This window comes from Diadema antillarum, unplaced genomic scaffold (assembly GCF_040938485.1).
Source record: "Diadema antillarum isolate AM-2024a unplaced genomic scaffold, OU_Dant_1.0 seq00000009_RagTag, whole genome shotgun sequence".
In the NCBI taxonomy this organism is placed as follows: domain Eukaryota; kingdom Metazoa; phylum Echinodermata; class Echinoidea; order Diadematoida; family Diadematidae; genus Diadema; species Diadema antillarum.
The window spans coordinates 135,379-242,399 of record NW_027271131.1 but is presented as its reverse complement, the minus strand read 5'-3'; the positions used below and the strand labels follow the sequence as shown (position 1 = coordinate 242,399).

Genomic DNA, 107,021 nt, shown 5'->3' with positions numbered 1-107,021 from the left:
TGTTTTATAAAATGGGTTCAAGAATGTAGCCAATTGGAAGCGCTGAAATGAGTCACGTGTGCGTGCATTATTTTCTTACTAACATGCACGGCCTAACGTCACAATGTTTACACTAGCAGTGCGCACTCAATCAGTTGTTACAAGTGCGTCACGCGCTACTATACGCGCCGTCAACCCTGTAAACAACTTCTAGTTCGGGCTGCTGCCAGCCGGCCTTTCTTGTGCATAACATGTGGCGTACGTATACTCTTATACGTACAGTACTTATATGTGCGGGATTTCCGAGTGCGACGTGCGTAAATGATTGGGATGAACATCTTCGAACATCTTGACTTTTGAGCGAGTGCTATATAACATGTAGCTGACTGGTATTGACCCACAAAGGTACGTGAAAAATGCTGTTTGTTTTCAACCCATTTTATAAAACAAATGATGCACAGGATTATTTTGTGGCGTTAGTGAAGGTGCGGCGCACTCAAGAGTATTGACAATGGTGCAATATAAGCCTTGTGCATGTTGCACCATTGTCAATACTCTCGAGTGCGCCGCACCTTCACTAACGCACTCTATCCTGTGCATCATTTGTATAGTAGCGTATGTATACAAATCAAAGATAGATTTGCGATTCCATCGCGCGGCCGGTCTGCCTGCGAAGCGGTCAAAGCCGCAGTAGAAACGAGCGAAACTTTCACGTGAGCTCACCCCAGTAGATACGGCATCGCCGTACAGCGGAACGTCGTCTGAGCACATGTTATTCCACGGGTCGCGCAACACCAAGTTATTAAAACTCTATTCTGGTCGGAAAAACAGGACGGAATTATTTGATTTGAGCAATAAGAGTGGAGTCAATATTCCAAAAAAATCAATGTACCAACTCGCGGTTTTAATTCTGTTAGATGTGAGAGTATTAACTTAGCTAAATACAAAAAAACAAAAAACAAAAACAAAACAAAACCTCCTCGTGAGGGGGGGGGGGGGGGGAGGGGCGGGAGGTGCTCACGACAGGGACGGATACTCATGAGGAGGGACCCTCCTCACGAGTGGGGACCACAGAACTAAGAGTGGGGACCCTCCTCATGAGCGTTTCGAGTCCCATGCGCTTGCGTACGGTGTACTTCAAAAACTCAGCTCAACTTATTCATGTACTGTAGCGTTTCCGTGTACGGAAAAAATATTCGCTTCCCGGACTGATATTATCAGCGTAGCTACAGCACAGCTTGCACTGCAGTGCAGCTGGATCAAATGAAGTGAAGTTTTTTCAATCACAGAACAAAGTGCTATGCTTGCAATATGCATAAATTTCAGGTTGTGGATCATTTGAACTAGAAATTGAGCAATACAAGTCATCCACTCGGAAGCCAGGTTGGCATTCGCTTTGCCGACTGCATGAACTGCATGAGCCTAGATCACTTTCACTACTCGAAGCTTGCATTTTACACAGCCCAGTCGCTGTACATGTGTCGCGACAGCGCTTTCGCATAGCGTAGTAAACAGCGTCTGCACCGGTCGGGCTAGCATGTCGGCAAAGCTGCGCTGCGACACGGTATGTAGCATGATAGTCATGAACTGTATTACGTTTAAAACCATGCATGACTGTGCATGTGACCTGCAGTTGCAGTTGCAGTCGGCAAAGCGAAGGCCGAAGCGATTGATTGTGACCAACCTTCTGATACATTAAAAGACTGATGGAAGAAAAGGACTTGTATTTCACATTTCTGAAAAATCAGTGGTACCGGTGTGTGAAGCTGTTCATTGAAATTATATATTAAAAAGTTGTTCAAACTCACCAGAATCTCGCTCTCACTGTAATCTAGCATCGACCGTCGACCGTGGAATCTTTAGCAAATGTCTCATAGAGGTGTGTCACTTTTTGTGACGGAGGGTACGTTATGTTGTATGGTAGCTAAAAGGTATGACGCACATTGGTACTTTGACGCACCCAAAGAGATTATAACACAAGAGGGCGTAGTCCAGTGGGGAGGCAGCCGCGCGAGGGAGCTGCCATTTCCCGTTGTGGGAGCCGCCATTGCACGGATCCTGGCAGCGCACTGTTTAATGCGCTCGACTTGAATATTCGGCGCAGTGACCTTGCGTTGTTTTATTGTGACGTCACAATGGTCATGTTTAAGCGTCATAATGGTGCTGAGGTTGTTTGATTTTATGGCTTGAGTGGGAATGTACGCGAAACAAACGTCATAATGCTCAAGTACTGTCTAGTCTACACCCAAGTTCCCACTCTTTATTTTGCGAACAACAGAAAGGTCTGGACTCTACCAAATGGTTCAAATGATATGATACCATCGTAAAAACTAATATTCAAACAAATAAACACATTGAGATTCTGAAAATGAAAATGTGTAATGAAGAATAACATATCATTCCAGATATGATATGAGAAGATATGACTTGAACGTAGACTTAGATCCAGTGCCAGGAGCTGAGTGTGCGCTCCCTCTTCAATTTTGGACGCACTATTTGTACGCACGCGTATGGCGACTACTTACTCTATAGGTATAATCTCTTTGGACGCACCTATCCGGGGGTCAAGAGGTGCGTCATACAAATGACAGCTGCATATTGTAGCGAGATTTCATTTGAACCTCAACCCTAGACTCGACCTTGCTGTATCAGGAGGATGGGAGGTAAGCTGAAAACCACGTGCACATATTATGTACATAAATCAATCTGATTGTGCCCTCTGAAGCCCTGCAGTGGCTGATCTTCTAGCCCCGGATGCGTTTTTTTTTAAAGACGGCACAGATTGGGGCATGGCGCGTGTTAAACCTATGGGAAAAACGTTGGGTTAGGGTTTTTGGTTATGGTTATGGTTAGGGTTAGGGTTGGGGTTAGGGTTAGGATTAGGATTAAGGTTAGGTTTAGGGATAGAGTCCCCGATAGATTTTTAGTTTCCCCAATCTGTGCCGTCTAAAAAAAACACGCGCCCGGAGGCGATTTTCGCCGGTGCACGTTGTTCTGTTGGGGCTGGTCGCAGTTTCATCTTCCAGCAATGTCCCTGTGGGTTATTGTTAAATGGGTGGATTGGATTTCCAAGAAGTTCTCCTTTTTAAAGTGACAAAAATGAGGCGATATATATTGACACTTGTTTCATGACATCAATTCAACCTATTATGAAAATGTGTCAACATATTATAATGGAGAAAGTGTTTTTAAGTTCAAAAAATTATCCCCAATAGTCCAGAATCTCTTATAACTGTCCCACATACCTCTTTTCGTGTAAGTGAGAACTGTACCTACGGTAAGTGAGACATATTGCCCTTTTTATTCCAGAGTTGCTATAAAGGCCTCAAAGAAAGTAATATCTTTATTACTAGAATTCTGTACAGACAGGTTTTGATTGTTAGCCAACATATGTTTCATTTGCAATTAGGCATATTTTTTCCACCAAAATATGTTAAGTTAGTATGGACTGAATCCTCAGAAACCGACTACACAATCAGGTACGAGGTAGTCCAACGTTGCGTTACTGGCACTAGATCAGGTGGTCTCTCTATGTACTGTGAAACATTAGTTCTGGTTATGGGATTTGTGTCAGGATAAAAATATTACTTCGTGCATAATGATGCATGGCCACTGTCCAATTCATTTCAAGCTATAATTCTGGTAGACCAATCAAATGTTCCTCTTGCTTGGTAGCCTCTTGTTAACTTTGGGGTCAGGAGTGGATCTGACTGTAATTGCCGACATAGTACTGACAGTGCATTTTGCATGAGGCCACCAAACAAGAGCTAGATTTATCACTATAATTTTGGTAAACTATCCCCAAACTACACCCTCTCCAAACAAATTAATTGATATGAAATACAATTTTAGTAATAAAAAAAACAACAACTGCAGAATGATGAATGCTGAAAGTTGATGGATTCACAACTTCTTTGTGAAGAATGTTGATCAACCTGTCAGTGCGTGTTATTTCTTTTTTTTTTTTACTTTACTATCCTTGAAATCTATTTTATATTTGTTTGGAGTGGGTATTAGTTATATCAAAAAGCAAAAGCATGTGTACAATCAACATTATTTTACTCTTTAGTGCGTACGATCAAAATTATTTTACTCTTTGTAACTCAAAATGCAACTCATTATCTTGGCAAATTGCATCAGCTGGACAAATTTCTCAGTTGAGCCCTTTTGATGTATTGCAAGCAAATTCCAGTTGGTAGAAGATGAATGCAGAGATGCCAAGTTCAAAAAACTTTTATGAGTGAGATTTTTATGACTCGGCATCTCGGCGCTTGCGTGCATATGCACGCGAATGAGGGGGGGGGGGGTGTCCCCTCATGGTAGGGAGCTTTTTTTAATTATTAGCTCTTAATGATGCGATCTGGTGCATAATTAAGTGACTATTTTTTACTAATTTTGAAAGGCAAAAGGGAAATATACCTTCATTTGCAACTATCACTTTAATCCTTTGAGCTATGCTCCTTATTTTTAGCCCAAATTGCAGACTTCACCAGATGCGTGAGAAAAATGGGTGCCATGCGTGAGATTGTGAGACAGACCCTAAATGCTTGAGTCTCACGCAGAATGCGTGAGACTTGGTAGTTCTGTGAATGTTGAGCCCTTCTGAGAACTGTGTTTTGGCTGTAATCTTTCCCCCTCGTACAGTATACGATACCATTAACATGGTGTTTTGGGTTCGTTCATTCATATTATGAATGTGTGGATTAAGATGAAAGGACCCAAGGGGCAAGGTCAGAGGTCAAAGGTCAGTTGATTGACCCTGAAGAGACAAGTTTTAGTGATAGACCATTAAACTGCTTGGCGAGGATAAGATGAAAGATGATTGTATGGCTTCGAGTTCATGAAATACTCCCATCGAGATGTTTTGATTACAACTGATTGACAAATTGCCGTGCATCGACATAAATAAGCACTGAATTGATCAGCGTTTGGTAGTAGCCATGACAAAAGAAATCATGGCTGTATGTACTTGAGCAGGATTCGAACCTATGATCTGATCTCCAGACAGGCATCATCTCCACTAGTCCACCAAGCTTTCACCTGACAACAAGTGCTGATTCTCCTTATAGTGTGCAGTGGGCACTGTATGGCTTGAATTCACTTGTGTTCAGACACAGATTTGCCTGCCTTTCCTTTTGTTTGTTTGTTTGTTTGTTTGTTTGTTTTTGTCGTATAAACTACATGTAAGAAGAAATACATCAATGGCGTATGAGGCTGAGGAAAAACTTGTGGCCCAGGGGAGATGGTGGTATAGCAATCTTGTTTGTGTTTTTGCATTCTTAGTAGATGTGCCATGTCTCTGATGTTGCTGTGTACTGCTCACACATCTTGTTTTCTTTACTCCAGATGCTTTATGAAAACTTCTAGAAAATAGTTGCATTGCCCAACAACACACTCCAAGAGAACCTGCACACATGGTTCGTCAACGTCTTTACTCAAGTAGCCTTGACTGACAATGATGGCTAATAATTTGGCAACCAGAAGCCCCAAAAGTTGATTGGCCAATTGTATGATAGTTGCTATGCAGTAGCGCCGTCATAATTTTGAATGCAACTTTAGCTTGTCCGTGATATACTTACCAAGGAAAATTTCTGGTATGACTTACCAAAAAGGAACTTAAAATAATGTATGCATTGTGTGCTTATGCAAGAGTAAAAGCTGAATGTGAATACAAAATTCAAAATAAATACAGAACATGAATATTGTATTCCGTATACTTGCTTGTCTCATTGTGTCTTTGCAGTGTTGTGGTTCAACGTGAATTGAATGAAAATTAAATACACGTACACATAGTGCTAAACCAAGAAGGTACGAGGTTCACATTACCTCCTTGGCTAAACATAGGATCAGATAGCAAGATAGGCCCCCTGGTAGAAATTAACACAAATCGAGCTCTGTGTCAGGATATTTGAATCTTATCTTTCATATACAGTGTAAATTATATATATATATTTTTTTTCTCTCTCTCTCTCTCTCTTGGGTGGGGGAGGGCGGGGGGTTGAAGGGGAAGGGGATGGAAACCCAGTGTGTATTCTTAGCCTGAAAAAGGAGAATGCTTGAGGGATTTATAGCGAATGCATGCACACACACATACACACAAATACACACACAGCCCCCAGAGGCTCAACAAAACTGATGCAATTATACAGGAGAATGAATATGTATTCATATATGCGAATTTATTCGGAGCTTCAGTCAAGTATCATAACTCCATTGCTATACGCCTACGCATTTCACTACCTTCATGTTTATAAATCCATAAAGTAAATCAAGATGTAAACTGACTAATAAACAGAAATTAACTGAAGTTAAAGGCTACTTCACCTTGATTCACATGAAAAAAAAAATTTCATTTAATACATGCCAATATTTTGAATGTATTGATGCTGATAAATGCAAACTCTTGAGTTAACTTGATTTATCGGGAACAATGTTCCCACAAGGAAAAAAAAAAGGAAAAAATATTCATACATATTTCATATTTGGAAGTTTACTTTCAACCCGACATGATTATTCATCATTAAGAAGAAAAAAAAAAAGGGAAATCCAGTGTTTATCAAGAGAAAGCAAGAAGAGACTTGTTTCTGACAAGATGGTTAACCTGCAAGAAAACAAACTGAACTTTTAACCTTGATACCACTCATATTGCTACCACTACTTGTGATATATTTTAACCACTTTTGTGCATGATACAAATCACAATTTAAGTAATATATGACACTCTTGATAAACACCAAGAGCTCTTCTCAAGCAAAAGTTTGAATGATAATGACCTTTGGCTTCAGGAAAGTACTTGAAAAATTCAGGTCAAATTAACAGGTAAATTAGACCAATTACACCAGAAATAAACACTTTCACCAAGTTTTCCAGAAGCTCTAAGCTGCCCTAAATAAGAGGAAGAAACCCATAAAACTACAAGGCAAGAGAAAAACAATAGATAAAGCTAAATTATAATCCTTTGTGGATTTTTGGGAAACTATCAGGCACATGATTAAAGCTTCTTTGTCATATTGCAATCATACAACATGGACAATATGATTAGGGTTCTACATGTGATAGCAGGTATTATGAGTTTACACAAGACGCTCATATCGCCCAAAAACGAAAAACAAAACAAAACAAAAACGTTTTGATAGTAAAATATCCCCAAACAGATTGACCACATCCTGAGCAAGCTCTTCTTTTTGTTTGCATTTTTTTTCTTCATCTTTCAAAAAGGCTCAAAACAGGTCTAGCAATGCATACACATACACGGTAATCTGCATAATCAGCCATTCCACAGCAAGTTTCATATCCAGTACCTGCAAAATGCATTGTATTACAAAATTACCAACCTTTACCTCAAGAACAATGACTGAAGTAGGACGAGTACTTTATCAGACATTACGAACATCCCTCTTTCCGGACTTTTCAATGTTTAGCATGAATACTCTTTTCAAATTGAGAATCTACTAAGGCCACTGCTCTTTGGTAAAGTTACATTAATATCTGAGAAAATGAGGAGCATGAATTTGGCATATTCAGAACAGCCAAACATGGAACCTATCAAAACACAACAAAACAACTTCCACCTTGAAGTGGGAGATATAATGTGGTCCCAACATCATATGATTATATAACTCAAGAAATGTTTGTGGCATTCTCCATTTTTTAAAGGCACATGGTCCCGGTGGTTTAGTCAAATGTGTACGCAGGCGCACGGCGCAAGTTTCCTATAGAGACCTACGCTATCGAATCCTCTTTAGCGCCTCACGCTGTGACCCATTTTCCCGAGTCCGAGGAAGTATGATCCACTGTCGTCAGTGGTCATATCACAGGTCGGCTCATGATTCGGCTGAGGGGGATGACAGCTTTAGCAAATTTCTTTTGTGATGTCATAATAAGAAGCACATATGCACGCACCCTGGCACTACTACAGATTGCGTGATGCACAGAGAAGACAACAAAGGCAACATGACTTAGCAACACCTATTTACGTTACTCTTGATGACAGCTCAACTTCGGCAATCTTCGTATCAATGCTAATGGTGATCGGCAGTATCATCAACAGCGCCCTCTACACTACCAGGACTATGCGCCTTTAATTGAATGCATCTCACATTCCTAGCTCTATCTTCACATAAAGAATATGCTTTGGGATTACACAGTGTAGAATGTGTTCTGTGAAATAATGAACATGACACACTACACATGGGCTTCAAGATACTTTGAAGAGAAGCTTCCCACCCCCCCACCCCCCCCCCCCCCCCCCCCCCCGCCCCAGCACATCTTCTAGCCATCTTGTTCTCCATGGCTCTTACTCTTGGTGTCCCTACATCCTCTCTACTGGCTGCAGACCAAGGAGATCGAATCCCTTGGCCATCACAGCAGCAGTGGCTTCACACAGCAATAGGCGACCTGTGTTCACACTCTGGATCTCACCTGCAAGAAGATTGATGGGAATGTGAACACATCTCATTTAATATGCAGAATAATAACATATGAATATGTGACTCACGTTGACATTTTCAGCTTCCCCTGCAAAGTGGCAAGAAGTGTGATTTTATCACCTGCAGGGGGATATGTGAACACAACTCATTTATGCATAATAACAACATATAAGTATGTGAATCATGTTCACACTCAGTTTCCCCTGAAACACAATCAAAAATGCTCAAAGAAATTCGATTTCATTGCCTGCAGAATTGCACAATATCTAACTTGTGTTCACACTCTCAATCTCACCAGTGACTGAATCATACAGACATTAAAGCAGTCCATCTATGAAAGGTCAGTGAAGTCTAGTCAGCAACAAACCCTGACCATTCATAAGAAACTCTTTTAAGAGGACTTAAAGCCTTTCACTAAAGAAATCAAAGCTAAATTGCAAGATAACGTGAAGATTACACTTCATAAGCTTTCAATAGAGAAGCATGAAACATAAAGCACATAGACGGAGATAGAGATGTGGGTGGAAAACATATAAATACGGACACAAATGGATGAAGAAGACAAATATATAGAATACAGGGCACAACGAGGATCAAGCAGACAGAAAAATGCAAACATATAGATAGATGGTGACATGTTTGACAGAAAGACCCAGTTTTGACTTGAAGTTAGCACGCCATATCAAAAAATGCTGCAGTATATCAGATCAAGACTCTAACCTGTCTGTTTGTCTTTGACAATGCAGTAGCAAACCTCGTAGAACTCTGTGAAGGTGTTGGCCAGCTCGTAGAGGTAGTCACAGAGAGTGTGCAGGAAGAGGTCGTCCAGGATGCGGGAGATGATCTCCGGGAAGCGCATCAGGCACTTGGCCAGCTTCCACTCCTTGGGGTGGTCCAGGGGGACGGGCGTGGTCTCCGCTGCCTTCCGCAGGGCTTCGGAGGACACCTTGGCATTCCTGGCAATAGACCTGAGTTGCCATGGAAACAAACATCATCATCATCTTGCGTATTATCCCCGAGACAGAACATGAATTTAGCAGGCAAAATATCTGTCATTACATAACAGCAAATGTAAAACACATCCAACTTTGAATAACATCAGAGACTGTGACAAGTGTTTCTGAATTGTCTTTAAACTTTGCAGGTCTTCTTGTGTACTTTGGACATGACTGACCATGATTACTAATACCTGTGCTGTCCTCAGGGTAGAATTTCACCATACACATCATCCTTTTGAAAGTCTATCGTTCAAGCCACATCCTATGGAATTATTGAAAGATGATAGAACAAAAGCATAGTCTCCAACTCACCTGATTCTGGTGTATGCATAGAGTAGATAGACAGCAGTGTTTCCTTTGTCATCCAACATCTGTGATAAGACACAAATTATAACAACAATGATGATAATAATGATGACAGTATTAATTACAGTAGTAGTAGTAGCTGTATCAATGATACAATACCAGTAATAATTATGATAATAGCAAAAGAGAGAATCCTTTTCAAGTGAAATGATTTTCCTTCCTACTTTGTCTTTTAAGCACTAACAAACATAACATGAAACACATTATAAATGAGCATTGAATTGATCAATGTTTAAGTAGTAGCCATGATAAAGAATTAATGGGCATTCGTACTCGAGCAGGATTCGAACCTATGACCTCCTACTCCTGCTCGAATATGTACGTCCATGATTTCTTTTATCATGGCTGCTACTTAAAAATTGATCAATTCAGTGCTTATTTATGTCGATGGAGGGGAATTTGTCAATCAGTTGCAATAAAAACATCTTAACGGAAGAATTTCATGAATATGAAGCAGCTGACCTTGTCGAAAGAGAAGACATAGTCATTGGTCCTGCGGTGACTGAGATCTGCATACTTGATGCAGCCATAAGCCACAGACTCCTGGGCAGCCTTCAGCTCTTCGGCCGACAAAACCTGCAGGATGAAAACAAAGAATAACAGTCTTTGTTAAAGAACCAAAATCACATTAAAATTTGAAAAACAAACAAGATATGATAGACACATATTAACAAAACCATAAAACAAATGAAAAACGAGCACCCACATAAGGCTGATATATATCTCACATAGTGGTGAATTTGGGACAAAGCCGGCAACTGTCTGTCAATTTTACAATGATAATTGTACCATGCGACACCAGTGGTCAGGGAGAAAGCATGCCCTAATCTCACCCTGTCCTTCTCCCTCTCTCTCTGAGGGTCTTTTAAGGAATACCTCATACCTTCATCTCAAAGAAATACCTCATCTCACTACTTCCTTCCTCTTTTTTTTTGTTTTTTTTTGTTGAGGGTCTTCAAGGAACATCTTCATTCCTTTCCTTCTCTTTGAGGGTCTCCAAGGAACATCACATACCCTCTTCTCTTATCATCCCTCATCTTTTGGTTGAGGTCCTCCAAGGAACACCTTGGAACCGTTCATTTAGGTTGTCAGCCCTGACAAGTTGTCAAGTCTCTGACAATTACCATAGCAACAGTCTGTGACTAGAGCCTTTCAGCCAATCAAAATGAAGGATTTTACTGAAGTTGTCAGAGACTGACTTGTCAGGGCTGACAACTTTCATGACACTTTGCCCTTAATTATCTCACTATATCCCACCCCTTTTCTTTGAGGGCCTCAAAGGAATGCCTCATACCTTCGTCTCTTATCATCCCTCCCCTTTTAAATGAGGTCCTCCAAGGAAAACCTCACACTTTCACCTCACCTTGTCCATTCTTTCTTCCTCAAAAGTCTCTAAGGAACAGCCACTGCTGACATCATACCTTGTCCTTCCCTTATCTCTAAGGGTCTCCAAGGAATACCTCACACCCTTGTCTGACCTTGTCCTTTCTTTTTCCTAAAGGATCTCTATAGAGCACATAAAGATGAAATCTTACCTTGTCCCTCCCCTTGTCTTTAAGGGTCTCCAAGGAGCGCCTCATGCCTTCATCCAGGAGGTCCACCAGCCGCACTGTGTCTCCAGATCGCGTCTTGAATTTCTTCCTGATAAATTACGATAATTAAGGTGACATGAAAACAATAATAACAACAAAGATTACAAGCTTGTAATGTGGCTGGCACTGGTGATTTCTAGGTAAGCACAACATACATACGGAAATACAGATATCTTTGAGAACCAGATAAAAATCACATTAAGCCTCTGTCAAATGCTAAAAACTAAAGGCCACCGCACACTACACGATCAGACTGGTCTTAAAGTCGTAAGCCAAGCTGGGTCTTAAGACCAGTCGTACGACCGGACACCGCACACTATACGACCCGACTGTAAAGCGCGCGCAGTGCGCATTGCGTGCGCTTGCATTTTACTGCATTGTGAATGGCTGAAAGCTCACGACTGGTCGTAGAGATTCAACATGTCAAATCTCTACGACTGGTGCTAAGACCCAGTCGTACGACTAGAAAATGGCAAGACTGTGACGTCACACTTCTAGTCTTAAGGTCTTAAGACTGGTGAATCGGGGCAAAATCGTGTAGTGTGCGGCAGGCTTAAGGCGTCATCATACCAACACTATTTGTACTATGACTACTACTTTAAAGGGATCGTACAGTTTTGGTTGAGACCTAATATCAGGTTTCTAACATTTTTTGGTGAGATAATGAGAAACCTCTTGTGAAATATGAAAGAGCATGTAATTCTATGAGGAATTCAACATTTGATGAAAATTGGTTTTGAAATGGCTGAGATATCCAAAAAGAGCGATTGTAATAAAGTGTGGGACCCACACTTTATCACGATCGCTTTGTTTTACTTTGTTTTTGGATGTTTCTGTCATTCCAAACCCGATTTTCATCAAATAAACTTTGAATTCCTCTTAAAATGGTATGCTCTGTACTATATCATAAGTGTTTTCTTGGTATCTCGCAAAAAGTTAAAAGCCCAATTCTCATCTCCACCAATACTGTACTATCCCTTTAATACCAACACCCCTCCTGAAAATGCAATATTCTCATCTCTATGCACAGACTCAATACACAGATATGACAGAATTCTATTATAGTCAGTGAACTTTGAAAATATAACTCCAGTTGATTATCACCACCTTGTCATAAATAATCAAAAGGTCCTTAACCATTGGCAGGATCTTGGTTGACGGCCTTGCCGGGAAAATGCCAATATCCACAAAAAGCCTCTTCGTTGTACTCACTTGTCTTCTCCTAGGACGACTCCAAAGCCAACATGCTCTATCCTGGTTTTGTCGGGATCGTACCAGCCCAATTTGCGACATCCACTAAAGATTGCATCAAAGTGAGTTCCCTGTTGAATGAGATAATAATAATAATAATGATTCATGTGACTTATAATGCACCAAATCCACTCTGATCTGCTATTACTTAAAGCACAATAAAACAGAGAACAAATTGAGGAACATACAGAATTACACAATTACTAATGAGGACTAAAAAGATATGTTTTAAGGTGATTCTCAGCAGAATTAGATGATTTACATATCTCTGTGTCATCTGGGAGGCTGTTCTACACAGAAGGCAATACATGCACCGTGATGCACGAAGGCTCATTCTCCCCATGTTAGAGTCAATATTGGTATGACGATGTCTTTAGAATTCAATTATCGTAACTTTTGCGCACGTGCATACTAAAGAGGAGCTGAACCTTGAACACAGTGAAAAACAATCAACAAAATTGTAAAAAGGAAACAAACAAACAATACAATCTTTAACTGGTAAGCAGTAAAGAGACTGTAAAACTAGGCTACAGTAAGCTACAGTGTTCTGACGTTTTAGTGATTGAAACAACTGAGTTTTGGGTAGATTAAACAAAAAGGAGCACCACCAAAATTGATCTTGGAGGAAATCAAAGCGTGGATGCAAAAGTTTTCAATGTGCAGGATGGGATTTGAACCCATGACATGAATCCAGATCCTCATCCACTACACCACAGAGCCCCAACATCCAAATTTGAATTCATTATACGTACTTTAAGTCTTATGACCAGTAGACGACTTCTTTCCTGGTCAACTTTTCACTGCAGTAAGCAGTTAAGGCTGTACTTGTGTGCATAAAACTCTATGTCCATGGTATATAAAATACACGAAGTCCATTTCTGGCAGATATATAATATGATATTTTTGTTTCATACAAGCTCTGCAATATTTTTAAATCTAACTCTTTTATAGTGCAATACTATGTAGAGGTCTGACATACCTGACCCATGTCAACAACATAGATCAACCAATCTCCCTTCTCTTCGTGCACTCGCTGTCGGAGCGTCGCCATGTCCGACGTGTCATAGGTGTACCCGCCGTCCGACTTGACGATGGTCAGAGGAACGGAGCTCCCCGGGGTGAACATGATCTTCCTTCCCTCGTCCTCTTCCAGCACACCTTCAGGGGGAAAAAAAGACAAAAGGCCAGAGCCTGGATTAAGGCTAAGTAGGGCATACTTTCCTTAACCCTTCGTGTGCTTTGAGTGCAATTGGCACATAAATCCCAATAACATTGTACACACTGTATGAAGTCCTTGGCACAGAAAGGCTGAATGGATTTTTAGCCTAAAATAAAGGACTAGTCACCTCCAAATATCAAAAATACAATGCCTTTTCAAAAAAATACTGGGATGTTTTCATCACTAAGACATCCCTGTCATGTCCAGAAATTCTGCCAACAACATTCTGTTCATCAGGATTAACATCTACAAACTCAAAAACACATGTGAAAAACACACAGAAATTATGTCATATGAGTAAGTAAAATTGTCCCTTTCACTTTGCTATCACTATGCCAACGCTACACACTAGCACTGGTCCAATGGTCCAGGACCAGTAAAAATCCCTGCTGGACCAGTACCTTCTTCAGGAATGGACCACTAAATAATTGAAAAACTGGGTACTTACTGGTCCGACAGACAGGTTGGACCAGTAGAAAAAAATGGGTTAGTGTGCAGCCCTGACTATGCACAATTTCAGACAAAGTTTTATATTAAATGGGTTAGTCAAATACCGGTTAGTGATTGGCTAAACATAGTCACTTGATGGAGGTACATTCGTTATGTTCTCCCATGGGGGAACATTCTTGGTAATGTTCTCCTATGGAAAAACATTTCCACGTAACAAATGACAGGCGGCTTAGGACCGCACGCACACAGTGAATTTGGCTCTGCGCGAGCGAGCTATGTAGTGCGTAGTGCTAGCTGCACATTCATGCTATGCTCGTACATGGTGGCCGTGGCTGCAAAGTTTGTACACTGAATCTCTACGATCTTTGGTGGTTGACGTTGACGTACTTGACTAACCCATATAATATAACAGATGATGACTTTTGTTGTCGGGAACATGTACCAAACGTTCCACTCTCAGGGTTTGAAATACTATTTCGGGAGGCTATAAGTCCCTCGACTTCTTCTCGGGACTTAATAACCTCCCTCAATAGCATTTCAAACCCTTCGGGTGGAACATTCGGCATGTTCCCTCCCCTGCTAGTCATCATCTATATAATATCGTACACTATATCGTACACTACAATATCATTCATGACTCTCTAACTCATAACACAGAAATATTTTCATATATCCAAGAAGACCATGATTTTGGTAGATAGGTTGACAATCTTCGTAAGTGCTGACACAGCACTAACATCATACTTGTTTAATTTCAATATTCTGAAGCTGGTAACTGCATTACCAGTAGCAAATCTCTCATTTCATGAAAGCAGCAGAAAAGACTGGGCTGGAGCACAGACCATGCTCAATTTTTCACACATTATTATTGAATTGAAAGAAAAATATTTGCACCAACCTGCCTTCTCGAGCATTTCCACCACTGAATTCATCCTTTCCTGGTAGAAAGACTCTCCCCTGGGAACTAGATTCTTTATGTCCAGTCTGTCATACACCTTATTGAACTCTGTGGATGTTAAAGGGATCATATAGTTTTGGTTGAGACCTAATTTCAGGTTTCTAACAATTTTTGGTGAGACAATGAGAAACCTCTTATGAAATATGAAAGAGCATGTAATTCTATGAGGAATTCAACGTTTATTTGATGAAAATTAGTTTTGAAATAGCTGAGATATCCAAAAAAGGGCGATTCTGATAAAGTGTGGGACCCACACTTTATTACGATCGCTTTGTTTTACTTTGTTTTTGGATGTTTCAGTCATTCCAAACTCGATTTTTTTCAAGTAAACTTTGAATTCCTCTTAAAATGGTATGCTCTGTACTATATCATAAGTGTTTTCTTGGTATCTCGCAAAAAGTTAAAAGCCCAATTCTCATCTCCACCAATACTGTACCATCCCTTTAAGAGGGGTACATCAGAAATGTTATTTAGAATGGTAGTCTTGACCCAAAGGTCATTGTCAAGAATATCTAGTGACATGTTTTACCACAAAGTGATCATCAATAAGTGTACAAAAAGTTGGAAACGTAAAGACTCATAAAGACGACACATGACGTTTAATCATGTCCAATATATGACTTAGGTATGAATATCAAATTGCAGTGAAAAAAATAAAAGGCGCAGACTCTTCCAAGAGAGTTAGTAATTGAATGTCTGGTGAAAAATGTGAGTCGTGAGTGAAGTTTGAAAGTGCTCCTGGGGTACGTTTCATGAAGTCATCACATGAAAGTCTTTACACAAATCTCAGAACAGCCAAAGTTGCTCACATGTAGCTGTGAGAGACTTTCAAATCTACCGGTATTTCACGAAGTCTCTCATAAGTTTGTCTTATGAGCAAAACAGTCTCCCATATGACTTTCATGAAATGGACATCAGATTATCAATTTTGCAAAGAAATTATGGGAGTTCCATAGGCTAGGAGCAATAGAGGATTAGGAGAGAAATGTGTTTTTACATTGTCATCCACTCTCAAAGACAGAGATTTAATGTGCCATATTTGCACGTCTGACTCAGCTGATGGTGTGCCAAGTTCGCTTATTCTGCTTAAAATGCGCAAACCCGCCAAAACCCATCGATTAATCGCCCAATGCCACAGTACAATGAAAGCATTTCTCATGATTCCATTCCTGTCGCACGTAGCATGAATTTAATGTGATGACTGACTATCAACTGGTGTTCCCTACTGGATTTACAAGTAAATTCTTGGTTTCTGTCATTGTTTTGTGTGAAAAGTCATGCCTCTTCAATTACGTAGATTCTGGCCATTAGAAAGATTAACTATCATAGATTTGTCATACAATTGACATCACAGTAAAGTTTGGCATTTTCTCTAAAACTTTGCTTATTACATGTCTAGGGTAATAGAAGTTTATTAAAGTTACATAGATTGGAAAAACAGAATGTGTTCCCAAAGCATGACTATGTTGCGGTCTAAGAATATGGCACAATGAGGGTTTACACCATGGCACATTACACTGACCTCTCTTGGAGATGTCACAGATGAGCTCCCATGCCTTGATGATGTCTGGTTCGTGGCTCTGGAGTCTGACCACCATGCTGTAGGCTCTCTTCTTGAACTCCTCGTCATGGTCAAACCTCACCTTCGACTCCTGGTTCAATCAAACGGCAAAATTATCATTCATTATCAAAAACTCCCAAACTAGTTGATGGAAAGTGCATACATATGTGCACTAATTGCTTCTTTTCATCTAAGTAATTCATTTTTAAACTGCCACTAGATTAAGGTCAGGGGCCAAACTGTATTTGAATGCTTTTGTGAATTTCCAAGGGGGGAGGGGAGGGTGGGGGGGATGTGGAATAGGTTCGAAGGACCCAATGCCTTTCCTGCTTTCTTTAGGGTCACTAATGCCTCAGACACCCTGTGGTGCACAGGTGGAAGTATGTTATGATGGCTCCAAAGCGTCACAATATAGTTAGAATATCTGTTAACAACTCAGTTTCGCTACAATCAACAACACAGAAAACTTCTTCCAACTATCAACAAACAGTACGATTTGCTTCAACTATTCCCACAGTCATAAATGGTCTTTCAATAAACAAAAAAGAAAGGAGAAAAAGAAAAGAAGAAGAATACGTATGCCTCTTAGCTGACCTTGTAGAACTTCTGGAGATCATGGATGGGTGGAGACTCGTTGAGGTAGTTAGGAAACTGGTCTGCCAGGTGTGTGATCAGCATACCAAACTGAGTCCCCCAGTCTCCCAAATGGCTCACCTTCAGGACGTCATGACCTTAGGAGAGAGAGAGAAAAAAAGGGTCAACTAAAGTGGTACCTTCATTAAAAACAAAATCTTTTCAGCCATTTGAATAATTATGCAGTACCCGCTACATTCTGTAAACGATTATTTGATATCATTCACCCACAAATAGTCTCAATTTTAGTAAAAGTCATTTACAAAATACTGCTGTGATTTCACTTTCTTCTCCAGAATCTATGTTGCTCTCCAAGCAAGAGGTTCCATGAAACTTCTGGCTCCTTGGTTCATTCTAGCCCATTACTACCACTAATTTGTAAAATTCCCCAAGCTTTGAGAAACTTACCCACAAATTCCATGAGCCGGAAAATGCTCTCCCCAATGATGGTCGACCTCAAGTGACCAACGTGCATCTCCTTGGCGATGTTTGGTGAGGACATGTCAAGGACAATCCTCTTCCTCTTCTTGATGGGTGGGGGCATCACCCCCTCGGTGAGGATGGAAGTGATGAGGGGGGCAACAAAGGCCTTCTTGAGATGGATGTTGATGAAACCTGGCCCTGCAATATCAACCTGTAGTTAATGGATAAAAAATCTGATTAGACTTCATTCAATGGAGTGAACCAATATTTTGAGATAAAGTTTCTCTTACCAGTACTGAAATGTTTGACATATCTAAATTATTCATTGCAAATTTGACCTAAATCAGACAAGGAGTAAGGAAGCCACAGCTCACTGAATAAATGAACCATAGAGGGTGACAAATTAACTCAGGGTGGGACTTGCGGACAACTCTCCATTCATTTTCTATACAAAATTTCAGTATTTTAAAGTTTTCTTTGGATTCACATAAACATGGTTTAACTTCACAATATGTGTTTGTGAAATGCATTCCTCTGTGCCATATTTGGATTTCAGAGAAAAAGTTACGCTCATTGTTAAGAAAATTGGAAAAATGTGAAATTTTACGGATTAAACATTGGAGACATGTCCACAATTACATCACAAGCTGTCTGTCGCCCTCTAGTGACTGTTAAACTTTGCAAAACGGGAACTTCCTTGTTCCTTGCCCAATTTGGCTCGAATTGGCAGTGACTAACATATCAAATATTTGAATAATAACCACCTAACACGAAGGCATTGTTTCCCTTTAAGATTTAAAGTGCAAAATGTTCTAGTTGACTTCTGCATAGAGTACAACCACACATACAGAATAGTGGAACTTAGATTTGAAATCAGTCTTAAAGCAGGAGACTTTCAAAGTTTCAAAGCGTCAACAAGTAGTAGTTAATGGAACTTCATCTAAACCAACCCATGTAACGAGTAGCATACCACAGGGCAGCATTCTTGGACTGGAGTTATTCCTCATTTACATCAATGATCTGCCCAACATTATTGGTTTGCCAACGACGTCAGTTAAACTCTTTGCCGACGACACTAAACTCTACTCTGTGGTAAACAACATCAGTGACCACACGGCCCTGCAAAGAGATCTTGAAAACCTCAACAAATGGGCAGAAACACGGAAGCTACCTTTCAATACAGAAAAATGCAATGTGGTTCATTATGGGAGGAATAACCCTTGCTTCAGCTACAGTCTTACATCTCAAGGTCCCTTCATCTCATCTTCTACCAGCTGAAATTCTCAACTCATGTAGACAACATCACAGCAAGTTCAAAATGTAAAATGGGAATTATCAAACAATCACTTTCTTCACTAGATCAACGATCACTCACTCAACTCTACAAATCTGTAGTGTACACCCATCACTGGAATATTGCTGCCAGATATGGCACCCTTGCTTGAAAAGGGATACACAAAAGATAGAGAAAGTCCAAAGACGAGCAACCAAGTCAATACCTAACCTCAGGAATCTCACATATCCGGAGAGACTAGCAGAACTAAAATTACCTTCATTAAGTTACCACAGACACCGAGCAGATCTTATCCAAACGTTCAAGATTATGAATGGGCTGGAAGACATTAGACTAAGCAAGTTTTTTTAACTTGAGAACTGACAACAGGACTAGAGGGCATAAGTATAAGGTGACGAAGAACAGATTATGCAAAACTCAAAAGCGGTCAAATGTCTTCTCACAGCATATTATCACGGAATGGAATAATCTCCCGGATTATGTGGTAAACAGCACATCACTCAATTCTTTCAAATCCCACTTGGAGAAAGCATGGAAGTTAAAAGAAAGGACAAATATAACCCCGAACAACAATTCTTATGCCCATGTTCTCACTAAACCGCACAGCACAGAAAACAAAAGTTTGTTAGTAACCACATCCAGATGTTGGAGCAGCAGAGGGGCAAATAACTTCTGTATAACTTTAATGCCCAAAACCAGGTATGTTAACCAGGTATGTTCAAATTTTTGCATTTTAGTGACATTCGTCACAACTAAACACAATTTTAAAAGGCAACAAAGTCTGTACAGCCACAGGCCCTTTCCTCCCAAAAGCATACAATCATTTTGACAAAAATTTGTAGCTTGGCAACTGACTTATAGCTAACTCAACATCTTCCTTTGTTGGCTACTTACTGTACTATCTCATGATATAATCTTTTGCACTGCAAAATTGTTAACCCATTCAAAATGTGTAAGAGAATATTGTGAAGATATCTTTGCGGGTTTCACAATTCACGCTAGCCACAACTAGCTTGAAATACGTGAACATTAATGTATCTAAAAAATTTCTGCTTTTACAGTAATGCGAGAGTTGAGACCTCACCTTCTCTATGACATCATTGGATGGGATGTTTGCCTGGATCTGCTGGGCAACAACTCTGGGAGAGACAGACGTTCCCTGAGCTTTCAGTTGCTGTAGAGGTAAACAAAGTAAAGTCACATACACCGCATGTGTAACTTCATCCTGAGAGACCTTTCATATTAGTTTCTGCTTGAAATGCTACATCACATCTGATTGGTAGCTTCATGAGCTTGCAATGATCTGCTTTGTAGCGAAAAAATTAAAAACTAGAAAACTCTCTGAGAGCTCAGACCTCCGCCAAGCAGCTACTTTCCACTGATGATCTTGCTCTTCCCAAAGAGATTTTTCTCCTCTCCACCACTGGGGGAAAGCTTTTTGGGCTCTTCCACAGAGATCAGTGATTTCCACCCATAGGTATGCATGCTGAAAAATCACCTGACTTCCCAATATAGAAGTCTTTGTACATCATAAACCCTCAGCTGCACGGCGCGCCTCGCCCTAGCAGAAACTAGAGCGCGCGTTTGAAGACCTCCAAAATGCGCAGCTTGAACTCCCAAGTTCACTGACCCTCCCTGTCAAAATATCAAAAATCCTTCATAAATTCCCCCAAAATTCTTGGATCACTACCAAAATTTAATCATTTGTTACTTGGGTCATTCTCAACCTTTCCTGTAAGTTTCATCCAAATCCATTGACTACTTTTTGAGTTATTTTGCACAAACATAAACAAACAAACCAATGGCAACGAAAACACGAGACATGAAAACTCGTCACATTGAGGACGAGTTAGGTGATACGCTTGTGGTCATCAGATGACAGTCATCTGTGATCGACAAAGAAAAGAATGTGATATAGGCACCTTGAAGTTATATTGAGCGTGCATGTGAAACCGTTTCTGTAACCACTCGGCCACGGGTCATCCACGGAAATGGTAAGACAAAAAAAAAACAACAATGTATAGATATAACAGGGGGAAAGTGAATGCCCACTCAACCAACGTGGCCGTGTGAACATCTATTGCATTGCTAGACGGAAAAGCGGCCTTGTAACGACTGAGGTCGCTATGCCATTTCTGGCAACTTGGGAAAAATACGTCCCACAGACATAAAACCTATAATCGGCTGGTTTTCATACCTTGCCTTTAATCACAATTTTCAGTGTAATGACGTCATCAAATTACAAAACAATGACATCGTCTTGAAAGACAATTGTTCAAAGTACAACACCTCAGTCGTCATCATTACATACTATGATCGGTTTGACAAAGTCAACCTGCAAAATTTTGCTGCAGTCGAAGCAATGTGGTCTCCAACACACAAAAAAGAGGGATATGGCGTGTGTGTGTGTCTGTGTGTGTGTATAGGTGCGTTTATATACGAACGTGATTTCTACATGGACGAATATGTAATACAAAATTGAAGAAAAAAAAGTAAAATAGCTAAGTATTTTGTTTCGTGATCTTGTGGGGTTCGAACCCGCAACCTTACGTCTCTGAGACGTCGCCTTTAGCCACTCGGCCATACGTCTCGACGAGAAAATATGGGGAACGTAAACTTATGTATGTGAAAGATACATGAGGAATCGTTTTGTCCACATTCCATTTTCATTTTCAGTTTTAAACTGCAAAATTGTCAATCTGATGAGGAGATTTCAAAGGATAAAATGCATGATTACTGCAGCTTATTGTCTCAGCTACAACATACTAAAGTTTCAGAGGAAATGAAGCAAAATCAGCTGAGATAAAGGTGCTTAAACGTTGTTAAGTCAATGCATGGTTTTAAAAAAAAATCACCTCCCATAGACATAACACGTAAACTTGTCCGATTTTGTGTCTTTACTTTTAATCACAATTTAAAGTATGATGACGTCATCAAATTTCAAAACCATGACATGGACTTGAAAGGCAAATGTTCAAAGCAAAACATATCTCAATTTGGGGTAATATTAAGCTTAAACAATAGAGATACGAGCAAATGAATGTCAGAAACAGTACCTCAAAAAAATTAATTCCACTTTTTTGATTTCAGATGATGATATGATGACGTCATGAGTTTTCCTGGCAAAATCGGTACTTGAAACGTTATTTCCAATTCATATGCTTTTGTAATATGCAATAGAAATATAGGGTCAAAGGACGATTTAAAGAGCTATGGCGAAATAAACAAAGACATGTTTTTTCACTATATTTGCAGAAAGACGCGCGCGCGGAATTTCAACTTTGACGGCAGTGCATTCCTTTGTTATAGGTCAAAATCGATCGGAAATCAATGATTATTGTTACTCAAAGTATCAGAAATCCAAATCAGTCAAAAAAATTGCATTTTCATGTTAGTTACGCCCTCTGCGCGCGAAATTGCGCGGATGGACGCGCACGCGAGAAAATGTTTGAAATGCTTAAATTTGTCTGAAACTTCGAGATTTCCCATTGGGAAGTCGTTTTGAGCCTTTTAAAATTTTGACGCGCGCAAACGCGCGCGTAATGATGACCTGGGTAACTAGCGTTAAAATGTAAGATAGAGCGTGACCTGAACTTTATGTCCAACGAAAATGATACAGAAATGATATCTAGTTATGAAGTTATGATCGATCATGTGACAAGGTCCGAAAATCACAAAATGGCGCCTAGATGACGTCATAGATATGTTACTGTCATGAAAACCTTATTGTGGCTAGATATTGTTATGAGACATGTTGACTGAAAATGTCATGTTATTCCGTAATGTCATTGTTGAGATATTGACGACACAAAATGTGGCAGGAAGAAAGAAGAATAAAAAAAAAGAGAAATTTTGACAATCACAATAGGTGATACGCTGATAGCGTATCACCTAATAACCTCCCTTGTACAGAGAGTTTCCTTTTTCTTCTTTTCTTTTTCAGATGAAGATGGTGCTGTTCTTTATGAAGCAGTCTTTATTTCCTATTATGGTATAGATTAAGGGGTACAAAAAGTGACTTGATTCACAGGAGTCTTCTACCCCTTACAAAAAAAAAAATCAGTCTGAACGTCCCATTCCATAACAATAGCTTTGCCTGTGCATACGGGGCTTGACATTAATGGTGGCCCAGTGGCACTGGGCCACTAAATTTCCAAAAAGAGTATCGTTTGGTCTGATCCAGCACTATAAGATTAAAAATGTATTGTTGTGTTTCTGTTTATTTCGGGCCACTACATTTCTTTTTCAGGCCACCATAATTTCAGATTAATAGATTTTAGTGACCCAAATTGACCTCCACAGAAAAAGTTAGTGTTGAGCTCTGATATATACTTAATACTTGATATATGTTTGTATACCTAAAATATGATATTGTGGGATTAAACAATGCAACTGTTTGTACTTTAAATCACCTTATATGTATACACTAAGTAACATTGCCAGATTACTTGAACCAAGGACCTGATGACTCAGAGTCTATAGTCTTATCCACTAAGACATATAGTGGCTGTGAATTTTCACCTGAGCAATGGCCATTGCACTGTTGCACTGGTAATCACCAAATTTCTCCTGCTGGCTGGGCTGCACCGTCACAGGGGCAGTGGGGAGGGCGGGGTAGGCTACCCTCAGCGCTGTCCTAAAGATCTGCATCAGCTTATCACAGACATTGCCAGCATCGTCGTTGCCCTGGGATGATTCCTCTTCTTCTATACTCTGCAAGACACAAAATGAGGCTGGATATCATTAGATAGATACAAATGAATAAAGAAATGCCAAAACAAACATAAATACAAGCATAGATAAAGAAAGAAATGAACCAATAAATGAAAAATGATATCAAAACATGTACTTCATCATGAAAATTAAATATGAAAATATATCAAAATGTGTTGGGTTTTTTTTTTTCCGTTGGAGTCTTAAAATATTAAGTATGAAGCAACTAGGGTGAATAAAACTCCATGAGAGACAGAAATATGACAAAGTTTCACCCATAGAGCTTAGTCAAGTAATAGTCTTGAAAATAATTAATTATTATCAATAGCTTGATAATTAAAGCCCTGCAAGTGAAAACTCACTACATTTCTTTCTTTTTGCAACAATTTCATTCAAGCGATTTTTTTTATCACATACATTCAAATAATCTCTAACTCTTTCAGGAAAAAGGAACAAGCGAAAGGAAGGATTTTCAATAATTAAGTTTTATGAGACAACCACGATCATCCATTCCTGAAAACAATATCCCTTCATCCATCAATCATCTGTACCTTCATTTCTGTAGGTAACTATCTATTCATCCATTTCATTCAACTTGTTATGACAGTAAATTATACTTTGCACACAAATGAAAACATTTGAATTGATGCCAAAAACCACTACCAAGCTAGTTTTTGTTTTGTTTTGTTTTTTCCCCTACCCGCTTGAGGTGCATGATGCGATACTTCAGCTTCTGGTTCTCGGTCTGCAGAGCCTGGAGTTCAGGAGGAACAGACTCCCAGTCGGCCACGCCTCCATTCTGGAGCTCCTGAATCTCTTGCTTCAGAGATGCAATCTGCGCCTCCTGCAGCAGTTTACAGAAAACATTGATTGAGCATTGTCATTAATATGTGGTCATTTAAGAGTGCTGATGGAATTTCAAGACTTAAAGGGGAAGGCTAGTAACTGATCAGTGGGAATCAGTGGAAATGCTGGGAGATGATTGTTCCAATCCTTATGGGATTCATTCAAGAGTTCATTGTATATCTATTGTTGTGTGAAAATGATTTGCTTCAGAACGGTCTCATATTCAAGTAATGTGCAGATTAATGCTCCGTCACTGACCAGGGACGCTAACCTGGAAGCATTAAACTGCACATAACTTGAATATGAGACCATTCTGAAGCAAATCATTTTCACACAACAATAGATATACAATGAACTCTTGAATGAATCCCATAAGGATTGGAACAATCATCTCCCAGCATTTCCACTGATTCCCACTGATCAGTTACTCGCCTTCCCCTTTAAATAGGTTTTCTAGTATGGTAGCATATGAATGAGTCATATGGGGTGCTCTCTGAGACCGAGTCTCTGATTCAAACCTTGCTTGGAATAAATAGGCCTACTAGTAAGCATCATGATCATAGAATGGGTAAATAGGAAATGATGCAATTCAGAAGAAATTTTGCAACAGAAAGGTTAGATCCCCTTATTTTCAGGCATATGATCTAGTAATCTGCAAAAAAAGGAATAGACAAACAAACGAACAATCGAACATCTCGTTAAAAATAAAAGTATGCAAAATAGAGCTAAGTTTATGCCTTGGAATAGAGTAAGTAGAATACAAACCGGATTTCTAATCCCTAGCTAGGAGTACTGGACCCTACATTGTGAAAGAATTTGGGAAAAAAACATTATGTGTACCCTCCTCTAGCATTAACAATGCACTGCACTCGAAGTAAGAATTTGGTGGTTCTATTCTAATTTCTATCACAGTGATGACGAGATTGAGCAACTCGCGAGTAGACAGAAAGATCCGTCTGTCCGAAGGAGTCTTTTATTTTTTGACATTATCGCTCTGGGGATCCGTATCCGGGCACTTACCCCCTGGGCAACTACCCTCCGGATAACTACCACAAGGATAATTACCCCCCAGGGCTATTCCCCCCTAGGGCAACTACAACCCGGACAACTACCCTCCTAGGGCAATTACCCTCCAGGGCGATTACCCCCTAGGGCAACTACCCTCCTAGGGCAATCACCCCCAAGGATAATACCCCTAGGACAACTACCCACCGGGTAACTACCCCCCGGATAACTACCACCCGGATAACTACCACCCAGATTATTACCCCCGGAAAATTACCCCCTAGATAAATACCCCCGGATAACTACCACCCAGATAACTACCTCCCGGAGAACTACTACCCCCTGGATAACTACCCCCCCGATAACTACCCCCCGGACAACTACCCCCTGGATAACTACCCCCCTTATAACTACCACTCGGAAGACTACCATCTGGAAAATTACCCGCTGGACACCTACCCCCCGGATTCAGTGATTGTTTAAGTTGTATTTGTATTTGAATTCACTGGAGTTGTTTGTTTGTTTGTTTGTAATAATGTATTATTTCACAGTGCTATCTGGGGGTAGTCATCGGGGGGGGGGGGGGGGAACGCCTCATGAGGCCCCCTATTCACTTCTTTTTCATCTCACATCTGACGTATAAATTGTCGCAACTTTGCACGGTGATTTTTTTGTTACACACACATGTCCACTATCCATGATGATCCGACTGAGTCTGATCAGGCCGCTAGGTGCGGCAGTCTTGCATTGTGCGAACACGCTAGCGCCCATGTTTTGATGGGCGCTCTGCATCGGTTGATTAAAACTCGATTTTTGAAATAAAAAACAGACAGGATTTTTTCTTCTTTTCATCATTGATAGTGGACATGTGTTTGTAACAAAAAATTACCATGCAAAGTTGCGACACTTTATACATGAGGAGATGTGAGACGAATAAGAAGTGAATAGGGGGCCTCATTTTGTGGTAAGCTCCGAACTTATGGAAGTGGACCAGTTAAAGACAAACAGGGTAAGATCCTCACTACAGAAAGACAAATAGAAGAAAGATGGACGGAACACTTCAAAGAATTACTTAATAGAGCTACACCTGAAGAGACACCAATTATAGAAACAGCAGAGAATGATTTGGACATCAGTATTGAACCCCCAAGTAGAGAAGAAATTATTGCAGCTATTAAGACACTGAAGAATAATAAAGCCCCTGGAAGAGATGGTTTGAGTGCTGAACTGTTCAAGGTTGACCCACACAGGTGACACCAACCCTTCTGAAATCTCTCTTTTGATGTTATTTGGGAAGAAGAACAAGTGCCAAAAGACTGGACAAAAGGCATCATTGTCAAAATACCCAAGAAAAGTGCACTAAACGACTGCAACAATTGGCGAGGGATAACTCTCCTCCCAATGTGTAGTAAAATTCTGGCCAAGATTATTGTACAACGTATATCAGATGCTGTAGATGGAGCTCTTAGGCCAGAAGAAGCAGGGTTCAGAAAAAGACAGGGGTTGCATAGATCAGATCTTCACATTGAGAAACATCATCGAACAGTGCACAGAATGGCAACGAACACTGTATGTTAACTTCATTGACTTTGAAAAAGCATTTGACAGCATTCACAGAGACAGTCTTTGGCAAATATTACGACATTATGGAATTCCAACAAAAATTGTGCAACTCATCAAAAGTTTCTACAAAAATTTTTCCTGCACTGTTGGAAATAGCAACCTTTACTTTAAGGTGGAAACGGGTGTTTGGCAGGGATGCGTGATGTCTGCCATTTTGTTTAACTTGGTCATTGACTGGACAATGAGACGTACAATGGAGGGATCGCAGAAAGGAATCCGCTGGACTCTCTTCTCCATGTTGGATGACCTGGATTTTGCAGATGATCTGGCTCTGTTGTCACATTCGCATAGTCACATCCAAGAGAAGACTAACCATCTGTCTACATTTGGAGGACAGGTGGGACTGAAAGTGAACCAAAGGAAAACGGAAACAATGATTCTTAATAGTGACAATCCCACGCCAGTCAAGGTCTATGGTGTCAACCTTCCCAGAACAGAGCAGTTCGCATACCTGGGCAGCATAGTACGAAAGGATGGTGGAGCAGAAACTGACATCAGGAACAGACTGAACAAGGCAAGAAATGTTATGAGAAGTATAAACAGTATCTGGAAATCACAGCAGTGCACCTAGAAAACCAAAATGAAATTGTACAATAGCTGCGTGCTGTCAACCCTTATGTACGGATCTGAATGCTGGCGAATGACCAGATGCGATGCTGCCAAGCTATCAGCATTCCACACCACATGCCTGCGTAGAATCCTGCGCGTTTATTGGCCCAACAAGATATCCAACTGCTACCTCTTCTTACAATGCCGCACTGAGGACCTGGAGACTCTAATCACCAGGAAGAGATGGAGATGGATTGGACATGTCTTAAGAATGGACGCAAGCTCCATCCCCAGAGTGGCTCTTCGTTGGACACCTGAAGGGAAAAGAAGACGTGGTAGGCCCAAGCAGACGTGGAGAAGAACAGTAGAAGGAGAAATATCAGATCACAGACAGTCCTGGGCTTCTCTACAGAGGATGGCCAGACGGGTGGAGAGCCTTCGTCGCTGCCCTAGCGTCAATTACCGTATGGTCGCCACTTGTGTGTAATTCTTGTGCACGTCCGCGCTGGCGAACTAATATCGGCACTGAATTAGTTCGCCGCTCATAGCCTGCAACATATTATTAGCGTGTGTGTTATACATACGCTTCAATGAAGGAGGCATTGTCGGTCACCGCGTTTGAAAATCTCCCTTAATCTGCCACCCGAAATCCTTTCTAAATCAAAAACATCCTCGCATTAAAAATGGTTTTATCACTTGTTACATATGGTAAAATATATTTTGATTACAATTATTTGTGCTTTTACGGAGGAAAAAGGTGAATTACGAATGTATTTTGAGAGTGATGAAAATCCGTCGCCCAACCTCAGTTCGGGAAACCCACTCACAAGGGGGGCCCCTCCTTATAAGTAACCCGTCCCCCTCATAAGTAACCCCGTCCCCCTTTATAAGTAACCCCCGGGGCACCCCTTATAAGGAGTCTCCACGCTTTTTTGCAATGCAACGCGAAAATGAAAGGACTGCGGCAATTCGCTTGATTATGTCCATAAAGCTTCACAAGTTTCCTAGTTACTCACGAAATTTGAGCAAAATCGGTTCGAGTGATCATATCTAAAATCATGGATTTAAATGCGATGTCAAACGACCCATGCGAATGCTGAAATGCGAGCGATTACTGACGTGAGTGTCGCCAGGCGCGGCGGCGCGGCAATGCTTGAGTGCAGACGTGGCGACTGAGTACGGAGACTTTCGTTCATTCAGGTGGCTTGTCTCCGTACTCAGTCGCCACGTCTGCACTCAAGCATTGCTGCGCCGCCGCGCCTGGCGACACTCACGCCAGTAATCGCTCGCATTTCAGCATTCGCATGGGTCGTTTGACATCGCATTTAAATCCATGATTTTAGATATGATGCCTCGAACCGATTTTGCTCAAATTTCGTGAGTAACTAGGAAACTTGTGAAGCTTTATGGACATAATCAAGCGAATTGCCGCAGTCCTTTCATTTTCGCGTTGCATTGCAAAAAAGCGTGGAGACTCCTTATAAGGGGTGCCCCGGGGGTTACTTATAAGGGGGACGGGGTTACTTATAAGGGGGACGGGTTACTTATAAGGAGGGGCCCCCCTTGTGAGTTAGTTTCCGTTCCCGAACTGACCTGATCTCCGATCGCGGCGCGCGTTACATGCGATGTGAATGTCTGGCGACCTTACCGCAGTGGCGAACATACCGTAATTGACGTTACACGCCAGGGGGCGTAAAGGGTTGACCTGACCTGACCTGAGGGGGCCTCATGAGGCGTTCCCCCCCGGGCCTCATGAGGCGTGGGGGCGGTCCTCATGAGGCGGGGCAGTCCTCGTATGCGGGAGCGGTCCTCATGAGCGGGTTTCCCGGACTGATTACCCGAGGAGGGTAGTTGTCCGGGTGGTAGTTGTCCTAGGGGGTAACCACCCTGGGGGGTAATTGCCCTAGGGGGGTAGTTGTCCGGCGGGTAGTTGCCCTCGGGGGAATTGTCCTGGGGGGTAATTATCCCAGTGGTACGGTAGTTAGTTATCCGGAGGGTGGTTTTCCAGGGGGTAGTGTTCCTAGACCCCTGCGGACCCGATCCGTGAACATGGTGAAGCCAGACGCAGTCTCCGCGGAACATATCCCCGGCCCCGACGACGACCAGATACACAACTCGCGAGATGCTCAATCAAGTCTTTTATTCAAGCAAATGAAAAACGATAAAACATTACCTGTTGCGAAGCACGTGTGGTTAATGTCTCAACCAATTTCTCCATTATCAGTCGTTTATACGGCAGCCTCGATAATCTGCGTAAGCTTGGGTACACTTGCTTGTTCTCACGTCACTCAGTTTGCCAGTCGTAGCACCCTAGCTGACGTCGTCGACGTGTAAGCAGCGCGCACCGCGGCTCTCTAACCCCACACGGCGTACTCGCTCCCTAGTTGGCCCTGCACACGTGTGAGCGATGCTGTTGCACTGGGTGCATCGTGGCTGACGAAATCCGACTGAAACAACGCAGTAAACGTCCTTCAATTGGCAACATACAATGTACCATGGAAATGTGTGTAATGTACTTCTTCGCAGTGCCCTGTTGTTGCGTAGAGATCAGTGCCTGTGATGACTACACAAAACAAAAAGTTATCTCACCTTAAAAATGTGCATCAGTCAATAAAATATTATGATAGTATTGCAAAGAAATATTTATGTCTTTGCTTGGAAAATAAGTTGACTTACTTTATAAATAGACATTCATGCATAACTAAGCTTGAGGAAGGACAAATATGGCAGCCCCTTGTAACATTTCAATAGCCTGAACTTCGGCGAAAAAGTGATGGTTGGTGTGAGTATGTTTAAAGTTCAAGCTGATATTCACATCCTTTTTTAATGAATGGCCAAATTTCACGACTAAGTGAGATTTTGACTAGTTTTGACCACTTTGTCTTGATTAGCTATTAGGATTGACCGTACCAATGGCAATGCAATGTACAGGGCAAAAGTTGACATTTTCGCGTAGTAGTGCGAGTATGGTTAGGTGTGCAACACACCGACCGGGTCCATATCGACCGACCGCGCATTATAATGGAATTGCGCGTACAGAAAGAAAATGTACGCATGGGTCTACGCGCAACGGTGTTCGATTCTCCACTTGCACTGGGCTACGCTACCGAGTAAAATGTGGCGAAAACAACTAGATCCTAGTCTAGATCTAGTCTAAGTATTCCCTAGAACTAAATGACCGAAATTTAGCAAAATCGACTAAGGTACCGTGTGACTAATTTACATATAACTAGGCCTACCTTTGCTGACTCGTTGTTAGTTGTAGAGTATCCTTCCGTAATAAATTTGACGATTTTGACCGCAAAATTGTCACCGCCGCTTGTACGATCGTGCACACACACGTTACACTACATACACATGACATAAACATTTTTCGCCCGCTACGACCGTACGAGTTGATGCAGAAACGAGAAATGAATGCGAAAAAACAAACCGACTCGTCTAATTTATTTCAATTACGATGAAAAGTTTCCTCATCAAACAGTCAATCAAATTCATCAAACAGTCCATCAGAAAGTGATATATCGATCATTGTAACACAGATTCAAAGCATCGCTTGGATCATTCAACAGCCCATCTCCAGAAGTCTTCAGAAGCAAGATAGAAAAAAGCCACCTTCGTTACGATTAATTTAGTTCGCGCCCTCTCTCCCCGCTGCACTATAACACGGTGGCAGCGTATTGATCCAGATAGAAAGTAATATCGAAGGATTCAAAATATATTCAAATATTATTGGGGAAAAATGACGGCTAGTGTCGAAAAAATCATTTAAGTGCCCTTTATACGTATTGTCAGGGTGGTCGGTTGAAATGAGCAGGCATCACACTTCACACTACACACACGAGCATGACAACATCATCACAAACTAGTGCATACGATGTACAATGGTACAAAAATGCAATTTATCCAAGAGGATACATACCATTCAAAATGCCTTTTATTCACGAAGAACAAGTCAACTCCGTCCTGACGAAGGTAGTTTACAACACTCTGACAACTCCCCGATGGATCACTAATATAGTAATATGACACAGACTCATGTCGGTTTCACAACTTAACTCTTAATGTGCCAGACCCAAAACCCATAACGTGCCAGACGTTTTTACCTAACGCCAAAAAGTTTGCGAACTGGATTGACAATGTAATTTAAAACTGCCATATCTTTGAAACTATTGAATGTTTTGAATTGAGTTCTTCACAACAAATATCAAGAAATAATTGGTCTTTCGTATCATGTAGTCAGTCTGCTGTAATATCTATCTGAACCTGAAATATTGCAGAAATAATCGATATCATTAAAAGATTAATATAAATTTTTGTGTAGTATGTGAAGAAAGAGTCAGTCGTGATTTTTCTTCAATAGAACGCTCCCTTGACTCTGCGAGAAAGTTTTAGAGCTACATTTCCTCTTTCAAATGATAAAAAATTTGTCTCCTAGAGTTGTATAATTCCAAAGATATTGGCAGTTCAATTTGTCTTTTCAATTTCTTTTTCTTCCTCAATAACTCATTCACAAATCTGAGTCCTTTGAGTCCCAGATCTTGTATTTGAAACTAAAGTAAATCCTGGGTCCTGGAATAGTGTCTTTTGTCCACTTGAGAAGGAAGCACCTACTAATCCTTCTTTTGTCTATGTGGACTGCTGGTGGGCGTACTCTATTGAAATCGGCAGACCTTTGTTTACAGGTCTACTTTCTGTCCGCTGTACATGTGCATAGACAAGAACAAAAGCGTGTTCTTCCTTCGTATATGCTAGCATGAGGACGATTAGTGAAGTTCACCAAGACAAAAGGATGAAAGACTTGACCGCCGAAGGAAAGCTTGACCCTCTTTGAGGGACAAAGTGAAAGCTGCTCCCGCAGGAGAGCACCCAAGCAGAACAATGCGAGTGGAAATGCATAGACAACACGCGCATTCAGTAGCATACACACGCGTGGTTTATCAATGAGAATTCTGATCTATACACAGCTCGCAGAGGGTGCGCTCTCTGCGGATTTTCCCGACGCGAAAAAAATACATCTAGCTGAAAAAACACATATTTACTCAAAATTTTCCTATGTAAGTATACTCATATTTTTAGTGGAAATGATGGCTATGCTAATCAGCTACCAGTACATATCAGTGGCAGTTTCTTGATGTAACATATATGATGGTACCACAACAACTTAAATGACCAATGTTTTTCTCGCTTTTTTAGTCGCCAATCGGCGACCATGGCACGTCAGGACTAAGGTCGCCGTTCGGCGACCATGGCACATTAAGAGTTAAACTGGTTGTACAGCTAAAACACTTGCTGAAATAACTGAACTTTAAATGGACAACTAAAAACTATAAAGAGACTGCATCGCAAGAACTGCACTGTATCTCTCTGTATCTCTATCTCTATCTGCACTATATCTGCTAACTCTCTCCACACTGCCCCTTCTCAGCGCATACACCCCCTTATATATCCCCTCGGGGCCTGGTCATCACTAACAGCCAATGTCCAGTGGACATGCCTCAGTGCATTCAGACAAAGGCTGGAGGTGCATGCACTTGAGCAGATGAACTTGAGTTGGGTAACTTGTGTAATAAATGAACTTGTGTACATGAGGCACATCTAAGGGTGTGTATCAAACGCCCTCTGTTGAGCATCGACTTGGGGCAAACCCAATTTTGTTACTATACATTACACACTCACTTACATTGTATGTACCTGTATATCTCATTCATTTATTCCATTTATGTTGAATGTCTTACATCAACATAGTCTGCAATTTCGCTCTTATTGAAATACAGAAAAATGGTAATTTGTGCTTGGTACTGTTGACTGATCATCCCAAATCACCATGGCTACCATTGGATGCCAGCTATGCAATAACTCAACGGAAGCCATTGAGCTCTACGAAGCCAAGAACCTGTACCTCAAACCCATCGCCAAGATTAACATCTCGGTCACTCTGCCTCAGCTGAAAGTGCCAGGTCAGAAGTCAAGTTTTTTTATTCATTTCATGGTCGTAATAAATTGCTTCATGTTCTGTTTATACAGGTTATACATCTTTTATGGGTGTGGTAAAAATGCATTTAAACTCATCTCATATAGTCGCTCTTGTCAACATTCAAGCAAATAAATCTCTTGGTAACTCAAATGCTCCTAACAAACATGATCAATGACAAAACAATGATCTGCCTTTGTACAAGCCAAACAATATGTACAGTGTAATATGTTTATGATTATATTCATGTAATTATTATGCTGTATTCATGTGAGTTATATTTGTGTCAGTAATGAATAAAGTCACCAAAGGCACTTTGCAATCCCCCCCAAAGAAAAAAGTTTGTATTGATAAAACATACTTGTATGTCAAAGCTTATACTATATCCGAAAGCAGTATAAGAAAAATTTGTCCCGAGCACAATGACAGAAACTTCCTATTGTTTTGTTCACTTGATGGAAAGTCAGTAAAGTGATGTTGAATCTCTCGGAAAGTGTATTTCTGGTAGATAATTTATGCACAGCTAATTAGGCACCAATATACTTTCGTTTCCATGTACATCTTGTAGATATCTCAAGTTCCAGACACCCAAATCGCACCACTGTATATGTACATTTTTGCATGTACACATTAAATCCTTTGACCCACGTGTGCTTGTCCAGCAGGTTTTCACACGATCCATTCTATGCAGTGATGCTATAGAGTTCGCATAAAGAATGAATTTGCTGCTTCTCATGTACAATCCAGGGAAGTCCATCAGTAACTGGGAGGTGATGGAGAAGTTGAAGAAGATGGCCAAGCCGGATACTTTCCTCGTTCTCCGTGTCACCAAAAGCTCCCTCGAGTTCATCCGCTTCGAGGCGGAGCTGGAGGCCCGCTCCATCATCAAGGTCATGATCACACGGCTGGACAACAAGAATATCAAGCTCAGTGGCTTCACGGAGATCATGAAGGTGCGCGCTGCTGAAACCAAGATCCCCTTTCCGGCCAGGCACGACTGGGATGCGTTCTTTCGCGATGCCAAGAACATGAATGAGCAGCATCCCGGTGAGAGGCCAGACACGATTCACATAGAAAACCTTCCAGTCAGGTGGTTCTCCATCGATGTCGAGCCAGACAGACCCAGCGAGATCGTCGTGCGGAACGTGTTCGGGACATGCGGCCAACTCAGGAACATTGACATCCCCGTGCTTGACCCGTACCGCCACGAGAGCCAGGTGACAGGTGGAAACTTTGGCAAAATCTCGTCGCTTGGCAACAACCTGACGTTCAACGTGTATGTGCAGTTCGTGGAGTACATAGGATTTGTGAAGGCGATGGACACATTGAAAGGAATGAAACTGATGCGGATCGGGCAGGATGGGAAGGCATACACTGCGGAGATCAAGGTATGGTTAGCAGAGCACTGCAAGCTTACATACCTACATTGTAGTTTGCACGGGACGAGCAAACCTCACTGTTTAGGAAGTGAATAAGTAAAGGCATTGGTCTTTTAGTGTATGAAACAATCCCTCAGTTGCACTTTCATAAAAATGTGGAAAATGTGTTCTACAATGCCCTGGTTATGTAGTCAATAATATGTGTCATTTGTCTATCAAAACTAACCTTGTATGCCAACCTATATTTCATGTAATCAAATACGAATATATTGTTTTACATACATGTTAAAAGTGCCAGATGGTCTGGGATTACTTGTTCAGAAATTATCAGAGGTAATTGTTGATGTGGGCTAGGAGTGGAGTGGATGAGCTTACGTTATCCCTTTGTGTTTGTTTTGAATGTATTGAATCATAGTTGAATGGAGAAATGGATAAATAGACTTACTTTTCACTTTTTCACTTTTTATTATTGACATTCCCAGGGTACAATGTATATAGTAAAGATATTTAGAATCTTAGTAGTTCCTACCCAAATTACCCAAGTGAATGTATGGCACATGAAAGTCTTCCATGGCAGTAAAACAATTTGTCCTACTGTTCTTTGCTAGGGATTTGATTTTGCTCATATCCACCTTCAGAATAGATATGCAGGAATGACTTCTGCGATGTCTGAAGTCCCATCCTGGTAGGAGTGTAATGCTGGCTTCTTTTTGTGACATTGTGACCTTTTAACCCATGCTGTACAGCTATACATGGAGAAACAGCTTATTTTTTTGCTTTTCCTGAAAGTACTGAAGACACACTACAATATGGTGCGCTGTTTGCCAATAAATGTTCAGGCGGTTTTGAGTTTTGAGCCATTTTCAAATGCTGAGTAAAATAAGTGCAGCCGTTTTTCAGTGAGGTATATCCTAATTTGACTACTTTAAAGAATCTTTTCCCCTTATTGAATATCCTTGTTTTTTTAACCATGAATTGTACATATGTAGAAATCTATTGTGTGAAAATTTGAACAAATTTGAGCAATAGGAACTTATTTTTTTATATTTTTACAAATTGCTGAGCATAAAAAAGTGCGATACACGCCCATGTTATACTGCATGAAGGTCATATGATAAGTGTTCAGTGTTCATATTTCAATGCTTGTTCAATTTCTAAAGATATCATAAGCAAAAACATAGTATTTTGGCTTAATATGTCATTGTTCGAGTGTCACAGCTTGGATATCAACTCAAGTCATCATAAATCTCACATTCATTCTTCTATCTGTGTTTATGTACAAATATGAGAATTGATCCAAACACTGTGCGCACATTCAAGGTCAAACTGTACAGATAATTTTTTTATGAAAAATATAATATCTTCCAAAGTACCAGCCCTAATTTCATAAAAATTTGTAATAATGGCCACTATATGTCTGTTACCTATTCCTGAAAGTTTCGCCTCTTCACTCTTTGGCAAAAGTGAAATATGATAAAATATGTAAAAGTGGTTTTATTTGAATTCAAAATAATGCCTACAAAATTGATCGTCCATTTCGAGAAGTGAAAATATGAAATTCATTCATATTTTGTGATATGTCATGGCTATGTGCTGGTGGTGAATGAAAGGGATATTTATCAGGAATATCTAACAGCAATATCAGATGAAAAAAACATTCTCCTTTTGCAAAATTTTGACTCTTTCTTTACATGAAATGAAAATTTGAACACTCAGCTACAACAAACAACAAAAAAAGCATTTTCACCAAGTTTTTTCATTTTTGCCCTGTTACACAATTGCATACCCTGATTGTGCTATTGACCATTACAAGTTATTTTCATTTCTTGATTACGACCAATCATTTCAGTTGTTTGTAGCTGTTAGAATGCACAAGTGCACAGTTTATGTTGTGCTCTGCTTGTTTCAGGTCGACTTTGACAAGACGCGGCACCTCAGTGCAAAGGTCATCAAGAAGAGAAAAAAGGAGCGAGACAAGCTGATGGAACTCGAGAGACAGAGAGAAGAACAGAAAAGGAAGGAAAAAGAGGAAGAGGAGAGAAAGAAGGAAGAAGAGAGGTTCAGTATTTCATTTAACATTTACAGTGTCTAGTTCTCGCTGAAAAGATTCATCTGATTGGAAAATCAACTGGTTGAACGTTCGTTCTGTCACAATCAGTGGAAATTACCTTTGCTTGATAAGACTTCCACCTGCTTGATCTGCAGGCTTCTTCAGATCGAGCGCTGTGAGAAAGACTTCCCACTAGCCAACGTAGATGACGCACGCCGATCTGAGAGGGATAAGGGAAGCCATTCACATTCGCAAACAACAAGGGAAAACCTTCAACCGAGACCTGGGGGAATACTCACTTTCCTCAATATACGATCCCATTCTCTCAGATCAGCGTGCGCCAGCTACGTCGGCTCGTGGGAAGTCCTTCTCACAGTGCTCGATCTGGAGAAGCCTGCAGATCCAGCAGGCGAAAGTCTTATCAAGCAAAGGTAATTTCCACTGACTGATAAAACGAATGTTCAACCAGCGTCTAGTTCTGCATATGCCATCTATTAAGCAAGTCTATATTTTTGCAAATAGGGACTTCCCAACAATTTCGAAAGTGGTTAAATTCGAGATCGTTGAGTACAGTCCTGAACAGAGAAATGTATACGTGCACATTCTTATTGGGATCAGAGTCAATATTTTTTTGTGTCTTTGAATTCGCGAATAGCACCTGACTTGCAAAATTCGCAAAAATAATGACAACCTCACGAAATATTCGGCATATACAGTAAATGTCAACCCCTAAATAGGGTTTATACATGTAAGATTCAAACAAACTGTGAAAGGGTGCTTGAATATTCTTTGGCCTCGACTGAAGTCTGTGACTTATATTTGCTTTTGAGAATTTACAAAAATGCTCCTGAATTTTTAAGTAAACTCCATGGAAAATTTGAAAATTGTATATGACCTATGTGACCCAGTGATCATAATATTTCAAAAATATGCTAAGCTCTGTCACTAAGCGAGCCAAAGGATACACTGTTAGGATAGGTCATTCTTCTTAAACAAGCAACACATCTATGGCTGTTATAGTTTGAAATGTGTAAAATGTTGTTAATTTAAAAAGAAGTGGAATCTTGTATATGATAGTGGCCTGATGCTATTTGTAGAGATGCCAAAGTTCTGTTATTTTGTAAAGCATTTTGTTCTGTTTTAGCATGAATATTGCAGGTTTCATAGAAAATGCTGTTTTATACAAATTGTATTACACTACTACACCTGTCTATTGCTGGGGAGGTTAAAAATGCTATTTTCCACCAAAAATATGTCTTTTCAGCCCTCCGAGTGGTGTAATGCTGCTTAAAAAGGTGGCATCCTTGCATTTGAGTTCTTGACTGATTTTCAGATATATCTTACAAAGCATCCATTGAAAGCTGACAACCATATTCAGGGTTCGAAATTGGCAATGGTCCGCTGGCCATTGGCCACCCAAAATCACGTCGGACTAGCTAAAAATCATAAAATTCTGAAGTAACTAGTCCGTCTGGCTAGCCAAAATATTGCTTCAGTGTCAAAATTGATTCTAAGTAGTCCGCCTGGCTAGTCAAAAAAAAAGTTAAATGTGACCCCTGATATTGAGAAAAACGGTGTAATGCATTGACAATGTTGGACACATGTCAATGATTCAACGCAAAAGCAATCAACTTGTACAATGCCACATGGATCAAGTTTCAATACAGATTCACTGGATCAAAATCTTTGCCCAAAACACTGGTAGGATACTGTATTACAAAAAGTGTCACAAGTGTCATATCCCTAATTATCCATAATTGCCTAATGATACAAGGTGATCTAGTATAAAGTCTCTTCCATATTGGCTACTGTACACGACAAAACTTTCATGGCAGTTCTATTTTTGCAAATTTGAGAATAAAATGTCGATTACAAAAGTGCCGATGCAAAAAAAAAAAAAAATGACACTAACGGAAGCAAAAATCATTATTATGCTATTGAGGAGGCCACAAACATGAAAATAACAAGTCATAAGAATGTCAGATCGTTAGCCATTTCTGAAAAAATATCTGTTTGTGAGAATATCAGTGTTTGCAATACTTTGCTGATATCTTCTGTGCAGGAAAAAGAAAGCGGAGGAAGAAAGACAGAGGCAGGTGCAGAGGGAGATGAAGATTGTGATGAAGAAGAACAGACAGATTGAACGAGAGGAGAGGAGGAGGAAGCGGAGGGAGGAGCGCCGTCTCCAGCGAAAGATCCAGATGGAGGAGAGGAAGCTGGTCCTGGCCCAGCGGAGGTTGGAGTCCATCAGACTCCTGACGGTGCTCTTGGACAAAGTGGAGGTACAGCAACATCAAAATGTGTGAGATGTTTACCCTAAAAGGGCTGGGGAGCGGGAACCTCCCAGTGGAGGTTGCAGTCCATTAGGATTCTGACTGTGCTCCTGAATAAAGTGGAAGTACAGCAACATCAAAATGTGTTGGGATGTTAATCCTGAAAGGGCTGGAGCGGAGGTTGGAGTCCATCAGAATCCTGACACCTCCCAGGTTGGAGTCCATCAGTCTCCTAACAGTGCTCCTCGATAAAGTGGAGGTACAGCAACATTAAAATGTGTAAGGAGATAACCCTAAAAGGGCTGGGAAGGTGGAACCTCCCAGCGGAGGTTGGAGTCCATCAGAATCCTGACAGTGCTCCTCTATAAAGTGGAGGTGTTAAAAGTAGCACCAAGATGTGTAGGGTGTTAAAGATGGGGTTTATCAGAGCAATTGCCCCCCCCCCCCCCCCCCCCCCGGACTATTACCCCCGCGCTGTATACTGGTTAGTGATAAGGTTAGAGTAAAGATATGGGTTAGGTTTAGGGTTAGAGTTTGGGTTAGGGTTAGAATTAGGTTCGGGATCAGGATTAGGGTTAGGGTCAGGGTCAGGGTCTGGGGTATTTGTCCAGGGGGTAATTGTCCTAGACCTAATATGGGGATTCGTGGGTGGCCTGATTCATTTGCTGCCCATCGGGGTACATTCAAAAACAACGAGTAGCACCGGACAGCGAATGTGTGCATCGAGACATGCACTTATCGGTCAAGATTCTTTGGTTGTGTGTGTAATTACACAGAGATCAGTGATAAAGCCGTACGCCATTCGTTACTGTGATTCTTTAATATATCCCAGCGAGACGAGCCTTTCCACTCCATGGTATCCTGATACTACAAGGTCTTTAAGTAAAGGGGGGGTTAAAAAAATCAAGATTTTCATTCAAATCATTTATTTTATAATGTACTGACATTGTAGGTGTATTCATGTCAGTTACATATATCCAATGACAGTTTTAAAAAAAAGGAGATACTTATAAGAATGTCTGTGTTCTTTCAGCAAGAATGGTGTAGTTTCCATTTGTAAGTAGTGAATGGTATCTATGAGGTGGATGCATCGCTTTATAGAAATTATCAATTGCATTGTATTATGATTTTGCTCCTTTGTAATGTTGCGCTGTGACCATGAATCACATAAATTGCATACACAGACATTGACTTGACCAATAATGAGGGTATGTATTTCATTTTAACAATGTTCGGTATAATGAGAGTGCACTATACTATTAATTATAAAATTCTTTGCCTACTTTGAGATTACTTTTCAAAGCGCTCTCGTTATTTTTCCTGCTTTTCATACGTCCATGGCCCAGGTCCATCGGAAGCAAGAGGAAGTGATGAAAAAAGTGAATGAGCTGGAGGAGGCCCGTCTCAAGCAGCTGGAGAGAGAGAAGGAGCGGAAGGAGGCGGAGGAGAAGAGGAAGAAGCGTGCCCTGGCGAGGAAGGAGAAGCAGATGAAACACAAGGAGAAGAAGCTGCGCTCCAAACTCATCAAAGTTTTGCAGGTGAAGAATGTTTGATGCGGTACATAAGTTTGCCATGTGGGCTGGTTTTTCATGCCCCTTTATGGAGTCTTTGTTTTCAGCTATGCATCACTTCAAACATTTGTGATATTCATCGCTTGCATCAATTTCTTGTTGTCAATCTGTCCCTGTACCAGGTCTTTACACAATTTTTCACTAAGGTTAAGGCATTACGGGTAGTGGTCTTCTTAACCTGTTCTTCTTCCTCCCCTCCCCACACAGATTTTTTGTTTATCCCAGAATTTCACCGCGATGCAGGATACTGGGATAGCATGCACCAGCTAGCATCTTGTGATGATTGACCCTACATTCAGACGATCCCCCGCTTTACGGGGGCAGTTTGGAGAGTTTTAAGGTCGACCATCCACATGTGCGTTGAAATCCTCCGCTGAAAGGGGCACAAAATCACGGCTGGTGGTTTCAGCTGAGTGTAAGGTCACCGTACATGGCACTGTAGGGTGCACGATTGCAAATTTATACGATAGACGATAGCAAAGCCTGTACAGCACCTGATTACCTACTTCACCACAACATGTTGCGCATGCGCACTTCTGAAGAAAACAGCTGCGCGAGAGATCAAGGTCAGTCCCCCACCAGAATTTTGCTGCCGGACTCAACAAGTTTGCCGGGGAAGCGGGGAATGTCCCACCGAGAGTTCACATAATGGGATTGCCGGGGACAGTCCTGGCAAATGGGACATTCCCCGCTAAGCCGGGGATCGTCTGAACGCAGTGATTGTTGCAAGAAAGTCAAATATTCCATGCATTTCCCCTTGATTGCTTGTTTGTCATTCCAGTATGCTTAAGATAGAATGATACTTTTTCTTTGTAAACTTACTTTATCAGTATCACAATGCAATGCTATGATATGTTTAGTTCTTAGATGGTCATTGTCAGTAAGATTTCTTATTACAGAATGTAAAAGCTGCTTCATGCTTACTGTTATGCAAAATTGTGTGCAAAATTTCTCCATAGGTGAGGATGAATTCATGGCAGAGTTACAATGCAATAGAGAACTCTTAAAAGAGAGGAAGGATGAAAGGCAAAATCATTGAGATGAGGTGCTTGAGATTCCTCGTCAAGATGTGCTCTAAACGGGAAGAAGTAATTTCCTTGAAACATGTACTGTAAACTGTTGATTATTTATCTTATGTATGGTATTCTTTCTGTATACCTTTCTTTTCATCCACCCTACAGACCAAGGAGGAGAAGGTACAGGAAGAGAAGCGAGAATCACTCCGGAAGCAGCTGAGCGGAAAGATGCGGCTCAAGTCTGCCATCACAGCCGCCCCCGCATCCTCCTCATCCTCTTTGTCACGCAGCCGTCGTCCAACAACACCTGAGGGCCCCTACCCCGACCCCTTCCAGCCCCAGGTCATCTCACCAGAGGCGCTCCGCCGTCTGGAGGAGTACCACCGAAGCCTGGCCATGTACCAGAGGCAGCTGGCAGCATACCATCGGCACATGGCATCCAATGCATACTACCAACAGCGGCGCCGACCGAACTGGACAGGTTCCTACCGTTCCCCCTATGGCACCTTCACCATGAAACATAAGAGACACTATGCAAACAGAAAGGGTGGAAGGTCACCAGCAAGCTCACGAGACAAAAGGGCAAGATCTGCTTCAAGATCCAGGGACAGGAGGTCAAGATCTTCCTCAAGGTCTAGAGATAGAGATAGAAGGACAAGATCATCTTCAAGGTCCAGAGATAGAAGGACCAGATCTGCTTCAAGGTCTAGGGATAGGAGGTCAAGATCTTCCTCAAGGTCAAGAGATAGAAGGACCAGATCCTCATCAAGGTCTAGGGATAGAAGGACCAGATCTGCTTCAAGGTCCAGGGATAGGAGGTCAAGATCTTCGTCAAGGTCCAGAGATAGAAGGACCAGATCCTCATCAAGGTCTAGGGATAGAAGGACCAGATCTGCTTCAAGGTCTAGGGATAGGAGGTCAAGATCTTCCTCAAGGTCCAGAGATAGAAGGACCAGATCCTCATCAAGGTCTAGGGATAGAAGGACCAGATCTGCTTCACGGTCTCGAGACAGAAGAACCAGATCTGCTTCAAGGTCGAGAGATAGAAAGACAAGATCGTCTTCAAAGGCCAGAGACAAAAGGTCAAAATCTTCCTCAAGGTCCAGAGATGGAAGGACCAGATCCTCATCAAGGTCTAGAGATAGAAGAAACAGATCTGCTTCAAGGTCTCGAGACAGAAGGTCTAGATCCTCATCAAGGTCAAAAGGTAGAAGAACAAGGTCTCCATCAAGGTCTAAAGATAGGTCAAGATCTTTGTCAATGTCCAGAGACAAAAGGTCAAGGTCTCCTTCCAGGTCTGGAGGTGAGGGGTCACCAACAAGGTCAAAGAAAAGTAGATCAAGGTCCAGAGACAAAAGGTCAAGGTCTCCCTCGAGGTCTGGAGGTGAGAGGTCACCAACAAGGTCAAAGAAAAGCATATCACCACCGATATCGCCCAGGTCAGAGCAGGGTGACTGTGAAAGCAATGATTTGACAGGTGACCAGGAAAAGAGTGAATGAACTTCAACTGTGGTGGGTTCAAGCTTGTCAGCATGATGAATACCACATTATCATGGCCTGAGATTTTTTTTTTTTTTTTTTTTTTTTTTAATAAGGGGATTATTGGGGGCTCAGGGAAATTAAAGCCCCTGGACCATTAATGGTAGTAGTGGGTTTGTAATTTTTTCAATATTGTGGTTGTTATTGATATTGCTACTAAGGGGAAAAAAAGGGGGGGGGGCTGCAGCCCTGCAGCACCCCACCCTACCACCCCATAATTGCGTCCATACTTTTCTTCCAGTACTGCAGACCATGATGTTGGGCTGAATGTGATGAGTAGCAGAAGACTATGACATGGCTTAGCATAATACCATTGGCACCAACCAATAGTTTCATGCTCAGTACGTAGTATAGATGTGGAGCGCATTTGAATAAGATTTCATCCGCGGGTCCAAAGCCACCATCACTCTCGTTACAGTTCCAAGTTCAGAGTTCAGAATTACGGCCAGCCAACAGCACCCCAGCTCCACAGACTCTCAGTAAAGTACTTTAACAAAGAAATGAAAATTTACACTCCAAAAGATGTTAGCCCTCAATGGGCTCATGTGTCAGGTATTACCTTTGAAATGGGAGTCATCAGAATTGAAGTTGATATTTTGGAATGTAGGGAGTAGGGCCCTTCTGCTCTTAAAAGGACATTATGCAGATTCTCTAAATATTCAAATGAGACTGATTCGTAATCTTGTTCCAACTGTTTTTATACTTAGGTCATCAGTGTGATTTTAGTAATTCACCTTTTGCAGACAAGTATTGAACTTGCCAGAGTGTAGTCCCAGCTTGCCAAACTCAGGAACATCTTTTTGTGCATTTGTATGAATAATCTCAAGTGTTTGTTGTTCACTTTTTGCAGTGAATGATGTTTAAAGTGTGTTTTGCTTTGCTTGTTTTACCTAGCAAAAGTCTGCTGTTATCTTTCCTCTCTGTTCGTGGAAGGAGCTAGCTGAAGTTAAATGGTTCAGTAAAATAAAAAAGCATATGTGTGTGCTAATGTGTATATTGCCATGTGCATGCCCACACAAAAATGTTTACCCATAAGACCCTGAGGCAATTTTGCTTCAAAATACATGTAAATGTTATCATCTTGTCATCATTCAAATTGGCACCTCAGAATCCATTGCATACTGTGTATTGAAAAATGATTGGCTGGAACTGGTGGATTTCATTTTCAATCTCCACAAAACCAAATAGAAATACATATACATGTACACAAATTTGCCAATATGTTAGAGAAACATAAACTGTATTCTCGTAAAAGTGTGTTGCCAATTTAAGACTCCTTTATAAAGCTACCTATAAAGAGGCTTTTGAAAATTGTTTGATGGATATAAAAGGAAACAATATGAAACGTGAGCAACTAAGGACTTCTAGAAAGAGAAATTTTTACTCTGCCTTATGAAGAACTAACAATGGACATGAGTAGTAGAAAATTATACATGTACATTGTACATGAAATTACTAAAAATGAGATGCACTACCAAACTCACAGACATGTGGTTTCTGAGACTTGTGGGGTTGTAAAAATAGTTCTTAGAAGGGGCTTGAAATTCATCTTCTACCATTTGGAATTTGATGCTAAATATTGGAAAGCTATACCAAGGGACTTGTCTGGATGATGTGATTTGCCAGGATAACGAGTTGTTCTAGAGTATTTTGAGATCAAAAGTGAGAAATGATTTTGATCGTAGTAAACCACTTTTATTTCCTGAAGAGCACTCCCCGTTCAGTGATGGGCAGGTAGAATGTAATGTGATGATCAATCATGCTTGTATTTCCCAACAAGCTAGATGCGATTCTATCTCATGCAGAAGATTGATGTGGTCCGATTTGTCGACTATCGAGAATCGATCGTAAAATATTGCACAGCAACCACCCTTGGACACGCTCTCATATTGCAATAATGTTGGTATAACTTTTTGGCAAGTATTTCATTTTTGTCTCTACCCAACTAAAATCTTCTTATCACTGCACTCTTTCACCAATTTCGTATGCATATGTGTCCATTCTATAGCAAATAGGGACAATTTCTGCAGATGTATGAAAATTATGTTTAGCTTTAAAAGCCAAGATGAAGAAGATGCAAAGTGCCAGTAACCATGGAGCTACATGTAGTAACCATGACAGTGTGAAAGTGTTGGATGCAGAAAAAGAAACAAACCATGTTATAGACAGTCTGTTCTCCATGTTTAGTTAAATTGTTGTCCTTTTTCCTCTACTATCATGCTATCAAATGCATCAGTTTCACTCCCTGTTCGGATGTTTGAATTCATTTTTCATAGGTAGCGATGAGTTAAAACTTGCTATGCAAGAAGAGGGGTTACTCGTTAAGTTGAGTTTTTAATTGCACATGACCAACCCAACCAATATTGCAATTGTGTTTTGAGTGTTAGCAGACACATTGTTGGGGAGATGACAAATATACATGACATTAGAGTCACTTTGTCACAAACTTGATAAGACATACGGATGAATGCGTCTCTGTACTTATCACTCATCAACTAGCTGGAAAAGTTACTGAACAGTAACAACATCCGTTCTATGTGAAGTTCTGTTATATGAAGAACTCTCTTATAACAAGGGAGTTTTTAACTGGACAGGAAACTCCGCATGGGTCGAAGTCACATGACTCAACATCACTTAACTAAAAACTACAAGAATTGAATCAATGTATATAATTTTTGAATGTACAGATGTCGAATGTTGGATATTTAAAAGTCAAAGGGAAATTACAGTTCCTCTCATTTGAAATGCAAGAAAAGTTTACTACTGTAAAAGTGGTTTCTTTCGCGTACAGATACTTTCGCGGTTTCCATCGGTGCCGACTTTTTCTTGTGTGTTTAAATTCGCGGTCGGCAAAAACTGTTTTATTTTGCACATGAAAACCAAAACTATAATCCAATTATTCTTTTATTTATTAAATAGAAATTAGAATTAAATGCAGGCTTACCTGAAACCCTGTCTCTCGAGTACTTTATAACATGCTTGTACCTACATTTCGCGGTATCGCTGTGTGTGTGTTGACTATCAATACACTCAATGCGGAATCTTCGTGTGTGCATGTGCGCAATATAGTGTTGTAACAAGCGGCGAGTTCAACACATTTCCTGGCGTGGTTAATTTCGCGCGACTTTTCAAAACGTTTTCGCGTGATGTTAAATTCACGGATCAACCTCAAAGCGCGAAAATAAAACCACCACGAAAGAAACCACTTTTACAGTATGTGATTCCAACTAAAAGTTTTGTTGCACCAGATGACGAGTGGTTGAGTCTTTCCACATTATCTTACTAAGCAAATTTGCATCAGTATTCACATTGAGTGTTCCACAATTCCACTATGTTATGTTCCTTTTTCCTGCATGTGTATGTTACTGGTTTCACACACAATGTGACTAGTCCATCTCATTACTAAATCCAAAGCAGCTTTTCTTTTCTATGTGTTGTCTGTTTGTCCGCCACAATGTAAATGAGTTCTGTTTATGGATAAAACCTTTAGATAACAAAACAACTGTATTCAGTATATTTTTCTGTGGTGCCTGGATGTGTAATTCTATGATTACTGTTAATGTGGATCTTTTTGCATGAGTAATTTTTTTGTGCGCTCAGTCGGGCGAGATGAGTTTCACTTGTTTATAATCAGAGTTATGACCATTCGAGCATCTGGGACGAACAATGTACCAGGGCTTTCTATAGCTCAGTCGGTAGAGCCACACCGTGCTAGCAATCCGGAGTTCTCGGGTTTGAATCCCGATGGAATCCCATTGTCTTTGCTCATTTTTCCACTAATAAATTGTTTGTACAATTCCATGGAAGCAAGACATCAACTACGGAAGCATATGGCACACACAAATATTCATGTATTCATATATACATAGAGTTATGCTAGTTTCTGGTTGCGTGAAATGTGCGAAAATTTCCACTTTTACAGTACATTGTATTGTCTTAAAAGAAAACCCTACAGCCTTGTGCACACTGTCCAAAGTCACTGGCTCAGAAAGGGTTATACACGTATAAAGATTTATCCATAAAATTGACGCCACCCATCACACCAGTGCACACACACACCCTCTCTCCCTCTCTTTTTCTCACACACACGCATACCCACTTACAAGTACAGTCAGCCTTGCTCAAGTCGACCTTGCATAAATCGAATAGTTGTATAAGTCAAAGGTCTTTTCAAGTCCTCTTCTCTGTATATTCTATTGATATTAATCCCTCATATGTCAAATTTTCTCGAAGTTGAAACTATTGTATTTCTTCAGTCCACAAAGATTTGACTTACGCAAGGTTGACTCTATATCCATTAAAACACTAAAATTCTTAAAGGAGAAATCCAGTCCAAATATAAGTTAGTCTGATAAGAAAGAGTACAATATTATGAGTTCGACGGTAAAATTTTGATCGAAATCGGGTGAAAAATAAGAAAGTTATGACATTTTGAAGTTTCGCTAATTTTTCAGGAAACAGTTCTTGATCGGTCAATATGAATATGCAAATGGCAAAGTGAGCATGTCATACCCTCACAACTCTGTTGCCATATATTTTGTACATAAAATTGTGAAATTTCCAGTTTTCCAAACGCAATTATGCCTGGGGCTCAAGTCCTGATACTATCTAAACTGATCACTATTCTGAAGTTATTCAACCAGGAATATTAACATGTTTTAGATGTCAATGACAAAAATGTTGAATTTTCATCATTTTTTGTACACAATCAATGGAAAACTGAGAGGTTACGACATGTCCGCTCACTCATTTGCATATTCATATCCACTGTACAAGAAATGTTTTGCAGAAATACGCAAAAATTTAAAATTTCATAACTTCCTTTTTTCGTCCGATTTCAGTCAAATTTTTACCATTGAATTTGTAAGATTTTACTCTTTTTTTTTTATCAGACTACTAAGTAACTTATTTTGGCACTGGATTTCCCCTTTAAAACCAGACAGAGACCTTTGTAGACACCTGTGCAACACGCTCTCTTCTCTGAATTAAAGGAGAATGAAACCAAAATACAGTACACAAGGCCTACAGTGCAGTCTCAACCTATATCGGGAACTGTCTGGCAAGGCATTCCTTACCAAATTATTAGCAGTACTGTAAAAGTGGAAATTTTCACACACTCTACGCTCGCAAAAACTAGCAAGAAAATGAAAGCACATACATGTAATTATTTTTGCTTGTTACATGTATACATGTAACACTATCTACTGTTTTTGATAGCGGGGCATTAAAGAAGCACGAAAATCATTCTTCCGGGCCGAGCGCCAAAAATAGCCTTATTTACACTACTCCATTAAAAAGTACTGTTTACCATTGGGAGCAGTGATTTTAAAAAATGTTTGAAAGATCACATTTGATGCATACCATTTGTATGTGTAGGTCAGTTGTATCACAAAACATCCTACCACATACAAATTTCATAGTAAAGCCTAAAATGTGAGATTATCACTATTTTCCCCACTAAACCATAACTGTGGACGATTTAGTCTAGAAACATTCTTATTATAACTACACTGTATTGTTTACATTTTGTATATTGAACAATACTTGACATTGATTATACTGATTCAAGTTTTTACATTGGTTGTTTCTATCCCTAACCCACCTTTTAGAACTACAGTATTTTGAAGCATTAAAGCTAGGTTTTTGTTTCATCTGCAAATGGTAAATAATGCCTTAAACCAAAAGCAACACAGATACCACATACCACTCACATACCTCTCTAAATTTAGACACTTTCAAACAATTACATCTCTCATAATCTCAATACCACAAGGAAGAAGACAATCGAGTCTAAAATCGCATATTTATTTATATGTACATATATTCATTTTGACCCTCAAACTAAAATGGTGAGTAAATGGCTACCATGAAACATCAATATGAATTATGAGCAAAACAAAATCGGCATTCAATGACTTTTTGAACACATATCATTCCACGCTTGGAAACTCCTCAAATATAGTATTTTTCTCGCGCATCGCAAATTCTACTGGGTATTAAGCTCTCGATCATAGCTACGTGTGCAGAACGTCTCCCTCAAATAATGTACCAATATTTTGGTAAAAAATGACATCTGTGCATCTAGTGGCATGACATGACAGACCATACTTGCAAATAATAAACTTTTGAACACAAAAACACACATAGATACATGCCAGAGGGTTCCCTGTTGACCTGAATTTGAAGGAACATTCATTTAATGAAGTCTTTTTGAGTATTACTAAACATTACTTGTTTGGTAGAAGAAGCGTAGGCATTACTATAACATGAATAATGATAGCACAGTATGCTTTCTCTTTTCAAAACCTAGTATTAAAACAGTTTTGCACAAGATCAAAAAAAGAGAACAATATACCATAGTTTAAATTACCTTCTCTCCTAATAAAGTACAATGTAAATGATATTCAGATTAAAAGCAAAATGTACTGAACCTCCTACTGTATCAAGAATTATATAAATCTGGACAGTTGATACGATGCACTAACATGTACTGGACTACACAAAAGTAAATTTTCTTCTTCACTCCTCTGAAAACCTACTATGGTGAAAAGATATAAACTTGGATTAATCTTGTATCTGTATATTGTACTGCTAGTAATTTCTCTGATTACAGTAACACCACAATTATGTCAACATTTTTCTTCTTTTTTTAAAACAATGTCACAGTACACAGACACAAAGAATGGGACATGTGGGACAGACATTACAGGCCTGGCCTGTGTTGACCAACTGTATGGCTTTCTTTTGGTTCAGTATGGGCACTGCATTTACACTGTCCTCAGTCCCATGCATAAATAATACTGTTGCACCATTCAGTACTCCCAGCAAAGTATTACACAAGTGTCTTTTCTTTCAGAATATGTGATTGTTTGTCCCTGGACAATTAGTTGTAAATCAATAGACTGTATAACACTCATCTACTTTTTTTTTTTGGACATTTTTCTACTTTTTTTTTAAAGGATACAGCAACTGATTGTGGAGGGTTCAATTTACCAGTAGAAGGAAAATACAACCAGAAATTTTCCTTCTTTGACAAAAATAGGCTAACATTTTGTAGAGCACAATTGAAACAAGAGTAAGAAGGGAGTGAACAACTCTGATGTCACTGTTTTTAATGATTTTGAAAATAGTTTATCAACAAATATTTTGCTGTTTTAAGCGACACATTGCCTCTTGACCTCGCAATGGGTAGTAACAAACAGAAAAACTGTTTGTGTAGAACATGAAGATGAACCACAGGCTATCAATTAATCTGGAAAAGAAAAATACACAGTGTACATGTCCTGGAAATATCTAAATGATCCTGTAACAACAGAACATTATGGGATGCAATTCTAGCTCTAGGTACAGAAAATATGATGACAGAGAGAGTTTTGGTCGGAAATATTTTCCAAAAGAAACAAATGAAAACATCTCCAAGCAATTATCAGTCCAATGCCCTATTGACAGTATTGAAGAATACAATATACTAATGGTAAAAATGCATCACACATGCATAATGGGTGTACAGTACTAATTTGACGGTGTAATGCCAGCAGTACGTTTAGCAATAATTTCAATTTATAATACGACTGTATTCTGTGACAACGGAATCAATTACATATCAAATGATCTGATATCTTTCAACACCAGCAAATTGTTGGTAAGTGCAGCAAACTTTGCCCTTTACATTTTAGACATTCTTAACCCAAAATAACATATCCGTTCAACAGCAGGAGCGCATATCATGGATATTCCTATAGACACATATTTGTAAAAACGTAAAACTAAAGCTCATTAAATGCAAGAAAACCTGAAGAGGGAAAAAATGGAATATTTTAGCTCGACTTCTTAAAAGAACTAACTCTGACGATGTAGGATTATACATCTACAATGAGATGTAAAAGAGTGTAAAAGCTAGAACTGCAGCTAAACCATACCCTTTAAAAACAATTTGCTCTTTTTGCTTCTTTCTCAAATAACTTCTTTACTAAGTGCATACAACCCCAAGTAATTTACCACAAATCGTTACGATAACCAATCAATCAAACATATCACTGATACGATTTAAAAGGGGGGGAAAAACAAACAATTTTTCAGACATGATATAGCAGTCAGCGGTGATGAAGATGCTCAAATAAAATGAGATAAACTACTCATCAAGTACGTACAGAAAAGTTTTCAAACTGCGGCCAAAAGTGCAAAGTAGAAATTACCGCCCGAGAAAAATAGCGTTATTTACACAACAGTACATACATGTATGTCCGAGACAGGAAGGCTATGTAAAATGTTCAAAATACTATTGTCAGAATTTAATATAACTCATGCAAGGCATCATAATAGTGTTCCAATAGAAACAACTTTCTTTTTTTCCCTCTCACTCCTCTTTTTTTTTCTTCATAAAATACTGTCAAATATTCAAATATCTTGCACCAACAGGATTATGCAATATGATGAAATGAATCAGCATACTTGAAAATAATTACATAATTTAGTCATTCTGCACTATGTACACTATAAACATATTTTTCTCCAGTCTGATTTGTTTCTGGATTTATTTTTTTTTTCTAAAGTTTTTTTTTGGTATTTTTTTATTTTTATTTTTGTCTTTCTCCTTGTTAGATTCAAGCTTTGCAGAACTGGAGTGAGCTAATAAGCAGAAAACTGGACACATTTTTGTGTCTCCAAACGTCGATAAGAATTATCCCTCAACAAAAGGAGCATCTGACTTTTATCGCTCCTTTAGCTAGAAGTGGCAAACCATATCAAATGAGACACAAACCAAACCTGCCAGAAACCGCTCAGAAACCTCTCTTCTAGTTCTGATTTGATACACACATGCAATTTGAAGCTTCTATTCTTTGCTCTTGTTTTGCCATCTGCACATCAAAATGCACACACAATTGGTTGTTAGGTAAATATCCATCTTTAAATGGGCTTAAAATGTAAGTTTGTATCACATACTTAGTATATATCAATTTCAAATGTTTACATTTGTTAAATGTGAAAGCTGAATATCTATATCACCACCTCATCAAACACTACACTAAATGAGAAGTTTGCTAAATGTTACTTGGCAAATCACATATTCAAGTTGCTTATTTGATGATGACCAAGATGTGAGAAAATAGAAAGTGATTTTACTTATAAACAGAAAAACAGTTTTTATCCATGTAGGGGAATGAAAAAAGATTCTAAGATATAACTTGGTGCTTTTTTTCTCTTCCTACCAAGAAAACAGTCCTAATGAAAAGAAAAGAAAAATCTTATGACATCTTGTCCACACACTGGCATATTTTCCACATATTCACAAACTTGAGTAACAATCAAGCGAACACCATTACAACTAGCTTATGAGCTCTTTCAACTTGCTAACTTCAGTAGAACTACTGATCACGATTTGCATGCCGTTTGCAGTCTCCACTGGGGCAGACTGTAAAATGTTCGTCCTTGTATGGGTTTAGCAGGTCTGTCAGAGCAATTTTTATTCATTCCCAATGCCCTGTGGGTTTATCCATAGACGACTGCACGTCATCGTAAAAATCTGTCCACTCTCACGCCGAGCAAATACGGCCCCGCAATTACATGTCACTGAAGCAAAATGGGCTCCAACCCACTGGGGACTGCACCACTCACTAACACATTTTAGTGTCGCGGCACGCACATTAAGTGGTTGTGCTCACCAATACATCTACTAATGACATACAACTTTCCTTGTTCAATATCAATGCCATTTACATACTTTTTTTTATTTGTCTTTGATCTTCTAAAGTATTGTGTACCTGAATCACTTTGCTTCTGATATCTTTCAATGATATCTCTGATATAAACCAAAACAATTGGTAAGAGTCTGCAAAAAAGAATTTCTGGCCTTCATTCTTTTTGAAGCAGAGCAATCTCATTGTTTGTATGAAAGAAATTTGATTGAGTACGTTCCTTGCGACTTTTCTCTTTTTAACCAAGTCTTGATTCTGTGGGTATTCATAAGTCGAAAAACAAGAAAAAAGAAACGCACATATTATAATTTGCCTTTCCTATGACAGATACTAGACATACGCACACGCAGATCACAGCGAATATGCATCATTTCCATAAGCAATGGTTTGATCTTTTCTAGTGGAACTACCCTAACACACCCTGCAGTGTGCAAATAAATCTGCTGTTTCAAGTTTGTTCTCGTTTTTTCTCCGAAGAAATGATTTTCGGTGAAGGGAAAGTAATGAAGATGATCTCTCTACTCGCTAGTGAGAATAAATAAAACTTTTAGGAATTCTACCAAGTGAATGAGGCTATATATATCGTATGCTAAGATATATGTATCTGATAGATGACTAAGGATATAGAAAACTGAATAAAAAGATGCCATAGCGCAGTGTAGGGGAATGTTTGATATATATTAAGTTCCGTGACTTCCTTTTCTTCATTTTGCTATCCACATAGTGGAAAAATAACTACAACTTGACAGTACAACTTGGTGGCATCAAATCATTGTATTTGAATAATATTTTTCATAATTTTTTTCTTTCTTTCAACTTGCACCAAGGCTAATATGTACATTATCTTTGACAAGATATAGGAGTATGGTTTTAACTAGTCAAGATATATTGCCACATACATCCACACGCGAGGTGCGCTGCATATTCCATGTTTAAGTGCACGAGTAGACTCGAAATGATCGAAAGGGAATACGGGTTGCAGTCGTGCTTTAAACCTGCAAACACGTGTGAATGTTTTCTCACACACCAAACAGGCTTGCGTACACCACAATAACACACACACACACACGCACACAAAGAATATTTGATTAGCTGGCTGCACACACCAATAAGACAACACACGCACATGAAACACACAAAATCAGATAAAATATCATTACTACTTTGCTCATTTCAGACATTACACTAGCTCCCCTAGCCATAAGAAACACAGCCCCTCGAGCCATCCACATGGACTCCCCTTACTCTAACAACCATCTCACCTTACAAACCTTTTGTGAACAAGGTGATCTTTTGGTCGTTTAAATCCTGTTCACTTACACCCAGCACACTGTCAGTGAGCGGGGTGGAGCTTTCTAATCAGCGATACAGTATTCAAGCCTGCTTTGAAAAGTTTTTCCCTCTCAAACTTCTCAACATGGGCATTACGTAAGTAGAGATATTCATTTCACGCAAGCTTTTCATTTTTTCCCAGATTGCAGCATTGGAATTAGTTAAAAACAGAGAAAAGTAACAAACACATAAAAGAAAAGGTGATCGTAAGAGAAAAGTCCCCTAATGCATGAACAGATTTACTGGACTGAGCACTGGTGGGTTATCTTCCAGTCATGCCCACACTTATACATCCAAAGCATTTTCTTGGCTCTTGTTTTGGTTAAACAGTTTTTCCCCAAAGACACACAAGCATAAAACATACTGTAGCCATTCATTTTCATATTTCATTCACAGTTATCATGATAGAGAACATGGAAATTAAGTTTCAAGGGAACGCTGACTTTCCTTCATATTTGGTGCATATCACAAGGATAAAGATTTTGTTTCAGTATCTGTGTATGATTAACCAGTTATCGCTTATGAATAAAACACAAATACATATTAAACTATGGAAGGAAAGGGTAAGAAGAAGATGAAACCTTTCATTACTGCCAGATTAAGTACTTTTATCACAATTACGGGACAATCAGCCTCGAAAGTTTTCAATGATGAAACTGCTGGAAATGACACACTTGATTGATCCCACCCTTACTGTACTTAAGCAGTTTAGTGATGATACCTCTGTGTTTTAGTAAGGAGAATAACTGTCAGCAGGGTAACCAAAGGTCATTCAAACTGTTTGTGTGCAATCCACATCATATATGTCCATATGTCCCCTTTTCACCCAGGAACTAGATATAATACTGTACTCAAGAAGACACAGGCCATATTTTTTTCAACTGAAAGAGAGAAGAGAAATTTCAGAAATTGTGACACAGACAGACAAGTGCTAAAAGAAAAGAAAGTTCAAGTCTTACCTGAAAATCATGTATACATAGCAATTACCATGTATTATCACAAAAGGTAATATTCTTCTCTTTTTTTTTTTTCATGCTGGAATAGACTGATGTCATTCTCAAGTGATTTCTCAACCCTGAGTACAAACCAGTCGGCATAAAGACAGAATTCTGATTCAAAAAAGGAAAAAAAAAGAACAAGGAGAGAGCTGAAGATATCATACACACACGCTGCTAACTACATGCAACCTTCAAGTGACTACGTACTATCCTCTTTTTGGCAATGTTTTGTCATCTTGAACGTCAATGATTCTTTTTCTTCTTTTATTGCTTTGCAGGTGTGCACTACAGATGACCTCTATGTTTTCTCTACCTGTAACGATCTCCTCAAAATGTGAGCAGGTGATAAACGATACACACCACCACCACCACTTTGTCGCCTTTTGCCACATGCCTCCTTTTCAAGCGATTCATGTCGATGGACAAGAGTCACCAATCCCTTGCCTGTCCCTTCTTGAAAGCTGTGAGTGATGGAGAAAAACTCGGCCTACACACATTTAAAAAGAAGGGCTAATGTCTCGGGGGTTACTTTCCTTTTACTCCTTTCATTGTAGCAGGCATATACTTCTACTCCACACATTTTGTATACTTCACTGATCTCTACCATCACTTGCCACCGAGTTCACAAGGATTCCACTCACACGATACTTTATGACTGGAACCACACAACCACTTCTTTTTTGGAAGCAGAACAAGCATCGCGGAGTGGCAGACTCCACGAGTAGCAAACTCTTCTCACTGGCTCAAATTCTTCTCGCTGGCTGGCTCACTTGTACGCGTAGAGCAAAGGGCCAGGCTACAACAGTAGCCTGGCCGACCGGTCAGACGTGGACTGCTGTCAGCTGCGGCTGGTCCTTGGCAGTTTGGCGTCCCGGCATCATCCAGCTTGAGGTTTCACACTACTGGGAGGCTACGACTGAACATGCGGACATGAGAGTTACAGCTTGAGAGATGTACTCACTCACGTAGGTCATAGAAATTGACCTTTTTCTGAAGGTATTCAACCCTGTGATTTTGAATAGTTACGAAGCAGCAAGCAGTGCTTAGAGAGATGACAACGGCAGAAAAAAAAATCCAAGGAACTTGGAAAGAAGAAGTGGCACTGTAGCTCAACCACTGTCATACGATTGTGATGATGGATTGGGGGGAGGGGTCCTCCAACCCAACATCCATCTCATACTGATGCTCCCATGTCGCTACCTTCATCTTCAACTGCAGCCTCGGTGACCTCACGTGACCTGATGATATTGATTGGCTCCAATCAAGAATGATTTGCTGAAAATACCATTACTTCCCCATCACCATAAAATATGTTCTTCCTTTGGCTGGTATATCGTGGTCTCATGAAGGGGATAAAACCGAGTCTCTCTCTCGCATGGATGATTCAGCTTTCAATCTTAATTGTCCTCGCTTCCTCAGCTCCCTATGCAACAATAGACAGACTCCGCCCCCTTCTTCTCCACAAACTCTTTCATCACCATGGTAACGGTGATGGGAAGCGAGGCACGGATCCCTGAAGGCATCACAGCTGCAGATCATCTGCTGTAAAGTATCCAACAATGATGATGATGATAATGATGATGATGATAAAGAGAGAGTGTATAGGAGTCCTTGTTGTGGAGAGGGGGGATGGATGAAAGGGTAAGCATTGTGCCCAGAAATCATTCTTCGGCCCCACCCACGGCTCCCCTGGCATCGAGGCTGGCCGACTGGTCCGACGTGGACTGCTGTCGGCTGCGGCTGGGCTTAGGCTGCTTGGCTTCCCCGGCACCATCCACCTTCTGATTGGCACTGATGGGAGGCTGTAAGTGAACATGTTAACAGAAGAGTTAACAAACAGGAATCATACGACCAGCAAGCACACACATCTTTCCACACAGATAGAAATACTGTATACAATAAATCTTTTGCAATGTTTTTTTTTTTGCGAATTTAAAAGCACAAAAAAATATTAACTCTGTACGACTTGCACGTGGCGTGCACACATACATTTCTCCAATCAGTGCCGTACTCCACAAAAACCAGATGGAATATCCTTTAAAAATTAGATTTCATGAAATCTTGACACCCCCACTTGCCTGTTGGCCCTGGGCCAGTAATAGAAAAAAAAAAAATTATTCCCTGGTAAGAACGGGCAAGTAAACATCAACATCAACATTCATGAAAAAATTGTTCAAGCAACCGCATATTTCCCGCATACTTAGGCTCATACTTCAATTTTTGTAGGGCTTGCAGGAATCTAGAAGTACATTTTACCATGTGATGTACCGTTTTTTCTGCACTTTTCTGCACTTTACCTTGCCCTCATTTTTCGATCTTTTTATTTGAAGGATTGAAAGTCATACTTACAAGAGGCAATATCACATTATCGTATTTCATTCTGTTTGTCATACTACATACTATAAAATCATATTGGTTGGCATCTCTGCCTTCATGTCATACGTACCTCCACTCTGAAGTCCTCCAGTGTTCGATACTTCTTGAGGGCCTCGCTTAGCTCCGGCAGGATCCCCAGCTCCCTCCTACGAGAGTACTTCAGGTACGCCCAGAACTTCTCCAGGCCGTACAGTTGCCCTGTTTGAATCAGCCATCAAAAAGGAACAGTCATCACGGGGGAATCTCAATGCCAAAGATACATCTGTACTTGATTTCGACCTTCATTCACAACCTTGCTTTTTCCAAAAGATATCCCTACATGACTTGTGGGACTCACTTGTGGTATTGTGTAGACTTGGGGGGTCTAAATCTACCTTATCTACAACATCATTTTCTGGACAAGCAGATTTCACCGATATCTTAATCTCTCAAATGCATGCCAAGTGCTTGCACAGTGTCAAGATATTGCGTTCAGGGTGGCTTTAATTGTTTTTAAGAATCAAAGAATCAAAAGGGTAAAAATGTCATCAATATCAGACCTAAAACAAGAAAGTTACAGCATTTGTAATTTTTGAAAATTTTCACGGGAGAAAAATAGATGTTTCATTCATCTCTTGAACAATCATCCCTGCCCCTCTCCCTTCCCCCCTTCACTGTCCATCTGCTTCTGAATGGATTGGCTCCCATCATGTACACCAGTTGTTCCACTAACCTGACTCGTAGTCCCGCAAAGTCTCCAGCTGAAAGTCCTTGAAGATGTCAGGCCGGAACTTGACCTCGAGGCCGTAGCTGAAGAAGCGGAAGAGACACTCCACCCCGTAACGGTAGCCCTGCTTGCCGTCCTCCACCGCCAGGTTGCGGAACTCCTCGTACATCTTCTTGTTGAAGTTGGTGCGCAGGAAGAAGGACCAGAAGCGGAAGAGCGTGTTCATCTCCTGTGACTTGCCGATGCCCAGCTTCTTTCGTTCTGCATTTGCATGAGGAAAATGAGATAGACCATGCCATTATTGGAAATGAAATACACACAAAAAAAATTGTCAGCTTACTACAGCTTTGTTGGCAGTGGCATTTGACAATTTTCCCTTGAGTGGTCATTGCAGACAGATTTGACTGTATCAGGTGAATCACCTTCAACTATGAACAGAGCAGATGATCTTGGATCTATCCCGGTGAAAACTGAGAGCTGGCATTACCTTTAAGACATTTCTGGTGGTACTTGTGGTAGGCGTGCTGGGTGAAGTTGTTGTCCTTGAGCAGCTCGTGGGACGGATGCTCAAACTTGGGGAAGCTCTGCGGAGTGCCGTAGCTGGTACTGATGGGGGCTCCTTCTGACGGTGAACTGCAAAATGGAGAAAAAATAATAATATAGGAATGAAAATCTGACAAGTGGCAACTTACAGATGCACCATCTGTAAGTCAAAATTTAGTCTCCGTTTCAATTTGTTTTACTTCTCCACTTGTAAAAGTGAAATCATTATGACAAAATCAACAATGTTCACATCAAACATAAACAAGAGTATGTAAAAGAAATAGACATAATTATGTGAATAATATATGTACATACATTTCATTGTAGCATACAGGTAGAGGAGACCATTATCAGTGAGTAGGTTTCAATAGTCAGCAAATAGTGACAATCAGGCACACTGTCACATACACAAAGAGAGATATCTACACTATGAATTTACCAGTTTTGCCACCTCTATCTAACTTGTGAAAAGAATACATCAGGTTGTTATAAAGTCCTTTAACATTCTTGTTTTGAATCTATGCTGTATATCACTAGGAACGTCCGTTTCCATGTTCAGCCTTATCAAACACACCTATGAAGGCTGGTTGTAGTGATAAACATTCAATGGCACATCCTCTGTGAATAACTGGAAATATCCAAGATGCCAGAAGTCAATGGAGCATGAGCTGGGCTGGGAGCTGCTGAAACATCCACGCAGAGAAGGCCGCATTACCACATTCCGCGAAGCGCTTGCGGGTCGCCTATCCATCTCAGTTCGAAAAGCCCTGCGTCCGGTCCGAAGGGTTCTCCGGAAATCATCAACTACAAGCTTCATTCAAATCGCCACGAACAAACACTGTTATAAATACTCGTTTATTCCAAGAACAATCACAGACTGGAACTCACTCCCATCAACAGTTTCCAGCATCACAAACAAGGACTCCTTTAAAGCAGCAACCCTACAATACATCCAGGAGCAAAGAAGCTAGACCCCACACTTCTCTCTCCGCTCAATTTAACACCAGCGCACCCCCTGTCTGGTTGGCCCCTACTAAGGGGTGTTGGACAGTATACACGAAGAAGAATAATATATGGGTCCATGTTAATTTCTGCACAAAATCTTACCTTGTCGAAGCGTGCCTTGACCGCGGTGGGTGCTCTCTCGAGTCGAGAACCCAACCGACGTGACTCTCTATAGGTGGGTCCTCACTGTGCTTTGTCTTGCGTTTCCTTGGAGTCTACATAACGACAATCATGCAAATTGACAAATTGAAATTAATATATACAGGACTCGCAATCATCATCACTATCTAGACTGTAATATTGACAAGAAAGAATGGAGACAAAATTTTATTGAATGCTAAAAACAGAACGCCCCATCGTTCATAAATCAGCATGTCAATCACATAACATTCATTAAGCATCTGGCAAGTATGCCAGAGCCTTGTTGAGGTCTGCAAAGAAGCATAAGCATCCATTTCCTGTCCATCTCTGTCCATGCAAATTTGAGAGGACATAAATGCCAAAAACAAACCTGCAAATGTGCAAACAGTAAGCCTGCTAATTTGTAGAATTGCCTTGAAAAAAGAGAGATCTTAACCTATGCCTTTATCACACTGTATATGCCAAATATTTTGCAAGGTTTTTATCTTCACAAATATCATGAGAAAAGGCCACCGCACACTACACGATCAGACTGGTCTTAAAGTCTTAAGCCAAGCTGGGTCTTAAGACAAGTCGTACGACCGGACACCGCACACTACATGTCCGAACCTTAGGAGTAGGCTTACGACTGTAAAGCCCGCGCAGTGCGCACTGCGTGCGCTTGCATTTTACTGCATTGTGAATGGCTGAAAGCCTACGACCGGTCGTAGGAATTCAACATGTCAAATCTCTACGACTGGCGCTAAGACCCAGTCGTACGCCTAGAAAATGGCAAGACTGTGACGTCACACTTTTAGTCTTAAGGTCTTAAGACCAGTGAATCGGGGCAAAATCCTGTAGTGTGCGGCGGGCTTAAGGTGCTATTCGTGAATTTAACAACACACAAATATATTAACTCATACCCAGAAATGAACATGACATGTCTCACCTTGTTATCCACTGGCTTGGTCTCCTTCATGACTGGGTAGAACCTCGGCGACATCTGCGCCTTGCCGCGAGGCGTCTTGGGCGCCCTCAATGCCTCCCTCAGTTGGGGACCCTCCGGTATCGCTGTGGGCAATGACCTCGCCACCGCGGGTTCCACTTTGATGGAGCGAACTGTATCGTTTCAAACAAGTCATTGACGTTAAGGCAGCACTTCCAAAGAGTGGCAACATACAACACACATACATAACTACATTTTGATGTCTGCATTGTATGATTGTACTGTAAAAGCAGGAATGTTTACGTGCGTTTTAATTTAGGGAATTTCGCGAGCCTAGATTTGCGAAATTATAATGCCTTGGTCTACATTGTATGCATAGAATGCCAGTGACAATTGCAATATGTGAACAGCACCATAATGCCACTGTTCACGTCTTGTTTTATTTATTTTTTCCCATAATCTCTCTTTCTTTTTGCCCTTTGAACAAAAATTTCAATCATTAACAAAATATACACAAATCATCTCTGACTTAAAGTACTGACATTAAATTGCTAAAAAGTTACAATGACAGATTTCAATCATAAACACTAACTACATGTATTGTCAATGAATTGTTGTCCTGAAATAAATGAACAAATTCCACTACTGAATGAATTTCTTTTCAATGGGAACAGGGTATAGTGACTTCATACATTAGGATTTGGGTTTTTTCTACAAAGCGACAGGGCCGTTGCCACTTAATTGCAGAATGTGAACAGCACCTTGGTATAATCATTAGTCACAATGCCACTGTTCACATCTTCTTTTATTTATTTTTTCCCCTAATCTCTCTTTCTTTTTGCCCTTTGAACAAAAATTTCATGCCGCCAAAGAGGCCGTCGGCTCCAATTCGCAGAAATTTCATGCCGCTAATATATCTTATCACCTCCGCCAAGGGAGGAGGTTATGTTTTCGTTACCGTTGGTTTGTTAGTTAGTTTGTCCGTGTACAAAATAACTCAAAAAGTAGTTAACGAATTGGGATGAAACTTGCAGGAAAGGTTGAGAATGACACAAGTACCAAACGATTAACTTTTGGTAGTGATCCGAGAATTGTTGGGGAATTTATGAAGGATATTTGACATTTTGGCAGGTAGGGTCAATGAACTTGGGAGTTCAGGCTGCGCGTATTTGAGGTTTGCCTGCGCGCACTAACATGACTAAAGTGCGTGTTCTAGTTTCTGCTGGGGTGAGGTGCGCCGGGCAGCTGAGTGTTTATGACGTAACAAAGGCTTCTATTTTGGGAAATCTGGCAACTTTCAGCACACAATGCTATATGGGTGGAAATCACTGATATCTCTACGGAAGAACAAGATCAGTGATTAAAATGATTTGCATGCTTGGCGGAGGTCTGCGCTCTCAGAGTGCTTTTCTAGTTTTATAAGCCATCAGGAGCCTATCTCTGAAAGATGCTTGTAATCAATGACATTGGACAGATATGTCTTAGAGCCACTCGAAACACAAAAAATTGAATCATGACAACACGGATGTTTACAGTACTCACCAGCACTCTTCAGGATAGGAATGCCACCTTCCTCCACATCCCTGGACGCCTCCTCCGAGGCATCACCCTTGGGCGGGGCCGGGGGCACCTGTTGCCTGGTATGGGGCTTCTCGGGGGTCAGGTTGGAGAACTCCTCGTTCGTGATGGTCTGGATCTTGCTGAACGCCATGGCGGCTATGGGCCCAGCACCAAACCCACCAGGGGCCATTGCAGCAAGTTCAGCCTGCGAGAGAAGCATATTAACTAATTATTATTTTCGCTCGTCATGTAGCCTGGGCACTCGAACAGGCCAGGTTTGGTAGTAATACAAATTTAACATTACAAAATATTTACAGACTACTAGTACCTACTTTTGTGCAAGGACATCTAGAAGTATACATACTGTGATATGCAGTAATGCAATACATCTCTTTAAAGAAAAGAGAAGTGCGAGTCTGACAGCATTTGAGATATGACCTTTTTGTTTTTCATTCAGAGACTAAAAAAAAAAGTGTGCAAACATATGTCATTTTGCTCTTCAATGTTGTACATCACTGGTCTTTATGATGATGTATTTTGGAAGAGACACTCCTTCCACCTATGAACATGCTGCAGTTTTTCATTGTGAAGATGCTGGTCTCCTAACCACTTTGATCTGAACTTTGTGCATGAAAGAAGACAACCTTATTGCAGGAACATGACATACACACAGCAGCATTAGATGGGGGGGGGGGGGTGGTTCATAAGCAGGCTTAGATAACAACAAAGGGACTATCAAAACACAAATGGACAAATAACCTCCATTGTTTCACTATCACAAAACTAGTTTTGTTTCCTTTCTTTCTTTTGAGCAATTTAATTCAGAAAGAACACCAAATGAGCCAAACGTTATGCAAAGAGCAATGGTCATAAAACACTGCATAGAGTGTTTCATACTAATTTCAAATATTTGCATGACACATCAAGAGTTAAGTGGAGTCAAAGGCATAATTTACCATTTGCAGATGAAACGAAAACCCAGCATAAGTGTTTTAAAATAGTTCTAAAATGCCAGTTAGGGATAGAAACAACCACTGTAAAAATTTGAATCTGTATAATCGATGTTAAGTGTTGTTAAATACACAAAATGTGAACAATAGTTATAATAAAAATGTTTCCAGACTAAACCGCCTACAGTTACGGTTTATAGAGAAAAACATTGATATCTCCTTATATTTTAGGCTTTATTGCGAAAACTTTATATGGTAGGATGTTTTGTGATACAGCAGACCTGCACATATGCATCAAATGTGATATCTTGAACATTTTTGAAATCGCTGCTCCCAAAGGTAAACTGGACCTCTAAGTATGATCTAAACTGAGCAGAGCAAAGAGCTAGTCCGCACCATGGAGGGGCATTCATCCTCCCACAGGTCCATCTCATAGTAGTAGAGACCGTCGTTGATGATCTTGGCCAGCTCGGCCGTCATCTTGGAGCGGGACATGTGATAACCGGTCCTGTCGCCCCCGGGGTGCTTCTTCAGACAGGGCGGGGTCTGCGTCACAATGATGATCTTGTTGATCTCGTTGTCGGAGATCTCGTAGTCCTCATCGTCATCGTCAGACCTAGGAATGTAAAAACAAATAACTTGAATGACTAAAACAAATATTTTATTCCTTGAGTGTTCACTGTAACTTCCACTGATGTACAAAAGTAGATACAATGTTGCATTATTATATATTTTCTTTTCCTTTTTGCTGTTTTGCTCCTTATTCTTTCATTTAAGTATAAACATAAATTGCTTCAGGTGTATTCAAGAGTGCCAAGTTGACTTACAAGTGGGTAATATACACTTTAAGATCCAACTGCATCTGCTTAACCCTAAAGGGCCGGGAGGGGGGGGGCAGAATCCCCCCCTCCCCCGTTTCGCGCTATAATTCTGTAACGCGAGAAAGCCTTGTTTCAAAGCTTCTTGACTTTCTTTGTTAAAGTCTCGCCCAACTTTTGAGACCAAATTTGCAACGTCCGAAGCAACACCCATTTTTGTAACGGCATGTCGCCCCAAAACAGGCACAATTTTGTGATTTTGTGTACATTTCCTATGGAAAACGGTGCTCTGTCATGGAAGTCATAAAAACCTGATTATTTTTACAATTAATCACTTTCACTGATTAATTCTATGCTAATTATGGTAGAAAAGTGGTCAGTGACAATTTCCAATAAAAAAACAAAGAAAAAGCAAGTTGAAAAACAAAGAAATACGTAAGAAATTCTGAAAATAATACAATACATAAGAATTGATATGACTTTAGGAAGTTTTTATGATGTACAATTGTTGAATATGATAAAAAGATATATAAACCAAAAAGTAGACTCTCAATGTTTTTAACTTGGCTAAAGTATGATCTTGAGCTTAATTTGCATAATTAATTATTTAAAATCAAAAATTGATTGTTTCAAAAAATCTTATGACACAATCTTGTAGATTACAACGTGGGTGTCACGCACGCCAAATTTCATCGCGATAGCACCACTGATGGGCGAGATCTCAGCGGGGGCGGAATCCGCCCCCCTCCGGTTTTAGCATAGCCAAAAAAGTCCCGCCTGATTAGGGTTGAAAGAATAAATCAACACATCCCCTTTATCGATACACTTGGATATAAAATAGTTATGCCAGCACACTCAAAACACAAACAAGGAAGTATGTTTACCATTCAGAAAACGTGTTCTTCCTCCCCGTGATCTCAGTCAACTCCTCGTCGAACTGGAAGTCCAACTCCTCCTTGGCCCCCTCGGGGTCACGGAAGTCGGGCTGGGGCGACGTCGCTCGCTGGTGGGAAAGGAAATATCACGAGAGATAGAGAGAGTGAGGGCATTGTGAGAGAGGTAAGAGCTAATCAAGGATAATAATGTCTTAGTCTATAAGACTGCTCAGAGAAGTCCTGTTAGAGAGATTGCAATGTTCATTAGGAGCCTTGCATCATCACCTAGGCCACCCAAAGAGGGCGCTTTACTTCTCCCTTGGTGACTCACCGCAATGGCAGAATTCTTTGCTTGCATCATCAGTAGGAGCTAAGCATTGAACATTATACACAGAAACAACCAGGATCCCCTTGGAATTCATCCCGACCAAAACAACTGTAGGTTACAACAAATAAATTATCAAAATTAATTGCAGTGACCATGTAATAACAAAAATGCCCCCAGATAACTGGTAGCAGCCAACCTCTTAGAATGGACTCTGAAACTCTTAAATGCTGTAACTGCTGTATATTGATGATAAACCATATTTCATATATTCTTTTGTCAGGTAGTGGTAATTATTTGATTTTTCAACGAGCAGACTGCAGCAATTGGGATCAAGTCTGCACAGGTCATGGTCTTAAATTGTATATCTTCTTAATTTTTAGCAAATACAAGTGACAAATTTCTGCACCTTGTCTTTGGGGGTCGGGGCCTTGTGTCTCCTCTTCACCTCAGTCCAGTTGCCTGGCTCCTTCTCCGGCAAGCTTGTGGACAGTCCAGGGGTCCTGGGCGTCTGTAGGGTGGACTGTCCGCCAGCAGGCACCCCATTCTCTGGTACCCTCTCGTGCACATTATTCTCCCCTGGAGTGGGGGAAACTGGAGCTGACTCTGAAATACAAAGGGGGAGGGGGGGATTGGTATTGGTAAAACAGAGAGAAGAATGATATTATAATCTCGCTTTCAAACATACTACTGAGAGCTTGTCGTAGAATCAATCCTTCTATCAGGATGATATCATTTATGAGATAAGATAGCAGTCTTAGCAATCACAATAATTTAGTCTTTGCAATCTTTGTGGAAAAACTGTGCTTGCAAATTTCAATCATTAACAAAAGATACACAAATCATCTCTGACATTAAATTGACATTAAATTGCTGAAAAGTTACAATGACAGATTTCAATCATAAACACTAACTACATATATTGTCAATGAATTGTTGTCCTGAAATAAATGAAGAAACTGAATGAATTTCTTTTCAATGGGAACAGGGCAGAGTGACTTCATACATTAGGATTTGGGTTTTTTCTACAAAGCGACAGGGCCGTTGTCACTTAATTGCAGAATGTGAACAGCACCTTGGTATAATCATTAGTCACAACGTCACTGTTCACGTCTTTTTTCTTCCCCCCCCCCCCCTAATCTCTTTTTCTTTTTGCCCTTTGAACAAAAACTTCATGCTGGCAAAGAGCAAGCTACTACACCATTCCAAAACATTTTTTTTATTATTATCATTACTACTATTAATTGCGTGAGACTAATATATAGCACTGAAATTGAACCATCAAATTCAGGGAGATTCCACACAGCAACCTGGAGATGTGAGAGTGTTACATGCATCTCAGTGAGCAATATATAACCCAAGTCACATCTCATTCTAGTATCTCTTGTGTATCCCTGTTAAATATCATTAGATACCATAGGATGGCTGTATGCTTAATATCTTCTACCAAGTCTGAAAAGAAGACTAAATGTTAAATACATCAGATCACGACAGTGCATTTCTAAGCAGCTATATTCCTCTAAACTCAAACAGGGGTCTGGTCTCACGGGGGATCCAAACACTCCCCTCCTCACCTGTGTCATTGTGGTAAGGGTACGGCTTGCCGGGGACGAACTCAGGGCTATCATAGGAGAGCTCAAACTTTGTGGTGGAGCTCTGGTCCCTGATGACCCACTGCTCGGGGGACTGGATGCAGCGGATCTTGGTCTGATCGGGTGACAGCTCCACCTCCGTACTGTCGCTGAGGGCCTGCCCAGCCAAACAGAATCAAGAGTGGAAAAGAGCAATAGACCATTTTGGTAATGTATTCAAATTCTATGCATGCTTTGCTCACAAAAGCTGCCACTGACAACCACAAAGCTTGCCAAGGTATTGCCGTACCTAGCAGCAACTAAGTGAAATCCTAACGAACTTGATTGAAGGGAACAAGTTAATGAGAATGCTTTTTTTTTTAAGGCTGCTGCAAAAAGAAACATCCATGAAATATCGTATTCTACATAAAGTTCAAATCTGCTTTAATAAATAAAGTAATATCAAACAAACAAATAATAAAAATCTCATAAGAACTGACTTGAAAAAGGAGGGACGTAGAGGAAAACGTCCTAGAATGTCAAGATTGATGTGCTCTCACAACAACAAACAAGTGCTATGAGAAGCAACCAAATGACTGACATGTACACAAAGATAAAGGCCTCATCAGACAAAACCCAGCAAAGATATATGGGTCAAACTGTTGCCTAATCTTTTGAGGAACAAGCCAGTAAATGGCCTAAAAATGACACAGCAACAACAATGAGCTCTACAACTTACCCTGGTGATTAGGGAGTAGTCACTGGTCAGAGCCTTGACCCGATGGAAGCTGGCGATCAGACTGACAGGCAGGTAACCCTCACTGTCCATCTGTGGGGAGGAGGATGGTCAGATAAACAGGAAACATGAATTTACACTCCTCACAAGATTGAACGGTTGTGAGAATTGTGCCAAACTGTCAGGCACTGCCAGCCAAAATTTAGGCATCATCACTAGCTGCTCTTCACATTTTTACACACTGCCGAACTTTCAAAGCACAGAGCCACATAAATTAAATCATTTGAAAGAACCTATACTATATTTCAAATTTCTCAGACCACTTCACAGAAGGTTTATTTCATAACACTAAAGCAAGACGGATTACGATGCAGACAATATAAAACTCCAACCCACAGGTTCGAAATAAAAAGCAAACTTTAAATAGGGAGGGATAGTTCCTGCTATTAACAACATAAGCTTCACTGAAATTACGCTGCCCCCTCCATCCACAATAGGGGCAGGGGGCAAGATCTGTCTATAACACGAATCATCTTACCTTATTTCTCAGGAATATATCCTTCACAAGGTTTGCAACACTGAAGTAGTATTCACTGCAATAAGAAAGAGCACATCAACATACAAAATATCATCAATTAAGCTTTGTCTGTAACACATCACCGTATGAACCACCGTCAGTAGGACGGTAAGTTTCAAAATACATGGGTCCCGATATGAACAATCTTTTAATTTCAACAGGGATCTGGCCAGAATTAGGTGTTTTGTTTTTTTTTCACAATAAACTTTGCTCTTTGGCGAGAAAACAAAAGTGAATCTGCCTGTCTCAACAAACGTCATGAATAATTCATAAGATTGGGAAAATCAATGAAACTGAGTATCAAAGGTAAAACAAAAACAAAATCTTGAAAAGTTAATGACTGCCTTCACAGATATGCCAATTCAGTATAACATGCGTGAAAAACATCTTTGAGCAAAATGGACATAAGTAGCACGACATATATATACTACAATATCAGTGTAAGCAAGTACGTAACATGGCAGTCATCTAAAAATAAAGTAAATAATTACACTCCTTTTGCCGACACATAATCATACAAGCATGATGCCACAATTGCTTACTTATGAAATCAATCTACTGTCTTTTTTATATGAACCTAGACCTACATTTGCTTCTTCACGTAGTCCTTCAGCGTGTTCTCGTCGAGCGAGAATCCCAGTCCAGCATTCCTGGGTGTAAACACCGGTGTGGAGCCGTCGTAGAACACTGGGCTGGTGTACTGGGGCGTCACAAACTGTGGAGTGTCAAAGTCGAACTCGGCGCCCGGGCCGCTGCCGCTGTCAGCGCTGATATCGTAGTACTGCCGCCCATAGTCCGAGAATAATTCAGATTCAGGCGATGCTGGATGAGGATAAACGATACATATTACCAATCTGGTCCGTGCTTTCAATATATAATCAGAAAATAAGGATAGAGACTGACTCAAGCTTGTTTAACTCTATGTATGCCACATTATCCTGAGACTAAAATACATTAGTGCTTTCGGAAAACATTCTGTTTTTCAAAGCCATGTAAATTTTTTACAGAACCGCTCATCTTAGAAATGTGGACGGAAAAGTTATTGAAAAATTTGCAAGTTTTGCTGTGATGAAAAGACAAAGCTATGGCTATGACGCTTTCCAGATACTGTGGCATACTACGATTAATGGGTTGCTTTGAACACGGTTGTGCATTTGGGAAAAATATGCAAAGTTGGCAAGATGTCAGGTGAGGAGTTAAAGGGAAGATAAACCCCAAGAGCAATGTGGATTGAGTGAAAGCAGCAACATTAGTAGAACACATCAGTGAAAGTTTGAAGAACATCGGACAATCGATGCAAAAGTTATGAATCTTTAAAGTTTTGGTGTTGGAACCGCTGGACGAGGAGACTACTAGAGGTTATGACGTATGAGTGGACAACAATACCAAGAAAATATAAAGAAAATACTACAAAATTCCATTTTTCATGAAAATTACAAATTCCATCAACTTTATATTGACATATGTTAAGGGTAGCAATTATTCCCCCTGCTTTCTGAAAGCGATTGGTCCATTGCTCTTTCATAATTCTAGAAAAGTGAATTTTTGTTGAATTTCCTTTATATTTTCTTTGTATTGTTGTCCACTCATACGTCATATCCTCTAGTAGTCTCCTCATCCAGCGGTTCCAACACCAAAACTTTAAAAAATCATAACTTTTGCATCGATTGTCCGATTTTCCTCAAACTTTCACTGATGTGTTCTACTAATGTTGCTGCTTTCACTCAATCCACATTGCTCTTTGGGTTTACCTTCCCTTTAAGGGTGACACATTTAATTTTCTATTCAATCTTTTATTATATTTATATAATTTCCACTATTCCTTTTTTATTACCATTGCAGTTTGCATTATGTGTATATTAGCTGTTGTCACCATTACAAGAACTGGTTTTATTTATTACAGAAGTACCCTAAGGATTTGAAATCATACAACTTGCACACAGTCACAGTGCACATGGCGGAATTATGTGACCAGTTTACCATATGTCAGTGAGAGCCAAAGTGTTCACGCAAACAAACACTACATGCTACACGACTCAACTACATGTATGCCACTCCTTCAGGTCATGTCAAAAGAATTTCTAGAAGGTGTATGGTCCCCCCTCTTAAAAGTCGTTACTATCACATTTCAGAGCAATCATTCTCAAAACCATCTACATTCTCACAGAAAATTCTCTGTCTATAGTGTCAAATTCAGGGAGAAAATCTGTACTCTTTATATGGATATTTAATATGGATTATATTAGTTCCACATTCATGATCAACATTTTCAGTTCCGTGGATAACATGTTTATAAATATGGTCAAGTTCAACATGGTGGTCCTGAGGAAGCTACAGGGTATTCAATTTCTCCAGTTTGTATTGAAATCAGTATCATTTTTTTAAAGTACTCGTTGGTAGAGATGACCCGTCACAAACTCATGCCTAGTGCCTCCACACTGGTTATGTCCCCACTCAGGAGGCACTACTATCCAAACTCTTTGCCACAAGCTCACTCTGTTCGTGGTTGGTCGCTGGCGAGTCCAGGCTGTTGCTCTGCCAGAAGTCCCTGGAGTAGCCACCGCGCCCGCCCCTCCCTCGGCCGCCGCCTCCACCCCTGCCCCTGCCCCGTCCTCGCCCTCGGTACGCCCGCTGGTTCTGCCAACTGCGGCTGTCCACACTGGAAGCACTGGGACTGCGGCTCCGCTCCTCCTTGGGTGGGGCGAACCCAGCAGCTGGAAGAGGAATGATTTTCATGTCTTCAAAAGTTTGCCAAGTACTCAGGACACTAAGGCAATCCTTACGCTTAACCTTGAGTTTTGTCAAATTGATCATGTTGATGTTGGCATAACCTTTAACCTAGCATTGAATACCAGGGCATGTTTTAAATTATATGCCAAAATCACATTGGTACAATAACCACAGTCTTCCTTGCTATGATCAAACAAAATATGATTTGCAAATGAGGGCGATAAACTTTTAGAAGCATTTAACGCTCAATCAGATCCATGCCATATTCCTACAAGCTATATATATCAGCTGTGCACCTAGCAGCTTAAAATTAGCATTCAGACATAGTTTCATGCTCATTTATACATTATCAATATAAAAAAATTCAATTTGACAGCTCAACAATGAAAGAAATACCATAGCATCAAGACATCATTGATCTGTCTTGTCCACCTAACTCAAGTAAATCCTGAAAGAAAAATGAAGCATTCGAAGCATTTACCACAGGTTTTCAAATTGCAACTGACCACACCAGGATAACAGACAGATGCACGCAAAAAAAAACTCGAGGTTTTCCACAGTAATCAAGTGACAATTATATCCAACTTTGAGCAGGCACAACGAAGGGGTCAGAATTTTGTTTTTGCTGTTGTTTCAATTTCCAACAGCCAAACAGGTAACTGGCACTAACACAAAACATGCTGTCTTGGTACAAGAGCACTTAAAGGTCCTGTCTACCTTTGGGAGCAGTGATTTAAAAAATGTTCAAGATGTCACATTTGATGCATATGTATAGGTCTGTTGCATCACAAAACATCCTACCGTATAACATTTTTGCAATAAAGCCTAAAATACAAGGAGATATCAGCATTTTTCTCATTATACCGTAACTGTAGGCGGTTTAGTGTGGAAACATTTTTATTGCACCTATTGTTCACATTTTGTGTATTCAACAATACTTAACATGGATTATACGGATTTTAATCTTTACAGTGGTTGTTTCTATCCCTAACATTTTAGAACTATTTTAGAGCACTAATGCTGGGTTTTCGTTTCTTCTGCAAATGGTAAATTATGCTTTTAAGATGAATCCTGGGAGGTTTACATACCTTTGGTAAGAGTCTCTCTACTCGTTCTGCCTTCTCCGTAAGCCCTTCCCGGCCTCTTGGCGGTGGCAGGGTCGCCTGCAGAGCGAGGTGCCTCCCTCCAGTTTGTATCCCGGTCGCTGTCCCTCATTGGCCTCTCGCGCATCCTGCCGTCGCTTTTGGGGTTGCGTCCTCGAGGATCACGACCCTTGCTGCGCGGCTCTGGCGGGTCGAGCGGAAGAGGAATCCACTTCTGTTTTTTGTCTGCAAAGGAAGACGCATGAACACAAGGTACACAATGAGCCTCTTCATTTTGGTTCACTCAATGTGTACAACAGTATTCTTCTTTTTTAACTGTTTTCCACGATTTGAAACTTTAGATACCATTATGTCACCATATTCAGCCTCCAGTTAAAGGTAATTCTAAAATTCAAATGTGTGTAGTAATACATTTTTCTTTTCTTTTAGATAGGAACAACAAACTACAGTCAAATTTGTCTTAGCAACAACTTGTCTATAGCGGCCACCTGCTGTATACAACCACTGAAAACAATTCCCTCCAAGAGAAAAAGCATGTTAAAGAACCTGTCTACAGCGGCCACCTGTCTGCAATGGCCACTTTTTCGTCTCTTGCGTGGCCACTATAGGCGGGTTTGACTGTACATGCAGGTCACTTGACTTTGTTCTGCAAATTGCTTTCGAGAACTCTAACTGCCACAGCTACAGCTTGACGACAATCAGCTTGAAACTTTAACACCATCGCTACAAGAACAATGATCAGTCATATTGTCTAAATTGTCTAAATCTAAGTCTCTTTACGACAGCTCTCAAACTTCTTCATCATCAAGACCGTACATCAGACGAACATTTCTGCAATCTATACCTTTACCACGATTTTTCTTGTTCTGTTTTTGCCCATCCTGCCCACTCTCATGACGCTCCTTCTTGGATGAGGCATTGGCGGCAGGAGGAGCAGCGGGCGGGGTTGCCGAACCTGCTGGCGATTTCACGTCCTTGGCCTCCTGTGGGGTTGCCACTGGCGACTCCGAGGGTGGCACGGGGGGAGACACAGCACCGGTCGCGGCAGCGTTGGTGTTGGGGGTTTTCGTAGAAGAGACAGTTTCAGTCTGGTGGGATGCCTGCTGTGGGGAGGGGCTGGGTGTGGCTGGACCGGTGAGCGGGGGTGTCTTAGCTCCTCCCTGAGAACTAGCTTCTTTCTTGCGCCTGGGAGACTGAGGGTCCTGTCAAAAAGTAATAACAACAATAAATTTAAACAACAATCACTGTACATATCACACATGATTGGACGCGGGATGATAGGATAAACTCTCTTGCAAAGGATCCCTCTTCCCTTACTTCATATTCTCATTAATGATACTGCAGGGGCCAGTCTGTTAGTGTTGTAAGTTCTAGGCTACAATTCATTCAATGTACATTAACCTCTCCTCATTTTGAGACCGATACTAGTATGCTATGCATTCAATATGGCAAAGGAACAAATGTATTCACAAGTACATTGTAATAAATATCTGCATGCAAATGACCTTTGGGGAATCTTTGACTTGTTGTATTAAAATTGATCTCTGCATCAGACTGGCTGCGTTCCCTGGTTCATCATACATCACAACGTTTATGCAAAACTCTCTCTCAAGAACTGCAGACATTTTACAAATCTTCAGAATTGTCAGTCATACATTTACCATATTCCAGTGCATGGCATTTAATGCTTACACCGATGAAAAAAATTGAACAAAACTTTCAATAGTATACATTTTTGCAAGGTTGGGGGAAAGTGAAGAAGAGGATCAGCACAATTACATACATATGTAATGTCTCTATGTGAGTGAGTGTGTGTGTGTGTGTGTGTGTGTGTGTATGTGTGTGTATGTGTGTGCATGTTTGCGTGTATAAGTGTGTGAGTATCATAATCATATTGGGGTGTGTATGTCATGCTTGTGTGTATGTAATGTGTGTGAGTGTGCGTTCATGCTTGAAAATCTTCGATCTCTACTCACCGTTCCTTCCTTGACTGCAGCGCCCAAAGACGGCCAGCTGTTCAGGTCATTGAAATCACTCGCCTGCATCGGAGGACCACATATAAACGTGATGATGTCACAATCATTATCAAAATATCCATAGAAACCACTCAACTCCTTAGCACAGAATGAAAATTCACCAGCAACAACTCTTTTCAATCTAGGCTGTGGCCCTAAATATTCACCTTTTTTTTTTTTATGGCAAGTTCAATTTCACCCTTTAAATCTTCACTCTCCCTTTCTCTTTCAACAAGCTATGGCCATTGAAAACGAAGACTTTCCACTGAGTGAGCTGGTAAAATAAGTGTCATTAACCATTACACAGTCCACTATAAATAGCTCAGTGGACTAAAGCACCAAACAACTGAACAGACTCTACTAACAAACAATCCAACGGGCAGAGGGCATAATATTGTGTTCCCTATACTCAACTAGCACAATAAATTGTAAGAACAGTGTAACAACAGTCAAATCATATGACTGAAACATGAAGACTGCTAACACAACAGGAAACTATGCCAATTAAGCCAGTTCGTAATTCTACTTTGCGCATGAGCAGAAAAAGTTCATTGGTACCAAAATGCATGATGGTTTTTAAATTCACGGAGATAAGAATGTTCTGTGATATAATGGTTATTCATGCAATCCTTGTACATGATACTGCCATTACATCCACTGACTGAAAACCTGGTATTTGGCAATACCAATATAAACATGCTTTAATGCATTCAATACCAATATAAACATGCTTTAATGCATTCAATACGAATATAAACATGCTTTAATGCATTCAATACAAAACAAAGAGATGGATGCTTCCCCCGAGGGTTGTTTGACGGACCATTCTGGTCACCTGGTCTCGCTATGCAAGATCATTTTTTGTTGAACACGAATTCCATAAATTGTTACGCCGGGCAAACTTACCGGTATGCCTTATGTTGCTTTGAATATGAGTGAAGTGCCTAACCCACTAAAAAAATAGAAAGGTCATTTGTACCAACGTGCACATGAGCTAATTACGAACTGGCTTATTCTCTCGATACCCTTCGACTCCACCTAATTTTCTCTGTTTGTTAAGCTGTTCCTTTTAGTTTGATGAGATCATTCACAGTAAGCATCTCACTGATGGAAAACTTTTGCTTTCAGAGAAATTTGACACAAGAGAAAGTTGTCTTGGATCACAGCAGAGAGGAAGAGGAGAGACATAAAGACACATGCATGAGCACTTGACTGTCTGTTTAACTGTCTATGTAATCCTTAAAAACCTGAAACTTGCAAGTACTATATCTGTCTTGGTCATGTGACTACTGCCTACATTGTATGATATATATATATATAAAGCCTCTTGCATAGTAATTATAATTATTATTATTATTTTTTTTTTTTTGCTTCAGAGAGCTCGATTGTCCTCTTCATGTTCCCTTTGCTTAAGTATGGAATAAGGTGTCTCTTTTTAAAACAATGCAGCAATAAATTCATGCGCAAATATCACCTTTTTTTTAATGCAACAAGCTCACATTCAAAGTTGTGAACCAGCCATCATGAGATGCTAGTGTGTACAAATATCATAGGTCAATTTCTGAAACTGCTTTACATTGACTTAATAACAATGTGTATCTCTGTGAGGTAGTTTCAACATTCAACTACACTGCAAAGCTTCATTTCAAGGTGGGAAGCAATCTTTATCTGTCTCCCCTCCTCTACCAATCTTATCAATCCATCTATCTGTACATTATATCACTGATTCATCTTTCCACTTATCTACCTAAACATTTATTTAGCTACTGGTACATTCAAATCAATCCCCTCTCTCTCAGGAAAATTTTCCTGTCACCGACAAAGTTGGTTTTCATCCCTTTCCATCCATTTACTATACCAGTAGCAATATCTATCTATCTACTATTATAAACAGATGAATATATAAACTGGAAAATTAGAAGGAAAAAAAAGAGAGAAAGGGGGGGGGGAGGGAGAATAGAGTCATTTATTTTTACCAACTGGTAGATGATTACCAGTCAAATTGGAAGTTTAACACCCTATTATTCATCCAATCACTGGTGGGGATTATTATAAATCAGCTCCACTACACAACGTATCTCACATCTATGGCTCAGCACATGCTATGGAGCTTTCGTAGCTCCATGCTCAACAGAAAAAACACTCACAAGTTGATAGACACTCCCCTCCCCAAACCCCACCCAGATGAGCACTAGCTACTCACCACTGCGTTGCTGACTTTCGACGCAGCCTTGACAACAGATGGTGCAGAAGTTGCTGGTACCGATGCAGTCACTGTTGCCGGGGTTTCCTTGTGCTCTGATAGTAGCAAAGTAAAAAAAAAAAAAAAAAGGACCCTCCATTAAGAAATGTAATGATAGAAGGAACAAGAGACAAAATATACATCAAGCACAATGCTGAGAAATGACCATGATTTCTACTTCACCTGTTAAGTGTATCACCACTTACTGTATACGCCGAATATTTTGTGAATTTCGCGAATCTGGTGCTATTCGCAAAATTAAAGACACACAAAAATTTTGACTCTGATCCCGATGTGAATGTGACGTACGAGTGTACACTTCTCCGTTCAGTACAGGACTCCACGATCGCGAATTACATGGCGTACATGTATACAGTAACAGACAAAAGTCAAATGAGGGCAAATGAAAATCATATCTACATTTTCAACATCAGAAAATGGTTGATAGTTATTTATGTATCATATTTATTTGTGTCAATGTCATGAACTTCTGTTGATCACTGTGAAGGATATTTAAGTAATTATGTAAGTTACCAATTCCCAGAAGAGTGACCACAGATATGCAGGACTAAATGGTACAAACACAATCTGCTTTTTCTATTATTGTAAATAATAATAAACCGTCTACAACAGTTACAGTTATGATTTAACTATTTCAACCATTTGAAATTATTCCGTGCCATGATTACCCTTACACTTCCACTATTCAAACACTGAACATGTTTCTGCATGTAATGCAATTATGACTACCCTGACACTCACATCAAACTTCAAAGGAACTTTCCAATAAGATATCACATCCCCTAGCATAACTTATTCAAGCTTTATTCAAGAATGTTTCCTCGTGGCACTTCATCTTTACTCATACATGAAAGTTTGCATGGTATTACGGACTGGTCCAGATGGAGAATAAATATAAACATCATTGGTGTTATGTAGATGTAATTTTTCCCTCTGATTTTACCTTCATGAAAAAGATCAATTCATACTCGGAATATAAATGGGCTGATCCACTTTTAATACACCAAAACAAAAACAAAAATCTATTTCACAATGCATCTGTGACACAGGTTCATGTACATTGTATTCAGTGCACACAGTGCGCTAAAGTATACTTTTAGTGTGGTGCGGGAGTAATTCTACATGCAGTCTTGGATTAAGACTACATGTATGTGACTGCTGGTACACATGCATTTTAATGAAGCTGCCACAAATGAGAACACAGCTGGAGAAATATCGCTCTTGTGCTAATGCCACGCCACACTCCAGTGATCACGTTAGACTGGGGAAAAAGTGCTTCTCCTCAAATTTGGGTGAAAGTGTTTCAAAAAAGAAAAGAAAGAGGAGATGGCAAGATATCTCAAAATTAAAATCTTGGTCACTGGCCTGAAATTTGAGACATCGACGCCCACTCAGTGGGGATTTGTCCTTGAGATCCATCATGTCTGGTTGGGACATCGTGATTTTCACGGGCTACCAGGCAGAATTGCGCCCTCTTTAATTTATAGCCGGTGACGCATTAGGTCACCATGTCGCGGCACAGCCACTAGCCTGGGCTCAAAAGCCTGCCGCTCGCGCATGATCTGTGATCCTCTGCTTTTCAGTCAATTTCAGCAGGCCGTAATGTCTGATACCATAGTTTATCCTACCTACATGTTTCACAGTATGATGAAGCACAGCATGGTAGCTTGGTCCAAGCAGAGAGAAGTGCAGCCATAACAATTCATTCTATTGAACTAGTTTGTTCTGCTCTTTTCGACTGCCTTTAGTGATGAGCATGTTATACGCTTTGGTGCACATACCAGCTGACGAGCAAATTTCTGTTCCAACAGATTGATATACAATTGTAGTCTGGCCAATCTTTCCATTACATACTGTACAACCAGAAACATTTATGGCATGGCACATTGGTGAATTGGAACCAATGGCCTTTTCTGCAGCCTGAAACAAATTGCCACTGGCATTCAAAGCATTGTGTAGACAAACACTCCTCCACACATTTTACTTTTGCGAATCTTGGCTCCTCGCAACATTTGCAAAAAGTTTCATGCACATGAACATTTCTGGTTTTGCAGTAGTCTTCCATTGCTACGGGGTCTTAAGAAATGCAAATTTATCACAAAGAGTGTAATTCCAAGCTACTGTACACTAAATCTGGTTTCTGGTAAGATGCTAAAAATAGTTTGAAGTACATGACAACGTAAACCACGATCCTAATCATGACATTTCATTTACTAGCATATTACATGGAAACTGACAATGGGAATTTAGAAATTTATCACTGAACAGAAACATACATGTATATCACAGCGAGTGCACCTTGAAAATACACAAAAACCAAACAGAAATTCAGGGGCTTTGACTAAACACCTCCCTTCATTTCATCTTCAAAAGAAAGGAAATAAACAAGCAGTTGACTTATTTAACAAATGCCATAAACGTACAAATTGCACAATTCATGATGGAGGAGCTCCTTTACTTTTTTATTATTATTATTCGTAACGGCATGATACACTAGACCTCTTTTCAAATGTCAAATTCACAGTGCATGACACTAGACCTCATGGCAATCGAGTTCCTAAAATGGCGTAGTACAGTAAATCTGAAGTATTGGAAGAACCTACATGTTGTACAGCGCTACAACAGAAAGATAAAGTTATGCGAAGGCCTATCATGGTTGTTTTTATGTAGGTCAGTATTCACCTCGTCCAAAATCACACCATTTGTACAGCACATGCAGCCCAAATTGCAGGCTAAACCGTAACAGCTGTCTCTTCACAGCTCATTGACAATGCAGCCACCATTCTCACCCAGGTGAGGAACGCCAACTCCTAACCTACTTATACATTGTGCCATGCAGAAAGCCTGCCTGCACTCACTTCTTACATTTCAACAACCATGAAGACGACAGGAAACACACTGCACGGAGTATGTATCATGTTTGAACTATTTTTGATGGAAAAACAAATATTAGATTTTTAAAAAGCTACATGATTACCTGCTAGAGTCTGTGTATGTCAATAACATATGCTTCCAAAAATACATATAAATACACTACGGAGCAATATGAAAATTCTACACTGTTAAAGAGCAGATTAATAATTTGAACTAACACAACTAAATTTTCCCAAAAAAATAAAAATAAACAAACTATAAAACAAGTTGTCAGTTTGATATTAATAGAACTATTCACAACAAATAGCTGTATGACAATTAAAGAACAATCAGTTATTTCGGCAAACAAAATATCAGCATACTAGTCTCATTATTTGTTAATCAATTTATATGGACATTCAGCACTAGTGATACTCTTTATGAAGGAGTTTTTGCAAGTTCTGTATGTATTCTCTTCACCATTTACTTCGGTTTGATTTCAGACGTCACAAAACAGTACACTTTCACTTACCAAGAAGACTGGCTTTGGTAAAATTCCATACATTTCCTGATAGGGCCATTATTGATCGATGCTCAAATATTCCCACAGCTGCAGCTCTGCCTTCCTTTGGGTTTTTCCACTTGCGACACTTTCACAACGATATCAACAGCTCAACCACAGTAAGGCCATGATCTTTTATAGTCTTCCACTCAAAGTGACAACGGCAAAAGTTCCACATGTAACATTTAGGCAGTGGCACATGTGTGGCTGCAACAAGACTATCATATTACTACCAAAAAAAAAAAAAAACTCTGCTCATTTCAGAACTTGTAACTCAAAACTGTGAAGCTCTAAATAAGACAGTGCTGGCTAATGCCGTAAGTGCGCCTTTCCAGAAGCTGTGCCCGAGCTGCGGAGCAAAAAAGCAGGGCTCCTGGTGCCACCAACCACACCACACGTCACAATGTTCCTTCTGCGCCGCAGACGAGCACCAATAGAGCAGCGCACTCGACCCCTAATAATGACATGGCCCGCAGGCACAAACGAGATAGCTCAGACAACGTGGTGAGCTACCAGGGCACAGATTACTGCATCATTATCATATCCACAGCGGACAACGGCCACACACCACACACCCATGCCAAGGGTGAGACCTGTAACACCTGTTCCCATCATATCTATCTCTGACAAAACTGTGCCGGCAAACAAGCGCCAATATTTGGGCGTTGAATTGATAGAGAGTTCACATCTGTCCATCACTCTGTGTATTGTGCGAATGAGCTGAGGCAATGATAGCTGGTAATGACAGCGGGAAGACAATATAATAAAGATTTATTTGTTGATCTACAATGAGAACTTATGAGCAACAAATCACTAAATCTGTCGCTAAGTACATATTTTCAGAACTCAACACTAACATGTTTCTCTGGTGGCCCATTCATGCTACTTAAATCTTTAAATTTAAAATGTTGGTGGTCCGAAAAAGAGATGTACAGCGTATAAGCCAAAAATAAAAGGAAACATTAATAAATTTGGAATCTTCATTGCCCAAGTGGGCCACATAAAGATCTAACCTTTTTGGAAATTTGGTGGCCTGGCATCAATTTCTAGTGGCCCTGTGCCACCATTAACATCCGAGCCCTGATATGTATTTTTTAATGCTTGTTTATTCATAGTTTGCCCAGTTTTTCTGAATTACTGTACATTTATAACAAGGAGTAAACATGCATTTTTTGACTAGACACATTTTTTTTTTTTTTGCATGTCATGCCATCACATAAGGAAATAGATTAAAGGGATGGTACAGTATTGGTGGAGATGAGAATTGGGCTTTTAACTTTTTGCGAGATACCAAGAAAACACTTAAAGCTGTATGATATAGTACAGAGCATACCATTTTAAGAGGAATTCAAAGTTTATTTGCTGAAAATCGGGTTTGGAATGACTGAAACATCCAAAAACAAAGTAAAACAAAGCGATCATGATAAAGTGTGGGTCCCACACTTTATTAGAATTGCTATTTTTTGGATATCTCAGTCATTTCAAAACCAATTTTCATGGAATAAACATTTAATTCCTCATAGAATTACATGCTCTTTCATATCTTATAAGAGGTTTCTCATTATCTCACCAAAAAATGTTAGAAACCTGAAATCAGGTCTCAACCAAAACTATCCGATCCCTTTAAATGTGACTATACAGTGCAATTTACCAGCATCAGACAGAGGGATACACTGTTCCCTACTCATGCAATGTTACAATAGATCAAAAGCTACTGATATGAGGCAGAATGAACACTTTGCCAATGATGACCATCTTGCATTCTTAGATTTAATGCGGCATAAAAATCACGAGGAAAGATGATTACACAAGTTACACAAGGCAAGTGACTACTTTATTAATGCTATTTCAATATGCATAGATAATTATTCCCAAGGACCTACACAAGAATGTAGTTGATTGATTCACTTCACTTCACACAGCTAAATATTTTTTGATCCTTATTTAATAGTTTATGCTCAACAGTTTTTGCACAGTCATGCAAACCTTGCACTACAGTTCTGATAAAAATTTGAATTATGTCAAGAAACTGCTCTGGCATATATCCACTATAAGAGCAGGATGCTACATAACTTTTTTTTCACCACTTGCCTGGTCGGGCAAGCAGATTTTCAATTTGTTGCAGAACATTTGCCCAAACATGACTTTTACTTGCCCAAAAAGAAAGTCCAAAGATATACAGCAAATGTGTGGAATAACAAACATGGTTTGATAGAGTGTTGGTGTTGGATTGCATTGGGACTTCTTCATGTAAAGTGTTGGGAACTAGGGTGGCTTCAAAACATTTTGCTTGCTCAAATCAGGCAAGCATTTTTCTCATTGTTCCAAAACATTTGCCCGACTTAGATTTTTACTTGCCCCGGGCAATCAGGCACGTGCTTATGCAGCACCCTGTAAGAGATGGACCATAGAGTCAGTACAATTGGTACTACCATATCTCAAAATGCCTACTAAATCAACCCAGTTCATGTTCATTATTTTCATAAGCTTATCATCATCATCAAATTGCCAAAAGGAAATCACCTTTTAACTGACAAGACTTACTATATAGAGGAAGATGCGGACTGCAAATCTATATTTCACTTGTATTACAGTGTACCTATCCCCCCCCCCCAAAAAAAAAAAAAAACCTGAGAATGAATAGCACAAAGTACATGTACACTGGCCATGTGAGTCACTCGTACCATATTGTCAGACCAAAGATGCTTGACAGTACGACACCCTCTATGGCCCGAATTCACGAAGGTGGTACAAATGAAACCATGGTTTAAACTATGGACAAAAACCATGGAGCGCCAAGTGTCGCATGGAATATTTCGCTACGAAATCAGTCATTTCGTCGATGAAATGATTATTTTGTAACGAAATGACAACATTTTGCAACTAAATGAACATTTCGTCCACGAAATGACAATTTCGTTAACGAAACGGTCATTTTGTCCACGAAATGACCAATTTCATAAAGAAATATTCTGTGCGACACTTGGCGCACCATGGTTTTTGTCCATGGTTTAAACCATGGTTTCATTTGTACCACCTTCGTGAATTCGGGCCTATTGGTCTAACTAGCAGGCAGCTCAAGATGCTGAAAATATGAAGTAGGCCCAAGGGCAGGTAAAATCAGCAAGAGAAAAATTTTACTAGCCCTCCTGTAGCCAACTTGTGAAGGCACAAGTTCCCCTGAGTACAGCAGACACATATCAGGGATGGACAGACCAAATCACAAAGGGGCACAGTCTCTAGCTTCCACACACTCAAGACGTGGCAGTGTGTTAAATCTGCCCATTCACAAACACAATGGCACTGCCTTTTCACTATGTGTACACATAGAAGTACTATGTACGTACACATATTCCTAGTGTGTCAGTGTGTTGCCACAAAGCATGTGTCCATGTGTGTGTGAGAGCATGCATTCCACATGTGAACAATCTCTGCAGCAAATGAATGATAAGGTAGCACTGTTTTTGGTTTTGGTTTTGGTTTTTTTTTTAAAGGATAGTTAACATTGGCCCTGCATTACCATGAAAATTGAAACGCTCCATTCCCCTCGCACACGTGTTGAGTATCAACATTTCTACAACACTGTATCCGAAACCAAATTCATAGGCTTGTTAGCCAAAATGCAAGTACTGTGCAACTGGGCAGTATTGTATCATACTACATACAAACACACAGGAAGATGAATGTCTCTGCCACTGGACTGCACATCTTGCGTCGACATACTGGTACTTGTGGCCAAGACATTTGCACAGGCTGGCGCTCTGTTGCAGTTTCATATAGCCATTTATTACATTTCACAACCGTACAGTCAATCCTACAATGAGCAGAGCATATTCACTGGTAGCACCAGCCCAACAAAAAACTTGGGCTTTGTGTGAAGTTGGTCTCAGGCCCATTTACTTGCCTTTGAGTGTATGTTTATCTATTCATTTTAAAAGTTGTATGTATTTAATAACATTCTGCCTTAATCACTCTCCAAGACTTCCAGTGTAGGTACATTATTAATCAACTGCCTTTGTTCAATAACAAATTTCATGCACTGTATCAATATTCAAATGAAATTTGTATGAATAACAGCAGCAATGATGTGAACAAAATGTAAGCTACAGCACATGTACCTTTGGCTGTTGCATCATAATCGCTTGCCTCTGTTGACATCAATTAATCTTCTACCAGATGCCAACAGACTGGAATGCCCGGGATACTTGATGATGCTACAAAGGCGAGCCTCTGATTACATTCTTCCTGTATTCCTTACAGTGTGTTTACATCAGGAGGTCCTAATGGGCTGTACAGCAGGCAGTGACTATGTACACCACCATTAATATGTAGTTGGTTCATGCCAGTGCCACAGTCCCATGGGTGGGAATCTGTGTCATGTTTGGCATGTGGCTATTTCATGTCCTGTTATGAGAGGGTCAGATGCAGAATGACCTAGACATGCATGGTTTTGAATTTCCACAATGGAAACACAATAACAAATGAAATTGGCACGACTCTCATTAAGCGGCAAATGTATAAATACATAATACATAAATAATTCATATAAAGAACGAGGAAGAGGAAATATACAGTACTACAAAAGGTAAAAGAAATAATGCCAGGATAATGAAGAAAAATAAATATTTAATGCATTGTGTGTCTATGCGAGCATTTACACACAAATTTTAAAGTAGTGTGTCTCTGCATTACACTGATTTTTATTCCTGCGTCACTTCAGACATTTCACATTATAAGAACATAAAGATAACACAGTTACATGTATCAGCACTGCATAAAACATTTTTAAAGTTTTCTCTCATGTCCAACTATGAAGACACATTGGGGAATTCAGTGTTATATCTCTAAATTCTCATGCATATCTGTACATTTTAGAGCAAAAATACTAGCAGACAATTCTGCAGGCAAATGAGAACTACACGTTTTACTCTTTTTTTGTTTAAAGATTTTGTCAACAATACGAGGGCAGAGAAGAGCCAGTCGAGTGAGTGCTGCAAATACAAGACTATGGTTTGTCTCCATCTCCACTCCCTTTGACCTCTCAGCATATCTGAATGACTTGACTGACTGGGCAGGAATCACGAGTGTTTATTGGAAGGCTGCCAAAACTTTCTTTACTTACTTCTGTCGTCTTGTGGGAAAGAACAGGACTCTGATTTATTCATTTATTCTTTAATGGGGGGGGGGGGGGGGGGGTTATGACTGGGCTGTATGTATAAGTATACCGGTACATCAGTTTCATATTTGCATATGTGCTCGTTAGAGTACTTGAGTACCAGTCTTTTCAGTAGTGATTCAAATAAGACTGGGTTTGAAGCTTCCCACTTCAGTTCTCAATGGTGGGAAAATTTGACACTGATTTAAGTTTGGACTCACATCAGTCTTATGGTTGCAACATGCAAATTTAGCTCAAGTGATAAACCCATCAATTTCCTAATGATTGGTTGGTACTGCAACCTCATCATTCTTTCCAAATGTGAAATAGGTGCAAGAAAATAAGAACCCCTTGAAATATAAGTACAGTGTATGTTTGAATTTGAAATTAATGTCAAAAATCTTTTCTTTTTTTTTTAGACTCACACATATTGTGTATTTGCAGACTTGTTTATTAGCGCATGACAGAGAGGGAGAGAGTGAAAGAAACAAAGAAGGGGAAAGATACTGTATTTAGTACTGTACATGTATGCATCACAATGTGCATATTGTGTGGATCTGAAAATCTGTGGTACTTGATGATTAATAGGAAAACTGACTGAACCACGAGACTATCTGTATTTCCATATCAGTCAAAAGATTAGCTGTGCAAACACCCCAACAGACAGCCCATTACCCTGTAGTTTCCACAATAAGGCATTATAACAATAGCTTTAATGACCATTCCCCTGGGCAAATTCCCATCTCTGATAGAGTTAGCTCTGACCTTTGCACTTCCAGAGGCAAAGCTCTAGTCCACCTAGTATGTCTTCACAGAGTGTAAGCAGTAACCCTATGGACTGAAATCTCACTCCAGTGCACGCTACCAACACCAGGCATTGCCACATTGCATGGTGCAGCTCTAGCGTCACAGAAGGTCTGCCATTACGAATCTACACGTACTCGGCCGTCAAAGCCTCACACACAATGCACACTGTGGGGCCCCCACACCATGACCTTCAGCTTCAATGCACACAAAATCAATGGGAAGCATGCTTGCTGCGGTCAGGTGTAAAATTGCATTGTGGCTGCAATGTTGCTTTGTATGTACAACAGTGTCAGTGTAAATTACATTATTTTTCTACACCGTGTATATGCTGCACAATGTACACCAAACATGGTGAGGATCACAGCAGTTTCGACTCAGATTCGTGTTCAAGTCTATGACAAAGTTACCATATGGTAGGCAAAAGTGTATAAAAGCCTCACAGAAGATGACCGACTATTCAATTGCTGTTTACCGTCAATACGTCAAACTCAACAAAACCTACATAGTTAGCACCTTTTTGTGTTGTTCCAAAGCCTGCACTTTCAAGGGAACCGTGCCACAAAATCTATGAGGATGTATATGCTTTGTAGTGTAGGCAAAGAACCTGAAAATGATGACATAGTTAGGGAACTAAATACCGAGTCAGTCTTGGACTACAGTCAAACCTGTCAATAGCAGCCACCCAAGGGAGACGAAGAAGAGTGGATGTTATAGACAGGTTATCTGACCTTTGTGTGCATGTCTACATCATTGCATAGTACTTACTATTTGTTGTACATATTGTACAAATTGTACATGTACGTGCATACGCATACACACATGTGTTTCATGTATTGAATAATGCCAGTATTGATCAAGTTGTCCCACAGTAGCATGTGTATACTAGTGAAGAAAGCTTTACACTTGTCCATTATTATGACTGAATGAGTGATGAGTGGAAGGGTGGCTATCACTGAACGTTACTCATGAATGACTGGCACGGCTACAAAACAGAAATCATGCTGAATTTTCAGCTCATCTGCAGCAGCGGCTCCGTGTGTCTGTTGCCGCTCCCGGTGGCCACTATAGACAGGATAGAATGTACCGTGGGAGTGAAAATTTGTGGCCGCTGGCCACGCGAGACAGGTGGTCGCTACAAACAGGGTCTCTAACAGGGCTTTTCTCTCGGGGGATCTTTCAGTTGCTACATACGGCAGGTGGCCACTATAGACAGTGGCCGCTAAGGCAGGGTTGACTACAATACTAAATATTTTTCTGCCAAGTGCTCTCAATGGAAAAGCTTACAAATTATATAAACTGAAGTCAGTACAGGTCTTTGTCCTCCTAAACTGACATCAAATTGATGAAGGAATGTAATCTCAAGTTTAACTCAATAAACTGCAATAAGGCATTTGCTTTGAGAAGAAAAAAAGAGACATTATACACTGTATACATGTATATCAAATGCAGGAAATGAATGAACACACTTAGTACATCAGACAAGGAAAACAAGGAGAAGAGTTTAAACTACATAAACAGTACAATGTAGTTGTTGAAAAATTAAGCATATTTGATGGCTACCTCCACTTCTGAAAGACATATGTACCTTCAACATCCTTCATCAATACAGCAGAATAATTTTTTTTTTTTTCATTTCAGACAGATAATATGTGATGACATTTCATATTAGGTCAGCCAAAATTGTGGTTAGATGTCCTTCTTCCTCTGGCCAGTAACAAAAGCTAATGGCTAGTTTTACCTTCTGGGATTAATCATCAAAATCTTCCTATGCATGACACTGTTGACACTAACCAAATACACACATTGTACACTCCATCATTTTATATCTTTCTCTTTTTTTTTGTGAGTGCATGTGGGAATACCTACACAACAGCTGTTCATTTTCAGCAAAGAAGGCCAGATAATTCCAACAACACGTATAATGAGACTCACTTTCACTAACAGCAATTTTCTGGAATGTCATATTGATTGCGCATATCACAAATGCTTCGCTAGATGGCAGCATTCTAATCACTACTATTTGGGAATGGTATATCACCGTTCCCCATGATAAAACAAGAGAAATCTTCAGCAACATAACTCACGTATACATACAGAACTCTTCTGTTCTCAGATTCATGTTACTTGGAATGCAGGAACTTACATTGTAATTTCTTGTTAGTTGTTGTTGTTCTTGATCAAGTTGGCATGTCTATTTTGTGCATTTTAATGCGTGCATCAATGCCAGGTTATGTCATCTGCCTTTCTTAAGGTGTAAAAATGTGACTGAATTCAGACATGTATGTAACCCACAACATGGTCCTGTGATGCCATATTGTGTATGCACTATCAAAGTACAGTACAGTCAAACCTGCCTTAGTGGCCACCTGTCTATAGCAGTCACCTGCCGTATGCCACCACTGAAAAATCCCTCAGAGAAAAGCCCGGTTAAAGACCCTGTGTATAGCGACCACCTATCTAACGCGGCCAGCGGCCACAAATTTTGTTTCCCGCGGTAGATTTTAGCCCGTCTATAGCGGCCACAGACCCACATAGAGCCGTACCCAAGCCGGTAATTCATTGTGTTTTTCTGCTTTGTCGCGTGCCTGTCATTCACGAGCAACGTTCAGTGATCCCCACCGCTGCATTCATCAGTCATTCAGTCATTTAGTCATAATAATGCAATTAGTGTAAAGCTTTCTTCACAACTGTGCACATGCTACTGTGCAACAACTTGACAAACATCAGCATTGCTCAATGAATGAAACACAAGTGTGCATATGTATACACATTCATGTGTACTTGTAGATGTATGCAACAATGATACATGTACATGTAGGCAATGCACATAAAAGTAAGGTAACCTGTCCACAGCAGCCACCTGTCTATAACAGTCACTTTTTTGTCTCCTTTGGGTGACCACTATAGACTGGTTTGACTGCACTTTGTATGTAATGTCTACAGTGAGGGACATAATAAATGCCCACTGTTCTAATAAAATAGGCAGTGAATTTTCTCTCCTCTATTTGAACGAGATTTGTTACAACTTTTGATTTGTAAGTTGATAGCAATCTGACACTTTTCCTTCAAAAATCTGAAGTCAATAGCATCAGTAAACCTGCATTTTGTATCAATGCTCATATCACAAATCTCATTACTAAGTACTATGAAGTAGACTGACATGGGTCAATGGATGCATTGTATGAGGGTTCAGCTGTCCACAGTTGCTTCCACTTAACAGAGCAATTGCATGTTATTGCCTTTCACTCTTTCTGAGAGTGAAACAATTTTATGTGATGAGAGTTTGGTTTTTCACACTCAAAACTAAAATCTAGCTTTACAGACACACAATTAAAAAAAAAAAAAGTGACAAACTCAGGATAGCATGTACACAAACAAACATAAACATATCCTAAACTGTGTATATAAGTTCCTTTAAGCCAAACAGAAGAAAAGCTATCAAAATGTATGCAAGTGCAAGAAAGGCTTAAACTACATCATAGAATCATGCTGGTATGTATCTACACTGTATATGTCATCTTCTGTATATATACGTTTTGCTATTTAATGTACATATGTTCATCAATATTATTCAGGGCTCCATGGAAGACCACTATTTATTGGTGAATGGACTACCCTGACAAAAGATTAGAAATAAATAAATAAATAAATAAATAAAAATAGAATCAAATGTTCTATCGCACTGACCTACCTGGCAGAAGCACTGGTCTGAGGGCAGAAAAGGTGATTACTGCAGTATGTGACACAAAGGGATACTTACCATTGACCTTAGCAACCGGGGCAGGGGCAGCAGCAGCAGCAGCAGCAGCAGCAGATGTAGTAGTAAGTGCCGGACTTGAACTACCAGCAGCATTTGCTGTGGGTGCCACGACAGGATTAATGGGTGCTTTGGTCCATGCATTGACTTTAGGCGGTGGCGCCGGCGTGGCGTCCACTTTTTTCTTGGCCATCATTTCCTTCTTGGCCTCCTCGGTTTCCTTGGGGTCCCTGGCACTCTTGTCTGTCCTTGGGCTCTTCTGCTTGTCACGGGGCCCGTTGGGCTGTCTGGAGTTAGTCCTACCCCCACCAGACTTAGCTGCCTGATAGGCCTTGCTATTTTGAGATTGCTTTTGATTGGAGTTTGGCGGTGGTCGTGAGGCGGCTGAAACCGCGGCCGGTTGAGGCTGCGAAAGAGACGGAGGCGGTGGTGACGTCACGCTGTTTTGAACACTTGGCACCACAGGCGGTGTTACCTCCTTGTTCCGATGCCATGCATTCACCTTAGGCGGGGGAGCTGGAACAAACTTCTTTTTCTCCGCCGCTTTTTCGGGTGTCTTGCCATCCTTCTCCTGCGCTTCTTCCTGCTTTCCGTCCTTGGACACAGGGGGCGCTGTCGCTGGATTCACATTTTCCTTCGACTCCGACGAATTCTGTGCCGCCTCATGGTTCTCCGTTGGAATGGGGTCCTGCTGAACTTTCTCCGGTGGCCCTAAAACAGCGCTGCTGTAGCTCGGCTGTTTCGCCACTTCAGCAGCCATGGCAACCTGGATCTTGCACCACTCTCAAAACACTTTCACACGACTCGTTGCTGCAGAAATATTGCTTCTCGCTGATGTATGCTCAGTGTTTTTGGCTAGGTGCAGCATGTGTTCTTCAAACTGCCATGGCTGGGAACGAAGTTCCTCGTAAATCTGTCAAAGATGCCACACTCTTCAGACTATGCTTTCGAGGATGGTCTGCGTCAGGAAGCTCCCTGAAATCAAAACAGAACCATCATCAATACCGATTGTTACTTCTATTTGAATTTTAAAATAATGTTTCTGGCACCCTTCGGGCGGAGGCATAAAAAGCCATTGTGAAGTATATAAAGTTAACAGAATGAAATCACACAAAATCTAACTAATCAATCTTCATAGTATTATTTCTGCTTCTCTTCTTTTTCTTTACTTTTTTTAACTTTTTTTCTAGACTCTGCTATGTTTGAAGTGGCTTTGTTGGCGTGATACACTTCACAAAATACTGTACTTAGCACCACTAGTTTTGGCCACTAGTTTTTTCTTGAAATGATCCTTCCAAACATTTCCTATTAAACCAAACTTCCGCATGCAATAAAGCACACAAGCCAAGTTCTTCTTGCCTTTCTGTCATGCCCAAAACCATGTCTTGTTTCAAAACATGAGAAACTGACTATTAGGCCAAGTTAAAAAAGAAAGTAGTTTCTCGTCTGGGTTTTTTGAGCAAGGCGATGAGGGAGGTCCTTACTATTTGATATCTTGGTATTTTGTCGAGGATTGTCAAAATGAAAGTAAATATGTGTTTCTCGTCCGGTAATTCTGAGAAAGGTAACGAGAGAGGGCTTTACTATTTTCTATATCCAATTTATGAAATGAAATATCACTCTGGCAGCTGTGTTATGAGGGACCAGTTCCCAAGTGTATGTCTTGCCTGCACTCTGTGCATTTTCAAACAAATAGATATATGTACCATACTTGAAATGAAACTTCATGCTTGCAGAAATACATTTGCTTTTTCTTTCCACACAGATGTCAAGGGAAAATGACCATCTTAATACTGGTACAGTGTATTTAGTGTTGTAATGGCATTTCTGATACCAGTGTACTTGCAATTCTGATGTATTGTGCTATTAATTGAAACAGGTATAAAACATGTCTTTCAACAAATGTACGACTGAAATAAATTCCAGGATATTCAAAACACTGCTTTATTTATCATTGGTGTTTGTGACTTTTTGTGTCCATAAAACACAGCTGGTATGTATCTGCATTTCTTCACAGTACAATTATTGTAGCACATTCAACTGGAAACTGGCTTGTACAATTGCAGATGGATGTCAAAATGATACTGATATGGCATTGTAGCATTAAACATTTAAAGATGTTCCTTCATGTTCCAAAAAGACATTTGATAATCACTCATCATTTAAATGATGAATGATTGTATACCACACTAGAGATGATACGACTCACGGCCGTGTCCGTGAATTTACATCGTTAAAAAAAAGTATCCCGCAGAAATACGAGACAAACCAGAATCCATGGAAAAGGTATTTATTTTGTAGATACACCCATTTAATAATTCTACATTTGCTGGAAAGCGCATTCATTTTCTCTTCAAAATAGAAAATACATCGCCGTCAGATGCAACGTTACAGAGCAGAGTGTACGGGCCTCTAGCGGGTTACACATTCGAATGTGTTCATGCGTGCCTGCAGACAGCTGACAGACCAGGGGATGGGGACCCTGGGCCCTGTTTCATAAAGCTGTTCGTAAAGTTACGAACGACTTACGAGCGACTGGTGATCAGTTCTGTTGTGCTATACAGTACTTATCAGAATTTCCATAATTCAGCACAAGAACTGATCACCAGTCGCTCGTAAGTTGTTCGTAACTTTACGAGCAGCTTTATGAAACACCCCCCTGGACAGCTAGCTACAGCTGTACAGACACGCACCCTTTGCCAATACGGTGCGGCACGGCCAGCGCCACTGCACTGGCACCGTACCTTCCGACACTGCACACACATGCACACAGTCACAATGACATGAAAATGTATACAAACTCGATACAATCCTCACAAGCATTTGTACAGTACAATTCATCCGCTTAAGATATGAGAAACGGGGAAAAATACGAACAATGCGCGAAATAATTATGCGTTGAATATCAGCGATTGTTCACAATAATGTTGCCGCTATCGCGTTCACGACGTACCGAGTGCGCTGTACATCACAACCCAGGCCGGCCCGCGCCGCCCACCCATCCAACTCAGTTCGACTGCTTTGTGGGTCATTCCTCCATGCCGAGCTCGCAGTGTGAAATGCATGCGTTATTACATACGCACTACAGAAGCTACAGCTGTACTACAGCTAAGTAGAGGACGCAAGGCGTAATTAGAAATGAGACATCATCACGATTGGTAGGTGAATTGTCAATTTTTTTTTTACGGCGGCCGAAAAAATAGTAAATATCAAAAAAAGTTGATGCGGCAACTGAAAATCGATGCGGGCGGGGAGCGGGCTGGGACGAGAATTATGAATTTCTTGGTATTTTCAGCGCCATTTTGAAAATAGTAAATAGTAAAAAAATCGACGCGGCGGCCAAAATCGATGCACGCGAGGACGAGAAACTGGTTTCTTTATTTACTTGGCCTTAACATGAAGAAAGACTTCCCGACGATTTTGCAAGTGGTTAAATTTTGGATCGTGGAGTACAGTACTGAATAGAGAAAGGTATATGTGCACATCACATTCACACCGGAATCACAGCCAATATTTTCATGTGTCTTTCAAATTCGCGGATAGCACCTGACTCGCGAAATTCGCAAAAATAGATAAAAACCCCGCGTAATATTTGGCGTATACAGTAATGGCTTCTCACCCAGTGTACATTCCAGTAGCCATCATTATGGTCTATTTCCTTTCCTTTTTCTATCAAAATTTTGGTATACAAGGCATGTAGCATGCCCTAATAAAATACTGAATTTGTATTTGTGTGTGTGTTTGGCTTGCCATAGAACCAGTAGCCATTTGTCTCATTCACAATGGTAACGGACAATGACAATCACACCGTCTGCCCCACATTCCACACATAGTGAATGCCACTGTTTCTATGGCAAGCCGGATTCTCGCTGGTTTCGGTATCTCTGAGAGTCCAAAATGATCACATTTTGAAAACTGAAAGGGTTTACAACAAGGCAATCGCCAAATTGTGTCTCGCCCATTCGCGTACAAGGAATTAATATTCTTTATAACTCCCAGAAGTTAATTGATCTGCTTATGACCTTTGACCTTGTGGTGACCTTCAACACCTAAGGGACATTTACCATCCAAGTTTGGTCACAAACGGACAAAGGGATCAAAAGTAATGAGCCATAATCGAAACGCGTCGTAAAAACTTAACATTGGGCCCTAAAAATTTGTTGACCCCTTTCTGTGACCTTTGACCTTGTGATGACCTTTAACTCCCCAAGGGACATCTACCGTCCAAGTTTGGTCACAAACGGACATAGGGATCAAAAGTTATGAGCCACAATCAAAACGCGCCCTAAAAACATAACATTGGGCCCTAATAGTTTGTTGACCCCTGTCTGTGACCTTTGACCTTGTGACGACCTTCACCTCCCCATGGGACATCTTCCATCCAAGTTTGGTCACAAACGGACAAAGGGATCAAAAGTCATAAGCCATAAACGAAATGCGCCCTAAAAACTTAACATTGGGCCCTAAAAGTTCGTTGACCCCTGTCTGTAACCTTTGACCTTGTGGTTACCTTCAATTTCCCAAGAGACATCTACCATCACCCAAGTTTGATTGCCATTGTAGCAACATGTGCTGAGTTACGTGTGATAAGAGAGTCTTGCAAGTAAACTTTAACGTATGACCTCAAATGACCTTTGACCTTATCATGTGACCTCTTATGACACTATAACATGAAGGTACCCCCAGTGCATCCATCACCCAAGTTTGATTGCCATTGTAGCAACATGTGTCGAGTTACATGTGATAAGAGAGTCTTGCAAGTAAACTTTAACGTATGACCTCAAATGACCTTTGACCTTATCCTGTGACCTCCAACGGCACCATAACATGAAGGTACCCCAAGTGCATCTATGACCCAAGTTAGGTTGTAATCCAAGCAACTTATGTGAAGTTATTTGTCAAAAGAGAGTCTTGCAGGTAAACTTTAACATAGAAAAGAGAGTCTTGCACATACTCTTTAATATATGACCTCAAATGACCTTTGACATCATCACATTACCTCTGACAACACCATAACATGAAGATACCCCTAGTGCTTCTATCACCCAAGTGTGGCTGCCATTGCTGTAACAGTTGCCAAGTTATGCATCATAAGAGTCTTGCAGGTAAACTTTAACATTTGTGACGGACGACGGACGGATGACGGACGGACGACGGACGGACGCCATTTGGATCCCTTATAATTAGTCTCGCCTTCACCTCCAGTGGGCGAGACAAAAATGGTCATAAAATCACAACGCATTAACCAAAATTAAAGAACTTCGTGTCATTCTATTGGAAAAATAATGGTCTTTCTGATAGCATGCAAAATAATGACATATTTGCATGAATATTGCTGAAATTAAAGATCTTACGTGTTCCGTTCTTTCTGGGCCACCCTGTATATAGGCCATTCTGGTGGAATTATGGGCGGCTTGCATTGAATAGTGAACAAAAAAAAAAATAATAAAATGATGCGCCAACAAAATTGGATGCACATTAGGAATAGAAACTACTTTGTTTTTTACTTGGCTTTATAATCATATATCACAAGTTGATTGTGGTGACTCCACCACCCGAGCCAGACCATAGCCACAGCATAAACAAAAGGCAGTGTATACAACCACACGCGTGTGTCTTTACCATCCTGCCACACGAGTGTGGTTGTAGCCATGGCCCGAGTCGCTGGATACAGCCACACTCGTGTGTAATGTACAGTGTACATATCCACACACACGGAGAAACTGATCGCCGTGCGTATCAAGCACATGAACACCACACAACCAGCTTGCTCGCAAAGCGATGAAAGTAACCTCATTTTCATACCTTCTAATATTGTTTTCTTACAAATATTTTTTATTGCTCCGTTCTTATCGTGTTTGCTTGATACGGTGGGTCTAGAATTAAAAGCAAAGTTACAACTGCCGCTAAACTGGGGGACTTTGGACTGACATCACTAGACTGCAGGTGGCAGGCCCTACATCATGTACATCGTGACTTCGGGTGCATGCTAGCGATTGCTCAGCGCAGCTGCAGCAGTAGCCTAGCCAGCGCAGTTGTGCTGCCGCCTGCACCACCCCAGCAGGGACCCGCGTGCCAGCTGCCTGCGTACGCTAGGTGCCCGATTTGCGAGTTACTGTACCCGAACGAATGAAGGCGAAGTCTAAATAATGACGCGATGTCTAAATAATGACGCGATGCATGATCAATCGTAAATCAAAGTGCAAAATCAATTGTAACTTTGCTATTGATTTTAAATTCATCTTATCAAATAAAGAAAAATGAGAATAAAGTTCAAAATAAAATGTCTACTACAGGTGGCGATGGTGAGATAATATTAAATGAAATTAATCTAGGAGGTAAGTTCATTGCTTTATCGCGTGTTGATGTGACCACACACAGCGTGTTCCCCGCTATGCAATGTAGGGTTGGGGGTACCACGTATCGTCACCCTAAGGATCTGTAGCTTGTTTATTCTAAAAATATAACACAAATCCGCCTAATTCTTACCTCAAATATGCCATAAATACTGCAGTTTTGAATGTCGTGACCGTCTCGTTGATTATGAATCTCCGTTTTAAAATAGCGCAATTTTAGTGCGTGCGTTCCGTTTTCTTCGCGCAGCTAAAAAGGGAACCTTGCGATCGGCACCCCCTAACCTCCATAGGTATACACGTGAATTTCACAGCATAGGTAATACACGTGAATTTCACAGGCCATAGGTAATACACGTGAATTTCACAGCCATGCGTCATTACTGAGCGGATGTGTAATTTTTAGCTTGGTTTGTTTGAGTTTGATTTTCGTTTCTTCGTTTTTATTGTTTTTATAGCTAATGACACTTAATCCCGCGCTTACTTTTTCGTTCTATACGCAAACAGCCATGATACGCAGGGTGCCGATGGGAAGGTGCCCTGCCGATAGGTGGTGCCCCAACCATGTATAAAGCTTCTCGCCGTGTGTGGATATGTACACTACATTACACACGAGTGTGGCTGTATCCAGCTACTCGGGCCATGGCTACAACCACACTCGTGTGGCTGGATGGTAAAGACACACACGTGTGGTTGTATACACTGCCTAAACAAAAATACAAGTCATGTTCCATTTCTATATCACATTCAACTTTGAAATTAAATTCCGCTCCACATGCCGATAGATGTTTTGCATGTTTTAAATCATCTAATTTTTTTTGAAGAATAACAATATTAATTAAATATTCTCTATTTGACACATTACTAAATAGTTTCCAGTCAGGTTGTCTCCTAATGACGTAAATGGCGGTAATTTCATACCGGGGAATACCATTTCATTCTGATTGATCTATAGCATTCCTCGCTTGAACCAGCTCCGGGCGGCAACGGCGCGCTGCATTTGGCCATTAGCGCGCACATGCATGTGTAGAAATGTACGTAGGGTACACACAGTACGTGCGGTGGCTGCATGCATGCAGCGCAGTCGGCCCATATCGGAAACTCACGTACAAGTACCTGCAAACAGCCACAGGCAAAAGCCCGATCTATAGCTGGGCAGAGTATATCTTTTGACAATGTAACCGCAATCTCTAATGTAGCTGGTATGTTCAAGATGAAATTGATAACTTAAACTCTGTACACGCACATTATTGCATCTTCAGCACGTTCCATTATTGTAAAAAGGCAAGATCTCGTGGTAGTGTCTTGCAGTCCCGATCCCGTGCGCACACAGACAAGCTATCGAGTATCGTTCCCACCTCTGAACCATACGTGTACTTACCTACACACTCCTCCTGCTCCTTCCAGTTGTTTCACGGCGAAATATAGAATGCTAAATTTTAAGAAAATGTCTCTCTTTGTGCACCCTGTGACCCAAACTCAGTCTTCCTCTTCCAGAATAAAACTATAAAATATAGAAGCTCTTGCTGGCAGACATCCGAGGCACTCGAAATCATAGAAATTCCGTTCGCTATGCTTTCAAGCCCATGCACATGTCGCCATTCCGCAGAAAGAGGGTACCTTGCAGTTCGCGCATGCGTGAATGCGAGCGAGCCTCCGAAGTGTGTAAATGACGTCACACGGACCATGCTGTTTCATGCTTTTGGGACCTCCGTGTTTTTCACGCATGGCGCTATACACACTATTTTTTCCCTATTTTTACGGATACTGTCCTGTAAAAGAGGACATTTGTTAGTAATTTTTGCGCGCTTGGCTGGGTTAGATGAATTTTGCATGTTCTTAATTCCGCGGAATCAGGACATTTGATTACAGGAACGACAACGTAATACATGCAAAAATATTCACGTGCCTTTATTTTCGTGTTACCTTCTGGAAGCGCGAAATGAGCGAAAATTTCCACTTTTGCCCTACATGTCGAACTGGTCTGTTTCCGCTTGTTTTCTTGTCTTCTTCAGTGCCGTTTTTCAAAGTGAGGGCCTGAGGGTCAGACATTTTGCTGCCACTGCCCTCCCGAAATCATAAAAAAAGAAAAAAAAAATGTCTTCGCAGCTTTGGCTGCCACTGCTTTGCCAAAATCGACTGACGAGCTATCTATCTATCTATCTATCTATCTATCTATCTATCGATAGTTTACCTATCTATACATCTCTCTTATACCTTAAATCTACAGTATATAAAATTATCCATATTCAATGCTCATTAAGTATGTATTTCTAACAAGAAGTGCGTTCACCTGTTTTGATGCAGATGTAGACAAGACTGAAAGTATGTATAGGGCCTACGTATGAATTCGAAGATAGGGTGTCTATTGACACTCGGGAACAACCTCTCACTCTCAATTAGTGAAATTTGCGTGATGATAGCTGTGAGCACCTCAGTGAAGCTCCAAAGAAGCTCCGAAAAAGGTCAATTTATTGTAGCACTACTTGAGCGATACTAAACCTCAGTATTGTGGGAATTTGTGGGCCTATAACGTTGACAATGTGGTATTCAGGAAAATGTGTAATCCATATGTATAATTATATATTATATATATATATATATATATATATATATATATATATGAAGGGTTTGTTTGCAAAAACCGATAAGTCCATTTTTGAAGATTTTGAAGTACGATTTCTGTCATAACGTACAAAATAATACCTTTTAAATGATATATTGGTCACTTCATATAAAGGTATATTTTTCAAGTTATGGTCAAAAGAAGCAAAAATTTTCTTATTATTCTTTTTATTTTTCTTGACCTTTTATCGCATATATCTCCATTTGGTAAATATGGACTTATCCATTTTTGCAAACAAACTCTTCATATATATATGTATATACATATATATATAATTATACATATATATATATATATATATATATATATATATGTATATACATCAGTATATGTATATATATATATATATATATATATATATATATATATATATTATGTATTGACAATTACTGTTGTGCATGATGCGTATTCTTATTGAAATCTATTCTGACGTCCTTTTTATTACAGACTTTCGCAGATCATCGACGAAGACAATGAACCTTTAGTTGTTTTTCATTCCTGAAAAAATATTTGGTCCTGCAATATTGCCCAATATTCACAGGTCAATTTACTATATCATACACGTCAGCACATGGATTACATCAGATGATTCGTCAGTCAACTGATTGCCAAGACTCATTCGATTCCTGAGCACGTGGCAGTGTAATAGCAGCGGAGTGAATTGGACTTCGAAACAGGCCTCCTCCACCCCCCCCCCCCCCCCCCTTACATGGGAATGTAGTGTAGAGCGCCCTCGTTTGAATTCAAGCGTTGGAACTCCTCCATGAGTCAATGAATTGATCAGCTTGTCTCTCTATAAGTGAGCTGTTATATAGGGCCTATAAATCAATGCATTTGCGAGTTTCGTTATCTTTAGAAAGTACATTTATATAGTCTCAAATATTAAATCATTTCCCCCCTATACCAGGTAAGGCCAGCGCCACGTTTTTAAAAGGGGGGGGGGGGAGTGGGGCAGCTTATATTAAATCTTTTGTGCCACTTTCGGGTTTCATCAGCTGACAAGACAACAGGAACAAAAAAAGAGGCTCTCAGCGCAACTTTCTGCTGCTACTTCCGGGTTTCTTTAGCTGACAAGCAAAAAACAAAAGCAAGCAAACAAAAACAAACAAACAAACAAACATCTTTATTTCATTTCATTTATTTTCCACGTCCTGACAAAAAGCATTTACAAAAAAATACAGGAACGATACATACACAGTAGAACATTGGAACAATACAAGAAAAAAAAATCAACTTACAACATTTTCACAACAGACAAACACAACATAGAAGCAGTTATTTCAGTTTGTGGGGGAATCAACATAGACCGTAAATGGTCTTTCAATGGCTGATCCCAAATATTACAGCAAATAGTTATTATATTAAAGTACACAATACATATAAGAAGACAAGAGTCATCAAAGTGTAGTGCTTATACACTGAATAAAACTTAAAATGTATAGGATATCTTTATGAACAAGAAAGAATTTGTAACTTCGATTAAATATTGAAAGTCTATTAGACAACTTTTTTACATTTGGCAATTAAATCACACTTTTGACAAAAAACAGGGCAGGTAAAAAAGGCGGCGGAGTTGGGCTTTACGTCACTCAGAATTTGAATTATGAACTCTTAGACGAATTCAGTTTAATGTCTGAAGTTATTGAGAGTATTTTCATTGAAATTAGGGTTCCAAATAGAAAAAGTATTGTTGTCGGTGAAATATACAGACCTCCAAATACAAGCCCCACTGAATTTATTGAATCTTTATCCGTACTCATAGCTGCTAAATATTTGGAGAATAAAAGTTGTTTCATCATGGGTGACTTCAATTTCAACCTTTTAGACTGTCATACCAACTCCGCATGCCAAGATTTCCTCAATGTGATGTTATCCGAGTCCTTTTCACCTCTTATAAAGAAGCCCACTCGAATTTCAGATGTCACGGCAACTCTAATTGACAACATCTTTGTTAATAGTTCTCTTTCCAATATCACGTTTGGTGTAATAGTGTCTGATGTATCCGATCATTTTCCGATTTTCGCTGTTCTGCCCAATGTTAACATAAGTAATGCCTCTTTTTATTCGCCCAATTCTGGTTTTCGAGAAATGTCAGAAACTAATCTTAATAGACTTAGGGAGAGACTAGGATCCGTTAATTGGTCAATTGTTAATAACCAAAGTGATGCAAATTTAGCTTTTGAACACTTTTCACAAATATTATCATCCGCATTCAATTCCATTATACCCGTTAAGCCATTTACTCGTTTAAACCGTAAAAAGGTTCCAAAGAAACCATGGATTACGAAATCTCTCCTGAGGTCTATTAACCGTAAAAAATGCTCTTTTCTACAAATACCGAAGTGATCCTAACAGTCGAACTCGGTCTCGGTATGTGCATTATCGCAACGTTCTTACATCATCCATACGTTTAGCCAAACGAATGCATTTTTCAAAGCAATTTATCAAGCATAAAAATGACATCAAGAGTACGTGGAAGGTGATAAATGAAGCGCTGAACACTAAAAATAACATCGAACCACCTAGGCATATTATTAATAATGATAAGTACATTGAAGATGAAGCTGATGTGGCAGAAGTATTCAATGAATACTTTGTAAGCATAGGACCTAATCTTGCCAGCAGTATTCCGCATTCAAATACTGATTTTATTACTTTCTAAAAGACCAGAATCAGCAGTCTCTTTTTTTTGAACCTGTCATTCAAGAAGAAATCAAAGATATCGTGCAAAACTTGAACACTAAGAAAAGCTCTGGATGTGATGGAATCACCAATTTTCTCCTTAAAAACATCATTAATGAAATAGTTATACCATTAACACACATTTTTAATTTATCGTTATCTACTGGCATAGTTCCACAAAAAATGAAAATAGCTAAAGTAGTACCAATTTTTAAAAAAGGACAAAAAGAATCTGTGACAAATTATCGCCCTATATCTTTGTTAACTTCATTTTCAAAACTTCTTGAAAGATTGGTATATACGCGCACACACAAATTTCTCGAAAAGTGTGAAGTTTTTTGTAACTCCCAGTTTGGTTTTAGGAAAAACCACAGTACGACCCATGCCTTACTCACTTTTATCCATAAAGTTGCTCATGCTATAGATGATGTCTCCCACACTATTGGAGTTTTTCTTGATTTTTCGAAGGCCTTCGACACAATTGACCACGATATTTTGATTTACAAGCTACGACATTATGGTATACGTGGGAAGGCTTTGGACTGGTTTCGAGATTATTTATCAAACAGAAAACAATTTGTGAGTATAAATGGCCGTGATTCTCAGTTAAAGTTAATTTCATGTGGTGTTCCACAGGGCTCCTTACTAGGCCCACTATTGTTCATTTTGTACATTAACGATCTTCCTAGTTCCTCGCCAATTCTTTCCTTTATATGTTTTGCTGACGACTCCAATCTGTTTTTTACACACAGAGATCCTTATACTCTTGTTAACACAGTGAATAAAGAACTTAAATCTGTGCAATCTTGGATATACGCCAACAAATTGTCACTTAATATTGATAAAACTCATTGTATGCTTTTTAGCAATAGTCTTAAAACCCTTCCTTTTCATATTAAGTTTAATGAAACTGAATTAAATCAAGTCAGTAGTATAAAATTTTTAGGGCTTTTTATTGATAGTGATTTATCTTGGAAATCCCACGTTAGTTATTTAAGTAATATTCTTTCTAAAAATACGGGTGTTCTTAATAAACTTAAGAGTGTTTTTCCAAGTCTAATTCTGCTTAATCTTTATTCTACTTTGATTACTCCGTACCTTAATATGGTATTCTTGTGTGGGGGAATGCAACTAGAAATCTTCTTGATATACTGTTCCGTATTCAAAAACGTGCCATCAGAAATATCAACCATGTCGGATATTTGTCCCACACGAATGATTTATTTTTGAAAAATAAAATACTGAAAATATCAGATCTGTTCAGTTACAACGTCGGCATATTTATGTACAAATTTTCTGCCAACGAGTTACCGGATGTTTTTACTAGCATGTTCAGAAAAAACTATTTGATTCATAATTATCCTACCCGCCAAAGTGACGCATTTCACCTTCCACGTACTCGAACAATTTTCGCTAAAAAAACGATAATGTATACGGGCCCTAGATACTGGAATGACCTCTCCCCCGAAATAACAAGCTGCTCGTCTTTATATTCCTTTAAACGTAAATTAAAAGAGTTTTTATTGAGTGCATATTTTGCAGACACTGAACAGTCGTAATGTCTTATGTAATACTGTGGTATGTTATTGTCCAATCAAACATTTTGTCAACACGTTACAGATTCCATTTAGGGTCTTGCCATCGGGCTCTCTGAATTCATCATTAGCAATTCCACACTCTATACTTCGTTTCCCTCTCTTCCTCTTTCCCTCTGCCCCTCTCTAACCTTCTATGTAGAGCTTGACGACAGGCACCAAATGGCTTAATAGTTGTACATGTTACTTTTTGTGTCTTACTGATCATATCCTGTGAAAGTTTTAATGCAACAATAGTTTATAGTATATACACCAAAGTAGGCTGTATAATAATGATGGCTCGGTCACAGTAAGTTCATATTAATGTATAGTTTGTTTGTTTTTCTTCTACTTCTTTTTCTTCTTCTTTTTTATTACATAAAATTTGGCAACCTTACATCATCATTCTGGTCTTCTATCCGTTCTCCGTTTCTTTTTCACAAACACTGATTACTCGGGGCTTACAGCCAAACAAGCTAGCTTTCATGTAGGTCCCGTCATACTTCTCTTTGATCAACCCCATTTCGATTTCGATTTTGACCAGTTATCATTACATGTAATTACTGTGTTATCACCATGTATATTGTTTGTTTTCTGCACATTGTTCACAAGGTAAAAGAACTTGTCTGGTTTCTGTTGTAATGTTCATAAATGAGAAGTATGAAAATAAAATGAATTGAATTGAATTGAAATCATTCCATAGGACAGGCCCCGTATATTTGAAACAAACAAACCAAACAAACATACAAAACAAAACAAAACTTCCGGGGTGCCACTTCCGGGGTGAAAAAAACAAGTGGGGGCTCCCAAGTGGTGACACCCTATGTATTCCTATATGTATTATCCCCCAAAAGTGTTTCCCCCCCCCCCCCCCCCCCCCCTCCGCCGGCCCTGTCATAGGCTGCGTTTATCAACTTTCCCCTGTTTAAACGGCTTTCAAAAGCCGTTTCCAAAGCCATTTAGAAACGGCTTCCAAAATAGTTGCGTCTATCAACTCTTCGCGAACACGATAACTGGCCTGTCACTGCACAGCTGCATTGCGCAATTCGACCCGAGGAGAAGAGGCCATAATATTAAGGCGTGCATTGTTCGTAACTGCATGCAGTACAATAGTACAAAGCCGTTTCAAAACAGCTTTGCGTTTATCAACTTCAAAAGGCTTTTACAAACAGGCTTCTGAAAACCTGTTTAGGAAACCTGTTTGGAAAGCCACAAATTTGCGGCTTTCGAAAAGGCTTTCCGAAAGGGCTTTCAAAACAGCTTTGCGTTTATCAACTCGTAAAAATTCCTTGAAAGCTGTTTGGAAAACCTGTTTCTGCCGAGAAAAAGAGTTGATAAACGCACCCTGTGACCAACCATTTGGGGAAAAAAAAAAACGCAAACTCATTCTGTTTTTCCAGTCAGTGTCAAGGGTGCAGCTATATACAGTTTCAAAATTATGAATGCTTTAAAATCTCTAGAATTTGTGATGAATATCATCAAACTGTAATTCCTATAGGCAGGTGGACAATAAAATGTAAAGAGCTATTATTGGCTTTCTGAAATTTGCATGTATAGGCCCTACACAACTGTATGACAGTGTCAGGAGGCGGGGCTTTTGTATTTTGGTGTGAAACCAGTTCTGCTGAAGATGTACACTGTACGAATATAAAAACGGCTATATGCGGACAAAACACTGTGCTTCTACGTTGTCATTACTATGCAGAAATATGTATTACTGTAGTATCACTCGATCTGAAGTTAAACCAACGTGTTCAACTGCTGGAGTGTGACACAAAAATAACGTTTTTCCATTGTGCACGCTGTCGCTGGGATTCACAGGGCATGTGTGGCTCCGGTACACGTGCAGGCTTTTAGGTTTCATCTGGGCTGGCAAATCGATGCCGTTAGATGGCGCTAGTTTACTCGACAGTATGATAAAGTTCTGAATGATCATGCTGTCCGCGTCTTTTTATTACAATAATGTACCAAGGAGGTTCAAGAGAATGGAGTCACAACCGTCTTATTTCCTTTGCTAGATGTTCGATGCCGCCGCTCAAAAATATTTGAAGCATGTGCCAAACAGGATCCGCCACGCAGATAGGAAGATATTTGACTTGTGTCTCATTACATAATCACCAGCCATTTTCTTTAAAGAAAATATATTATGTCTTTGTGATGGTAATTACTTTTCGCTATCCCCTCTTACAGAAGGTAGGTGGTATACAGACACGAGGATGCGCAAATGGAAATTGCGCAAAAAAATGCTGAAATAAAGATGAAAATTACTCGACTGGGCATACCCGGGCACTAATCTGACATATCTATCAACAACAACAAAAAATATATATACTTGAAGATTATTCCACATTAGTTTTATTTTTGGAAATTAAGTGTAAAAGTGATAACACCGGCTTTCCAGGATGGTACAGTTTTAAACATTTTTACATGATACAGCTCTGATTTACACTTTTGCACAATTTCTGGACATGATTGATTTCTGTTTTACATGCTTTATCATTAAGTAAAATTTCATTTCATTTAATAGATGAATAAGCAAAATATGGCCGACATTATGATAACATTCAAAATGTATCTTCAGATTACTTAGCAAGACGGCGGCGTCGAACATCAATCATCAAACAAGGTACAAATGCACCTGTGAAATTCTTTTGTACATCAACAGAAATCTGACAACTGTTTGAAAATACAGCCAGTTGGAACTCCAACTCTTAAACCACCATGCATGTACTGCAATGACCATCTGTTTTGAAGAGAAGAGGGTCACACGTGTGGAAAATTGGTTAGAAAACGTACAAACTGATCAGGCTGCTGACATCTCTCATTCTAAGAAAGAGGAAGAAAATAATTGTGAAAAAATAATTACCAGAATATGAAGGAAGATCCTTCCGACCAATGAAAACAGAAGTCAAAAAGCTATTTTTCTTGCCAGCCAGTTATGATCTGACACGTCTTCAATATTGTTAGAACACATCCTGTCGTTAAAAATCAACTTATCATGCAATGATCTGTGGAAAGCAGATTGGTCAAGCAAAATATTTATTGTTACTGCATTTTTACAGCACATCCTCCTCAGTGGCGGATCCAGGGGAGCGCATCAGGCGCGCGCCCCCTTTATTGTTTTTGTTTTTTTTTTGACCAAAACAAAAGAAATAAGAAAAATGGGGGGGGGGGGGAGGCGCGCGCCCCTCTTTTTCCTGAATCAGCCCCTGCTCCTTTTGCGATTCAAATGCATGTCTTTATCTTTAGATGACCACTTTAATTTTCCTTGACCCAATGTTCCTTCATGGACATCGACAACCCCCAAATTAGTGTTTATTTTAAGTGGGCGAGTATATAAACTCGATATTCAAAGGGATGATCTAGCCTGTTAAAAGAAAAAAAAAATAGTGGCAATGATGTCTATTAGGGCTTACAAATAAGATATCGCAAGTATCACATTATTTCGAGTGAATGCACAAAATATGCATTACCCGAAATGCAATTATCATTTTTATTTTACCGAGACTAAAAGCTGAAGTGGAGTAGAATTAGGTAAGAGCTCCCCGAAGTGCATAAAGGTCTAATGAAATACACGGCAGAGCATGCATCTAGGCAAATTAATTTACATTAACCCATTCCATACGGGAACCTGGTGGCCTGTGTATTATTAAAGTCTATACGGGAATATCAGAATTCAGTACGGAACTGGTTAACAGACTTGCAATAAGATCGCAC

General features: G+C 40.1%; 3 protein-coding genes across 5 annotated transcripts; 1 reads left to right on the top strand and 2 right to left on the bottom strand.

Annotated features, from left to right (window-relative positions):
• Window positions 1-8,272: 8,272 nt before the first annotated feature.
• Window positions 8,273-30,157, bottom strand: LOC139725013 (arginine--tRNA ligase, cytoplasmic-like). The gene is made up of 15 exons (XM_071636104.1): window positions 30,063-30,157; window positions 24,567-24,710; window positions 23,675-23,866; window positions 20,238-20,327; window positions 17,845-18,070; window positions 17,398-17,534; window positions 16,765-16,894; window positions 15,183-15,290; window positions 13,595-13,773; window positions 12,577-12,686; window positions 11,308-11,413; window positions 10,235-10,348; window positions 9,719-9,777; window positions 9,129-9,376; window positions 8,273-8,400 (listed from the first exon to the last, which is right to left on the bottom strand). The coding sequence occupies exons 1-15, from the start codon at window positions 30,105-30,107 to the stop codon at window positions 8,291-8,293; spliced, it is 1,998 nt and encodes a 665-aa protein (XP_071492205.1). The 5' UTR covers window positions 30,108-30,157; the 3' UTR covers window positions 8,273-8,290.
• A 472-nt stretch (window positions 30,158-30,629) lies between these two features.
• On the top strand, window positions 30,630-43,652 carry LOC139724992 (uncharacterized). Its single transcript, XM_071636085.1, has 8 exons — window positions 30,630-30,671; window positions 33,667-33,849; window positions 34,611-35,251; window positions 37,152-37,300; window positions 39,355-39,574; window positions 40,912-41,103; window positions 42,318-42,706; window positions 42,740-43,652. Exons 2-8 carry the CDS (start codon window positions 33,717-33,719, stop codon window positions 43,650-43,652), a joined length of 2,637 nt encoding a protein of 878 aa, XP_071492186.1. The 5' UTR covers window positions 30,630-30,671; window positions 33,667-33,716.
• Window positions 43,653-57,377: 13,725 nt separating this feature from the next.
• LOC139725030 (la-related protein 1B-like) lies at window positions 57,378-98,020 on the bottom strand. 3 transcript variants are annotated; one of them, XM_071636117.1, is made up of 21 exons: window positions 97,804-98,020; window positions 90,073-91,044; window positions 76,876-76,970; window positions 74,634-74,696; window positions 73,502-73,859; window positions 72,643-72,882; window positions 71,320-71,538; window positions 69,412-69,646; window positions 68,786-68,840; window positions 68,251-68,340; window positions 67,515-67,689; window positions 66,350-66,546; window positions 65,625-65,743; window positions 64,319-64,538; window positions 62,955-63,177; window positions 61,416-61,585; window positions 60,449-60,561; window positions 59,286-59,431; window positions 58,805-59,059; window positions 58,163-58,290; window positions 57,378-57,518 (listed from the first exon to the last, which is right to left on the bottom strand). In XM_071636117.1, the coding sequence occupies exons 2-21, from the start codon at window positions 90,827-90,829 to the stop codon at window positions 57,378-57,380; spliced, it is 3,999 nt and encodes a 1,332-aa protein (XP_071492218.1). In that variant the 5' UTR covers window positions 90,830-91,044; window positions 97,804-98,020. The 3 variants fall into 3 exon arrangements, with proteins under 3 accessions (XP_071492218.1, XP_071492219.1, XP_071492220.1); XM_071636118.1 differs by having other exon boundaries at window positions 73,508-73,859; XM_071636119.1 differs by lacking the exons at window positions 90,073-91,044; window positions 97,804-98,020 and adding an exon at window positions 80,321-80,665.
• Window positions 98,021-107,021: the final 9,001 nt, after the last annotated feature.

Bases quoted from the DNA above. Each gene is read 5' to 3' on its own strand.
- LOC139725013 (XM_071636104.1), bottom strand. From the start codon at position 30,107: ATGGAGAAATTGGTTGAGACATTAACCACACGTGCTTCGCAACAG. The intron at 12,687-13,594 runs GTATGTCAGACC...CTCATTCAACAG, and splicing joins ATGTTGTTGACATGGGTCAG to GGAACTCACTTTGATGCAAT. The intron at 10,349-11,307 runs GTAAGATTTCAT...TTCATCCTGCAG, and splicing joins AAGACAAGGGGAGGGACAAG to GTTTTGTCGGCCGAAGAGCT.
- LOC139725030 (XM_071636117.1), bottom strand. From the start codon at position 90,829: ATGGCTGCTGAAGTGGCGAAACAGCCGAGCTACAGCAGCGCTGTTTTA. The intron at 72,883-73,501 runs GTATAGATTGCA...CTTCCTTTGCAG, and splicing joins CAAGAAAAATCGTGGTAAAG to ACAAAAAACAGAAGTGGATT. The intron at 63,178-64,318 runs GTGCGGACTAGC...CTTCTCTCGCAG, and splicing joins AGGATGAATGCCCCTCCATG to GCTGAACTTGCTGCAATGGC.
- LOC139724992 (XM_071636085.1), top strand. From the start codon at position 33,717: ATGGCTACCATTGGATGCCAGCTATGCAATAACTCAACGGAAGCCATT. The intron at 33,850-34,610 runs GTCAGAAGTCAA...TGTACAATCCAG, and splicing joins GCCTCAGCTGAAAGTGCCAG to GGAAGTCCATCAGTAACTGG. The intron at 42,707-42,739 runs GTCACCAGCAAG...CAAAAGGGCAAG, and splicing joins GCAAACAGAAAGGGTGGAAG to ATCTGCTTCAAGATCCAGGG.